Raw genomic sequence first — 113,251 nt, 5'->3', positions numbered from 1 at the left:
AGTATAGAAATAGGAGGTTAGCCCAGATGAATGCGTGGCTGGAGAAATGGTGCAGGAGGGAGGGCTTTAGATTTCTGGGACATAGGGACCGTTTCTGGGGGCGGACGGGTTGCACCTGAACTGGAATGGGACCAACATCCTTGTGGGGATGTTTGCTAGTGCTGTTGGGGAAGGTTTAAGCTAACTTGGCAGGGGTGGTGGGATCCTGAGAGGAGGTTCAGCAGGGGGAGATACACAGCCAAAATTAGAAGAGAGAGCAAGTGAGTCTGGCAGGCTTAGAAATTATAGGCCAGGTAAGGCACAAGGGAGTTTAGCAAGGTTGGATGGTATTTATTTTAATGCAAGGAGTCTGATGAAAAAGGCAGATGAGTTCAGGGCACAAATTAACATATGGAAGTATGATGTCATTGTTGTTACAGAGACATGGTTAAGAGAGCAGCAGGATTGGCAGCTCAATATTCCAGGATATAGGGTCTTCAGGTGAGACAGGGAAGGAGGTAAAAGAGGAGGGGGTATTGCAATATTGATCAAGGAATCAATTACAGCAGTAAGGAGGGATGACATTTTAGAAAGCTCCTCAAATGAAGCCATATGGGTAGAACTGAAAAACAAAAAAGGAGCAATCACATTGCTGGGAGTGTACTATAGGCCCCCAAACAGTCAGAGAGAAATAGAAGAGCAGATATAGAAGAGCAAATTTCAGAGAAGTGTAAAAATAATAGGGTAGTAATAGTAGGGTATTTCAACTTCCCCAACATTAACTGGGTTACTCATAGTGTGATAGGTTTAGAGGGAGCGGAATTCTTAAAATGCATCCAGGAGAGCTTTTTAAGTCAGTACGTAGAAGGTCCTACAAGAGAGGGGGCAGTTCTGGACTTAATTTTAGGGAATGAAGCCGGGCAAGTGGTAGAGGTATCAGTGGGGGAGCATTTTGCAGATAGTGATCATAACTCAAACAAGCTTTTGTCACATTCATCATCGCATGCCCAAAGAAAAGCAGCAAAACCACACTCAGCCAGCCGACTGAAATATCGCCCAAGTGCACGATGACACTGGAATGCTCACCCGCTCAGCGTAAAATCCTGCCCAATGAGTTCAATTTTCAGTTTGTTCAGCACATCTGAAAGGATCATATCAGAGAATGGGCCACAATGCACTGGCAGACCTTTTAGGGACATGATAGGTTATGGAATAAGAGCTTCTACTTACACTGAGAATGATGCTGCAGCATGTTCCGAGCTTCTCTGTACTGAACACGCTTAGATTGTGGCACCCTGGGAATCACAATTATATGTGTAGTTGGTAACTCCCTTCAGCTAACTGTGTGACAGCTGTGGGAAGAATCCTAATTCCATCCACAGGTTTTTGGAAGAGGCTGAGGCTTCCCAATAAAAGACATCAAGAACACAAAAGACAGTTTTATAGGTAAGATTAATTAAGATATTGCGAAATATACAACTTTTCATGTTTTTTGATGTAAAAAACTCATCTTGACACCTAGATAGTTAAATAATATGAAAGATTTTGTCAAAACACTTTTGAGTTATTAATTCAAAACCTCTGCTTCAATAATTGGTGGATCTTTATAATTTGTCAAAGTTGAGACCTATTATTATTGATTATTGCCTAAAGGATTTTGAATTTATGATTGATTTAATTTATTCAGTTTCACCTTTTTTTAATTGATCCACTTACATCATTGCATCCAGTTAGAGTTCTGATTTATCCTGGTTTTATGAAGATATAATTGAGTGTGCCAGCCATTAACATGCTTTACACTATTATCCACCTCTCTCCCACTGCTTTGTCCTTAATAAGTCAGATAATATGCAGTTTTATAAGGACAAGAGCAGACATGTTATCCTGCTGGTAAGGTCGAGTTCTGCCCCTTTATCAACAATTTTTATTAATATGGCATCTTTAATGTAGAAAAACACCCCAAGATGCTTCACCGGAGTATAATAAGACAAAAATTGACACCAAGCCCAGGAAGGAGATATTAGGACAGGTGACTGAAAGTTTGGCCAAAGAAGTAAGTTTTGAGAAAAGTTTTCAAAGGAAGAAAGAGAGGTGGAGAAGCTTAGTGGGTGAATTCCAGAGTTTAGAGCCTAGGCAGCTGAAGGCACAACAGCCAATACTGGGGTGAAGGGATTGGGAGTGCACAAGAGCCCAGTTTTGGAGGATTGTAAGGCTGGAGGAGGTTGAAAAGATGCGGAGAGGTGAGACTATTGAAGAATTTGAACATGAGGATGAGAATTTTTAAATTGAAGCTTGGTGAACCAGGAGCCAATATAGATCAACATGCATATGAGTAATAGGTGAGAGGAAGTCGGTGTGGGTTAGAAAATAGGCAGCAGAGCTTTGGAAGAGTTCAAGTTTATAGGGGGTGGAAGAAGGAAAGGTGGCTAAGGAAGCGGTAAAATTGATGAGAATGGAGGTACCAAAAGAACGGATGAGGGGTTCAGTAGCAGATAAGCTTAGGTAGAGATGGAAATTGGTGATGCTGCAGTGGAAATGGATGGTCTTGGTGATGGAGAGGATATGTGGTTGGAAGTTCAGCTCAAGAAGTAAAATGCGGAGGTTGTGAACAGTTTGGTTCTGAAATTGGCTCAGGGGGAGGATGGAATTGGAGGCAAAGGAAAGGGATTTGTGGGGGTGCCAAAGTCAATGGCACCATTTTTCCCATTATTTAATTGGAAGAAGGTGTGGCTTATTCAAGATTGGATGTAGGACAAGCAATCTGGCATCACAGATGCAGTGAGGGGGTTGAGAGAGGTGGTGGTGAAGTAGATGTGGGTGCTGTCAGTGTAAATGTAGAACCAGATGCCATGCTTTCATATTAATGTTACTGAGGGGCAGCATGGAGATGAGAATTAAGAGGGGACCAAGGATAGATCCTAGATAGAGAAGTGAATTAATTGCTGGAGATTCTCTGGATTTAACTAAGTAAGATTGCGACTAGGTGAGTGCTGTCCCACTCAGCTGGACAATGGAGGAGAGATATTTGAGGAAGATGATGTGGTTAGTCGTGACAGGCTGCAGAGAGTTTGAGAGGGATAAGGATAGAGTGACTAGATGTCCTAGTTCTGCCGGGACAGTCTGGCTTTTTCACTAAGCATCCTAGTGTTTCAACAGTTTTCTCCAAATTGCTCAAATGTCCGGATTTTCAGCTGTACTGAGGCCCCTCTCCTTTACCCCACCCCTCACGTTCCATTTACTTGCACTTGGTTCACCTTTCAGTTCCCTGATTGGCCATTCTGTCAGAATGCTCTGCTTGGCCAATCAGGGATTCCATGGAGGAGCCAAGCAGGGAAGAGCCGGAGGCCAGTGGGTGAGAGAGGGAGGCCAGTGGGGGAGGGTGGGATGTTAGCAGGAGAGATGGGGAGGCCAGCAGGGGAGAGGGGAAGGCCAGCAAGGTAGAGGTGGGAGGGCAATGCGGGGGTGGATAGAGGGGGAGGGCAGGAGGCCAAAGCGGGGGAGAGCAGGAGGCCAGTGGGCGAGGCACTGATTTACTGATCCTTAAGACAGGAGTTACTGGAGGTAATTTATTGGAGGTCATGGGTGTAATTTACCCCCGTGACCTCCTATAAATTAACCCCATGACCACCTGGGAGCCTCTGGGTAATGACAAAAAATTTACAGCGTTGTCCACGAAACAGAAGCTGCACGTGAAGAGGTAGACAGACAGCATCCATCGGTAAACCACCAGTCAACACTGAAGAAGGAGGCAGGCAAGTTTGGTCGAGTTGTAGCACGTTCAACCAAACTTCTCATTGAAAGATTGCTTGCTTTCTTTCTTGCGATTCTGGGTGCAAACAAAATCTCCCACACTCGATGTATGTTTGCTAGTTTAAAGTCGAGCTTCTAACTGAAAATGTCTATTGTTAGAATCCAGTGTGCAAATGAAAATAAACAAGGCTATTAAATTGAGATTGGTCTTACCATTGTGCATTGCACAGTGAAGTTAGAGTGGAGTAGAGGATTCTGGGCACTTGTCTTGGTTCAGTTTTTTCAGAAAATGAGGCAGAAATGTCATTGAAACAAAGGTCTGTGGTTGATAATTACTGTCTTCAGTAATTGGGTATCTTAATAATGTTGCCAACTCTAGCTGGACACATTCCGGGAGATTTCATCACGTGACCTCCAACTTCAACTGCCTCTCCCCCAGACTCCTGTCATTGATCACCCAACATGTCAATCATCACGGGGCCCCCGCCTTCCTAAGGCTTTTCAATGTGACCTGGTTTTGACTTTTGAAAATCTGGTCACCGTAGCAATAGTGTACCAAACTTACAGGGCTTAGGTAATGACGTCTAATTTTTACGCAAACTGATCCTTAAGACATTGAATTTAATTCTTGTTTAGGTCAGGGAAATTCATGAATGGGGATATATTTGTCAGTGCCATGCTTCACATGAGGAGTACACATTTTAAGATTATTTTGCATCTGTTACTTGAGATCAGCAGTAGGTTGTCTTTGTGTAATGGTTGACTGCTTTTAAATGTTGCAAGCAGATTTGCTGTGGCTCTGCTCTTGGTGGGTTGCAGATGAGTATAAGATAGTATGAGGATGAAGGAGATCTTGGGTTTTTTTTTAGAACTGTGTGGAGGGAATGTGAGGAACGAGAGGAAATGTGGAAGGAGAGATCCTGGGGTTTGACAGAATGACAGCAGGTTGTAGAGACACCAAGAAGTTATGCAGATTAACACTACTGGGGGTGGGAAGGTGTTGGGCACGGATCACGAGAGGGAATTGTGAAATAGCTAATACATAAACCTTTAGGTAAGCCACTGGTCACTATATTTAATATATGTTGTTGCTCTTAAATTTAGGAGTGCTCAGTCCCCTTAAACTTCTGATCTGTGTGTTGGAAATCATCAGAGCAGCAAAACAAAATAATTTGGTTAGCTTGTGGTGCCTCCTGGTGGCGAATTCAATTTTCAGTAAGTTCTTGTACCACTATTAAAAAAGGATCTGCTTCACTAAAAATGCCTTTTATTTTCAGTCTACAATTAATATATATCCATTTCATACTCTATTGATGAATTTACAAAATTTAATATGCATATACAAAGGACACTATTAGGTGACCCTCGATCTTTTACAATGTGATTGCTGCAAACCACAGCTGGAAAAGCTGAGCAATATTTAAAAAGGTAATGTAATTATAAAAATAGAGAGACAAGTGTCATAATTTTATTCACAATTTTAAACTTATATTCCCATCTCTCTTGCAGGTTTCCACATGTTTTATAATGAACTGATCAGACCACTCCTGGAGGACAGGAGCACGCTGGTCAGGTAACTCTCAACACTTTGAGTGAAGAAATTTCTCCTCCTCTCAGTCCTAAATAACTAACCCTCTTATTCTGAGACTGTGTCCCCTAATTCTAGACTCCCCATCCAAGACAGTGATGAAGTCAGAGGAGAAGCTCTGGGGAATCCAGGAGTAGGTTGAAGTCAGTGAGGGTAAGAAATTGCTTGCTGCAGAGACAGAGATGAGGGAATAGGAACATTTGAGGATTATCCACATGGGGCTTGGGGCAGCGACACATTTGAGTTAGACGTGGAATAAATGGAAGAGTGTGAGATGCTCAAAGGGGAATGAAGTACCAAGGTAATAGGGATAGAGACAATAAGAGCTATGTAATCACCACAGCGATGATTGTAGGATGTGTCACAGAATGCATAGCAAAGCAAGGAGGCTTCAATGATGGCGAAGGATTCCCTGTTGCTCCTGATGCTCTCGCTGGCTAACCCCACTCCCTTGCTGGCCAACCCTCTGGCTTGCCGGCCCTCCCACTGCCTGGCTCCCCCCACTTGCCGACCCTCCCGCTGCTGAACCTCCTGGTGGCTGGAAACCACTCGCTGACCCTCCTTTTGGCTGACCCTCCCGATCACAGCCAACTCACCCGCTCCCGAGTTAGCATATTTCTTTTATATTTTTAAATTTATTTTATTTTATAAGTTATTTTGTTTACTAATATAGTAATTTAACAATGTACATTATTTAAACTGACAGGGTATAACATTTTAATCTTTTTTTCTGACAAGAAAGATCCTAGAGAATCTAACTAAAGCTTTTACCTTGGTTGTAATGGGAAAACCTGATTCGTTTAATGTTGTCATTTAAAGTTGCACTTTTCAGGAACGCAACTACAATGTTAAGTGAGTAATTCCGGTATCATGGACAGCAATACAGGGCAGATGGTGATTGAAGAACTGACAGCAGAAGAAGGAACAGGTGAAAGGGTCAGCAGGATAGGGTGTGGGTCAGGGAAGTTAACTTTTGAGAAGTGCTGAGACAGTCCACTGGAAATACTGAATGAGTATTTGAGGTTGCCATTCTGGGTCAGCCAACGGTGGGTGCCATGGTGAATCCAGCGAAGAATACCAAGGATGGTGCAGAAGGGGAGACCACCGGCTTGTTTTCAAGGGACTGGCGCCTGGGGAAAAAAAAAGGCTGCAGAATAACGTCAAGTGAGATTGAAGCATAGTGCAAGCATGAACTGGGGTGGGGGGAGTGCAATGCTGAATTTCAGTGGGGGGTTGTGGAGGTGGGAGAAAGGAGTGCCAGTACAAACTGAAACAGTTGGAGAAATAAGGGTGCTTCTGTAAAAGGCTTGGAAATTGGATGGAGTTTATGAAATGAATCTGAAGGGTTTGGAGTGCCTGTGTCTCAGCAGGGGTGTTGGATATGGGAGAGTCACTGCTGAATTAATTTTAGAAGAGGTCATGGTAGGTTACTCTGCTGAAAATCTAAATATTTACTTTGTTTTTCATTTTTAGATTAAAAACCTATCAATGGTGAAATTTAAAACCACTTTCACATTTTTATGAAATGTATGTTTTTTTTTCTTTTCCCCCCTCTAATTAGTGGAAGACTGTCAGATCTACATACAGCTTAATTTTTTGTTATTCATTCATAGGATGTGGGCATTGCAATATTGCTCACAGCTCATTATCCTTGAGAAGGTGGTGGCAAACTACCCTTTTGAACCACTGCAGGGTGGTTGGAATTTGTTGGAATTTTCCCCTTGGCGTTCTCATGCCAGCCTAATGGCAGGTTGACTTTCTCACTGATCCATGTCAGGAATCCTATTGCATGCATTAGCATGTCATGAATATTCATTAAAAACACAAGTCACCGGAAGCATGTTCTTCCTCCTAATTATGTGCCATACCAGTGGGAAAATTAGACTGGCCTGATTCACGACTGGATATAAGTGGCGTGTACCTGGCCACCCTAACTTTACTTGTAACTCCGAGGTGAGTGCAACATTCAAATCCTACCTGCAACAATGCTGCTCTGAGTCGTCACCGATGCCAAAGCAGCTGTGTAAGGCGAGAACGGTGCGAGTCGTGGGCAGGGCCATTCGCAATGGGTGCTGCGGGTCTCAGGCAGGTCCACTCACAGTGGGTGCTGGGAATCTCAGGCAGGGCCATTCGCAATGGGTGCTGCAAGTCTCAGGCAGGTCCACTCAGTGGGTGCTGTGGGTCTCAGGCAGGGCTGCTCACAGTGGGTGCTGTGGGTCTCAGGCAGGGCTGCTCACAGTGGGCCTCAGGCTGCTCACAGTGGGTGCTGTGGGACTCAGGCAGGGCTGCTCACAGTGGGTGCTGTGGGTCTCAGGCAGGGCTGCTCACGGTGGGTCTCAGGCTGCTCACAGTGGGTGCTATGGGTCTCAGGCAGGGCTGCTCACAGTGGGTGCTATGGGTCTCAGGCAGGGCTGCTCACAGTGGGTGCTGTGGGTCTCAGGCAGGGCTGCTCACAGTGGGTGCTATGGGTCTCAGGCAGGGCTGCTCACAGTGGGTGCTATGGGTCTCAGGCAGGGCTGCTCACAGTGGGTGCTGTGGGTCTCAGGCAGGGCTGCTCACAGTGGGTGCTATGGGTCTCAGGCAGGGCTGCTCACAGTGGGTGCTGCGGGTCTCAGGTTGCTCACAATGGGTGCTGCAGGTCTCTGGCAGGGCCATTTGGCAGCTGTGCTTCACAGGCAGGACTGTACCCCAACAACAGAGACCAGCATGGGGAGTGGGGAGTGGGGTTGGGGGAAGGGGATTGACAGAGACATGAGGGTGAAGGGAACAGGGGAGGATTGGATGGGGTGGGGGTGGGGGGGGAAGATGGCAGGCAGAGGGATAATTGGGTGTGAGTGAGCCCAACATGGCAGGGGTGCAAGCAGATTCGGCGGGGTGTTGGGGGTGCTGGTGGGCTTTGTATGGCATGAGAGGGAGAGGATGCACACAGACTCAAGACTAGGGAAAGTGAGGGGTTAGTGTAGCACAGGAGGGAAGGGTTGCATAAAGACTCATGACTGGGAAGTGAAGCTTGCACAAGAGGGAAGGGTTACACAGAGACTCATGATGGAGGTGGGGGTTGGTGGGGTGTGGAAGGGTGCTGTGTTCAGTCATGCAGGAAACAGGGGGGTTCTGAGTGACAGGCATAGTCCTGGGACTGAGGCCAAAAGGTCAGGGTGAGAGATTAAGGGCAGTACTGGAGCTTTGTGCACCGTGCTGCAGGGTTATGCATGGTATACAGGTCTGGGCCAGGCAGGAACAAGGCCTGTGTGCTCAATGGAGGTCGTGCACAGCTTGGTGTTCAAGGTGACGTCAGTGTCTCACATACAGTGGTCCTGGAGTGGCTGGCTCGATACTTGGCTACAGATGGAATGGTCATGGTCAGGTGAGGCATCTGCAGCCTGTAATTAGGGAAAACGTAATGAAATGAGGGGGGTTACTCAAAGCTGTCACGAGGGGCGTTGGTGGGCTCTTCTGTATGTGACTGTGCACAATGGTGGGGCACCCAAGGTGGGGAGGGATGAGGTCTACCTGGGGCATGGGGCATCCACAGTGATGGGTTCAGGGGGTGGGCAGGAATGTTCACAACAATTACTATGGGCTCCAGGGTTACTGGGTGAGGCTGGAGAATTAGTGGAGGGAGGTCTACCTGCACATCATGGAGTTCCAGGAAGATCGGAGGAATGTGAACAGTAACAGGAAGGGTCCAAGATGGTCTGGATGTAGAGGTGCAGCACCACCATCCTGAGACCCCAAATCAATGACAGTTTAAAAAGGAAACTGGAACAAAGTCTTCACTGGAGGGGTCTGAGGCAGTGTGGGGGGAGCCCACTGCTGGACTCCGGGGCCCTTTCAGGGGGCACCCTCATACTTACTATATTCTCAACATGGAGTTGAAGACTAAGCTGATAGAACTCATGAGCACTTCATTGAGAAGTTAAAGTTGGAACCAGTTGATGGTTTGCTTTTATGTGAGACTGCAATAATCATTGGGGTCACATTAGAGGTGGTCTCATTGAGCATTTAAACATCAGAGGAATGTGAGAAGGGAAGAGGCAGCCAGCCATTAAGGGAACACAGCTGCTGGATATCTGCAAGATGCTCTATGAAACTCTGTAAAGAGCATTGTTCAGTTGACTTGGGTCACGAGCCACAAGGCATCCAGTCATTCCAAAAGTGCAAGTCCAGGTAATCTCTAATACTAATCCGGCAGTATATGAGTGCCTTCGCTGAGGGTCAACATTTCATGGCAGTGCTGAAGCCTCGTCCATCCTCTGTGGGATTGAGACATTCTGCAGACTGATGCTCAGGTTGGGTTTTGCCTGGATCACTCAGCTCCTGACCTCATTACAGCACTGGTTCAAACATGGACAAAAGAGCTGAACTCCAGACGTGAGGTTAGAGTGACTGCCCTTGACATCAAGGCAGCATTTGACTGAGTGTGGAGTCAATGGGAATCGGGGGAAAACTCTCCGCTGGTTGGAGTCAAACCCAGCGCAAAGAAAGATGGTTGTGGTTTTTAGAGGTCAATCATCTCAGTTCCATGACCATGACATCACTGCAGGTGTCCCTCAGGGCAGTGTCCTTGGCCCAATCATCTCCAGCCGCTTCATCAATGACCTTCCTTCTGTCAGAAGGTTAGAAGTGGGGATGTTCGCTGGTGATTGCACAATGTTCAGCACCATTCGCGAATCCTCAGTTACTGAATCAGTCCATGTCCAAATGCAGCAAGACCTGAATAATATCCAGGCTTGGGCTGACAAGTGGCAAGTAACATTTGTGCCACACAAGTGTCAGGCAATGACCATCTCCAACAAGAGAGAATCTAACCATCACCCCTTGACATTCAGTGGCATTACCATCTCTGAATCCGCCACTACCAACATCCTGGAGATTACCATTGACCAGAAACTGAACTGGACTAGCCATATAAATACTGTGGCTAAAAGAGCAGGTCAGAGGCTAGGAATCCTGCAGCAAGTAACTCACCTCCTGACTCCCCAAAGCCTGTGCACCATCTACAAGGCACAGGTCAGGAGTGTGATGGAATACTCTCCACTCGCCTGTATGAGTGCAGCTCCAAAGCACTCAAGAAGCTTGACACCATCCAGGACAAAGCAGCCCACATGATTGGCACTCCATCCACAAATATTCACTCCTTCCGGCACCAACATACAGTGGCAGCAGTTTGTACCATCTACAAGATGCACTGCAGGAACTCACCAAGGCTCCTTGGACAGAACCTTCCAAATCCACAACCGCTACCATCTAGAAGGACAAGGACAGCAGACACAAGGGAACAGCACCACCTGGAAGTTCCCCTCCAAGGCACTCACCATCCTGATTGGAAATATATCACCGTTCCTTCACTGTCACTCAGTCAAAACCTTGGAACTCCCTCCTTAACAGCACTGTGGGTGTACCTATACCACATGGACTGCAGCTGTTCAAGAAGGCAGCTCATCGCCATCTTCTCAAGGACAATTAGGGATGGGCAATTAACGCTGGCCTAGCCAGTGATGTCCACATCCCGTAAATTAATTTTAAAAAGATGTCACGTTGTTGGGGTAGCTCTTTGGCACCTATGATCTGTGAGGAGCGCCTCAGCTACAAGGCTGGAACAGGGAAAGGCGGGTAGCGCAAGTGCAGCACAAGAGCTTGCCAGTGGCTTTCTGGCTGGGAGCGGAAGGTCTGCAATAGTTGGACAAGCTACCTTCATCTTTTCCATCTATCTGTCCACAGGAAGGAGGAGGATTTCAGAATGAAGGCTGTGCTTAATGCTGCTTTCTTGATGACTTTGTTCAGTTTGAGGAGGAGAAGGGCCAGGCGCCGTCTAGCACAGGTTTGAGAGGAGGCCCAGCCTCAGTTGCATGGTCCAGGGGGGCCCAGGAAGAAGAGGAGGTCAGACCTATCCCACAGAGGCAACTGGCACGACCAAGGGTCTAGCGAAGACTCCTCTCCTATTTGGAGATGAGTGGGAAACAGTGCTACATACGTCTACATTTGTCAAGCAGTGTGGTGGCTCATATCTGCCACATTCTGCAGGTGTATCTGATGCCACATGGACTGGGAGGCCATCCTCCACCAGTGTGCCTAAAGATCACTACCGCACTCAATTTTTTTGCAAGCAGCTCCTTCCTGGAATTCACAGGGGACCTATGTGGCATCTCTCAGGCCTCAACAGTAAGGCTCATCATTACATACAGTTCACAATAGATGAAACTAGCCAGGCTGCTAGATTTCTGGGATTTTCCACGATCTCCAGCTTCCCGAGAGAGCAGGGTGTGATTCATTGCACACATGTGGCTGAGAGCTCCCTGGCAACAGCCCCTGATCTTCATTAACAGGAAACAGTTCCACTCCATCAACGTTCAGCTGGTCTGTGATCATCAGAAGCAGATCATGCACGTTTGTGTCAGTAGCCTGGGAAATCTCACGACTCCTACATCTTGAGTCATTCCCAGGTGCTACAGATATTCAAGCGGCCGTGGTGTTTACAGGGTTGGCTGCTGGGTGACAAGGGGTACTCGCTAAAGAGGTGGCTTGTGACACCCATGCGTCACCCTTGAAGTGCCTCTGAGGAGAGGTACAACACGAACACTCTGTGACAAAATCCATCATCGAGCAGACCATTGGCATCCTGAAGATGCACTTCCAATGTTTGGACAGCTCAGGTGGGGCACTGCAGTACTCTCCAGAGAGATTATTCCACATCATGAAATAAAAACAGAAAATGCTGGAAAAACTCAGCAGGTCTGACAGCATCTGTGGAGGGAGAAACAGACTTAACCTCTCAAGTCCGTATGACCCTTCTTCAGAGCGGACCCTCCTTCATACAAGCTCGAAACATTAACTCTGTTTCTCTCTGCATAGATGCCATCAGACCTGCTGAGTTTTTACAGCATCATCTGTTTTTATTTCAGATTTCTAGCATCCACAGTATTTTGCTTTTGTCCCACATCATCGTGGTCTGTTTCCCCCTGAACAACCTGGTGCTTCAAAGGGGAGATCACTTGCTACAGGGAGACATGGAGGAAGCTGAGAACTCCTTGGACGATTAAGACTTGGAAGGGCAAGAACCTGAAAAGGCAATAATGGTCTGTTTCCATGTGAGGATGCCCTCGCAGCGGCACGATGTGGAAGACGAGAATGCCCTCGCAGCGGCACGATATGGAAGATGAGAATGCCCTCGCAGTGGCATGATGTGGAAGATGAGCTGTGACACACTGATAGCCACAAGGTCCCAGGAGGAGTAAGGTCCAGCCAAGGGTACCTGAGCCCATTTCTCCTGTCCCTCAGCACCATGCCAATGATTGGAAAGACCTTTACAAGCAGTGACATCTCAAGCAAGGTCAGCATTTGGCCTTGGACCTGCAAGCCTCAAGGATCACGAGGCCCTAATTTTTGGAAAGGTCAGCAGCCAAAGCTGTATATAGCCACTGTGGAAAGTGAAAGGCAGCACACCAGCACAAACCCTGGGTCAACTACACATTGTGCAATTGTTGTCACCTGAAGGAGACACTGCGAGGGAAACAGAAATTTGCACATGGCTCATGGCTGTTGAGACCATGATGGGTGCAGGTCATGTGCTTTCCCACTCTCATCAACACTGAGCTGTCTTTATTGTAACAACATAACTTTTAACCCTCCAAGACACATGAGTACCCATAATTCTATGGGGTGTTGCAAGGCTTAAAGGTTCAAAACTCAATGTGCGGTCACTTTCAGGGAAGAGCTTCACACATCTCCCTTACATTACACAAGAGGCGAGTGACTTACATGAATCTGCTAAACATCACTTGAATCTGAGGCTCACGAAGGAAGGCAATCACGGAGCGGGAGCTTGGGTCACCCTCTCAATAAGAGGGCACATGGATGCATATGCACAATGCATACAGATGATGAGACCATTTTCATGAATAGGAAATATTTTTACAAAGGTGCATGATATCTACAGTGAGTGAACACCTGTGCCACCATAGTGATCTCAGAATTTCTTAATTTTTCTTATCCTACCACTACATCTAGGTGCATCCCCGGCATCTACAGCAGAGGTGGAGGCAGCCTGTTGACTACTACACCCTGTTCTCTGTGATGACCTTGGCGGGTGTCCTCTGGAGGCCTGAGGCCTGGAGGTCTCCGGCCTGCTTTGGCTCTCCTGCTGTGAGGCAGAGGTACCTTCCTCGGCCTGTGGAGCTGGAGCTGATGGGACCATAGGCAGATGGGATTGGGATCGGCTGGACACTCTCAGAGTCACCTGGGTGGATGGCCTGGGGTGTCCAGTTGATCGTCCTCCTCCCTCTGGGTACCTGAGGGCCTCTGCCTGACCCCTTGAGGAGAAGAGGCACCTAGAGGAAGGTCAAGCTGCTCCGCCCCTCCCCTCTCGCCTAACCACTGATGGATCCCACCTGTGCTAGAGTGACGGAGTGCATGTCTGAGCGTAAATCTGGCAGAACCTGCTGGACCAAGGTCTCCAAGGCGGCCGCCACCCTTCCCATGGTGGCCTTGAGGCACTTGCATGTCGGAGCAATGACATCAGAAAGAATGTGGACGGACTCCTCCATCCTTCATTCTAGTCTGTTGACTGCTTCTCACAACTCTGCCTGATGTCCTTCTGCCTGTCTTTGCATCCCCAGGATGTTGGCGACAACTGTTTTCAGAGGCTCATCATCTGACTGGGTTTCAGTGGGTGCCTGATCTCCAGCAGCCCTCAGAGTGCCAGAAACCTAGGTTGTCACTGCCTCCGACTTCTGTGGTGACGTGTCTGTGAGGTGTTCTTCAGAAAGTGACCTCGAGCCTAATCTAGATCTACGACCCACCGAGGTGTGTGTCTCTGTGCTGGTGGAGGGTGCAGGTGAACACAGTGACGGGTCTTCATCAGAAATTTCCTCAGAATCCTCCTCTGAGGTGGTCTAGGGGCTGGGGCTAATGGTCTGTCTCAGGCCAGTCTGGGCCTGCTGGTGCCTGTAACAGACGGAAGATCAATTTAGTTCATGAGCAGCCAGAATACAACATTGCATGTCACTCATTGTGAATGTCAGGATGTGAACAACTCACGGAGTGCTCATCCGTATAGGCTTGCTGGGAGAGGCCGATCTCTCCATCACCACAGGATTAACTTCTGTCCTCCCCCTGTCAACTCGGTGGCATCTTCCTCAAATTAGATGAGCTCCTGGATGTCGGCCGTCCTTCCTCCCACCTGGGATTTCTCTCTCCTGTTGTGGCCTGCATGAGGACAAATCACAGAATCACAGAGTGCAGAAGAGGCCCTTCGGCCCATCGAGTCTGCACCGACACATGAGAAACACCTGACCTTCCTACCTAATTCCATTTACCAGCACTGGGCCCATAGCCTTGAATGTTATCACGTGCCAAGTGCCAAAAGTCATCCAGGTGCTTTTTAAAGGATGTCAGGCAACCCGCCTCCACCACCCTCCCAGGCAGTGCATTCCAGACCGTCACCACCCTCTGGGTAAAAAAGTTTTCCTCACATCCCCTTAAACCTCCTGTCCCTCACCTTGAACTTATGTCCCCTTGTGACTGACCCTTCAACTAAGGGGAACAGCTGCTTCCTATCCACCCTGTCCATGCCCCTTATAATCTTGTACACTCGATCAGGTCGCCCATCAGTCTTCTCTGCTCCAACGAAAACAACTCAAGTCTATCCAACCTTTCTTCATAATTTAAATGTTTCATCCCAGGCAACATCCTGGTGAATCTCCTCTGCACCCCCTCCAGTGCAATCACATCCTTCCTATAATGTGGCGACCAGAACTGCACACAGTACTCCAGCTGTGGCCTCACCAAGGTTCTATACAACTCCAACATGACCTCCCTACTTTTGTAATCTATGCCTCGATTGATAAAGGCAAATGTCCCAAATGCCTTTTTCACCGCCCCACTAACATGTCCCTCCGCCTTCAGAGATCTATGGACACACACGCCAAGGTCCTTTTGTTCCTCAGAACTTCCCAGTGCCATGCCGTTCATTGAATACTTCCTTGTCAAATTACTCCTTCCAAAGTGTATCACCTCACACTTTTCAGGGTTAAATTCCATCTGCCACTTATCTGCCCATTTGACCATCCTGTCTATATCTTCCTGTAGCCCAAGACACTCAACCTCACTGTTAACCACCCGGCCAATCTTTGTGTCACCCGCAAACTTACTAATCCTACCCCCCACATAGTCATCTATGTCGTTTATATAAATGACGAATAATAAGGGACCCAGCACAGATCCCTGTGGTACGCCACTGGACACTGGCTTCCAATCACTAAAGCAGCCTTCTGTCATCACCCTCTGTCTCCTACAACTCAGCCAAATGGATGGAATGTGATGAGAATGGATGGATCGGAGGTTGGGAAGTATGCATGTCTGCTGTGTGTGCTGAGTCCTCCTCAGTCAGGGCTGAAAATGCTGTTTGTACCTCATGATAGTTGAGTTGTTGATGATGTTAAAGTGTCCATGAGACAATCAGAGCTGATGTCTTCCCCCACTAATATTGTGTGAGAGCCCTGAGTAGTGTAACCCTTTGAGTGCATGTGCCATTATGAGAGTCAGCAGAAGGTTGACTCACCCTGGTAGAGCGGATGAGATCATTTATCCTCATCCTTTACTGTAGGGCATTTTGTTGCTAGTTGCTCATGGCACAGACCTCCTCTGCAACCGCCTCCCAGGCCAGCAAGGTGAGGTTGGTGGACCTTCTGTTTCCAATCCTTGGGAAGAGGACATCCTGGTGTTGGCAGATGCCTCAGATAAGACCCTCAATAGATTTGTGTCTGATCCTCAGGGCTACTGTCTTCTTTCTCCTGGGAGCTATCTCAGGAACTAGCAATAACACACCTGGGCTTCAGAGAGTGAATGTGTGTGCTCGAGTGGCGTTTAAATATGGTGCCAGGACCTTCGACCCCATTAGGTCATGGCGGGGCGGACAAATCAGTGCCCACCCCACGACGTGACTCAGCGAGATGCTCACTGTTGCATAATTAATGGGCTTCCAAGTGCGAAATTGGGTGCGATAACCCACCACACTGTCCAGAGGGAAACAAACCACTTATCCTGCTTACCACCACACCTAGGCTGGAATCTTCCAGCCCATCCATGGCAGGTTCCCCCACAGTGGGCTGGCGAGCCACTGTAATCACCGTTCACATCGGGGGAACCGGAAGATCCCGCTGGCGTAAGGGGCTGGAAAATTCTTGCCTTAGTCTTTCAAAGTCACTTTTGGAAAGATAATGTGAAAGTTTCTCATCATTTGGTGAACAGGATCCATAAAAGAAACCGACTAAAAATAATTATTGGAATTTTGCCAGAGGAAGCTAATGTCAAGGGGAACTTTTTAATCATGTTTTTCTTGGAGGTGAGCAAGACTGGCAGGGATACGATTATTGCCCATCTTGGTAACTCGTTATTCAGATAGAGATTCTTAGGGAGAATCTCAACAACCAAAAGACCATAAGACGTAGGAGCAGCAGTAGGCCACTTGGCCATTCGAGTCTGCTCCGCCATTCAATGAGACCATCGCTGATCTGATAATCCTCAACTCCACTTTCCTGCCTTTCCCCCATAACCCTTGATTCCCTTATTAATTAAAAATTTGTCTATCTCAGCCTTGAATATATTTAACCACCAAGCCTCTACAGCCCTCTGTGGTAAAGAATTCCACAGATTCACTACCCTCTGAGAGAAGAAATTCCTCCTCATCTCTGATTAAATGGGCGACTCTGAGATTATGCCCTCTGGTCCTAGACTCACCCACAAGGGGAAACAACCTCTCAGCATCTACCCTGCAAAGCCCCCTTAGAATCTTATAAGGTCACCTCTCATTCTTCTAAACTCCAATGAGTACAGGCCCAACATACTCAACCTCTCCTCATAAGAAAATCCCTCCAGGGATCAATCTAGTGAACCTTCTCTGGACTGCCTTCAATGCCAGTGTTCCTTTCCTTAGGTAAGGGGACCAAAACTGTTCACAGTACTCTAGGTGTGGTCTAACTAGTGCCTTGTATAGTTTTAGCAAGACTTCCCTATTTTTATACTCCAATCCTTTTGAAATAAAGGCCAACATTCCATTCCAGAATAACCATCATTACTTTGATGCAGCAACTGCAGCCAGTGCCAATTCAAGCACCAATATGGTTGTAGCAAATCCAGAATTTAGAAAGGAACTGATTGAAGAACAAGACACAAAATAGCTAACGAAGCAAAGAAAAATAAAACAGCAAAGTGGCAGAGAATCAGAGCAAAATACATGCAGCAACTCACAAATATCTTTACTATGTGCCTTTCCTAGAAACAGGCTTTGGATTAAAATACCTTAACAGGTTGACTGGGAAAAGTAAAAAGCTTTTTGGACATTACAATACTGGTTCATTACATATTACCTAAGAGCTTATATAATTGTCCAATTGGGCAGGCTTCTTGGACACTTGGACCATTCACACTTCTATATCTCCTGAATCATTAGTATCATTCCAACTTGAGGACCACAAATGAATATGGCAATGGTTTGAGGCAGGGTGAGGGCAAGTAGGAAGCAAGGAATGAGTGTGAGTCATTCCGCCTGCTTATTGAATTGGACATTTCATTTTCGAAGTGGAACAGAAAGTCTACTCTGTGTTTTGGCCAATATTACCCCCTGAACCAACAACACTATACAGATCAACTGTCATTCATTTCACTGCTGATTGGGGTCCTCACTGTGTTCAAATTGGTTGCCATGTTTCCCTACTAAAGAGGAATGACAATGCTTCAAAATAGCTTGTAAAATAACGTGGGGCATCCTAAGGGGATGGAAAACACTGCATTTGTAAGATTTTTTGCATACATATTTCAGCTTGATTTTCTTAAAAACTCTAAAGTAGCATTGGACTTAGTAGATCAGTCAGGTAAATCCATTGTGATTGATTGAATTCTGGCATCGATGGCTGGAGCTTATGTTTCCTGCATCCTGGTTTACAGAACAACCCCATTGTGTGAAACCACAGATGTGATATATTCTCATGCTCAGTTCCAACCAGGGTACTTGATCTTGGTATAAGTAAGGGCAACTTTCACAAATCATGGAAGAATAAACAGATATGACTTATGTCTATGCAAGAAGGTAAAACATCAAACAAAAATAAAACAATGACAGACTGGAAAAAAATCGTACAACTTGAACCGGGGCTGCTTTATATTTTTTTTCACACCATCTGCACTGTCTGAACATTTTGTATGTCAACACCTTTATTGCAACCTTGTAAGGCCACTGAAGTTATAGAATCACAGAAGGAGGCTGTTCGGCCCATCTTATCTGTGCTGGCTCTCTGCAAGAGCAGCTCTGCTAGTTCCACAACCCTTCCCTTTCCCCATTGCCCTGCAAATGCTTTTCTCTTCAGATTCTTATCCAATTCCTTTTGATAGCTATGATTGAATCTGCCTCCATAACACACTCTCAGTGCTCTCCAGATTCTAACCTGGGGTCAGCAGGATGGAGTGAGGGTCAGGGATGTTAACTGCTGAGAAGTGTAAAGACAGTTGACTGGAAATACTAAATGAGGTAGTTGAGCTTTCCACTCCAGTTCTCACAGCGATGGGTGCCATGCTGAATGCAGTGAAGAATACCAAGTATTGGGGCAGAAGGAGAGGCCATTGGCTTGTTTGAAAGGGACCAATGTCTGGGAAAAAAAGATGTCTGAGGATTAATGTCAAGTGAGGCTGAAGCAAAACACAAGCATGAACTGGGTTGAGGCGGGGGTGGGGGGAGGAAGTGCCAGGCGGAATTTGAGTGGGGGGCATGGGGGTGGGAGAAAGAAGGAGTGCCAGTGCAAATTGAAAAGGTTGGAGAAATAAGGGTGCTTCTGTAACAGGCTTGGCAATTGGATGGGGTTTATGAAGTGGATCTGAAGAGTGCCTGTGTCTCAGCAGGGGTGTTGGATATGAGAGAGTGACTGTTGAGTTAATTTTTGGAGAAGTGATGGTGCATTAGCTTGTTGAAAATCTAAATATTTACTTTATTATTTATTTTTAGATTAAAAATCTATCCATAGTGAAATATAAAACTGCTTTCACGTTTCTACGAGATGTCTTTTTTTTTCCCCTCTAATTAACGAAGGACTGTCGGATATATGTACAACTTAATTTTTTGTTATTCATTCACAGCATGTGAGCATTGCAGTATTGCTCATCCTTAAGTGTCCTTGAGAAGGTGATGGTGAACCACCTTTTTGAACCACTGCAGTTCACAAACTGTTAGGGAGGGAGTTTGAGGATTTTGATGGAACGACAATATCTTTCCAAGTTAGGATGGTGTGTGACTTGGAGAGGAACTTTTTAAAAATTCATTCACAGGGTGTGGGCGTCGCTGGCTGGGCCAGCATTTATTACCCACCCCTAGTTGTCCTTGAGAAGGTGGCAGTGAGCTGCCTTCTTGGACCGCTGCAGTCCATGTGGTGTAGGTACATCCACAATGCTGTTAGGAAGGGAGTTCCAGGATGCTATGTAAAAAAGATTTTCATGAAGTCACCATTGGTTCTTTTGCTATTCACCTTATATCTGTGTCCTCTAGTTCTCGAATCTTCTGCCTCAGTTTCTCTCCCTCTACTCTGTCTAGATCCCTCATGATTTTGAACACTTCTATCAAATCTCCTCTCAGCCTTTTCTTCTATAAGGAGAAAAGCCCCAGATTCTCCAATCTATCCATGTAACTGAAATCCCTCATCCCTGGAACCATTCTCGTAAATCTTTTCTGCACCCTGTCTACAGCCTTCACATCCTTCCTAAAGTGTGTTGCCCAGAATTGTGCACAATACATCAATTGAGGCTGAACCAATGTTTTACAAAAGTTCATCCTAACTTTCTTGCTTTTGTACTCTATGTCTCTTATTTATAAAGCCCAGGATCCCATGTTCCTATTTAACTGCTTTCTCAAGCTGCCTTGCCATGTTCAATGATTTATGTGCATATACCCCAGTTCTTTTTGTTCCTGCACCTTCTTTACCCTTTGTTTTATATTGCCTCTCCTCATTCTTCCTCCCAAAATATATCACTTCATACATCTCTGCGTTAAATTTTACCTCCCATTTGTCAGCCCATTCTACCAGCCTGACTATGACCTCTTGAATATTATGCCCATAACCTCTGATCAGAGTTGGAACTCCTTTGTCCAATGCTGATCAGGCAGAAACTACCCACTTACTTGGAAGTGTTGGATGGGCTCTGACTTCCAATCCACGGTGCAGAAGAACTTGCTCAATGCAGAAATCCTCACAGATATCAGTAAAGAGAATCTGCGCAGGAGCCACGCCCCCTTTTTATAGCACTGGCTGCCACATTCTGGTAAGTGTTTAAAGGTCCCCAAGCATCTCAGTGCGTTAGTGAATGAATAGGTGAAGTGTGTAGGTATGTAAGTAAGTAGGTGGGTAAGGTAAGTGGGTGGGGTGGCAGCTGGGTTGGATAGCAGATGGGTAGGGTGGCAGCTGTATAGAGGGGCATCTGGGTTGGGTGGCAGATTGGCTGGTGGGGAGGGTAGGTGAGGTGGCTGAGTGGGTAGATGGCTTGGGAGTAGTCAGGTCAAGTCGAGAGGGCTGGTCAGGTCAGAGTTGTAAGGTTGGGTTGTGAAGAAAATAAAAGCTCATGGTATGGGGGGGTAACATTGGCATGGATAGAAGATTGGCTAGCTAACAGGAAGCAGAGAGTTGGCATAAATGCGTCTTTTTCTGGTTGGCAGGATGTGATGAGTGGTGTGCCACAGGGATCAGTGCTGGGGACTCAACTTTTTACAGTTTATATAAATGACTTGGATGAAGGATCCGAAGGTGTAGTTGCTAAATTTTCTGATGACACAAAAATAGATAGGAAAGTAAATGGTGAAGAAGGCGCAAGCAGGCTACGAAGTGACATAGATAGGTTAAGTGAGTGGGCAAAGATCTGGCAAATGGAGTATAATGCGGGCAAATGTGAAATCATTCATTTTGGCAGGAAGAATAAAAAAGATGCTTATTATCTAAATGATGAGGGATTGCAGAACTCTGGAATTCAGGGAGATCTCGGTGTCCTGGTGCATGAATCACAAAAGGTCTAGCAAGTAATTAGGAAAGTAAATGGAATGTTATCATTTATTGTGAGGGGAATTGATTACAAAAGTATGGAGGTTATGCTTCAGTTGTACAGGAAACTGGTGAGACCACATCTGGAGTATTGTGTGCAGTATTGGTCTCCTTACTTAAAGAAAGATGTAAATGCATTAGAAGCAGTTCAGAGAAGGTTTACTAGACTAATACCAGGAATGGGCAGGTTATCTTCTGAGGAAAAGCTGGACAAGTTAGGCTCATATCCACTGGAATTTAGAAGAGTAAGAGGCGGCTTAATTGAAACTTTTCAGATCCTGAGAGGTCTTGACAGGGTTGATATGGAGAGGATGTTTCCTCTTGAAAGAATATAGAACTAGGGGACACTGTTTGAAAATAAGATTTAAGATAGAAATGAGGACATTTTTCTCTGAGGGTTGTGAGTCTTTGGAACTGTCTTCCTCTAAAGGCGGTGGAAGCAGAGTAAATATTTTTAAGACAGAGCTAGATAGATTCTTGATCAACAAGGGGGTGAAAGGTTATCAGGGGTAGGCAGGAATGTGGGGTTGAGGTTACATTCAGATCAGCCATGATCTTATTGAATGGTGCAGCAGGCTCGAGTAGCCTACTCCTGCTCATAATTCATATGTACATATGTTCGTATGTAGGGAGACAAGTGTCAGAGGGGTGAGATGGGGAGGTCACAGGTTTAGTCAGGTGGTGGTGGAAATCATGTCAGGTTGGCGGTGGGGGGGGGGTACTGTTGGGTTGGGGTAGTTGGTGGTCGGGCCCAATTGATGGTTTGGGGAGATCAAGGGGGAAATTTGGGGGGGGGCGGAGGTGTGAGGGTGGTAGTGTCAGGGGGGGAGTTGGGGGTGGGGGGTGTCAGTTGTATAGCTACCCAGGAGTTAGACTAGGATTTTTCTGTCTGGGTAACTAGCCAGGTAACTAGGTCGGAACTGTCTGAAGTCTCCAACTCTAACTTAGAGTTGGAGACCTTTTCGGAGGGGAATTGCCCATGGGAAATTCAGACTTTGCGGGCAATTCCCTTGGAACCAGTACATTGGTACATCCGTGGGGTCCCGAACCACATCTTGGGGAGTAAGTCTGGTCTCCTATGATCTGGAGACAGGGAGATCTGGGCCTATAACTATCCTGTTTATATTTCACATTATTGACCAGTTTTGTGTCATCTGCAAATTTTGAAATTGTGTCCTATACACCCAAATCTAGGTCATTAATAGATATCAAGAAAAGCAATGATCCTCATTACCGATCCCTGTGGAATCCCACAGTTTACCTTTCTCCTGAAAAATACCCATTCACCATCACTCTGCTTCATGACACTCTGCAAACTTCATATCTATGCTACCATTGTCCTGTTTATTCCTTGGGCTTCAACTTTTTTTTAATTCATTCACGGGATGTGAGCTTTGATGGCTGGGCCAGCATTTATTGCCCATCCCTAGTTGCCCTTGAGAAGGTGGTAGTGAGTTGCCTTCTTGAACTGCTGCAGTCCATGTGGTGTAGGTACACCCACAGTGCTGTTAGGAAGGGAGTTCCAGGATTTTGACCCAGCGACAGTGAAGGAACAGTGATATATTTCCAAGTCAGGGTGGTGAGTGACTTGGAGGGGAACTTCCAGGTGGTGGTGTTCCCACCTGTCTGCTGGCCTTGTCCTTCTAGGTGGTAGTGGTTATGGATTTGGAAGGTGCTGTCTAAGGAGCCTTGGTGAATTCCTGCAGTGCATCTTGAAGATGGTACACACTGCTGCTACTGTGAGTCAGTGGTGGAGCTGACATGCTTATTATGTAGCATTTTATCAAATGTCTTTGGGAAGTCGATGTACACCAAATCAACTGCATTACTCTCGTCAACCCTCTGTTACTTCATCAAAAATAACTCAGTCAGCTCAGTTAAATGCGATATACCTTTAACAAATCTGTACTGACTTTCCTTAATTAACCCATACTCGTCCAAATGACTGTTAATTTTGACATGGGTTATCGTTTCGAAAAGCTTTCCTACTACTGAGGTTAAACTGACTTGTTGCTGAGTTCCTTACACCCTTTTTTGAGCAAGGGTGTAAACATTTGCAATTCTCAAGTCGTCTGGCACCACCCCTGTATCTCAGGAGAATTGGAAGATTATGGCCTGTGCTTCCACAATTTCCTTCCCCACTTCCCTCAGTATCCTTGGATGCATCCCATCCGGCTCAGTGACTTATCAACTTTAAGTAGAAACAACCTCTTTATTAATTTGTGGCGTTTTTACAATCCTAGCCCCTTATTTTGGAGCTAATGAAATCGGATGTACCTCCCGATTAATTTCCCTCACCTTTGGCCAGAGGAAACTAGACTCACAAACACATTCTCGGGTCCAGTGAATCTAACCTGCCAGTTAGCCAAAGGAAGAAAATCAATCAAGAGTTTGACCTTTCTCCCAAAACTCTAAATTTCAATAATATTTTAGCTAGATTGTAATTTTCCCAAATATTAACAGGGTGTGGGTTAACTCCTCAGTAAACATTCACCCACCATTAAGGGAAAAGGAGTTGGGTTCACTGAGTGTTTGATACAGAAGATTAGGTGAGGCAATTTAACTTTTAAGAATACACAAAAATTTATTTTAATAAGAAAGCATGTGAGGTAGTGGTTATACGAAGAGTACAATTCGCAAAGCTAAATAAATCCTGAAAAGAATAGCTAACTGTTTCTTATCTCTATAAGAGAATCCAACTTTACTTGTTACACCCCCCCAAGTGAGGTTTGCTAGGCTCAGAACAGGTCTGAAGTTAATCTAACAGGTCTCTCTAATGAATCTGAAGATTCAAACTTGGATTGAGATATTTATAGTGAATTTTGGTTATGTGGAAGATGTTCATTTGATCAATAATATACCGCTCAATTTCTAGGAAATGTTCTTTTGAATCTATCCCTGAAAACTGGACTTTACATTAATAATGATGTTGGTCAATGTTGCTTAGTCAAGGTATTGCGTCCAGTAAGGTGATAAAACTTGGGCCTAGTGATTGTTTACCTGTTTTGCGGTTTTATTTATCAGAGCTAGTATTGTAGCTTATGTGCTACTGTCATAGCAAGAACAATTGAATACCATTTATTAGGTATGTGTATTTCTTATCAGTAAGTCGACCATGTCGTGAATGCAAGCTAGCATAATCCTTTGGTTAAAAATGCAGCTTGCTGTAAGTTTTCCTGAAGAGTAGATTTAACCTAATATTCCTGTATTAATCCCATATTCTTTGACCATTATTCCTTCAAAAATCAACAACATCTTTATCAATTATAAGTCGATCCAGTGTCTGAACTACTTCCTCTTTTACTATGACTTTGGCAACATGTTCTTCTTTCATAAAGACAGATGCAAATTTATTACCCCAGCCATGCTCTCTGCCTCCATGCATGGATCTGTTTTTTGGTCCATAATCAGTTCATCTCTCCTCTTTCTCCCCTTTTACTGTTTATATGCCTGTAGAAGACTTTAGAATTTGCATTTAATTTAACTGCCAGTCTCTTTTCCTGCTCTCTTTGCCTCTTATTTCCTTTTTCACTTCTCTTTTGAAATTCTATTTTCTGCCTGGGGAAAGAAGTTCTCACTTGTACTATCAACCTGACATCTGTCATACGTACCCCTTTTCTGCTTCATCTTACTCTCTATCTTTCTTGTCATCTAGGAAGCTCTGGCTTTAGTTGCCCTTCCTTTACCCCTCTTGGGAATGTATCTGGACTGTATCCAAGTCATCTCCTCTTTAAAAGCAACCCATTGTTCTGTTACAGTTTGGCCTGCTAATCTTTGATTTCAATTTACCCAGCCAGATTTGTTCCCACCCTACTAAAATTGACCCTCCTCCAAATAAGTATTTTTTTCTTCAGATTGCTCATTAAAACCTTAACTCTTTCTCTCTCCACAGAGGCCAGACCAGCAGAGTATTTCCAACATTTTCTGTTTTTATTGCGTGTTTAACTAACTTGATTGAGCTTTTTAATGAGGTGACAGAGTGTTGATGAGCGTAATATGGTTGATGTGGTGTACATGGACTTGTAAGGGTATTTGATAAAATGTCACATAATGGGCTTGCCAGCAAAGTTGAAGTCCATGGACTAGATACAAAATTGGCTGAGTGGCAGGAAGCAGAGTAGTGGTCAACAGTTGTAGTTTTGGACTGGAGGAATGTATATAGTGGGGTTCCCTAGGGATCAGTGTTAGGACCACTGCTTTTCTTGATCTATACAATTACCTAGACACAAAAATTGCAAGTATAGTGAACTGTAAGGAGGATAGAGATAGACTTCAAGAGGGCATAGACAAGTTGGTGGAATAGGCAGACATGAGGCAGAACTTTAATTCAGGGAGGGATGAAGTGATACATTTTGGGAGGAAGAACGAAAAGAGTCAATATAAAATAAAGAATACAATTCTAAAGGGGATACAGGCGTATTGGAACCTGGGTTATCTGTGCACAGATCATTGAAGTTGGCAGGGCAGGTTGAGAAAGAAGGTGAAAAAGCATACGGGTTCCTGGGCTTTATCATTAGAATTATAGAAAAGCAAGGAGGATACGATGAACCTTCAGTAAAACACTGGTTCAGCCTCAGCTAGAATATTGGATCCAATTTGGGCACCACAGCTTAAGAAGGGTGTGAATGCATTAGATAGGGTGCAGAAAAGATTTATGAGAATGGTTCTAGGGGTAAGAAGCTTTCGTTAAATAGTAAGATTGGAAAAGCTGGGGGTATTCTTTTTGTAGAAGCGAAGGTTGAGAAGAAAGTTGTTAGTGTGCAAAATCATGAAGGATATGGACAGATAGAGAGCTGTTCCCATTGGCAGAATGGTTGAGAACCAGATGAAGGTGAATGGCAAAAGAACCAAAGACGACAAGAGGAAAACTTTTATATGAAGGGGGTGATTAGGGTCTGGAACACACTGTCTAAAGTGTGGGTGGAGGCAGATTCAATCTTGGCTTTCAAGATTGCAGCATTATGGGGAAAAGGCCTGGGAGAGGCATGTGATGATTTGCTCTTGCAGAATGTCAGCGTTATCACGATGGACCCAATTGCTTCCTTCTGTGCTGTGACCATTCGATGTTTCTATGTTTGTCAGCAGTGAAATTAATCATTTCATTTTAGTGGGAAAAATTATATAAAAACATAATGCACGACATCACATCTAAGCATAAAATAGGGCACAGTTCAGGGACAATCAGGCGATTTGGAGCAATTGCTGTGGGAGTGTGAGAAGCAGCCTGCAGATAGAGTCTTAATAATAATAATCTTGGCCTGAGCCACCTGGGTCAACTGAGGCTTTCAAAAGGGAATTGGATCATTATCTGAAAGGAAAAATTTGCAAGGCTACTGTGGCTCAGTTCATAGCACCCTCGCCTTTGAATCAGAAGGTTGTGGGTTCATGTCCAACTCCTGGAAACCAAGAACTGTGAATGTACTTGAAAGAGTTACAGAGGGAAGACAGGGGAGTGGCACTAGGCGAATTGCTCCTTCAGAGGGCCAGCAGAGACACGGCGGGCCGAAAGACCTCCTTCTGTGCTGTGACCATTCTATGGGTCAATATCCTGGCCAGCCCCCTTTCAACATCCAGCACATTAGCCGGCGGTTTCTATGTGAGAATTGGGTCGGTTCTTCAATGGTTCCATTGGATTGTCACTGAATTAAGCGGAAACCATCACTGGACCGGGACCACTCACCGTCACTGACGTGGACCAGTTGTGCCCTCTGTGCGCTGCACGCTGGGAGTTGTAGTTCCTTCCGGCCAAGCTGCCGCAGTGACCAACGAAGTAGAAAACTATAACTCCCGGCAGCAGCCTGATGCGCACGCGCACTAGCCCCCCCAGCCCCTGTAACCGAACCTGCTAGCCCAATAGGCCCGCCCACTAACCCCTCCTCCCATTGGCTGAAACGCTCATCCTTTCGCCAGTTGGCTTTTTCTATTGGTGTGCGCTGTTGTCAATAAATGAGCGCCGCAGCGAGTTCCGGTGTGAGGCCAGGTTAGGTTGGCGAGGCGTGTGGGTGAGGGGGGCATCGGTGAGATATTTTCCTCTGGCCAAAGGCAGGAAAAGGTAAATATGGAGCCAGTGGGTGATTGTGGCCTTGAACAAGTCGATGAGATATCAATTGAAGTGAGAAGGATGTTTGTTGAAGGAAATGAAAGTGTGTAATCCTAAACTCTGACCTATTGTAATCTTCATTAGCAACTGTTAAGTGCTGTATTGCAGCTGAATAGTTAGATGGCTGACATGGTTTAATCTTTCATTCTTAGCTTCAGAATTGAATTTGCTGGGCCTGGTATTTGTTAGGGAGTTTCTTTCCGAAAGATTTCTTGTTACGGGTCAAATAAAGTCCCTGTGACGTCATAAAGAGTGTCAAGAACCGAATATTTTAAAAAAATTAGCCCATTAGAACAGGTCAAAGAATAGCAGAATTGATCTTCCCTAAGTACAGGTCTGTTTCTGTTAATTAACAAATATTCAGAATTTAGAAATTTGGATGCCAAAGTTATCCTACTATTTGCTACTCGATATCCAGTTTTCGTAAACAAGTTTAGTACTTTAAACTGTTCAAAAGTGAGTCAGAGGAGTTTTATTTTAAAATTTATTAAGGACAGCAAAATGAAATTGAACCTAATGGTTGTATGAAAAACTGGCACTTCCCTCAAAGCCGTGTGCAGCATTTTGGAAAATTTTGTGCTTTAATGAATGCAAGTACTTTTCATGCAGTTGTGTTATCTAATGGTAAGAGTGAGTTTCTTTACTTTTGTCATATATTACTACTGTTCTGCTATAATGGATATTTATTCCTTAATGAATTTACTGTTAACATTGAGTACTAGACTAGCCCCTTGTACTTAAAATACTTTGGACCTCTGATTTGATTGGTCATGTTGATTTACTCCTATCTACCTATGTGGTTCAAAACATTTTTAAATCATCAGCGAACATCCAGTTTATCTGACATTATATGTTCATTTGTGTCTTCCTTGTTCTGAATCAAAATTTAATTGTTGAAAGGCCTATTGGAAACACTGATGAGATCAGCAATGCTCGGTCAACTGGTATTTGCACCATCACAGGCAACCTTTGCATTCATAAATGCTGATCTGGAGGTGCCTTTCTTTCTTTAACCTAGTACTAACCAAGCATTTCATTTCTAGATGGCATGATTGTCCAGCAAAAATTGTTCATAAGCCATCTCAAATGGACAATACATAGGTGGTCTGGATGGAGGGTCATTAAGGAAAGCTGATGAGGGAAGTGGAAATTTCACTGGTGTATAAGGGAATGGGTGCCCTCATTGGGGTTAAAAGTGCAGAGTAAATGGAGCTTTGCCTCTTGGGTATTGTGAAATGAGGACTATTCCATAACCCTGCTATCTTTATTTACTGGAGCCTTATTCTATTTGCTTGATGCTGACACTGAGTGCCAAAGTGAGAGAGAATTCTATCTGTGGCGCTAATATCCTTGTCTTTGAACACATTATTTAAAAAATAATGCCTTTTCTGATCTTCTAAAGTTATTTTACAGACAGCAAAACATCTTTTGACAAAGTCTTGCTCTCGAAAGATGGAGATCACATCATATTACACTAAACTTCTGGGAGAACTAAATGAACAGCGGAAGCAGGACTTCTTCTGTGACTGCAGCATTATTGTGGAGGGGAGAATCTTCAAAGCTCACCGGAATATTCTATTTGCTAACAGCGGCTATTTCAGAGCCTTGCTGATTCACTATATCCATGATAGTGGGCGTCCTAGCACTGCCTCCCTGGACATTGTCACATCTGAGGCCTTTTCCATAATACTGGACTTTCTTTATTCTGGAAAGCTGAACCTTTGCAGTAAGAATGTTATTGAAGTTATGTCAGCAGCTAGTTACCTGCAGATGACTGATGTAGTCAGCTTCTGTAAACTGTACATTAGATCTTCTCTTGACATCTGCGTGAAAGATGAGAAGGATGATAACTGCAATCATGTGGAGAATGGGAATAATGTAGCAGCCTTTGGGGATGCTGTATCTTTTTGTAGGAATCAGTGTCCAAACCCCGTTACATCAATTCAACAGCAGGAATCAAGCCCTGACAATCAAGGCATAACCTGGAATGAGTGCAATTCTTATCATCCTATAGATCTTGCACAGAAAGATCAGGACAACCTTTCTCCAGAGAAACTTCACCCTCCATCATTACCTAAACTTCCAGAACCTAAAGTTGAGTTTGATGAGGATGAAGTAGAATCAGTTGACAGATTCCGGCAGTTTTCATCATCTGCCACAGACCAGGCTGAGGAGAGGCTGCAATCTGCACCAGCTATGGAAATAGCCTATGAAAATTATCAGATGAAGCAGTTCTTAGAGGTTTTATTGAGGACAGGGAATGTCCAGCGGAAGGAGGATCTGATACAGCACTTTTCCAGAGGAGGGCGTCCAGAGGACGGAGGGGGCTCCTTCTCCAATATGATGGATGTACAGAGTGATTGGTATGGGGAGGATGCAGGTGAGATCCATATTACTGACCAATTCCGAAATGGATCACTTTAACAGTGCTATGGGGGAGATGCATTTATCTTAGGAATTTGTGTTCTGATAACGTAGTATATTCGCTTGTACCGTTGGTGACTATTCCAATAACTGAGGTGCTGTGAAATTCGGGCAGCCAAAATGCTTCCTATACATGAACAGGGGAACAACTAACTTCACTTGCACACCATGTGATCCTTAGTGAAGTAATACCAAGGAAAAGGTTGATTGAATCTACCAAAGGGTTTGGAAAAGTAAACCTTCTCAATTTTAGATAGCCATAAGGTGACAGTGAGGCCTTTTTTTTTGTATAAACCCACATAAATTGAGATCAGGTTTAGCTTAACAATGGTCCAATAGATGAAGGTCAGTATGATTAGCAGTGCACCAGGAACGGCGTGTGAGGCTAGGACAGTGGGCCAACCAGCATGTTCCAACATGAAAATGTTTGGGCAAATCTTGGGCACCACCCTATAAACTGGGTGGTTTTAGTAAAATTCCTTCTAGCAACATATGGCTGTGTATATTAGATGCAGTAAATAAATTGGTTTTTATTCTGTTGATCAGTGCGTGTTAATCTGTCATGGGCTGGCAATTCTTGTCAATTGTTGCTCTGTTCTTTTTTTTTGAGCTGCAAGTTTTTTTTGCACATTGCATGTCTTTTTGATCGAGGCATATATCAGCACTAAATTACAACAGAATACTTATTCAGGAATATTCTCGGGGAACACAGTTGCTTAAAAACCAGGATGAACTGTAGGAATTACTGTGAACAGGATCCTATTTGTTGTAGAGACTTCAGAACAAATCAAAAGTTTTATCACTGACCCTCTACTGACTGCAGGTTAACTAGGTTAGGAGTTACTATTTCTTAAAGTACTTGAAATCTTTTTATCATGGCTGTACTGCTAAATAATTTAACATCCCTCTTCTGCTTCAAGAGGCAGTTTCTCCTTTTGAATCAGCTCCTTTTATTAAAAAAAAACACTTCCTAACAGTGAGGAGTTGCTTGGAGTCTTGGAACTGAGAGGAATTCACTTACTTTGTACTGTTGCTGTTGTAGCACTTTATTTCTGTCTCAGTACCACTAGTTGACTGTTAGGAACATAGGAACCAGGAGTAAGCCATTTAGCCCTTTGAGCCTGTTCTATGATATATGGCTGATCAGTATCTTAACTGTTATCTACCTTGGTTCCATAATCTTTAATACCCTTGCATAACAGTCTATCAATTTCATGTTTGAAATTTTCAATTGATCCCCAGCCTCCATGGCTTTTTGGGGAACGAGCTCCAGATTTTCACTACCCTTTGTGTCAAGAAATGCTTTCTAACATCACCCCTGAATGGCCCTTGCTCTGAACTCTCCCACCAGAGGAAATAGCTTCAGTCTTATATACATTGTTAACTCCTTTTAATCATATTCAGCAGCTGATTCAGATCACCACTTAGCCTTCAATATTGAAAGGAATAAAGGCTAGTTTATGCAAACTGTTGCCATTATTTAGCCCTGATATTATTCTGGTGAATCTATATTGTGCCCCCTAAAAGCCAATATCACCTTCCTAGGTGTGGTGCCCAGAATTGAATGCAGATGGGACCTAACCATAGCTCTATACCACCGTCAAATAACTTCCACCTCTTTGTATTCCATATCTCTCGAGATCAAGGCTAACATCCCATTAACTTAGTAAATTTTTTTTTGAACGTCTTTTCGTGACTTCGGTACTTGTAGCTCTAAATCTCTCTTCTTGTCACCTAGACAATACTCTAATCTGTCTTTCTTGTATCCAAATGACCTCCTTTTTTTTCATATTGAACTCCATCTATCACATTGTTGCTCACTTTATCTATGTAAATTGCAACTTTCTGCTCCTATCTAAGCTATTTGCTGTTAAACCTAATTTTGGGTCATCAGCAAACTAAGATATCTGGATTTCCCTTTATCCAAATCATTTATAAACATAGTGAAAAGCTGTGGTCCCAGGATCAATTCCTATGGGACACGAGTAGTTACACCCTTCCAATTTGAGTACATACCCAGTGGCCCTCCACTGTTTATCTCCTAACCAATCCCCTATTGAAGCCAGTGGAGCCATTTGTTCCTTTTTCCTAAATAGCCCCTTGCTGAGAACCTTGTTGAATGACTTCTGGAAGTGGTAACCTGTTTTTTTAGGGTAATGAATAAACTAGCTCTACAGCTGGGCCAAGCTTAAAAAAAAATCTGAATACTTGAGTTAGTAGTGACCAGGAAGACTAAAACGTGGGGTCAGTAGATGTATGTTTGTAGAATCAAGTTGTGAGCTTTGAGTCTGACAGTCAATATACTCATAAACAGCGACTCGAACTGCTAGCATGCTTTCTTAAGGTCCTGGTATCTGATTAGTCCTGGCTAAGCATATGTCAGTTGTTAGCATGGACCACTCCAAAAACAAGCAGGAAACTGAGTTCATCACCATTGACTCATTGTACTATATAAGATGTAAGGTCTATAGGACATATGAGAGGAAAGAATTGCTTTTTATTAAATATAATTCACCTAAGATTACCTTGATAGCTAGCAAATCTCCCATGTTTGACCTGTAGTCCATGATGAGTTTAGCTGAAGTGATTGTAATATAGCTATAATTGATCTTGTGTCAGCCATGGCTCAGTCAGTAACACATTTGCTTCCATGTCATAAGGTTCCTTGTTCAAGTCCCACTCTAAGACTTGAGCACAGAAATCAAGGCAGGTGCTCCGGTACTGAGGAGTTACCATCTTTCGTGTGAGATGTTAAACCAAAGCCCCACCTGCCCTTTGGATGTAAAATATTCCCTGGCACTATTTTGAAGAAGAGAATGGGAATTATCCCCAGTGTCCTGGCCAATATTTATCCTTCAATCAACAATACAAAAAGATTTTTCTGGTCATTATCACGTTGCTGTTTCTGGGAGCTTGCTATGTGCAAATTGGCTGCCGCATTCCTGCTAATACAGCAGTGACTACCTTCAAAAGTGTGTTATTGACTGTATAGTTCTTTGAAGCGCCCAATGGTTGTGAAAGGCTTTTAAATATATAAATGCAAGGCTTTTTTTTCTGGAACCCCTGATGCTCTGCATCACTCTTGCTGTAAAATGATGAATGTTTGCCTGGGGACAGCAGTAGTCCTCAGTTGTGCTTTTGTGATTAAATAGACTGCCAATGCTCTTTTGTTGAGGCTTGCAAATAAATAATGAACACTTGGGTGAGATGGTGGAAGATAGGTTTTGCCTTTAGAATCATACCCCAAGAAATAGGCTTCACACTACTGCAATAGCACAGATAAATATGGGAGAGATTTTCCAATTCTTGACCATAAATTGATACCAAATCTTGCCTTACGTATAAGTCCCTTCTTAAAGAGCATCACCATGCATATCATTTTAAACATCAGAACATTTAGATCAATGCGTTATAAACAGCTGGTGCCAATGACACGGAAACCACATGTACCATAAGGCTGATTGTATCTCTGCCAGTCAGCCCCATTCAGAAATCTAGTCGTCCCAACTGAGTTACTTCAGCATTTTCTCTTGTACTCTGTTGGCTTTAAGTATCTGATCTAATCCAGATTTTCATAATCTCAAAAGAATTTGGCAATACATTTCTGTTATGCTGCTGATGCAGGGACCTAAATGGTCCAGAAAGCTGGTATCCACACCCTGTCATCAAAGTGCTAATAAAGGCATCAAATAAACCACTATAATTATTACATTGAAATTATAACAGACACAAAACATTTGGGTCAACCAGTGCATGCTGGTTTTATCCTTCAAGCAAGGAGTAGTCCTAATCCATCTGCCCACCCTGTTTCCACATCCCTTTCCTTCAACCACCTATCTAATCTATTCTTAAATGTTAACATGGCCTTGCTCTAGTCACTAACTCTGGTATTGTATTCCACATCCTCACAACCAGCTGTGTTTTTTTTTAAGTTTCTCTGCCCGCTGCCCTAAATCTCTTACATTTAATCCAATATCTCTCTCCTCAGTCTAGATCCCACAATCATTGGAAACAGTCTGCTGTCTCAACTCTTCATGATTTTAAACAGTCCATCAAAGCAGTTCGTATTGTCCTCCTACATCAAAAAGAGCCCCTAGTTACGTAGAATTTTACAGAATAGAAACAGCCCATTTGCCCAACTGGCATTTATGCTCCACATGAGTCTTCTCCACCATACTTCATCCCAACGTTTGAACATTTTTCTTCTAAGTCTTTCTCCGTTAGGTACTTATCTAGCTTCCGCTTAAACATTTCTACATTGTTTGTCTCAATGACTACATGTGGTACCATATTATCACCACTCAATTTTTCACACCTTCATATTTGTATGTCCTTATACTAGACTGCATCTGATGAATCTGCACTGTACCCTGTCATGCTTCAACATCCTTCCTCTCTTGTGGAACCAAAAACTGCACAGTACTGCACCTGTGGTCTTAATGGGGTTTTATATAGATTCACCATTAAATTTTGGACTTTTGTATTCAATACCTCTTGCCATAAAACAGTTTTCCATTAGTTTTTATTTTAACTGCCTTATCCACTTGAAGTGCTGCTTGCTGCTTTTTAATGCCGAATGACTCTGAACCCCTTAAAGCCTCTGCCCTTACCCCATAACCCAGCCTACCCCAGTGTATGATTAAGAGAGTTTTCCTCTCTTACTGTTAATGAATTCAATCTAACACTTTTTTTTCCCATTCCAACATCATATCTATATTCCCTTACAGCTTCCTTTGCTCCTCAGAATTCTTTACTTTGCAGTTTGGCTACCTCTTACATGTAGCCCTGTATCTAACTCATTGGTCTGCATCAGGAATTAACTTGATGTTAGAATAGAACCCTGTGGGACACTACTACCTGCTCCATCCACTGAGAAGCTGCCCTTAAATTCTACTCTTGTCCTCCTTTCTCACCAGTTTTTAACCAAGTTTGCCACCCGTCCCTTAATTTCATATCCCTTAATGTTCTTCATGAGTGTCCTATGTGGGACCATGTCAAAGGCTTCTTGAAAGTATGTATATACCACTTACGCTGTGTTTTCCCATCTGTCATTTAGTCTCCTTTCTAAAATCTGTGTTGGCTGGTTCTAATTGTTTTAATCTAGAAATTTAGTAAATTCACCTTTAATTAAAGATTCCAAAATGTTCCCTGCCACAGATGTTAAATTATATGGCCTATAATTACACTGGCTCTCTATCTGACAGTGGATATTGCATTGACCATTCTTCAGTTGTCTGGCAAAAATCCACACTTGACGGAAATATAATTTCTAAGCTCTCTGCTGTTTCTTTCCCTAGTTCTCTGAGGATCATTGGATCTTAATTTATCTGTAACTTAATTTATTTCCCTAATATCATATAATTAGTGATATAAAACCAGAAAATGCTGGGAATACTCAGAAGGTCTGGCAGCATCTGTGGAGAGAAGAACAAAGTTAACATTTCAGTCCCGTGAACTTTCCTCAGATTCTAAAGGAGAAAACTACCATGTGTTCTGTGGAAAGGCCACATGCCTGAAACGTTAACTCCGTCTCTTTATCCACAGATGTTGCTAGATCTCCTGAGTATTTCCAGCATTTTCAGATTTTATTTCAAATTTCCAGCATCTGCAGTGTTTAGCTTTTGCTATCATGTGATTCATCAATGATCTGGACTTGAGTATGGGGGCATAGTTTCAAAGTGTAGAGAATGTGAAGTTTGTAAATGTAATAAACAGTGAGGAAGATATGAGCAAATTTCAGACAGACTGGTGAAATGGGCATTCACGTGGCAGATGAGATTTAATGCAGAGAAATGTGCATGATGGGGTGAATGGCCTTCTGTGTGGTATCATTCTCTGATTAGAAATTTGAAGTGATACATTTTGGAAGAAAGAATCAGGAGAGGCAATATAAACTAAATGGTACAATTTTAAAGGGGGTGCAGGAACAGAGAGACCTGGGTGTTCACATACACAAATTTTTTGAAAGTGGCAGAATGAGTTGCTGTTTTTAAAATAAAATCCAGGACCTTGGGTTTTATAAATAGAATACAAATAAAGAATCTTATAGTAAACCTTTATAAATCATTGGCTAGGCGTCAGCTGGAATATTATATCCAACTATGGGCATCACAATTTAGGAATGATGTCAAAGCCTTGGAAATGATGCGGAAGAGATTTGCCAGATGGTACTGAGGTGAGGTTATTCCAGTTATATGGGGAGAAGAGGATTGCTTTGCTTTCGAGCAGAGAAAGCTAATGGGAGATTTAATAGTGGTGTTTAAAATTCTAAGGGATTAGACAGAGAGGAACTATTTCCATTGACAGGAGGGTCAGCAATTAGAGGAGACAGATTTAAGGTAATTGGCGAAATGTCAAAGAGAAGGATAATGGGAATTGTTTTTTACATTGAGTTAGAATGCACTACCTGAAAGGATCGTGAAAGTAGGTTAAATCATTACTTCAAAAGGGAATTGGATATATACTCAAAGGAAAAATTTGCAGGGCTATGGGGAAAGAGCATGGGAGTGCGACTTATTGGATAGCTCTTTGAAAGAGCCAGCACAGACATGAGCTGAATGGTCTCGTATTGTGCTGCACCCTAACCCCTTGTAGTAGTATTGTTATTATTATGATCATCATCATCATCACTCCTACTGGCCCCATTTACCCTCTTCAATTGGTTTCTAACATTTTTTATCCATTGAATTGGGAAACTTGAGGTAGTCTCCTTTTTGTAATGCCGTATGTTTATTCTGCATCTTTGCAGTTCTTAAGATACATGCCATTGTTCATCTACAGTGCTGTGATAATTTCTCTTTCCACCTCACCCCTCTAGCTTATTCCTTCTTATTTTTGTGCTAATGTTTTCTATTGGGACCTGAAACCCAATTACATTATGCTCACTACATTTAATTAAAATTTCTGATTTGTCACTCATACCTAGATTTAGCAATGTTCCTTCCATTGTAGGCACACATTTTAGGAATTCATTCATTTTTTTTTTCTGTTTACTCCTTGCCCATCTCCCTGATTTATTTACAGATTTCCTCTATTTTTCTCACACATTCAGTGATCTTTTACCTAGTCCTTTTGATATTTAGAAGAACTTTTGATGGTGAGAATCATTCCTCAAATTGTGCAGAAATCCTTGTAAAGCCATTTCAGACCTTTCTTCTTATTGATCCTGGTTTTGGAGTGACTGCAGTAAGCAAATTCCAGGTTACAGATCTGTGATTCCCAGTATGTGTTTTGGATCATAGACATTTAACATGGGACTGTTGTCATTGGATCTTTGCTTGGTACACTGAAGGGTAAGATAAAATGTTTGATCCATAGTGAAATACAGTGTGTGAGAGCGTGTGAGTGTTCCATTCCTTAATCCGTAGAGCTGCACCACTGGTGATTCTATATCTGCTGTATGTTATTTTAACTTTAATTAGTCACAATTCATTCCCTCCCTCCCACCTACTCACTCCAATTGGTAGCCCTCCAGCAACTTTCAGTTCTTCAAATGTGAGCTGTTGAATGTGAATATTGCCAGCAATGAGACTGCGGTGGGATGGTAGAGGGCTGTATTTTCCTGCAGGAGGCACTGGATAATATCCAGAAGCTGGAACCTTAACCTTTTTTCCCCCGCTTCTTTCCTATCAGGAGGGCTGTTGCTATTTGTTACCCTTGGCTTCTGCCCTGGGGTAGGTTAACTAACTTGGCAGAAACTAGGAATAAAATCTGTAATATGGTCTGTATAGTCTAGTCCTTGTACACCATGTGGTAATCCACAACATTTTCCAATGTGGATTTCGTATTTTTATTTCATTCCACAACAAAATAATGTGCTTCTCACGATTCAGCAAGTTTGTCCAGTGAGTAATGTAACCATGCGGATCAGGAGGTTCCCAGATTTGATCTGTAGCCTGTGTTGAGTTAGGCAAACCCCACAGGGGTAGCTATAAGCCATTACAGTTGCACTACAGGGTAGGAAGGGTGGTAGAAAATGGCCATGCTTTCTAACAGTCATCACTGTTCAGTGACCTGCTGGAAGACTCTGTGTAGTTGTGGATGATAACCTGTTTGACCTTGAATAAAGATGCTCTAGTCTCTGAATGGTCTATTGTCCTTTATTCATGTGAAACCCTCAAGGTAATGTCCATTTGGCTAGGTACTGGCATCTGTGGAATTGTGCTTCAGCAAACAAACCAATACTTCCAGGAGAGGAAATGGGTGGAGCAAGAAATTTAGCTGGAAGGAAGTAAACTAAAGTAACACATTTTGCGGCATCAAGTGCAGTTGCCAACATGCTGATGTAATTGTGTCCTGTTGGCTAATCCCATGACATCATTAAAATGTGTAGCAAAAAGTATTTTTTAAAAAAAAAAGCACAAATAAAATACTCAGAATTTCAAATTAACATCATTGTCTCCAGTTTTCAGTAGTACTTCATTAAGTTTTTGTGCAGAGAGTTAAATGAGATTCAAAACTTGGATTTTGGGGTTATTACTATCATATTGGAAAATGTTCTTGGATGAACGGCATATTGCATTGTCCCACATGGAGATTTATTCCTATGGATGATTTCTAAATAATATCTTGTCAAAGTTATTTATTTGTATTTTCTACATTGCCATCACACCCACACCCCCCAACCATCCCCCATTTGCCACATGATTCACCTGAGCCATTTCATGTTTTAATGCTGACGTTTTCTGTTTCTAGGGAATGGAATAATTGTGCCAAAAAAGATCTACAAGTGCCCGTTTTGCACCTACACAGCTAAACAGAAAGGAATCCTAAAACGACACATGCGCTCACACACTGGAGAGCGCCCATACCCTTGCGAGACCTGTGGAAAAAGATTCACCAGACTTGAGCATCTCCGAAGTCATGCTTTAAGTGTGAGTAAAGTTTGCATTTTCTTGCTTTTAATAATCAAATGATCATTAGGTAAACGCTCCATAATGGATAGCTATACTGTGATCACATCACCTTGACATCCTAATTTCTACAGTCAGTTCTTGACCCATTTAAACTCTGTAAATTATAAAACTTTGGGTTCAAAGCTCACTCCAAGGGCTTGAGCACACAGTCTAGACTGTAATTTGTTATGACATGGCAGATGACGTGTGTCAGGTGGACCAAATCCACGAGGGAAACTTGGTCGCGCTAACACAATGGTTTTGCAATTTGTATTTATTACAAGATGTATGCACTGAATTCAGAACAATAAGTCCACCAAGACCTTTAGAGATTTTAACAATTAAGTTGAAATATTTATTAATAAAATAAAATATTTCAAGCACATACATAAGACTAAAAATACTTACTACTATAATAACTCCTAAAATTCCTAATTAACCTGACCTCTAGTTACACCCCTTTTAAGGCAACAGTCCAAAATAGATTTTGGATTTAAAACAGAACCAACAGGTTAACGCAATACCCACTTGACAGTGGAATTCTAAATGGCTTTTACGCAACTTCAGTTTTGTTACATAGCAGACTCATGCACACATTGCTGGAGGCTTCATTAAGGCTATTTCATACACTCTTGTTAGATCTTACATGGCCGCCTTCCACAAAGCCTTTCATTCTCCTTTTATATATGTTTCTCTCTTCTTATGTAATAAGAATATGTAAATTCTATTGTCCCATATGTCTTTGAGACTGTGTATCTTCCTCTATAATATAAAAACTTCCATGTTGCCAATATTGTCAGTAACTTTTGGGAAAAATAAATACACTCCTTAGCCTTGCTTATCTGGCTAGTTGTAAACAGTTTGAAATCCAAAAATCTTTTCATTTATCTAAAAATACAAATTCCCTTCACATTTATATGCTAAGCCAGCATCCATGTTTACTCATTAGCATGTCAAGCACCTAGCTTCTTTTGATGAGTTAAAGCTTGCAGTTTACTTGACTCCAAATGTAATCAAATCATGCAGACAGACACAACAATACTTTTCCCCCATAAACCTACTTCACAATAAACCAGAAAAATATTACGAAAATGTATTATACTTTCATCACAAGTTCGACTGCTGCAGTGTCGAAGGTGCAGTCCTTTGAATATATTAAACTGAGACCCTGTCTGCCCTCTGAGGTGAATGTAAAAGTTCCAATGGCACTATATCAAGGAAGTGCCTGGGAGTTCTCCTTATCAATATTTTTCTTTTACCTCACACGTAAAAACAGATGATCTTATTATCACATTGCTATTTGTGGGACATTGCAGTATGCAAATTGACTCACATTTGTGACATTGCAACAGTCACTCCATTTTAAAAGTACGTAATTGGCTGTAAAGTGCTTTGGGATGTCCTAAAATCATGGAAGGCATTTAATAAAGTTGTTTTAAGTTACTGTTGAAGTGACTGTTAATTGTGTTTGAGAAAATGCTGGTGTTTGTTATCTTGAACATATCAGCAAATAGCTTCACAGGACAAAACTTACCTGTGCCTTGTCTATATGGTGTTTTCCTGTTTTTATTTCCTTCTACCTTCCAATATGCTCCCTCCTCTGGTGAAGGCATTGACTAATTCTGGGTAGGGTGCCCCTGGTATTTCACTATCTTGTGGTAATCTTCAAAGCTTAGAATGTAAAGGACTATTTGACTCAAGTCTTTGCTTCAGTGCTGCTGTTTTTTCCAATCTAGTCTTGTCCCACTCTGTGCTTGCTCCCTATACAATTTAATACTCTCTCTTTAACAAATTCCTCTTCAAAATTATTTGTGGACTTGCTTCAGCAATGACATCTGGCAGAGAACTGCTTTGTAACCACCTTTTGGTTAAAAACTTTTTTCCCCCTAACTTCTGCTTTCATTTTATTTGATTATTTTAAGTTTGGCGAAATACTACCAAGGTGCTACAATCTGTAAAAAAAAAAAAAAATCTATTTCTATTTATCCGATCACCTTTTCACCTTAACGCTCCTAAAATAAGCCTTAACTTCTCAAGTCTCTATTTGTAACTACAATTGCTCATCCCTAGTGAATAATTGCTGCATTTTTTTCATTGCCTTCATATACTTCAGATAACAGGATGCCCAAAACTAAACACAGTACTGTAACTTGAACTTGCAGTCATGCACAGTGAATGAACTCACATGACCCCATATTAGAATTTCACTCTGGCCGGGATTTTCCATGCCCACTGGTGTTGGGTGTGTTTGGTGCATGAACGGACAATATGACGCTAAGGTCAAAAATCGATTTTGCGACGTCGTAAAACCAGTTTGTGATCATTTGCTCTCGAGTATGGGGGAGGAGGGTTAACGGGGGAGAAGATGGAAACTGGGGAGGTAGGTGTACAGGGAGGTGGAAGGTGTAAGGGAAAGAGTCTGGAGAGGGGAGGGTGTCCAGGGGGAGGAAGGAGTAATAAGGGTGGCGGAAGGAGTTCGGGAGGGGGGAAGAAGTAAGGGTGGCAGAAGAAGTAAGAGTGTTTGAGCGAGTCGTGAAGGGGGAGGGACTAAGTGGGGGAGGGGTGTCGGGGGGGAACACTGGGTGGGGGGTGGGGGCTGGGGGTGGCGGGGGTGGAGAGGAGAGGAGGAGGAGGAGGAGAGTTCCAGAGGGGGGAATGTCCAGGTGAATGTGCGAGGAAGGTTCTGATGGGTCCATGACTGCCTCCTGGGGAGTGAACGGAGGGTGGGCGTGCTATGAGGGAATGGTGAGAATGACCAAGTGCCTGAGTGAGGTGGGAGGGTGGTAACGGTAGAAGGGACGGTGAGGGTGGTGGGGACTCTGAGGCAGACATGGACTGTGAGGCTGGGGAGGTGGTGGTCTGGGAGGTGAATGTGGATGGAGGTGGGATTTTCAGAGTGGAAGGGAATGTGCACGTACACCAGGACATCACCGAAGGAGAAGGGTTGTGGCTGGTAGGTCACAGAGGGGAGGTGGAAGGTGATGCCAGGGGGGGGGTCAGCTACGATAGGGGAAAGGAAATGGGTGACTGGGGGAGGGGAGGAAAAACCGAATCCAGACCATGCGGTCTAATTCGAAAGTGAAACGACAGTCGTGGTAGGCGAGATCAAGTGCTGCATGGGAGTATGATCTTTGGGTGGGCGGAGATGCTGGTCAGCTGAAATGAAGAATTGAAAGTGAACCCCAGCTGGGAGCATTCAAAATGCTCAGGACGTTGAGGTGAGTATGATACGTGAAGGATCCGTGTTTGTGCATGAGGCTCCGAAAGACTCTGCCACGCACGCACTTCTCACTGCAGAATCATTCATTGGCCAGCTGCTCCCTCTGCGGTGACGGAGGACGAGGCTGAGGGGCTCACAGGAAAAGGGGACTTGGAGGGAGAGGACAGCTTCTCAGATTCCTGAGTGGATGACCCAGGGGTGTCCAGCTGCTGCTCGTCCTCCCTTCGGGTACCTTGGGGTCCCAGCCTGACTCCTTAGGGGAAGGAGCACCTGGAGAGACGTCGGGCTGCCCTGTTTCCCTGCAGGAACTCACCTGTGGCTCCAGCGATAGAGAACAGGTCTGCACACATCTCCACGTTCTGCTGGACCAGGGTATCTGTGGTGTCCGCTATCCTCCCGATGGAGACCTCCACATATGCACATATGGGCACCACTTCATAAGAGAGCAGGCGGACGCACTCCTCCGACTCGCGTGCCACTCTGCTGAGGGCTTCCAACAGCTCTGCATGATGTTCTCACACCTACTGCTGACTCTCCAGGATGAGTTGGAAGGCCAAATCTAGAGGCTCATCATCTGACTCGGACCTTACAGATGCCTGATCCCCAGCAGCCCTCCGAGTGTCAGAGATCTCGCATGAACCTGCCTCCTGCTGCTGCGGGCATGTGTCCGTGCGATGACCAGATTGTGAACCTGAGCCTGCTCTAGATCTAGGTTCCAGAGGTGTCTCCACTGGTACAGGGTATGGGTTAGTGTTGTGACGGGTCTTCCAGGCTGCTTATTTGCAGCTCTTCAGTGGAAGAGGTGTCCTCTTGGCTGGAGGTGAGGATGTGGATGGAGCTGAGAGACTGACTGGCTTACGGTGTTGGTTGCTTGGCAGAGCTCCCTGTAAACCAAAGTAGAGATAAGTAGTGCATGGCAGCAGAGTCAAAAGCAGGAGAGAGCACTCATATTTGCATTGAGAGATGGATGATGTGGTGCAGGATCCTTATGAGGGTGTTCGCTGCTGACCTCACCATCACGGTCCATGTCCTCACCGGTCAGCACAATGGCACACTGCTCAAAGTGAGTGAGGGCCTAATGTGGGCCACTCCACCCCCAGCCTGGGACCTCTCCCTGCTGATGTGAGCAGGCTTCTCCTGCATGAAAACAGTTGGAGAGTGTTTGAGCAGGACACATGGCATTGCATAGAATGTTTGTGTGGTGAGCGGAGCCATGGACAGGATGAGGACATGAGCTCAAGAGGGTAGGAGCCTGATAGAGATGTGAGGGTGTGTGTGTGTGGGAGTTAGTGGTGTTGTTCATTGAGGTGTCAGATCCCTGGATGTGTGATGAGTGAGAGAGTTGAGAGTGTTGAGAAGCATTAATTATCTTGGTGGAACGGATGAGATCATTCATCCTTTTTCGGCAATGGGTGGTTGTCCTCTTTTGCAGGGCATTGGCACTGACCAGCACTGCCACCGCCTCCCAAGCCAGATTAGTGAGGTTGCTGCCCAACCTGCATCCAGAGTGGGGAAAGAGCCTCCACTGTGTCCAAAAGGCGCTGGAGGGACACGTCATCAATCCTGGAGCTTGCAGTTTTTTTGCCTTTCGGGGCCATCCTGTCTTCTTTGCAGTAGTCGTGAGTGGGAAGCACTGAGGTGTGTTGTGGCTGGACTTTAAATATGGTGCCCAGCGTGATGAAGCAGCGAGGCGATGGCGTGGCGGGCGAATGAGGCCCCGCCTTCATGGAAATGGTGTGTTTCCCAGGAACGCATCGTTAATGTGGCAGGTTTGGGATGATACGGTGTGAAAAGCTGCCATTGCGGCCGGCAGGTAAAACATCATTTTACCTGCTCGCTACCGCACTTAGTGCAAATCTGGGGCGATTCCGCCCTCGTCTGTGTGTTCCTTTTGTAACTTCCTCTCATTCTACTGTACCTTCTGAATTAGTGGCATCTGCAAACTTGGTTGTACAACTCTCTATTCTTTCACTTAAGTCATTAATGCCCTGAATTTTGTGTGGTAATGACCGCCAAACTGTCAGCGCTCATGCCATTGCTCTACTAAAACTGACAGCAACTTTTGGAGTCTGCACGCACATGTACATTTAGACAACAGCCCTATCGACTGAGCTAATGTCATGTCCTAAGTGATTGAACTAGATTACTCAGACATGACCTATCCTTGACAAATTCATGCTGACCTCTTTTGGTCATCTGACACTCGTCCCAGGTGCTTAGTCAATTTGTCTCTGGTGATGGATTTCAGCATTAGTTAACTACCTGACGGTAAGGGAGTATCTTGCAAATAGTGACCATAATGTCGTTGAATTTGAGAGGGATAAGAGAGTCAGAAACCAAGGCTTTGAGTTAAGTAAGACAGGGTTGAGAAATTAATTGACACCAGTAAATTGGGCTGAACTGTTATGGGTAATCCTATAGACAAATAATCAGAAACATTCAAACAAGTATTTGGTACAATACCAAACCAGCACATGCCCCTAAAAGGGCACAGACTCCACTTGTGTGGACATGGTCAACAAATAAGAGAAGAGTCAGTAGTGTTAAGTAAAAGAAAAGAAAAGGCCAGTATGGCCTCTGCAAATGTGAAGGAATCCTTCACCGTGTATGTGGTAAACTTGCTCAAAACTGGTTGTAACAATTCATGCAACCATTTGGTCAATGCATGTTGTGCAGAACTGGTCATAGGTAAGATAGGGCATACAGGGCCATCACTTTTGTGTGTCTTGGGCAGCCCATACATACGCAGACGCAGTGAACCGTGAGGACGAACCCTGTCATATATATCATGCGGCAGCTCATCGCTTGCAGCATTTGTGTAAGAGCATTTTTTTTTTTAGCTTACTTTCAAGCAAGGCTGTCCGGTCATGTTGAGCGGCAGGTCCAATGGATATGAGTTTGGACTCGTCATTAAGAATGGCATGCATTTCGTTGATATAGTCACGCTTGTTAAGGATAACTATTCCTGTCCCTTTGTCAGGTTTCAGAGTCCACTTGCCAACCAATGAGCACTCTCTTCCCATATAGTATAAATGGTTGTTTTCCCCTTGTCCTGATGAGCTCTTTGGTCAGTTATTACAAAAAGGTTGAAAGAGATGAAGCAGAACAAGTAAACTAGTGCACGTTCTACACATGTGACTCACCACAATGAATGTTGCTAGGTTATTTGACAGTCTCAAGCTTCACAAATGATCGTGACCCTTCTCACAGATGCCCACATGAACTTTCTAGCAAGAATCACTGGATAGTGACCAGGTGTAGGTACCTTGGCCATTATTTTTATACACTTTATTTAGATAGGTGCTGATTCCAATTGTGGTGTCATATTTTTTGATTTATGACTGCACTGCAGTTCCCTTTAGAAACAACTTGGGAATTAGTGATGTTTAAGTGTTATATTTTAAAACAAAACTTAGTTTTTATTAAAAAGCCACAAACTTTAGGGATTGAAATTTTGAGACTAGATGATCTAGATTGTGGAATGTTATGGCTCACTGTTTCTTCAAACTGAAACCTTGAGGATCAGTTGTCTCATCCCAGGTGTATTAAGCCTGTGTTATGGATGGTGGGGGTGTTAATTTAAACAGCACTAATTTCTCCTCTCACCACCCGTCCATAAACAGGTGTTTTGATTTGTTTCCCTCTTTATAAGCGGTAGTGTAATTCCCAACCCTTCGATTTTGGTACGATTCAATTTTCTATTAATAACTGTCATGATTCACTGAGGATCCTGTGCTGCAATATCAAACACCACTGCTCCCTGAGCCATGACAAATGTGAAAAAGTTTGATCAGCCCCCCTAATTGTTTAATTTAGGTTAACAGAAAACAAGCACCAGGTTTGTAAACTTAATGAGTAAATAACTGTTTATTGAATAAATTGTCTTTAACCAGTGGCGGAAGAAAGAAATATGAATTGCTAATTTCTAACTCTATAACCTAAACTCTACCCCTTCTTAAATCCCTATACACATACATACAAGACACACAAAAACATGGATTTTAAGGATGGGATAAAACAGTTCAATAGTACCAATTCCAGAGTACAGGATTCAATGGGTTGATTTTGACCAATGTCTTCCAAATTCCTTTCAGTTCTTCGCTGATGACATGAGGTGGCACTTTCGGTCTTTAGTTCATTGGTTGAGCACTTGCCTTTCAATGTCTCTAACAGTGATTTTCCCTTTAACCCCTGTCAAGAGGAATTCAGAGAGAGAGAGAGAGCAGGTTATAGCGATATGAGGAGAAAAAGCTAGCTAGCTATTATTGTAGAATTACTGGAATCTTATACACACAGGAGGGAGAGGTTTTAGGTCTTTTTCCTTTCAGGCTAGGAGCTATTCTGTGGCGCTGCTCTCTCACACTCCCTTGGTCACCTGGTCAGGAACCAATTAAAACATTTTTGTCAGGCAGTTCCCCATTAGCCTATACTACTCCTTGGTACCATCCTGTCTTTCATGACACACTCTGTTCCAGGACAGCAACATTGTATATATCCCTTGCACTGTTCCAGTAGACATGTCCTTTAAACGGCAGCCATTTTAATTTTAATCCACAGTCCAACAGAAATAAAAAGATATGTTCTTTACATAGCCCCACAGCAAACTCTAGATAGGATGATAAAAGGTTAGTTTATTTGCGCGCACACAAAATGAGAAAGAGGGTTTGCAACGTCCCTGTCGTATTCAGATAGTACAGAGGGAGATAGAAAAAATAAAGATTTACAGTACAGAGACCACAGAGAAAAAGAAATATTGTTTATGTGGGTTTTAGAGGCCAGAATCAAAGTCCAATGAGGTATTCCTTCATGGAGGTCGGTAGGTTGAAAATTGATGCTGGATAATTCACTTTTCTAGTGGTGTTGAATTCACATAATGAGATAGGCATGTAGAGATCCATCTGTCTTATAGGCAATGTTACAGACTTCCAGCAGAAGCGAGGTAGATGGGGCTAGGTGTCCAACCTGGGCCAGAGATTCTTCGGTGTGGCCTGCTAGTCAGATGCTAAACAGCAGACTGACTGCAAACCAGAGGCCCATTTCAAATGACCTCCTACCTCTCCACCCAGCCTCTGACAAAGAATGATTATCCAGTATTCAAAAATTGGCTTTGTGTTCCAGGCTGCTGATGTCTTAGCCATTTATAGGTTAAAAGGAATGTTTGAGAGGCCATTGTCTTAGTAGATGCTCCATATCTGCTGGCCAGCTGGAGTTATCAAATACAAAAGGCCTTCAATGTAGCTCCCTTTGAATTTGGGCTGTGCAGTCTGATGGTGATCGTTAGTAGCTCCTCGGAGATAACGAGGTGTGAGATTTCCGAAACTGCAAAGTGGCTTCTTTTGTTCTGGGTCACAGACAAAATCTCTCATGGGTCAGCCATCTTAATGGTCTTTGATCAGCCAAGGTCCAGTTTTAAATTAAGGAATAAGCATGAGGATATATCTTTTATAAAAATAGACAGCGAGTGTGTCTGTTCCATCACACCTGGGTAGCCCTTATTGATTTTGAGAATAGTGCAAGATGTTTTTCTTAAACTAGCAGCCCAAGGGAGGAGGAGAGGTATCCAATGTTAATGACAAACGTACTGGTGAATTACAGAACATGGAAGAAGTTAGAGATTGCCTTCTGATTGGAAACACAGTGAGAAAAAGACAAAGGGGTACTTTGGATAGTCACTCAGCTAGTTAGTTAGGGCTGGGGAGTAAACCTGGTATCTGAAACACAGATTTAGATAGGATCGGAAGACTCACCAGAAAAAGGATGCCAAGCATGCCAATGGCGATAGTGGGGTGTATTTTTATTCTTAAGAGGTCTGTGTTTAGTTGAATCAAGGTCAGATTTGACTACGTGTGTTACTCTGTACATTTGTACAGCAAAACTCCTTGACCAATAATATCTGCTTCTCTCTTGCAAGTTTCAATCTGTCTTCAGCAGATTAGAGGAGTGCATGTGAAAGATATGATATTCAGTTCAAGTCACAAGAAGCTCCTATTGCTACAGCGATGGGTTATGCTATCTTACAGCTGGGTGTTGAGTAGTATGGGCACATAGCTGAATGTGAGACACTTGGAACTGCCATGAGAGTGACCAATGTCACTCTACCTGAGAGAATTTCTAGGCAGGCCCTTAACAATGTCTGCTTTGCCGTACCAACTAACCCAACGTAGACCAAGAATCAATCATGTGTCCTATTCTTTTCAAGACTCAGCTGTACACTGCCTTTACTATCAGAGGCATTGGGACACCTTGTGCTTCCCTCTAAAACAAAGCTACAAGTCTAGTGAGTGAGTACCTATGTGGACAGAACTGAGATATGTATCCCTCTATTCATCTAGCAAGGCAGATGAATCTGTCGTCTTTACTAAAGTTATTCAGAAATTATATACAATATCTTGTTTTATATCTATAATATTCTTGTAAGTAATTTGAATTTTGTACAGCTAGTGCAAACTTGTTAGGTACCTAAAAAGCTTGTGCTGACAAACCAACATGGCACTGTTGCTTTCAGCAATTCTGCATTTGTTGTTTGGACCAGTTTCCTATGGCCTGGTCATTTATGCTTCCAGCCCTGCAGCTTTTCGAATGCAATAGGGTAATGTCTCGAGTGATGGTGTTAGTGTTATATCACCAATGAAAAACATTTTTACCTGACATAAAAGCTATCAAACAGCAAGACCAACAGAAGATTGAAGTGAATTACCCTTCAGTTTAAACATTGATTGTCAGCGTCACATAAACTTATTGTGTCCTTTAGACAAATGTAGGAGTCTGTTGGTGGCTGGTGTTACTTTTTCAGTAGTCTGTAGGCCACACCTGGACCAACTACACCACACAGACCCTGGGTTACTACTAAATGTATTGGTTGCTATCCAGTTCTTCCTTTAGGTTGGGTATGAATCATAGTTAGTCTCTGACAGAAATGTAACTTCTGCTTCATAATTGTCAAGAAATATCTACTTAACCATTTGTTAAAATAAATATTGTGGCCTAGTGGTTAATTTTATTTTGTTCTAGCTTTGAAGTGCTATTGTGTTCCATTTGATTAAGACATTTGTTCAATTTTTGACCATGCATAATGTGTTGAATTCCATCTCGCAGGTACATCGTTCGAACAGACCAATTGTCTGCAAAGGATGCAGGAGAACATTTACCAGCAACCTGCAGCATGGTGCAAGGCGGTTTGGCCTCTGCGATAGCTGCACATGTGTGATGACCACCAACGAGGAGACATCACCGGTCAATCTGAGCCAGACTGAGCAGGTTCTGGAGAACCAGGAGAAGGACGACAAAGATGCCAACTGGCCTGTGTACATAGAGTCAAGTGAGGAAAATGAGTCTGCTGGAGACAATGTGGATGACAAGCAGCAGATTCAGAGAAGCTTGACAGATGGTGAAGGATTTATTTAGTGCTATCCTTAACTATTTCCTCTCCAGGCGAATTGCAAATACTCCCTTAGCATCATGTTGAACAGGTGCAGTTATGTACCACTGTATATAGTAGGAAAGTTCAAGGCCAAAGAAACTCCAGCCACTACAGATCCCTCAGTGATTTCTGAGTGGGATATGAGCAGTTTAAAAGAGCCCCTATCCAAGGGGTTCATTAGGAGGTCAGTAAACTGGAGAGAAGAATGCTACAGAATGCCTGTCGATTTGAATGGGGGAAGCTGAGAAGCCTCTTTCTGTGACAACTTCTCAACTGGAAAGAGCCAAATATCTGCTGATAAAACCAAAGTGAAATCTTCTGCATTAGCAGAAAATCTAGAGCCAATTCCTTTTCAGCTTTTGCTGAGTATTTCTGTTTGTGAGAAATACTTATTTTCTTCCCAAACAATATCCTACACAAATACAACAGAGTTGGAATAATTCTACTGTAAGTGACTTGTTCTGGGAAAGTAAACTATAGTGGTTGACTGGGCTGTGCCACTGGCAAATCACTTAGAATTTCAAGATCAAACAGCTTGAAATGCTGTGCATTCAATAACTATGTACATAAAGTTCTTTTTTTTAAATAGCACTAAAATACGGTAGTCTTGGTGTATTGAAGTATTCACTGTTGGTTAATATGTGGATGTTTTATAGCTTGTATATAGTGGATATTGTGTTGGTGTTCCTACGGTTGAGTAAAATCTGTTCTCTTAGAGTTGTTTTTAGGGGCCAAAAGCCAGAACTACTGGATTTCCCCAGCCCACTGTGGGACACTGAACATTATTTAACCAGGATATGGCACAGGTGGAAGGAGGTAGAGTGGATTCCAAACAACTGAGGAAGGCTCTCCAGCACTTGACTATTTATGATAATTGTATCCATTCTCATTATTGTCTCTTTTTATTTTTTTATTGTATGTGATTAAATTTATTCCCCATTCCTGGCAGCCTACAGGTTTGGCTAAACAGAGGTGGAAAATGAACAGCTGGAATGATAAAGATTTTGATGAACCCTATTCTTCACTTTTGGAAAGTGAAATTCAAGGGCTAGAAAATAGTATTTAAAGAGAACTTGTCCTACAGGAAACGAAGCCGAAACTTGTCCGTTATAAATGTGTACATGTTCTGATGGATGTATCAGAACTGCTTTAAACTGCAATAATTTTTTAAATTTACATTTGGCCTTTCTAAGGGGTCAAGTAGCAGACAAGACTGCTCATCTATAAAGGAATCCTCAACTTTGTCTAATAGGTTATATTGCTGTTTGCTAGCCCTGGCTCAATAAACTGTCATTGTTTTGTGTTGTATAATGGGGTGCTGTATAATGGGGTGGAAACAGTGTCCCTGTGTCTCGTTGACGCATTGTTCCTTTTGGTGTTTGATCACTTCTGTTGGTTTGGACACTGTTTTAAAGTTTTATCTTCATAATTACTGAGTAGATGTGATTTAATGTACATGTGCATGTCGTAAAGTTTGTTCTCAATCATACTGAGACTAACATTGTCCCCTCTGACTGGGAACAGAGAATCTCATTAAAGCTTAGAGCAGGAGGCCAGAAATTATACAGCCATGGGCAGTTATATCAAAATATGAAAACTATTGATTAATAACCAATATTGATTCACCTTTCTCTCCTACACCTCATTCTTAGTGGTTTCAAGTATATTCCTCCCTGCGCAAAATCCCTGCATCATTTATCTGTGACCGATCAAACTAGCTCCCAAATTTAACCAGTGGCACTTTGGATGATAAAGGGGTAATACAAACTCTCCTTGTGGAATTTATTTTTTTACTTGTCAGCTGTCCAAATTATACAAACAATTTGTTGGCCTAATCAGTGCCACTGACCCCTTTCTGATCCCTCCTAAAAGAGATGAGGTGGTGAAATGAGATAGCACTCTGATCTTTTAATTCAGGGATCTGAATATTAAATCCAGCCCAGAGTAGTGAGATAAGTCTGTTCTACCTTGCAACTGCCCTAGTTACCTGTAGGTTTGAATACATTGCATAAATAATTCATAATTTATTGGCAGTCTTATTTAGGCCAAGGAGATGGGTGGTATGGGATAAGTCACACTATTGCATTAGGTACAGCCAAGGTTGGGATTAAAAGTAGTCTGGTGGAGTACAAATTGAATTACCTATGCAGCTGTTCAGTAGAGCCAAGTCAAAGCTAAAATATGGGAAGTTAAAAGAAATATCTGGTGAACTCCTGTGCTGTCTAGCAATATTGTTAGTACTGGAAGCAGATTAGCAACAGTTAGTCCATGGGCAAAAGAGGCTGACTCTGGAGAGAAATTAGATCTCACATTGTTGGTGCAAAATAAAGGAAGCTTTACCAGTAACCCATATCCAACTTGGAGTGTCTGCTGCCAGTGCAGAATGCCCAAAGTATGAGTGTTCCTTTCCAAAGCGTTAAGATCCCATATGACTTCAAACTCATCAAAAAAAACTAAAGTTTTCATTCAAAAATTGTGGTTGTGTTTTTAATTGCCCTTACAAATTGTCCAGATAGTCTTTGTTTCCAGAACCATATTGGTTGAGGCACCATATTTGGCATTGTAGAGTTATTAACACAAGTGCAGCAGTTGGATTGTTTGACAGTCAGCTGGTGGGAAGGGGAAGATGAGGAGGAGAAAGGGTTTGAGGGAAAAGCAGCATAGCTGAAATATACCTTTTTTGTTCTCGGTGAACTTCTAACAATTGAAATCCATTAAAAACTGAACGTAATGTTTTTGATTCATGAGCACCGTAACATTCATCTCGGATGTGGACAGTAGCAATTACAAATAAATAACTTCTCGCTTTATCCACACATGGTGCTGAGAATAAGACAGAACTGAACTATGCTGTCTGAACCTAATATGGCATTTCAATTGTAACAGTATTGTGTCAGAACATAACCCCAGGTTCTCTAATTAAAGCACTTTCCACCCCATTGGATGACACCATAATATTCAAATATGTAAAATGTACTGTTTGAATGTTTGATTAATTTTTAAGATGTAACTTAAAAATCTCTCCGAAAAGCAGGTTCTGTTTCAAAAATAATGTAATTACAAAAATGCATGAATTAGAATCTTGTACAATTTTTAAAAAAACTTCTATATGCTGAATTAATGTTAAAAGGAGTGTTCCTTTATAGTAGAGATGCTAGTGGTATTGAGTGTTAATGTAGCAATATCACTGCTGATGAGTAGAAATATTAATACAAAGAAAGGGATTTTCTTTTTGTCTTCCTTAGCCCTCCCATTTTACAATCTTTTTTCTGGAGAATAAATGGAATTTATAGTTGTATGATTACTGTGTGTTCTGAAGCCTGCCAGCTGAATTAATTAAGTCAGTTACAGTAAGCTCCCTGTAACTGATGCTGGGTGACCTCTAATTGGTGAAAGAACTGTGGGAATTCAGGGTGTATAGCTTTTTCTCAATATAATTAATTTAATTTTTTTTTTCTCTGGTTCAGTTTTAAAAATGTATTCTCTTTTGGGCCCTTATATCCTACCTCTGGATCACATGTTACAGTGCATTATTTCCTGTCCAAAATGGCTCAACACACAACCTCCCAGGTTCTTTCCACTGTTGCTACTCCTGAGGTGGCCACTGGGATGTCTGCATGCATAGCTTGTGGTGTCACAGATTAAAAGGCCACATTCCACCACTTTCTGTGGTGAAGTTGTTTGCTGCATCAAACTGCTGTACCACTACACTGTCTCTGAAAGATTTTTCAAAAGAAAGGTGTGGTTAAACAGGATTGCATCTTTTAAGTGCACAATTTGAAATTTTCTTTGATTGCTAGTGGCAAAAGTGCTATGGCAAAGATGCTGATCCTGGGTTATTTCAATTTGGTGTTAATGTGCACTTGGAGCTGCAATAAGATGTCTGATCCTGATTAAATTCACCATTGTCATACCAGTAAATCAATTCTTAGATGATGCAGGGCAAATTGCAGAGTTGCTGCCATTGTCAATGTTTAGGACCCCATGTGCTATTGTGACTTGGACACTTTTGGTGTGAACTTGTTGCTTCTGAGCATCTGTTACCCTTTGAAGAACATTTGATTTTTCCTTCTATGTTTTACCAAACCATGTCTATTTTGGTGCTTCACGTTGAATTTCACAGACCCTGTGGACATGGCATTTCACAGACCCTGTGGACGCTGTTGGTGTGAACTTTCCAGTAGATGCAACAAAATTATAAAGTCAAGTATTTTATGGCCAACCAACAAAATGGCAGTTTTTTGGACTACATTTTAAGTGATAATTTAATAATTGTATGTTAACTGTGTTGCAGATCCCAGACAAAAGTAAATGCTGTGGCTTATGACATCTTTAACTGTTAGCCCAGAATGTTAATTGTCCCATCAGCACAACAAATGTGACCTAGTGCTTAAAAGGTGAACTACACTGCAGCTATGTATCTCTACAGTATTACTGTTATTAAAATGCATTTTCATATTGTATGTCTTTAAGGTATTTTCTATTATTTGGACATGTGCAGCCAATTTTGGAGCATGGGAAATTGAAGTAGATAAAGTCGATGGAGGAGGTAAAATTACATTTCCTTAACAATACTGTTACAAATTTTGGGTCTGCCTTAGATATTCTTTTAGATACAGTGATGCTGATCACACTCTCCAGTGAGCTGAAAGCCTTGCAGTCAGATGTGTGCCCCTACAGCTATTTATCTAATTTATATAACGATGTAACCTGAAGGTTTAACAATAGGATCCTTGGTTATGGTGTGTTTTACATTTGAACTTCTCTCGTCCATATCTTTGCAGACTGAGAAACACTTTAGTGAGATGAGCCCTGATTTGAACTGTTAAGCTGTTTTATTTTATAGACAGCTAGTGAATATAATTCATTGAATATAACCTTTGTAAGTAAATCTCACTTTCTTCATTCAGTTTTGCTTCTCTTGAAAATGAGGAAAAAATAAAGGTAATCCACATGCTCTGTCCATCTTGTGGGATGATTTTACTTTGGCAGTAGCTTTCTCTCTCAACAACTGATTAACTGCAAGAACTAACCTCCTCCTGATCTAAGCTCCCAGGCCTTCAACTTGTATTTCTATTTTTTTAAAAAATGGTTGATTGCCCATGTCTCTCTTTTCCCCTCCTTTTCCCACCCTGCATTCATAAGAAAGGAAAGAGCAACGTCTCTGACACATTCCCCCATCGGGCATTTTCTAGTATGCCTGGCGGCCAAACTGACTGTCACCCTCCTAGGAGATATGATCACAAGATACCACGTGCTGGGTTCAATAATTAAACCAGCCCCATCTTAGTGGGTTCTGGATGTTCTGTTAATCCATGCGAGAAGAAAAAATTAAATGCTTAATATCCCCCGTTGTTATGGACACTTCAAAGCTCCTCTCTGAGGTTGCGGCCTGTAGCTTTATAAGTGTGTGCAAATTAACTTTGCTTTAAAGTTTAATTATGCTGTAGCATAATTCATTTTTAAATCTTTTCTGTGAAAAAGATCAAAAATCCCAAAACGTGACAATTACTATTTGCTGAGAACCAGTACATATGTCTTGTCGATTGTCTAGGATGGATAGTACGATTATGCTGTTTAGCTGCTAATCCATCCTGTCCTTTTAAAATCACTTAGTATTCTCGGTGAGTAATCCAGGTAACTATCTTGGCTGTGGTCACAATCTCCATAGTGACTGATAACTTTTAAAAAGAGTTTTGAACTCCCAGTTACTTGTTGAAAGAAGAATGATATCACAAGATTTTACAACCGAAAGCATTATTGACTAAACATTATTTCCTTTTTGTAGGCAACTTATACTTTAAACTATAGAGAGGTACATTCCCCTTTTATACATATCACACATTACACTCTCCATGTAACTACAGTCTTTGTAGCAAACAATTCACAGTTGCTCCCATCTTCCAATGGGTTCCCAAATCCCTGTTTCGCTATGTAGTAGCTTCAAGTAACCATCTCCAAGTGCTTTCCTCAGTTTTTTTGGAGAACTTCTTAAATCCATCACCAACAATAAAGCTTGTCCGATGATCCTTCTTCCCCTGGCCATGCCAGGACAACAGTCTCAGAATCCTTGGAGAGCTGCAGGATGTCTCTCTTTGACTAGAGACCAACTCCCACATCTGGCTGTAGTAGTTTGCAAAGCCAAGCAGCCTCTTCTCTCTGCTGACCACAAAAATTGCTGTCTGTCTGTGATATTCATTGATTTTTTTTAGGGAAGCCTGTAACCTGATCTCAAAAATGGCTTCCTCTACCCTCTTTCCCCATGGCAATGTGAAACATATTAGCCTTGCATCTAGGAATAAATGATGATGAGCTATTCTTGACCCCAATTCTCTTTCACCTTAGAAGTAAATGGACAGTTTACAGCACAACTGTTTACAACCCCTATACTTTCAACACCTTTCTGGGACTTTGGGAGACTCAGAGTCTACTCATTGTAAACTCAGACTGCTGCCATTGTGTCCAAGTGTAAAAACCTTGCAGCTTCACAGTAAAACAATCTAAGCCTCCCTTTGATCGCTAACAATCAAACCAACCACGTCTGCTGTCAGGCAGACTGCAGCAGGGCCCGGGAGAATGTTACTTGCCACTTATGAGCCCAAGCCTGAATTTTATCCAGATCTTGCTGCATCTGGGCATGGACTGTTTCAGTATCTGAGGAGTTGGGAATGGTACTGGACATTGTGCAATCATCAGTGAACATCCCTACTTCTGATCTTATGATGGAAGGAAGGTCATTAATGAAGCAGCTGAAGATGGTTGGGCCAAGGACACTACCCTAAGGAACTCCTGCAGTGAGTCCTGGGACTGCGACGATTGACCTACAATAACCACAACCATCTTTCTTTGTGACAGGTATGATTCCAACCAGTGGAGAGTTTTCCCCCCAATTTCCATTGACTCCAGTTTTGCTAGAGCTCCTTGGATAATATAGTCAGTCAAATGCTGCCTAGATGTCAAGAGCAGTCACTCTCGCCTCACCTCTGGAGTTCAGCTCTTTTGTCCGTGTTAGGACTAAGGCTGTAATGAAGTCAGGAGCTGAGTGGCCCTGTCGGAACCCAAACTGCATCAGTGAGCAGGTTATTTCTGATTACATACCACTTGACAGCACTGTTGACAACCCTTTCCATCGTTTTGCTGATGATCGAGATTAGACTGGAGCACTAATTGGCGGGTTGGATTTGTCCTGTTTTTTGTGGACAGGACATAACCTGGGTAGTTTTCCACATGTTGGGTAGATGCCAGTGTTGTAGCTGTACCAGAACAGCTTGGTTAAAGGCACAACTAATTCTGCACTACAAGTCTTCAGCACTATTGCTGGAATGTTGTCAGAGCCCATAGCCTTTGCAGTAATCGGTGCGTTCAGCCATTTCTTGATATCACATGGAGTGAATTGAGTTGGCTGAAGACTGGCATTAGTGATGTTGGGGGACCTAAGGAGGGGGCCGAGATGGATCATCTACTCACTATTTATGGCTAATGATTGTTGCAAATGCTTCAGCCTTGTCTTTTGCATTAATGTGCTGGGCTCCTCCATCGTTGAGGATGGGATATTTGTGGAGCTTTCTCCTCCAGTTAGTTGTTTAATTGGCCACCACCATTCATGACTGGGTGTGGCAGAACTTTAGACCTGATCCATTGGTTGTGGGAACGCTTAGCTCTGTCTATCGCATGCTGCTTTCCTGTTTAGCATGCAAGTAGTTCTGTGTTGTAGCTTTACCAGGTTGGCACCTCATTTTTAGGTATGCCCGGTGCTGCTCCTGTCATGCCCTCCTGCACTCTTCCTTGAGGGTTGATCCCTCAGTTTAATGGTAATGGTAGAGTGGGGAATATGCAGGGAAATTAGGTTACAGATTGTGATTGTATACAATTCTGCTGCTGATGGCCCACAGTGCCTCATGGATGCCTTGTTTTGAGTTGCTAGATCTGTTTGAAAGCTATGCCATTTAGCACGGTGATATTGTTTCACAACACGATGGAGGGTACCCTCAATGTGAAGATGGGACTTTGTCTCCACAAGGACTGTGCAGTGGTTACTCCTACCAACACTGCCATGAACAAATGCAGCTGTGACTGGTGAGGACGAGGTCAATTAGGTTTTTCCCTCTTATTGGCTCCCTCACTACATGCCACAAACCCAGTCTAGCAGCTATGTCTTTTAGGACTCAGCCAGCTCAGTCAGTAGTGGTGCTCCCAAGCCACTCTTGGTGATGGACATTGAAGTTCCCCACCCAGAGCAAACTTTGTGCCCTAGCCACTCTCAGTGCTTCCACCAAGTGCTGTTCAACATGGAGGAGTACTGATTCATCAGCTGAGGGGGTGGGTGGCGGGCGGTAGGTGGTAACCAGCAGAAGGTCTCCTTACCCATGTTTGACCTGATTGCATGAGACTCCATGGGGTCTGGAGTCAATGTTGAGAACTACTAGTGCAATTCCCTCCTGACTTTATACTATTGTGCTGCCAGCTCTGGTGATGTCTGGGATATTGTCTGTAGGTATGATTATGTCAGGCTAGCTGACTAGTCTGTGGGACAACTCTTCCAATTTTTGCACAAGCCCCCAGATGTTAACCAGGAGAACTTTGCAGAGCCAACAGTGCTTGGTTTGCCTTGGTTGATATCTTGTGATCTGTCTGGTTTCATTCCTTTTTATAGAGGTTTGATACAAATAAGTGGCTTGGCAGGCCAGAGGACTTTTAAGAGTCAATAACATTGCTGTGGGTGTGGATTGTAGGCCAGACCAAGTGAGGATTTCCTTTTTTTTTTAAAAAAGGGACATTAGTGAACCAGATAGACCTTTTTATGGTCGCTATTAAATTTCAGCTTTATTAACTGAATTTAAATTCCACCAGCTGGATTCGAACTCGTATCCCCAGAGCAATAGCCTGGGTCTCTGGATTACTAGTTAGGTGACATTATTACTGTGCCACTGCCTTCCTTACTCAGGTACTCTTTGTGGGGATGTAGTCTAAAGGGCTCCTGAGGTCAGTTAGATGCTAGTTACTGTTCAAAGTTCATCTAGATTGGTAGCTGCTTGCCTTCTCTACTTATTACCTCAGTTTTTTTAAAAAAGTAACTAACTGGGTTTCTTTCTCTTTTTTGGAAGATTGTTCAACTGTGATTTTTCATTTGTCCAGTGTGGAATTAGAAGTATTGATGGATTCTTACAGCAACAATTATTTGTATTTATAGTTATCCAAGAGGAGAAAATAACAAGCTTGTCATTTGTTAGGTATGTGAGAGAAGGGGGGGAGAGAGAGAGAGATAGAGAGATGATAGGAAAGCTGCCCAAAACATGGGAGCAAAATTAAACTTTTTAAGCTTTTACTCAGTTGAGTATTGTTGAAGTGGCAGGGAACATTATTGTGTGAAAGGGGAAAACCAAACTTCTTCAGATATATATAGAATTTCCATTTGAGGTCAAAAGCTAAAATAGTTCAGAAATAAAGTTTGAAAATGAAGCCATCAAATATACCAATAGCAGCTGTTGTTCAGACATTTCAGACACAAAGAAAGTGTCTTTGAAGAATTAAAATAAGATTGTCATTGCCTTGCTGGATGCTTTTCAGGTTAAGATACAAAATTGCAGACATCACACTGAAAGATGTCTGGAGATAAATTCTGGTTTTAGGGAACCTGATAAATGTAAAATAGAACCAACAGCAAGAGTGGATAGACTTGGAATCATAGAAGTTTATGGCACAAAAGGAATCCATTTAGGCCGTTGTGTCTGCCAGCTGAAAAATAGCTATCGATCCTAACCCCACTTTCATCCGCAGCTTGATCGGTTACTGCAGTGGTTCTCAAACTGACCCTGAAGATCTGCAGAGACCTACGGGGGGTCCACGATGCAGGACAAGCCTTACAAGGGGGTGACTGCTCAGGGAACTCTGGATAAATAAGCAATTGAGCGGTGTTTGCAGACGTGATCATGCCTCCCTTGTGTCTGATTCTCTTCATGATCTACTGTCCCCGGGCTCCTGCCAAGGAAAGACAGGCAAAGGCACATGGGACGCAGGGTAATTTGATAAGGTGGATTCAAAATTGGCTTAGTTGTAGGAGGCAGAGGGTGATGACAGAAGGATGCTTTAGTGACTGGAAGCCAGTGTCCAGTGGCGTACCACAGGGATCTGTGCTCGGTCCCTTATTATTCGTCATTTATATAAACGACATAGATTACTGTGTGGGGGGTAGGATTAGTAAGTTTGCGGATGACACAAAGATTGGCTGGGTGGTTAACAGTGAGTTTGAGTGTCTTGGGCTACAGGAAGATATAGACGGGATGGTCAAATGGGCAGATATGTGGCAGATGGAATTTAACCCTGAAAAGTGTGAGGTGATGCACTTTGGAAGGAGTAATTTGACAAGGAAGTATTCAATGAACGGCATGACACTGGGAAGTTCTGAGGAACAAAGGGACCTTTGTGTGTGTGTCCATAGATCTCTGAAGGTGGAGGGGCATGTTAGTGGGGTGGTGAAAAAGACATATGGGACACTTGCCTTTATCAATCGAGGCATAGATTACAAAAGTAGGGAGGTCATGTTGGAGTTATATAGAACCTTGGTGAGGCCACAGCTGGAGTACTGTGTGCAGTTCTGGTTGCCACATTATAGGAAGGATGTGATTGCACTGGAGAGGAGATTCACCAGGATGTTGCCTGGGATGAAATATTTAAGTTATAAAGAGAAGTTGGATAGACTTGGATTGTTTTCGTTGGAGCAGAGAAGACTGAGGGGCGACCTGATAGAGGTGTACAAGATTGAGGGGCATGGATAGGGAGCAGCTGTTCCCCTTAGTTGAAGGGTCAGTCACAAGGGGGCATAAGTTCAAGGTGAGGGGCAGGAGGTTTAGGGGGGATGTGAGGAAAAACTTTTTTACCCAGAGGGTGGTGACGGTCTGGAATGCACTGCCTGGGAGGGTGGTGGAGGCGGGTTGCCTGGCATCCTTTTTAAAAAAAGTACCTGGTTGAGCACTTGGCACGTCATAACATTCAAGGCTATGGGCCAAGTGCTGATAAATGGGATTAGTTAGGTAGGTAGGTCAGGTATTTCTCACATGTCGGTGCAGACTCGATGGGCCGACGGGCCTCTTCTGCACTGTGATTCTGTGATAAGGAACGGCACACCCATCTCACTGATATGTCATCTTAAAATGGTTATTGAAACAATCGTTACATGGCAGCACTTTTATATTATGAGCATTATAAAGTATAATTTAGGTGGGGATCCTTGATTACTAATCCCTTTGAAAAGGGGTTCTTCAGTGACCTTTTGAGAACCGCTGGGTTATCCAAGTACTTTTTAAATGTAATGATGTTTTCTGCCTCTACCACCCTTTCAGACAGTGAACTCCAGGCCCCCATTAACTTCTGATGAAAAAGATTCTCCTCAAATTTCCCTAATCCTTCTACCAGTTACTTTAAATCAATATCCCCCAGTTATTGACCTCTCTGCTAATGGAAATACATCCTACCTATCCACTCTACTTAGGCCCCTTATAATTTTATACACCTCAATTAAATTTCTTCTCTGCCTCCTCTGTTGTCACTTTCCTCATAGCTAAAATTCTCCAGTCCTGGCAACATCCTCGTTAATCTCAACTATATTCTACCTAATACATCTTTCCTGCAATTATTGATCAGAATTGTATGCAGTAATCTAGCTGTGGCCTACATAGTGTTTTATACAGTTCTAGCATAACCTCCCTGCTCTTGTATTCTGTGCCTCAGCTAATAAAGTAAAATATCCTGTGTGTCAACTTATTCAACTTATCTAGCTATCCTGCTACCTTTGGGGTTCTGTGGACATGCACTCTAAGGTTCCTCTGTTCCTCTACACCTCTCAGTAACTTTACGTTTATTGTGTATTCCCTTGTCTAGTTTCTCCTCTCCAAATGCAGTACCTCACATTTCTCTTCATTGAATTTCCATTTGCCACTTTTCTGACCACTTGACCAGTCCATTGACATCTTTCTGCAATTTACAGCTTTCTTCCTCACTCAATCACATGGCCATTTTGTGCATCATTTGCAAACTTCTTGATCTTTCCCCCTGCATTTAACTCTAAATCATTCCTATATACCACAGAAGGCAAGGGACTTTATGGTTCTATGGAACCCTACTGGAATCAGCCCTTCAGCTACAAAACACCTGTCGACTGTTGCCCTTTGCTTCCTGCCACTGAGATAATTTTAGATCCAATTTACCACTTTTCCTTGGAATCCCATGGACTTTACTGACCAGTCTGTCATGTTGGACATAGTCAAAATGCTTGCTAAAATCCATGTAGATTGCAGCAAATGACCTGCCATTATCAACCACCTTTTTACCTTCTCAAAAAATTTTTACCTTCTCAAAAAAATTCAACCAAGATAGCCGGACACTACTTTACTTAAACAAGTATTAATACTTTCCCTCGAGTTTTTTCCAATAACTTTACATAGTGAGAGATAGAAAAGTAAATCTGCAGGGAAATCAGAGATGTGCAAGAAGTATAGTGTGGTGATACTGGGTAATGTTAATTATCCAAATATTGATTGGGATAGTTTTAAAGGGTAAGGAGGTAGAGGAATCTAAAATGTATTCAGGAGAACTTCCTCGACCATTATATTCTGTGTCTAACTAAGAAGGAGGCATTGTGGATCTGTTGCTGTGGAATGAGGTGGACCAAGTGTTTGTGAGAGTATACTTGGATAAAAACGATCATTGTACATAAGGTTTAAATTCGGAATTGATAAGAGCAAAGAAAAATCCAGAGTAGAATTTCTAAATTGGAAGATGGCTAATTTCAATGGGATGAGAGGATATCTAGCCAAGGTAAAATGAAACCAAAGACTGGCAGGAACAGAACAATGGATAATCTTTGTTAGATGTTTCAGGTACAGATTAGGTACATTCCAACAAGGGTGAAAGGTAGGGGAACCAGGGCTCCTTGGATATTGAGATAGAGAATATGATGAAACAAAAAAAAGAGAGGGTGTATGATGCATGTCAGTTGAATTCTTCAAGTGAGAGGCTGGCCAAATACAATATGTTGAGGGGTAGTGGAGAGGAAAATAAGACTGGCAAAGAGAGAATATGAGAATAGAATGGCAGTTAACATAAAAGGGAAGCTAAAAGTCTTCTACCAGCATGTAAATAGTAAGCAGGTAGTAATAGGCAAAGAGGGTAATATGTGCATAGAGGCATAGGGCAAGGCCGGAATATTTAAACAAGTATTTTGTATTGGTATTTACTAAAGATGCTGACAAAATATTGGTAGAAGTGGAAATGGTAGAGATAATGAAACTAATAAGAAAAGCAAGGAGAGAGCATGAAAAAAAGGGTGGCAGCTAACATAGAAGACCTTGGAATTCCCTTTTATAAGCATGTAAATAATAAAAGGGTAATAAAAGAAAAATTAGGGCTGATTGAGAACAAAAAAGGGGATTTGCATGTGGAGGATGGAGAAACAGCGGAGGTATTGAACAAGTACTTTGCATCTGTCTTTACAAAGGAAGAAGATACCTACCCAGGCCGAGGTGAGAGAGGAGGTAACTGGTACACTGGAAGAATTTACGATTGAGGAGGAGGAGGTTTTAGAAAGGCTATCTTTACCTAAAATAGGTAAGGTACCAGGACCGGATGAGATGCATCCAAGGGTACTGAGGAAAGTGAGTGTGGAAATTGCGGAGGCACTAGTGATAATCTTTCAGTCTTTCTTAGACATGGGAGGTGCCTGAGGACTGGAAAATTGTGAATTGTGTAACAATTTAGGAGGAGGTGCAAAAAGGGATGCAAGGATAAAGCTGGCAACTACAGACCAGTCAGTTTGACCTCAGTGGCAGTGAAACTTCTGGAAACTATAGTTTGGGATAAAATTAATAGCCACTTTGACAAGTGTAGGATAATTAAGGAAAGCCAGCAGGGATTCATTAAGGGGGAATCATGTTTAACTAACTTGCTAGAGTCCTTTTTAAGGAGGTAACAGAGAACGTTGATAAGGGAAACACTGATGTGTATATGGATTTTCAAAAGGCATTTGATACAGTGCCACACAACAGAGTTGTGAGCAAAATTCTAGTTCATGGAATTAAAAAGTAGGCACTTGGATAAGTAATTGGCTGAGTGACAGGAAACAGAGTTGTGATAAATGTTTGTTTTTCAGATTGGATGAAGGTTTGTAGTGGAGTTCCCCAGGGGTCAGTTTTGGGACTCTTGCTGTTCCTGTTGTATATTAATGGCCCAGACTGTGGTGTTCAGGGCATGATTTCAAAATTTGCAGATGATACGAAGATTGGAAATGTCAACTGGACATAGATATGTTGGTGGATTGGGCAGACAAGTGGCAGATGAAGTTCAACGTAGAGAAGTGTGAGGTGATCCATTTTGGCAGGAAGAATATGGTGACAGTATAAAATAAAAAGAGAGACTCTAAAGGAGGTGCAGGAACAGAGGTACCTTGATATATATGGACATAGATCTTTGAAGATGGCAGGGCATATTGAGATAGCAGTTAACAAAGCCTATACTATCTTAGGCTTTATTAATAGGGGCATTGAGTACAAGAATAAGGAGGTTATGTTGAACTAGTACAAGACACTAGTTAGGCCTCATCTGAAGTACTGTGTCCAGTTCTGTGTGCCATAATTGAGGATAGATGTGAAGGCATTGGAGAGTACAGAGAAGATTCACAAGAATGATTCTAGGGATAGAGAGCTGTAGCTATGAGGATAGGGAGAATTTAGGACTGTTTCCTGTGGAGAAAGGAAGGCTGACAGGAGACTTGATAGAGGTATTCAAAATCCTGAGGTGTATGGATGGGGTAAATAGTAAGAAACTTCCCACTCAAGAGTGCATCAGGAACTAGAGGGCACAGATTCAAAATAATTGGCAAAAGGAGTAAATGTGATGTGAGGAAAAATTTTTTTCACCCAGATGGTGGTTGGAGTCTGGAACGAACTTCCTAAAAGGGTGGTGGAGGCAGGTTCGAAGTAGGTATTCAAAAGTGAATTGGATTTCTACCTGAAAAGAAATAATGTGCAAGGATATGGGGATAAGGCAGGAGAGTGGGACTAGGTGGAATGCTTTCAGAGCCAGTGTAGATTAGATGGGCTGAATGGCCTCCTTCTGCACTGTAAAGATTGTTATGGATGAAGTGAAAATGGTAATGTGGATAAGTTACCTGGTCTGAATGGCTTGCACCCCAGATTGCAAAGGAAAGTGGAGATAGAGAAAGCAGAAGGACTGGTTATAATCTACCAATCTCCCCTAGATATGGGGGCGGTGCTAGAGGCTTGAGACGTGGTAAGCACGTTCTTAGTAACTACAGGCTGCTCAGTTTAACGCCCATGATGGGTAAGGTTTTAGAAACAATAATCGGGGAATAAAGTCTAAAGGCACTCGGGTTTGAAATAATTAAAGAATTGATTTGTTAAAGGCTGATCAGGCTTGTCCAATCTAATTGAAGTTTTTGAAGTAACAGAGAAGGTTGTTGAAGGGAATGTGATGAATGTCTATATGGATTTTAAGAAAGTTTGAACAACCTAACCTTGTAGCTAAAATTCTGCAATGTGTTTAATTTACTTTGTTTTGACGATTATTCACTACCTTTCTGGTCCTGTGTTTTTGAGGGTTGAAACCTAACACAGCATTATACAAATGGTCCACAATTTATGAATGACTTCTTGTAATATGCACTCCTGGATTACCTTCATTGGGTGTTATAGCAGGGAGTTTAAGACTCCTAAGTCTCTTTCAGCTTTGTGCTTAGGTTTTTCATCATTTTCTGGTCTTCTGTGAACTAGTTGTACAATGCCAACTATGCAGGAACGACTGAGAGTTACAATGTAAAACCATTTTGCAGAGGGTCTGCAGACCAATGGAAAATAGGGGCTGGCTGCTGTTTCAAGATCAACCCTTTTAAAAATAAAATTATAGCATCGAAACTGATGGGGAAACTCAAAAGCAGCCAAAACAACTTCAATCACTGCAATTGGACTGACAATTGCGCTTGAATGGTTCATGTTGTATTTCGCCTTTAAGTGCCTCCGGGTGTAAATCCGGGCGTTAAAAAGCACGTCCGGGTCGGACCGGGCGGAGTACAGCGTCGGTCGTGGGTAAGAAAAAGGTTCAGGGTTTTCTACTGGGATTCATTCAGGGAAACACCCGGGGCTGCTGAGTGGAGAGTCCGTCGGTTACCCCCAGCGAGGGGGAGTATCGGCTGGGGGTCCGTAAAGCGGGTGGTACGTTCAGCCTGGGGACATTGGCCTCTCCGTGGCCGGGATTGTGAAGAGGGTGATAGCGTCCGGTGCGCAGCAGTGACTGGGGAGGGGGGCCGGGGGAAAGCGGGTGTTTCAGTCAGTATTCAGCGATCCGGGCAGCTGTTCCGGGGCGGGGGTTATCCTGGGCTCTACACGGGTGTCTCAAGTGCGTGGGCGGGCAGCGCGTGGTGAGCGGGCGGTCGGTGGCGGGAAGCGCGGAGTGGGCGGGCGGGCGGTCGGTGGCGGGCAGCGCGGAGTTGGCGGGCGAGCGAGCGGCGGTCGGCAAGCGGGCGGGCGATCGGTTGGTTGGTGGCGGGCAGCGCGCGACGAGCCCGCGGTTTGTACCAAGCACGGGCGGTTGTTCCCGGGCTGCGCGCGCGCTGCTCGCTCTGAGCGGGTGGATTGGATCCGGGCGTTCCTCGCTATTGTTATCCATTGTCTCGCTTCTATTTGATTGGCACTTGAACCGACCAATTACAATCGGGTACAGAAGATGGGCGGGTTCTATGAGCGATATTGCGCGCGCAGTGAGTTTGGTCCAACTTGAATCCCTCGCCCGTTTGTAACCTCAGCTGTGCATTTTTATTTCATTTTTGGAGAAAATTATATTTTAAGACAAGGGGGAAAAAAAGCAATGCATTCCCTTCATTGTCCAATTCTGATTTTTAGGGCACCACTTACTCCAAGTACTCCTCAAGTGATTGTTGTTAATATGTGAGTATCAGCAGGCTATTTGAGTGTGGGGGGCATCACAGCAAAGGCAGTCCTGTTCCTCAGCTGGTATCATTAGATTAAGATGGGATTTGGGAACCTGAGCTGAGTTGACATGAATCGGGAATTGTGCTAATTTACCTAACAGCTGATTGATTTACCATTTTTAAAGTGTTGTATGCTTTGTTCTTTTTAAATATAAATTAAATTTATCTTGGTATACTTTTTTTAAGTTAATCTCCTGTAATGTTGAATATAAGGATTTAAGATCAAATAAAGTGGATTTGGAGGACAGAAGATAGATAACCAGATAAAAGCAAAATACTGCGGATGCTGGAAATCTGAAACAAAAACAAAAATAGCTTGAAAAACTCTGCAGGTCTGACAGCATCTGCGGAGAGGAATACAGTTAACGTTTTGAGTCCGAATGACACTTCATCAGATAGACAACCAGATTGTGTAATTCTGAATTAAAGTCATACATTGTCTTTTTTTATAACATTTTCATTTTTTAACATATTAATTAGTAAAACTTATATGGTAGTTTGGTAAGCAAAGAAGTAAAAGTTGATGGAGATTTGCTGTTTCTCTACTGTGTTTAAACTTAGGCACTTTAGCACTATAAGTGGCAAGAGTGTAATTGCAGTGTGATACATGAATCAGTTCCCCCTGTAAATGGGGATTGAAATTTATAATGAAAAGTGATGATGAAAGAAAGTTGTATTTTGCAGACAGAGCATAGAAAAAAGTTTTTTTTAAAAACTCGGTCACTATACTATCCTACATCCTCAAGAATGGGGATGCAACCAGATAGAAATATGGAATCTTAGAACCTTGCAGCAATGACAAAGGCCAATCTTCCCATTGTGCCTGTATCAGTTTTTTGAAAGAACTAACCAATTTAATCCCACACCCCAGCCTTTTCCCCATAACCCTGCAAATTAGTCCTCTTAGAGTACATGTCCCAGTTTCCATTTCAAGGTTCCTGTGAAATCTGCTTCCCCATACTTCAAAGTAGGGTGTTCCAGATTTTAACAGCCCTCCCTGTGGGGTAAAAATATGCTGCTTATTTCCCTTCTAGTTTTGATAATTATTTTAAATCTATAACCTCTGGTTCATGGTGCCCAGTGCAGAGGAAACTATTTCTCCTTATCTGCTCCATCAAAATGCCACATAATTTTAAATACCTTTGTTAAATCTCCCCTTATCCTTCTCCGCTCTAGGAAGAACAATCCCAACTTGTCCAATCTTGCCACGTAACTGAGGTCCCTCATCCTTGGCACCACTCTGGTAAATCAGCTCTGGATCCTATCCAAGAACTTGACATTCTTCCTCAAGTGTCGTGCCCAGAGAATAAACAATACTCTAGCTGAGGCCTAACCAGTATTTTGTAATGGTTTTGCCTGGTTGCCTTGTTTTTATATCGAATGCCCCAATTTACAAAGCCAAGTATCCCATAGGGTTTCCTAACTGCCCTATCAATTTGCCTGGCCAGCTTCTAAATTTGTGAATATGTACTCCCAGGTTGCTCTCATCTTGCAGTTCCTACAAAATAGCATTATTTCAGTTGTACTGGTTTGTCCAAGTTGTTCCTCCCAAAGTGCATCACTTCACACTTAATCCACATTAAATTCCACCTGCCAAATTTGCCAGCCTTTCTAGGTGCACCTGAAGTCTATTATCCCTGCTCTATTTACTACCTTGTCAGGTTTTGTACCACGCACAAAGTTCAAAATTGTATTCCCTATAGCGAAGTCCAGGTAATTTTATATGTAACAAGGAGAGCAATGGTTTTAATGCACTCCCCGGGGATCCCCACTGCATTCTGCTCTCCAGTCAGAAAAACAGCCGCTTGTCGTAATTTGCTGTCTCCTATCCCTTAATTACATAATTAAGATGCTGTATTCTTCTCACTCACAGTAACGAAGCCTTAATGAGATAAAACTAATAGTATTCTCCACATAATAAAAATACAAGTTCCTTTAGCAGTTAGTTGGTGGGATCATGGTATTAATCACACTTCTACAGCATTTACTACCAAATTAAGAGAGCTCCTTGAAGAACTTGCATTTATATAGTATATTTCATGATCTCGGGGCTTCCCAAAGTGTTTTACAACTAATCACGCACTTTTAATGTGTCGTCACTGTTGTAGGAAAGGGGGCAGCCAATTTGTGTACATCAAAGTCCTGCAATCAGTGAGATAAATGATCAGATAAACTGTTTAGTATTGTTGGCCTGGACAATTCTTTGTGGCATGGTTGAACTGAAATCTCAGCCCTTGGTGATCTTGATTCCCAGCAAAGATCTTGGGATTGCAGAGCGAAATTCTAATTTCTACAAGCAAAACTTCAAAATGCATAACTTAAAAAAAAAATTCAAATATAAATTTCATATTCCTATCTGTAAATATAGAAAGTTATTGCATGTATATGAGTAAAGACACTTTAGAAAGGACGTGAGTGTCCTTTATATAGATATAGAGGAGATTTATCAGAATGGTTTCAGAGGTGAGGGACTTAGCTCCAAGGTTAGGTTGGAAAAGCTGGGGTTGTTCTTGTAGCAAAAGAAATTAAGGGGAGATTTGATAGAGGTGCACAAGATTATGACAGATTTGGATAAGGTAGGCAAAGAAAAGTTGCTCCCATTAGCTGATGGTAGAAAGTCTAGGGGACACAGATTTAAGGTTTTTGGCAAGAGATACAGATGAGAGGAAGAACTTTTTACAAAACAAGTGATAATGACCTGGAACTCTCTGCCTATGAGGGTGGTGATGAGAAGCGAAGATGATAAATAATTTCAAAAGGAAATTGGATGGGTACTTGAGGGAAATAAACTTGCAAGGTTAGGGAGATGGAATGGGACTGATTGGATTGCTCTAGGGACTTCAAGGGCCGAATGGTCTTGTAATGACTCTGACTCTATGACTCTGAGTAAATAGGATGCTTGCAAAGGGATCAGATTCAGAATGTTCAGATAGAGTGTAAGAGTTGAAGTTGTTTAAAAGCTCTTGCCACCTCACTATGCATTTACACTATTAATAGATTCTCCCTATTTTTTTAATCTTCTGACTAAGGTGAAGGGATACAAGTAACACTTCCAACAAGAGGAAACTGAAACCTCTGCTTGCCCTACAAAAGCAACCAAGCAGTAAAAGTAATAATATTTCACTTTAGCATTATTGAACTTTCCAACCCTTGATCATATTGGGGTTTCTTTATATTTCTTGAGGTTTTTTTTTTGGAATCTGAACATGTTGTTGTTAGCTGTCACCATTCTGACAGCAGAATTTTTCTTGCATGGTTTTTGCATTAAGGAAGAGGAAGCTGGTGCAGTATGAGGCTAGATCTTCTGGTACATTGAATTATATAGTATCTACAGCACAGAAACAAATCATCTAACCAAGCCGATCTATACTGCCGCTTATGCTGCATCCTGGCCTCCTCCCTTCTCTCTTCATCTAATCCTATCTGCATATCTTTCTAACATTTTCTCCCTCCTCTGTATATCCATCTTCCCTTTGAATCCATCTATACTATTTGCCTCAACTCCTCCCTGTGGTGTTGAGTTCCACATTATTACCACACTCTGGGTATAAAGAAGTTTCTCTGAATTCCCTGTTGAATTTACTAGTGACTATCTTACTAATGTCCTTTAGAGAAGGAATCTGCCATCCTTACCTGGTCTGGCCTACATGTGACTCCAGACCCAAAGCAAAGTGGTTGACTCTTAAATGCCCCCTGAACAAGAGCAATTAGGGATGGGCAATAAATGCTGGCCTAGCCAGAGACGTCCACATCCCATGAACGAATATAAAAAAAAAATTATGGCCCCTAGTTTTGGTATAATGAGGTCAAGCTGGAAAAAGGTGCTTTATTGTGACATGTGGGCCGTAACTTCTGAGCTCCGGGGCATTGTATTGGGGGGCGGTATCCCAAAGATGCGCTAGGGAACCCCCCCCCACACCCGGATGTTCCTAGGTAAGGTTTGCACGGCGATTGCCCAGGAAGCGCAAACTTTCGATGGGCAATTGCCCTTCACTGGGAACCATCCAAAAACGCGATTTAAATCGCAAACTTCGGATGGTTCCACTGTGTTACATCAATACTTACCCGGGGGAGGTGATGGTGTAGTGATATTGTCACTGGGCTTGTACTCTAAGGACCCAGGTTCGAATCCCACCATGGCAGATGGTGAAATTTGAATTCAATAAAGAATCTGGAATTAAAAGTCTAATGATGACCATGAATGTCATGAAAACCCATCTGGTTCACTAATATCCTTTAGGGAAGGAAATCTGCTGTCCTTACCTTACATGTGACTCCAAACCCCAGCCTCTGAAGGGCAATTAGGGCCAGTGGCACCCACATCCCATGAACAATTAAAAGAAAAGAAACAGTTAGGAAAATTAAAATATTTTCTAACTTCTGGGTAACTGTTGTACAGATCCACAGGATGCCCCCACCCCCCCCCCCCCCTGCATTGGATTCTCCCCACCCCCAAGGGACTACACCCCGCAACGGCAACTCCCCAGACTACGGGATTCACCCTGCCCCTTCATCAGGCCTGACTGTCCCCCACCCCCCTCAAGGCGGGACCCGACCCTAACACCCTGCCCCCAGCCCAAGGTTCTAACCCGACCTGAGCCACCCAATCCTATCCAAATACCTTATCAAAGGCCTTTTAAATCTGGCTGGACCTTTAAACTGACCTGGTTTACGGTAGCTAGTGCTGTAAAAAAGGGGGGGGGCCTGGTTTACTTACCTTCAGCTCTACAGCCCTTCAATGCTGGGCCCTGGGGGCACACTGCCCTGCCCAGATCTCACCCGGCCTGAGCCGGAAGGTTGGGTGAGATAGGATTGCCTGTGTTTCATTTTACAGACGTATTTGCATCTGTATGTATGTCAAACATAGCGCTTGATTGGAGATGAGAAAGAACAATAATTTAATCTTTTGGTTTGAATTCAGCAAATAAAATGGTTGCCTTGCTACTGACTCTCAAATGTATGAAATTCTACATTTATATGCCTTGCAGGATTGAATTTATGTTTTTGGAAAAGCAACTTAGTTTGTGTCACCCCATAGAGTCATTATCCAAAAACACTCCTCAAAGAACTTGTTGGTTCTGTTACATTGAAATGATTTAGGTGCACGGCCCACAATCCTGTGTGTTATTGTGTTATTTGTGTTATTGGAGCACTTTCTACGTAAAATGTTTGCTTACGGGTTGGTTTTAAGCAACAATCTTAAAAGTATAGAAAATAGACAGGAACAGGATTCAACTGAGAATTGTTTCTCATGTATAGATTTATTACAAAGCAATGCAGATGGGCACTCTGAGAACCTGGTATTAATATATTTGGTTTAGTAAAGTGGACCTTTTACATCACTCTTCCTTATTGCCTAATACAGATTTTTTTTTTTAAATGTTACTTGGAATGGATTGAGACTTAATTCTGTCATTAGTAAAGTGATGTCCTTCATACCCACAGCAGACGGAGGTCACAGTAGACTGCTCTCAAAATGGAGATCTCCTCTCACCAAGCCCGCTTGCTTCAACAGTTAAATGAACAGCGCAAACAAGAAATGTTTTGTGACTGCAGCATCATCGTGGAAGGAAGAGTCTTCAAGGGCCATCGTAACGTTTTGTTTGCCAGCAGTGGCTACTTTCGGATGCTCCTCCTGCATAATGCACAAGATGTGGGACAGCCCACGGTAGCCACTTTTGACGTATTTTCCGCTGATGCATTTACAATTATTTTGGACTTCATTTATTCTGGGAGGTTGTCCCTCACAAGCCAAAATGTGATTGACGTGATGTCGGCTGCCAGCTATTTGCAAATGACTGATGTGATCAGTGTCTGCAAAAGCTTCATCAAATCTTCTCTGGACATCAGTGAGAAAGAGAGATACTTCAACCATTCCAGTAATAGTGAGAATAAATGTGGGGATATGTCATCTCTGTATACCAGTAACCGTGGTCTGGAAGCTAGCTCTGTTCATGTTCAGAAAAACACAGATCTGGGGGCTATTGTTGGGCACTCCTGGAGAAGCTTCAACTTTCATCAGCCAGTCGCAAACCTTCAGCATTCTCCCAGAGATCAGCTGCCAAACTCTTTCGTCAATAATCGAGCACATCAGGAAATACCTGAACTCTCTGTTTTCAAAGTCAGTAGTCTGTGTGGTTCTGGTGTGACTGCGAGAACATCTGAAAACATAAACACTGTTTCCCAAGCTGAGGAGAAAAGAACGCCAGATTCTGAGCTGAGCGCCCCTCATGTGAGTTATCAGTTCAGGCATGAGCCAGATGTTTTGCCCAGAGACTGGCCATTGCCACGCAGAAACGGTGACTCAATACGGCAACCTTCTCGAGGTAGAGGTCGAAAGGCTGAAGACTGGTATCCTCCAATGCCTACAATTCTGGAAGTTGTGGGTGACTGGAGTGGAGAAGGTGCAGGTAAAAGTGGTGCATGTCTTTCATGTCAGATTGGGGTGAAGGGTACAGTTCTTGGGTGTTTCAATGTCTGGGTATCTTTGTCTCCTTATGTAAAGCTGCTTTATCTAGTCTGTTTATTATCTGAAGACAGTAAACCCCACATATATGAGATCAAATCTGTGTAAGTTCTGGCTGCATGTAGGTATTTCAATAGTTAGTAATTTGAAAGGTACTGTTGCTCATTTTAATTCATGTCTAATAGCAAATTTCAAATGTGCAGGAGAAAAAAATGTAAGATGATGTGTATTGTCCCTTTGAGTATGAATTGAAAAACTGCAAAAGATTGTGATGAGCGTACAAGCTTTGAATGCAGCATCAGGACATTTTCCTTATTCCAATATTACCAACAATTTAAATGCCACTGACCAGCCTTTTTTCTATATAACTTTTATGTTTGCATTCTCTCACCTGGTTATATGCGGATTTAGAACACTGTAAATATTTTAGTGTCTGTATAATTGTATTGAACATTTGCATCTTTTCTAAGGAGACTGCAATATGTTACCAAAAATGAGATTCAAGTGCCCATTCTGTACGCATACAGTGAAACGGAAATCTGACTTGAAGCGACATCTTCGATCACATACGGGAGAGCGACCATATCCCTGCGACTCCTGTGGGAAGAGATTCACACGACTTGAGCATCTCCGTAGCCATGTTCTAACCGTGAGTGTAAAATCTTTTATTTTGAGATTGCAAATTATTTTACTTTGCAATATTAGTTACAGTAGATGCAGCACCTTGAATTACTGTAACTTCTATAGGGCCAATATGTTGTACTATATCATAAGCAGTAAGCTGGAATGGGGAGATGTAATACAGATCAGTACAAGAATGACGACTTGGGTGAAATCAGGCACTGACTTGTGGAACTTCTTATCTCCTTTCATCTTCCTCCTCTCTCTTACAGGGTTTTAAAATCCAAATTTGGTGTGATCAAACTCTACCACATGACTTAATCTTGTTTTTCTCTCCTGCTACTTTCACTTTGATTTCTCAACAAAAAAGCCCTACTTAACATTGTTCATTCATTCTTGTCTGTTCTGCCCTTGGACCGTTGTCTGCTGATATTTCATCTTCAGCCAAGGCAGCAGATAGAGGGGAACACCACCACCTGGAAGTTCCCCTCCACCATCCTGACTTGGAAATATATTGCCATTCCTTCACTGTCGCTGGGTCAGAATCCTGGAACTCCCTTCCTAACAGCACTGTGGGGGTACCTACATCACATGGACTGCAGCGGTTCAAGAAGGCAGCTCACCAACATCTTCTCAAGGGCAACTAGGGATGGGCAATATATGCTGGCCCAGCCAGTGAAGCCCACATCCCGTGAATGAATTTTTAAAAACAAGCCGTTTTCTTGGCTGTTTTTGTGAGTGGTGGTTTGCCATTGCCTTCCACTTTCGGGGGCAGGGAGAGGAAACAGGTCTCAAAACTACCCCAATCGGAACCAGAATTGAAACCATGCTATTGGCGTTATCACATGCAAACATACGAATCAGGAGCAGGAGTGGGCCACTCAGCCCCTTGAGCCTGCTCTGCCATTCAGTAAGATCTGATTGTAACCTCTACCCCACATTCCTGCCTACCCCCGATAACCTTTTACCCTCTTGTTAATCAAGAATCTATCTAGCTCTGCCTTAAAAATATTCAAAGACTCTGCTTCCACCTCCTTTTGAGGAAGACAGTTCCAAAGACTCACCACCCTCTCAGAGAAAAAAATTCTCCTCATTTCTGTCTTAAAAACCTCCCTACTTTTGTAATCAGTTCCCTAGCGCAATAAACGATAATATTCTATTCACTTTCCTAATTACTTGCTGTACCTGCATACTAGCCTTTTGTGATTCGTGCACTAGGACACTTAGATCCTTCTGAACCTCAGAACTCTGCGATCTCTCACCATTTAGATAATAAGTTTCTTTCTCGTTCTTCCTGCCAAAATGGACAATTTCACATTTTCCTACATTATGCTCCATTTGCCAGATCTTTGCCCGCTCACTTAACCCATCTATGCCCCTTTGTAACCTCCTTATGCCCTCTTCACAATCTACTTTCCTACCTATCTTTGTGTCACCAGCAAATCTAGCAACCATATCTTTGGACCCTTCAGCCAAGTCATTTATATAAATTGGAAGAAGCTGAGGCCCCAGCACTGATCCCTGTGGCACATCACATTCTGCCAACCAGAAAATGACCCATTTATGCTAACTCTCTGCTTCCTTTCGCTAGCCAATCTTCTATCCATGCCAATATGTTACCCCCTACACCATGAGCTTCTATTTTCAGCAATAACATTTATATAGCACCTTATCAAATGCCTTCTGGAAATCTAACCTCCACCGGGTCACCTTTATCCACATGTGACTCCTTCAAAGAACTCTTTCCCTTTCACAAAACCATGTTGACTCTGCCTGATTACCTTGTGCCCTGCTTTAACTTATTGTTTTTTATTTGTTCATGGGATGTCACTGGATAGGCCAACATTTATCGCCCATCCCTAATTGTTCAGAGGGCATTTAAGAGTCAACCACATTGCTGTGGTTCTGGAGTCACATGTAGGCCAGACCAGGTAAGGACAGCAGATTTCACCCCCGAAAGGACATTAGTGAATCAGATGGGTTTTATGTTCATCATCAGACTTTTAATTCCTGATTTTTTTTTTATTGGATTCAGAATTCACCATTTGTCATGGTGGGATTCGAACCCCGGTCCCCAGAGCATTAACCTGGGTCTCTGGAATACTAGTCCAGTGAAAATATCACCTCCCCAATAATAATAGCTTCTAACATTTTTCCTGTGACAGATGTTAGACTAACTGGCCTGTAGTTTCCTACTTTCTGTCTCCCTCCCTTTTTGAATAAAGGAGTTACATTTGCTATTTTCCAGTCATAGGGAACCTTCCGCAATTTTAGGGAATTTTGGAAAATTAAAACCAGTGCTGGCCACTTCTTTCAAGATCTTAGGGTGAAGTCTATCTGGACCCAGGGATTTATCAGACCACAGCCTCAACAATTTGCTCAATATCGCTTCCCTGGTGATTGTAGTTTTCCTGAGTTCCTCCCTCCCTTCCATTTCCTGACTTACAGCTATTTCTGGGGTTTTACTTGTGTCCTCTATAGTGAAGACCGATGCAAAATACCTGTTTAATTCGTCCACAATCTCCCTACTTTCCATTATTAATTCTCCAGATGTACTTTCTATAGGACCAACACTCACTTTGTTAACCCTTTTCTTATTTAAATATCTATAGAAACTCTTACTATCCGTCTTTAAATTACTAGCTAGCTTTCTCTCGTATTCTAATTTTTCTCTCCTCCTTAATCTTTTTGTCACTCTTTGCTGTTCTTTATATTCTTTCCAGTCTTCTGACCTGTCACCCATTTTTATTGAAATTATATGCTTTTTCTTTAAGTTTGATACTGTCTTTAACTTTTTTAGTTAATCTTGGATGTTGGGCCCTGTTTAATAGGTGGATATCCACTTACTGAAGCAGGCAGCAGAAGACATTCTGTGAATTATAACTGTTTTATTGTTAAACTATAGTTCAGTAGAAATCCTAGTTTCCACTCTTCCCTTCTGGATCGTTTCCCTGTTCAGAAGCAAAACCCTCCAACTGGTGAAAAACCCAGTTCTTAAGTACAGGCTTCAATGAGCATCACCTGCTCTCAATTCACTCTTAATGGACCTGCATTTCTAACATTGTCAGGCCCTCCCCTTGGAATTTTTCTTTCCCTTTGGAACGTATCTATTCTGTGTATTCTGAAATATCCCTTTAAATGTCTGCCACTGAACCTCTATTGACCTATCCCTTAACCTCATTTGCCAGTTCATTTTAGCTAGCTCCACTTTCATGCCCTCATAATTGCCCTTATTTAAGTTTAAAATACTAGTTTGGATGCACTTGTCTATTTATTTCTATTTGCGCTAGCAGTTCATCTGTTTTGTTTTGAATGCTACACGCGTTTAGATACAGAGCCTTTAATTTTGTCCTTTTATTAGTTTTGTAGCGTCGAGCCTTATCTACTGATTTACTCTTAGATTTGTACACTCTGACTCTTCCTGCCACGGTCTGTTTATCATTTCCCATATTAGTACCCTTCTCTCTTGCCTTGTCTCTGCTCTTTGGTCTACCACATCTTCCCAAATTTGATCTCTTGTTCCCACTATTCAGTTTAAAACCCTCTCTACTTCCCTAGTTATGCTGCCCCAGCACAGTTCAAGTGTAGACCGTCCAACAGTATAGATCCCACTTTACCCAATACTGGTGCCAGTGCCCTGTGAACCGGAACCCAATTCTCCCACACCAATCTTTGAGCAACGCATTCATTTCTCTAATCTTATTTGTCCTATGCCAATTTGCACGTGGCTCAGGTAATAATCCAGAAATTATTACCTTTTGAGGTTCTGTTTCTTAATTTGGTACCTAGTTCCTCATACTGACTATGCAGAACCTCCTTCCTCATTCTGCCTATGTTGTTAGTACCTACATGGGCCACGACCACTGGATCCTCCCCCTCCCACTGCAAGTTCGTCTCCAGCTCTGAGCAAATGCCCCTAACCCTGGCACCGGGCAGGCAACATAGCTGTCTGGACTCTCGCTCCTTGCTTCAGAGAAAAATGTCAATCCCCTCTACTATACTGTCCCCTGCTACCACTACATTCCTTTGTGCTCTCCCCACTTGAATGACTCCTGGTACCACAGTGCTACGGTCAGTCAGCCCATCCACCCTGCAGCCCCCACTCGCATCCAAACAAGTTGAAAGAACCTCAGACCTGTTGGACAATTGCAGAGGCTGATACTCCTGCCACCTGTGTCCCCTTACCTGCTTTAACTACAGTCACACCCTCTTGTCGCTGACCACCTTCCATATCAAAAGACCCTATCCTCACAGGTGTGACTGACTCCTGGTACAAAGTGTCCAAGTAACTTTTCCCTCTACCTGATGTGTTGCAGTGTTTGCAGCTCAGCCTGACTCTGAGCCAAAGCTTCTCAAGCCACAGATGCTGCAGATGCGCTTGCCCTGGATAACATTGGTATCCAGGAGCTCCCACATGTTGCAGCCATGACACATCACCTGTCATGCCATACTTATATGCTTTAATTAATTATTTAATTCCATTATTTATTTTCTTTTATATAGTTAATCTTATCACAAATTCCTGTACTATTTTAAACCTTGGGAATAGAATAGACCTTGCCCACCTACCAGATACTCACCAAACAGCTAGCTTCTTCCCTTGTAGTAGAGCAAGAAGCAGTTCCTACAGGGTGAAAAAGTTAGAAAAAGCAAAGGAGCACATCCCTTCCCTCCTCACCGAATTCCCTCAGCTCACCAAACTCTCTCATTCCATTGAGGTCACACACTCAGTGAACCGCATGCTAGCCATCTAGCCAACTGAGTTGACCGGACCCCTGCTTAACATTACTATAATCTGTTATTTTGTACGCATATATAAATTCAGTATATGTCCATTAGATTAGATGATTTATGATTAACTAAGAACTTCTGAAACTGGTAGAATTCTGCTTTTATTCAACCTTTTGCGTTGTGTTTCAAAGTTGTGGTTCTATATGGTAGAGCTAGTCCCATTTAGCAGGGATGGAATTGAACTTGAAAGCTAACTTATTGATTACAAAAAAGAGAGATCCCACTGTTGCATTACTGATGAGTTTGAGTGCTTAACATGGTCAGTGGGTGTTATTTACATCCATTACATATTTTCTTGGAAACACGTCACTTTGCGTCCCCACCCCCTAAAATGTTACAATTTGTATAATGGAGCTGAAGTTATCGTGAACAATGAGCCTATAGAATGGTAACAGCACAGCTGTGACCATTCGATCCATTGTGCCTGTGCTGGCTCCTTGGTAGAGCTATTAAATAGTCCCACTTTCCTGCTCGTCTGCACATCTCAAGATTTATTCCCTTTAAGTATTTGTCTTGTTCCTTTTGGAAAGTTAATTTTGAATGTGCTTCCACCATCCTTCTAGTTCACAACAACTTGCTGCATAAAAAAAATGCTTCCTCATGTCGTCTCTGGTTCTTTTGCTAATTACCTTAAGTCAGTGTCCCCCTGTTACCGAACATTCTGTTACTAGATAGGGGTCTTGACCAATCACTGATATTAAGTATAGCTTTAGTTTCACTCGTGTTTATATTTTGTTTGAACTTTTCCCAGATCCACAAATCTGGGAAGCTTGTTATCTGCAAAGTCTGCAGGAAGCCATTCACTGGAATTGCAGCTAAAATTGTGCAACATGATGGCAAGTGCTTTGGGCTGTGCAATAACTGTGCATGTCTGATGAACTCTGGTCATGATGATGAGCCTATTGATCTGGATGCGCAGCCGGACCAGGATTTGGAATTTCAGGAAAGTGACAAAGAATCTGGATGGATGTCCACTGAACCAGATGGGGAGACTGAGATCCTGAGCTCAGGAGGAGAAGGTCCAGGAAGTAACGAAGTTCATGTAGTTCAAGAAATCCTAGACGATGCAGATGAAAAAGCCCAAATTTATGAGAAAATTGAGAACAGTGACTGAGTAAACAAATTCTATGCCAGTTCGTTTTTTTTTAAAAGAAGGTAGAGGGGTTCCTGAGACGTGTTCCAGCAATCTCTACATTTCCTTGCCTCTTAAAATTTTGAAGGCAACAATTGTGATAGTTTATCATTCCTGTTCAAGAGGATGTGGGGTTAATTCTTATACAAAATGTCCAGTTACAGTTTTAAAACTTAATTATTTTAGTGTTACATGATGAACATATGCTTTTTTAAAAAAAATTATAAGGCATTCAGTCCTACAGCAGAGAACCTCTTGGCCAGTTTTTGTTTGTTAAAGAGAAAGTTGTTCTTAGGGATTTGATCTGAAGAAATCTCTCCTTGGGTTTCTTTCATGCTGTAATATTAAAAAAAAAAATCAGTTGCCAAATGTGCAGTCCACTTTGTAAACTGTCCTATATCGTATTGTACACAGGCTGAAGGTATTCAGCAGCAACATTTTGTACTCCCAAGTGGTCCTGGGATGTGAGCATCACTGACAAGGCCAACATTTATTGTTGTTGAGCTGTGTTAATAGACATGAATAAATATTAAGCCCACGTTTTGGCTTGTTTTAGAAATGCAAGAATCTGTAGAAAGAAAAAGGAACATATTACTATCAAGCTAATTCCAACTAGTGTAATGGTGCTGCAGGCAGCCCCAGTTTGTTTGTCCATCAAAATCTCTGTCTGATTGATCATTCAGACTTCAGGTATAAACTCTCAATAGCAGGAGTTAAAATAAACCACATTTTGATTTGCTTATTGTTGTTGCCAAGTTAAACTTTTTTCAGCATACTCTTTCCAAAGGTCCACTTTGCTTGAAACCACATTATTTGCTTTTTGGTTATGTGGAATCTAGGGAATTAGCACCCCATGTCATTATCTATTTTTATTCCTCAGTTTGTTGAAGTAAATAACCTTCATTCTCTTAGGCTCGTTGATCTTTAGTTAAAAGATCTTCTTTGTCGTTCTCACATTAAGATATATGGAAGATTATAAAATGTCGTCAGTGTTTGGACTTCTTGGAATTCAGAATTGTCCTATTCACACACAATAATACAGCACCTTTAACAAGGTAAAACCAATATTCTGTTTGCCCTAGTAATCAGTAACTCATTCTACAAAGATTACCACTGCCCTCAACCCTAGATCATGAAGAGAAATTATCAACCACTATCTCCAGCTCCAGATGTAGAAGATTGCTAGAAATGGCCTCTCTGACTGCATGCCTAAGCTTCAAATTATAATGTACATTCAAACACTTTGAGCACCAGTATACAGTGTCAACCCACTCACTGGATGCCTTCCATGACCAGTAGAGGATATATGTTTTGTATTATTTATTAAATAGCCTTGGTGCCAAGAGGACCCAATTCATAAAGCTGTGTGGAAAGGAAGACACAGAAATTGCTTTCAAATGATCATGGATTAAAATGTCACGGTCCACATTTTTAAATAAAACTGACCCAGAATAGTTATGTGTTATTGAAATGAATGGATTTTTAAAAAATGTATTTTAAAAATGTTTGCTTGGATTTGTTCTGAAAAGAGCTGATAAGCTTGCTCACTACAATTTGGTTTACTACTCTGTATGACTGTGTTTTGTTCTGAATTGAAATATTCAAAATTAAAAGGAAGGTTCTGCTGTGGGACTAATTATTTAATTTAGGTATGGATCGAGTGGATGATATGTTTTAAGTGGTTACATACATATGAGTTTAATAGCTGAGACTCGTAATGCATTATATTAGCTTTAGAACAGCAGTGTTTTTAAATCATGTCCAAGTTGTAAGTCCAGAGTGATTTTCTTTGTACTTTGGGGACCAGGAAAAAAATCTGTTTATTCAACCAGAGTGTAAATAACTGAGTAATGAAAATAAAATGGAACACTTTTCACAAACTGTGTCAGTCATTAGAAATTTTGTGCGCTTTGGAGATCAATCTATCTCTGCCTTAAAATTATTCAATAATCCTGCCTCTACCATTCTATTGGGAAGAGACTTCCAAAGACTCATGACCCTCTGAGAGAGAAAAAAAATCTCATCTCCATCTTAAATGGGAGACCCTTTATTTTGAAATTGTGTCTCCTAGTCCTGGTCACTCCCACAAGCGGAAACATCCTTTCAGCATCCACTGTCAAGTCCCCTCAGGATCTTATATGTTTCAATAAGATCACCTCTCATTCTTCTAAATTCCAATGGATATAGGCCCAACCTGACCAAACTTTCCTCATAAGATAACCACCTCATCCCAGGAACCAGTCGAGTGAACCTTCTCTGAATTGCTTATAATGTAATTATGTCCTTTATTAAATAAGGAGACGAAAACTGTACACAGTACTCTAGATGTGGTTTCACTAATGCCCTGTAAAACTGTACCCAAACATCCCTACTTCTTTATTTCATCCCTCTTGCAATAAACAACAACATTCCATTTGCTTTTTTAATCAATTGCTGTACGTGCATACTAACGTTTTGTGATTATGATTGGGGAGATAGTGGCTTAGTGGTATTGTCACTGGACTAGTAATCCAGAGACCCAGGGTAATGCTCTGTGGACATGGGTTTGAATCCCACCCAGCAGATGGTGAAATTTTAATTCAATAAAAAAATCTAGAATTAAAAGTCTAATGATGACCATGAAACCGTTGTGGTTAAAAACCCAACTGGTTCTCTAATGTCCTTTAGGGAAGGAAATCTGCTGTCCTTACATGTGACTCCAGACCCCAGCAATGTGGTTGACTCTTAAATGCCCTCTGAAATGGCCTAGCAAGCAACTCAGTTCGCAAAGGCAATTAAGAATGAGCAATAAATGCTGGCCCAGCCAGCAGCGCCCACATCCCATGAACGATTTTTAAAAAAGTCAGGAGAATCTGGAATTAAAAGTCTAATGATGACCATGAAACCATTGTCGTAAAAACACATCTGGTTCACTAATGTCCTTTAGGGAAGGAATTCTGCCATCCTTACCTGGTTTGGCCTACATGTGACTCCAGACCCACAGCAATATGGTTGACTCTTAAATGCCCTCTGAATAGACCTAGCAAGCCACTCAGTTCTCAAAGGCAATTAAGAATGGGCAATAAATGCTGGCCTAGCTAGTGATGCCCCCCATCCCATGAGTGAATAAAAAAAAATGTACCAGGACACCCAGATCCCTCTGTACTGCAGAGATCTACAATCTTTCACTATTTAGATAATATGCTGCTTTTCTACTCTTCCGTAACTTTCCACTCCTTCCCCCTGGGGATCTCTGTTCTTCTGACTGAGGCCTCTTGTGCATCCCCTTTTCCCTTTTCCCCTCCACCTGCAACTTCGGTAACAGACAGCCCCGCACTCTGGAATTCACTCCCTAAATCTCTGCCTCTCCATCTCCTCCTTTAAGATCCTTCTTAAACACAACACTTTGACCAAGCATTTGATTACCGTTTCTAATATTTCCTCCTCTGGCTTTTATGCAATTATCAAGTGAACCATCAATCAAATCAATTAATTTGTACCCAATATTTGGTTCCATGGTGGTTCCGTGACAGTCCCTCTCCTTTTGGCCCAAATAGATGTGCCCATCCCAAAATAAGTAGCCATTTACTGGGACTTATAAACAAACTTACATGATCATCAAGATGAAATGGTAAAAATGAACTAATGTAGCTGGACTACGTTAGATTGTATCAGTCCCTCCACAGCCAGAAATCATGTGATAGTGCTAATGGGAATGGGGTGGAGACAGGGATGCTGAAGAAATATGTCAACTTGACTAGCATTCTTTGTCAGAATGTTATACGTTTAAAATCCCCTCAAAGACTTGATATAATCTAGACTGGCACTTACAGCGCTGAGGGAATGTGGCATTGTTGGAGTTGCCATTTTTCAGATGAAATGTTGAACTGAAGCCTGTCTGCTTATTCAGATCCTGTGTTATGTTTTTGAGGAAGAGCAAAGTGTTCTCCAAGTTCTGGCCATCATCTATCTTTCTACCAACACCACCCAGATTAAATAGTGATTCATCTCATTGCCATTTATGGAATCTCGCTGTGTGTAAGTCAGCTGCTACATTTGTGCTACTAAACAAGTGACTACATTTCAAATGTAATTCATTGATTCTGAGTCCTTTTGGACCATTCTGCAACTTGAAAAGGGCTCTATACATACATTACCATTACTAAATAAAATTGACAACACAGTTGTTTTTCCATCTATTTCTAAACATCTCATTAAGATCCTGACATTTGAAAAAAAAAATTTGATTCCTGTTTAAAAGGGTCACATTATTGATGGGTGGAATTTGGACGTGTGTGTGGTTTGCTTCAGATTTATGCAGTGCAGAATAGGCCACGTACTACAGAATATCATTTTTAATGTTTGAGCAGAGGTCAGTGAGGAATTTCTACTTTGCAAATGGTGCATGTAATAAAGACTGCTCAATCACAGCTTTTAAAGATACATCATTTCAATCGGCTGAATGCTGCATGTTGGGAATTGACAAAGGGCAATCAGAAGGTGATTGAATGACTAGACCTGTGAATTAATTCTTCAGATTAACTATAGCATTCTCAATTCACCATTACAGTATGATTTAAATATATTATTCCTAACATTGAACAATGTGTGTCCCTGAAACATACTTAAAGCCAGATGTGGAGTACCAACACAACTTGTCTTTAATACAATAAAACATCCCAAGGCATTACACCCACAGGAGTGTTATCAAGCAAAATTTGACACTGGGACACATTGGCAATATTAGGTCAGATGACCAAGAGAACACAACAAATAGGAGCAGGAGTAGACCATGTGGCCTGTGGAGCCTGCTCTGCCATTCAATATGATCGTGGCTGATCTTGAGCTTCAACTACAGCAGAGAGCTTTTGAGTCAATTTCAGAGCTTGGGGCTTAGGCAGCTGAAGGCATAGCCACCGGTGATGAAGAAAATTGTGGATGTGCAAAAGGCCAGTATTGGAGGAGCACACTGATGTTGGAGGCTAGTAGGGCTATAGGGGTTTACAGAGATAGGAAGGGGTGATGGCACAGAGGGATTTGAAAACAGGGTTGGCAATTTTAAAATCAAGTCATTACCAGACAGGAAGCCAATATAGACCAGCGAGCATGGGTGGTTTCTGAACAGAACCTAGTGCAGGTTAGAAAACAGGCAATAGAGTTCTCAATGAGCTCAAGTTTATGGACAGCGTAAGGTGGGAGGCTGGCCAAGAGAGCATTGGAATATTTAAGTCGGAAGGTAATAAAGGCATGAATGAGGGTTTCAGCAGCAGCTGAGTTGAGCAAGGATGTAAACAGGTGATGTTACAGAGGTGATCTTGGTGACGGAGTAAATGGAGTTGGAAGCTCAGCTCAGAGTCAAATAAGGTAACAAGTTTTCAGATTCGTCCTTAGCTTTGCACCTTTCTATCTCTGCAATCTCCTGCAGCAATTAGTCTGGTTCAATCTCTGATAGCGGACAGGGAGAAGAGCGTAGTTGATGACTAGGGAACAGAGTTTGTGGGAGGGACTGCAGACGATGGTTTCAGTTTTCTGAATAATGTAGAAAATTTCTGCTTATCCAATACTGGAGGTCAGTTACACAGAATGACAAATCAAAGACTGTGGATTCCAGCACTGCCCAATGCAATATTTATTTGACAAATAAACCTTTATCTTACAATGTTCAATACAGAAAAAGAAAATTCAACTTTCATGGTGATGAGAAATAACAGATGATAAAGGATAGAATTGGTTAAAGGGGCATGTTTAGGGGTGGGAGTGTGTTTTCAGTGTCAGATACTCTCCATATCATTTATTTTTAAGAAGTTATTTCTCCAAAAGAAAATATACACAAAGCTTTTGTACATATTTAACTTTCAAGGCGTGTCACATATAGTGTTCATTATGCAGGATCATAAACAGGTGTTGTAAAGAACAAATTTTTGTTTTTTGGACTGTGGCTTTAAGATTGGACTGTGGCTTTAAAAGCCACCACGGCTGCAGTTTGAAAGACACGTTCAATGGAGCAGGAAGAAGAAAATCTACAATGTTGCTATCCTGGAACAGTGTGTGCCAGGTTGGACAGAATGGTGCTGGAAAGGAGGCCTGGTTTAAGATGGGACTGCCTAGTGATGGCGCTTTGATTGGCTCCTGACCAAGTGGCCAGGTTTTGTGTGAGGACAGTGCAGTAGATCATCTCCTAGCCTGAAAAGAGGAAAGACCTGAAACCTTTCTCTCCTGTGTTTTGTAAGACTCCAGTAATCCTGCCACAGTAGCTGGCTGGCTATTCCTCACATCGCTGCATCCTGCTTTCTTTGAGAGACCCTTGTCAGGAGGAAAAGGGGAAAAATCAGCAACAGAGACATTAAAAGCAAATTTCAACCAGAGAGCAGTCTGCAAGTGCTGGGAGACCACCCCGTGTCAGCCACAACAACCTGCACGCCACAGCAAGGAATTTGGAAGAAAGCAATTAAAGTCAACCCATGTAATCCTGAGCCCCAGATTGGCGCTATTGAACTGTTTTATCTCACCCTTAAAATCCATGTTTTGTGTGTCTTATGTGTGTGTGTGTGTGTGTGTGTGTTTGGGTATAGGGGTTAAGAAGGGGTAGAGTTTAAATTATAGAGTTAAAAGTTAGCAGTTCATATTTCTTTCTTTTGCCACTGGTTAAAGTCAATTTGTTCACTAAACAGTTATTTACTTGTCAAGTTTACAAACCTGATGTTCGTATTCATTTAACCTAAATTAAGCAGTTAGGTAGAATTGGGGCAATTTGGTGGTCTGATTAAACTTCTCACATTTGTCTCGGCCCGGACAGCAGTGGGGCTTGATACCACACTGCACTATCCCCAATGAGTTGTGACAAAGTTTGGGGGCTCGAGTCTGGGACCTTTTGGAACAAAAGACAGTGACAATTTGGGTGTAGATTTAGTAAATAATAAAATCCAAAAGGAAACACCAGGTTTGTACCATCAAAAATAAGATTGCACTGGAAACTGCCAAAACCTTCCTGCAAGTGGAAGAGATGTCCCTGACAATTTTACAAGGGATCCCAAAAGCCAGGTTAATAGAATTGGCAAGTAAATTATGAGTAGGATTGCCTGCCAGAGCTAGAAGGACAGAGATAATCGAAGGTATAGCACAGCATTTGAAGTTGGAAGTGATACCTGACACTAGCAAGTCACAGCTGGAGGTGGTGAGACTTCAGTTAGAAATGAAGAAGCTTGAACATGAACAAGCAAAGGAAATGAAAAAAAATTGAGTTAGAGGCAGCAGAAAAAGAAAGAGAAAGGGCATTTCAAAGGGAGTTAGAAATGGTGAGGTTAGAAAAGGAGGAAAGAGAAAAAGAGGGACACAGAATTTCAGCTTAGAATGCTGGCAGTTAAAAAAGAGACACCACTTATGTCCAAATCAGAATCCAGTGAGAAGATGTTTAAATTTGAACAAGCTCCTCCAAAATTTTAAGAAAGAGATGTTGAAGCATTCTTTATTTCATTTGAGAAGATAGCTAAACAGATGAATTGGCCAGAGGAAACCTGGACATTGCCCATGCAAAGCAAATTGAAAGGTAGAGCACAGGAAATGTATGCCTCACTGTCAGAGAAGGTTTCTGGGGATTATGATGTGGTGAAAAAGACCATTTTGAGTGCATATGAATTGGTCCCTGAAGCGTACAGGCAAAAATTTCAAAATTTAAGGAAACAGCCTGGATAAACTTACATTGCATTTGAAAGACTTGAAGTAGTTTTGATGGTGGATATGAGCATTAGGAGTTGAAACTACCTATGAAGCTCTCAGGGAGATCATTCTCTTGGACGAGTTTAAAAACTCCCTACCTATGTAATAAGAACCCATGTGGAAGACCAAAGGGTTGCAACTCCCAGACAGGCAGCAATAGTGGTTGATGATTATGAGCAGATCCATAAAACTAAACCTTTTATCAATCACCCCCATAAATCTGAAACGTATAGAAAGTGGGAGAGTGAAAGGAAGGCGAGTAGCCATGGTATAAAATGGATAGCTGGGAATACATTGAGATTTCCTCCCCAGATCAGGGAGGAAGATACTGAGGGTGGAGGTGAAACTCGAAGGCTGAATTGTTACCGCTGTAATAAAGTGGGACACATTCGTTCGCAATGCTGGAAGTTGCGGGGGAAGCTAATGGGACTTACTGGAGTTCGTAAGAGTAAGTCTGAACACGGAACTCAAAGAAAATGCCACAGATCAAATTGTAGCTTTAACCACAAATAAAGGTCTGGAGGTAAACACTGCTGTGAACGCAGGTGAAGTGAATAAGGTAGATGAGAGATATAAAGCATTTTTGTCTAAAGGGAAGATAATCCCTTTTTCATCAAATGATGCAGCTAAACCCATAACTCTATTAAGGGACACAGGAGCTACCCAAACTGTTTCGTTGGAGAAGGACCTAGTTTTCCCTTCAGGGAGTTCAATGGAAGCTAAAGTATTGTTAAATGGAATAAATGGAGAGTATATCCCGGTTCCTTTGTACAAAGTGCAATTGGAATGTGATTTGTTGTCTGGATCAGTGGTTGTAGGAACGGTTAAGAAACTACCTGTGGATGTAGTGGATCTACTGTTGGGGAATGATTTGGCAGGAGTGAACGTTATAGCTCCGGTCATAATCACAGAAAGTCCGAAAGGGGCTAAAGAGACAGAGCAGTTATAAGAGCAGGTTCCTGGCATTTTTCCATCTTGTGTGGTGGCCAGAGCAATGGCTAAACAAAGTCCATCACCAGAAGTCGAGCAGATGTTAGAGTAGCCGAAACTTTATTTGAGGATGAGGATAATTCAAAGGAAGTGTTTGGCATGTCTTCCTTAATTAAGGCTCAGAAAGCAGATCCAGAGTTAAACAAGCTAGCATAGTCAGCTCACACTGAAGTTGAGGCTGAAGGAGTTCTGGAGTGCTATTACATTAAAAATGGAGTTCTGATGAAGAAGTGGAGATACCCTCACAGACGTGCGGCTGAGGAACGGACGGTTATTCATCAGATAGTGGTACCGCCCAAATATCATAAGGAGATATAGCGAGTAGCGCACGAGATTCCCATGGCAGGACATGTAGGAATGCGGAAAACCCAAGCATCAATGAACAGGCACTTCGCCTGGCCAAGACTTCATACAGATGTAGTGCAATTTTGTAGAATGTGTCATACATGTCAGGTAGTAGCTAAACCTCAAGATGTAATCAAACCAGCAACTTTAATACCCATACTGGTTTTTGAAGAAGCATTTAGTTGGGTATTAGTAGATTGTGTGGGACCATTACCCAAAACGAAAACAGGAGCATGTAAAGTAGAATGAGACCAGACTAATGGAAAAGAGTTGGAGAAACAAGTCAAGACAAAATACAGCACATGTGATCCAGAGCAGAGTAATGGTAAAGAGGCAAAACCCAGAAGTAGATATCGTAAACAGAGCAAAAGCAAAGAGAGAACAAAACAGACCAAATGAAAATCTAAAAGTCAAGAATGAAGTAAAAGCAGAGAGCGAGAAAAAAAGACCAAATCAAAATCTAGAAACTGAGATAGAGAACAGAGCAAAGACAAAGATAGAGGGAAAAGGGACAAATCTAGAAGTAAAGATAGGGTAAAAGAAAAAGTAAAGAAAGGGAAAAACCTGCAAATTCAGGAAGCAGAGGCAGGGAACAAAAACACAAAGTAATCTGGGTTAAATCCAGTAGTAATGATGCAGAACAGGGCAAGAGTAAAGATTAAGAAAAGAAAAAGCAAAATCCAAAAGCAAGTAAAGGGATAGAAGTAGGAGCAAAGAAGGTCAAAGGAACAGAGGTAAAGAACAGAAAAAAGAGGACAATAACAAAGGAACACTAACCTACACTGACCATAATCCGCTGCCGCTCATTGAGAAGTTTAAAACTCGAAATGCAAGACTATTTAGATGGAGTCTATTGTTCCAACCATTCAACATAAAGATTGTTCACATTGTCAGTAAAGATAATGTGATTGTGGATGCATTGTCCCAGGTGTAAATTACTGAAATCAGTTAATACTTAAGATTGTATAATGGGGAAGGATGGGTGAATGAGTGTAAGTCTCGTGTTTGTTGTCTATGTATCACATACCCTGTGATTAAATGCTTTTTAAAAAATTACTTTTCATCTTTTTAAGGGTGGAGGCATGTAAAGAACATATTTTTTATTTTTTTGACTGTGGCTTTAAAATTGGACTGTGGCTTTAAAAACTACCATGGTTGCAGTTTAAAAGACATGTTCAATGGAGCAGGAAGAAGAAAATCAACAACATTGCTATCCTGGAGCAGTGCGTGTCAGGTTGGACAGAATGGTGCTAGAAAGGAGGCCTGGCTTAAGAGGGGACGGCCTAGCGACAGCATTTTGATTGGCTTCTGACCAAGTGGCCAGGTTTTGTGTGAGATTAGTGCAGTAGATCAGCTCCTAGCCGAAAAGAGGAAAGACCTGAAACCTCTGTTTTGTAAGACTCCAGTAATCTTGCTATAGTAACTAGCTGGCTATTCCTCACATCATTGTACCCTGCTTTCCTTGAGGGACCCCTATCAGGAGGAAGAGGGGAAAAAATCAGCAGTAGAGAGACATTAAAAGCAAGTTTCAACCAGAGAACCACAGACTGCAAGTGCTGGGAGACCACCTCATGTCAGCCACAACAACCTGCAAGGAATTTGGAAGAAAGCAATTAAAGTCAACCTATGTAATCCTGAAGCTCAGATTGGCACTATGGAACTGTTTTATCTCACACTTAAAATCCATGTTTTGTGTTTGGGTATAGGGGTTAACAAAGGGTAGAATTTAAGTTATAGAGCTAAAAGTTAGCAGTGCATATTTCTTTTTTTGCCACTGGTTAAAGTCAATTTGTTTTAAAAAAAGTTATTTACTTGTTAAGTTTATAAACCTGGTATTCGTATTCTTTTAGCTAAATTAAACAGTTCGTTGAATTGGGGCAATTTGTCTCACATTTGTCTCGGCTCGGGGAGTAGTGGGGCTTGATGCTACAGCGCACTATCCCCAGTGAGTCGTGACAGTATAGTGACTTTATTGGCAAAGTAACATTTATTTCTATGTCATTGTGCACTGAGGAATTAGTGTGCAACAGAACATAGGAACAGGAGTAGGTCATTCAGTCCCTTGTGCCTGCTCCACCTAACAATTCGTTCATGGTTCACAGGAGAACTGTATTCATCTACAATGCTGTAAATCCAGCGTCATAAAGGAAAATCTGCAAAATAACCATCATTCATTCCTGACACAGAAGGTTCCTTCACTCCTGAAGACCTGCGCTACACTTCTGTTTCTTTGAACATATTTTTGTAGCATCAGCGGAAATCACAACTTGAAAAGCTCCACGTGATGGGACTAATATGCATGAATGATAGATAGCAACGGAGGGGGCGGGTCGTCCTCAAGGGGCCAGGGAAGTGTCTGAGAAAACCTATTTTTGGGGGTTTATGAAGGACACAACACAATTATTTACATCACGCTGGACACAGCGCGCTGTTACTAATAAAGCGATATTATTTAGTATGAAAATGATACCTCAAAGATTTCCCACACACCCAGGGAGGCATTTCCACTTTAAGGCTAATTTGTGTCTGACGATCATAATTTGTTTCGAATATTCAACGGCGATAAGAATCGCTGTCAAAAGAATTGCGAGTCTGGAGCTGGGTGCTTTATAGTTACACTGGGAGTTTGGAAATAAACAAGGGGATTCTACTTATAAAATCGGAACATTTGTTGCACCACCGCAAGAGTAGCCTTTAAGAGGGAAATAACGCGAGAGACAATTTCCGCCCGAGCTATTACAGTGGGGCTGGTTGCTGATCATGGGATGGAAGAGTTTTGTCAATTGCATTTGTATTACTGGCATTTTATGGCCGGGGGTTGCTCCCGATCGCCGCTACCAGCCGGACTGGAAGAGTCTGGACAGCAGACCCTTGCCCTCCTGGTACGACGAGAGTAAATTTGGAATTTTCATTCACTGGGGTGTCTTTTCCGTGCCCAGTTTCGGCAGCGAGTGGTTCTGGTGGAACTGGAAAGCTGTGCAGCGACTGGAATATGTAGACTTTATGAAAAAGAACTACCCAGAGGGGTTCACGTACAGCGAGTTCGCCACAGCGTTTACCGCGGAGTTCTTCGATCCGGATCAGTGGGCAGAGGTGATTCGGAAATCCGGAGCCAGGTACAAGATTAAACTTCCAAAACCCAGAAAATGTTATGAATGAGTAGTGGCGGAAGTTAATATTTACTGAGTGCTGCTTATGGAGTTGACAGACAACAAAACTAGTCACAATTTTAAAGCAAAAAGAGTGTTTGCCACTCAAATAATCATGGCATCCGACAGTCCGGCAGCAATTTCTTTTCATTGTCCTGGGTATGGTCAATACCAGCAAAGTCATATTTAATGCCTATTTCAGCAGGTCTGCTGAACTCTGGCTGCCGGCATCCCTTTGAGGTTTGATCATGTGAGACTCGCACCACATGACATTTCACCATGGGACACATGATACTGCTAGGGCTGGTCCTCAGGCGAGGTTCCCCCAGTTTGTTATGATCCCTGACGAGCTATGCCAAAGTGTTATGCTTCTGCGTGCGGAGGGATGAACTGACAGCCCTTCTCTATTCAACCACCTCGGTTGGTCGCAACAAGGTTTAATTTCAAAAGGGCCCTTTCTCTCGTGGATACCTTTTCCCAGTCCAAATGTATTTATGTTTTAAAGGGAATCAAAGGAAGAGTGAGTTTATTAGTTACTAAACGTGAGGAAAAAATTGCAACACACATACACACAGGTTAGAAATGAGAATTTGAGTCCGAAAATAAAAGTTAAGAAGATACATGAATCAGCCCTTTGGCTCGTCCGTGAGGAGTAGATTGGGAAACGTAGCAGCCATTAAGCTGGGGTGATTCCAGTAGCGCTGACGCTGGCAGTTGAGCAGTTGGTTTGGAGATTCTTGGTTCTGCAGGTTAGCTGAAAGAAGAGTCATACGGACTCGAAGTGTTAACTCTGTTTTTCTCTCCGCAGATGCTGCTAGACCTGCTTGAGTTTTTCCAGCATTTCCTGTTTTTGTTTCAGATTACCAGCATCCACAGTATTTTGCTTTTAGCTGAAAGGAGTTGTTCTGTTTCCTTTTTGACCGTGGCTTTGGTGACCTGTAACTTGCTTCCAGCAATCAGAGAGAAAGGACTTTTTATCTGCAAGCACAGGGATGCCCAATGGTGATTCTCAGCTGTGACCTTCACAGCACACATACCAGAACAGGACACCAGACTAGTACATGGAACTATGGTTGCAGTTGGCTTTTTAAACCCCTTTCCTTGTGTATTCCTGGCAGGGAAAAACAAACATGTCTTTCGCCCAGATCTGTTTTCTTTTCAACTCAGTTCATGTTCATAATCTGGGATATAGCTCAACAGGAGGTGGTTTTGGCTCAGATACTAATGATTTTCCATTATCTCCGCAACCACAGGATATTCCAGTTCAGTTTGCATTGTATCTTTACCTTTGAAGTTCCTCTGTCTGAACTAGGCCATGCTACACCTTTTGGTGCAACATTCCATTCCCTTTGAACTAATTGGTCAAGTAATCTACATAGAAATTTTCCAGCAAGAGGTTACCTTAAAGTCTCAGCCAGCTTTTGCTTGTATGTACCACCAGAGAGTGGTGAATCTATGGAATTCATTGCCACAGAAGGCTGTGGAGGCCAGGTCATTGAGTGTATTTAAGACCGAGATAGATAGGTTCTTGATTCGTAAGGGGATCAAAGGTTACAGGGAGAAGGCGGGAGAATGGGGTTGAGAAACTTATCAGCCATGATTGAATGGCGGAGCAGACTCGATGGGCCGAATGGCCTAATTTCTGTTCCTATGTCTTATGGTCTTATGGTGATATTATCTAAGGAATGTGCTAATAGGTGACATTAAGGGTAGAAAGCAGGACGAGCAAGGTTCAGATAGCCCTAGTAGGGGTGGGGTGGGGGGAAGGGATCGAAATAGGCTAAAAGGTAGAGATAAAACAATGGATGGAAATACATTTAAAAATAGTGGAAATAGGTGGGAAAATAAAAATCTATATAAATTATTGGAAAAAAGAGGGATCGGAAAGGGGGTGGGGGTGGAGGAGAGATTTCATGATCTAAAATTGTTGAACTCAATATTCAGTCTGGAAGGCTGTAAAGTGCCTAGTTGGAAGATGAGGTACTGTTCCTCCAGTTTGCGTTGAGCTTCACTGGAACAATGCAGCAGGCCAAGGACGGACATGTAGGCATGAGAGCAGGGTGGAGTGTTGAAATGGCAAGCGACAGGGAGGTCTGGGTCATGCTTGCGGACAGACCGAAGGTGTTCTACAAAGCGGTCACCCAGTCTGTTAAAACTGAAGTCTGTCCTACTAATGTGTAGAGGATCACCTCTCTTCATACCTCACCATGATAGCTAGAATGTTCTGTTTATTTAATGTGTCTGTAATGTTTTGACAGAAGCATTATATTTGTGACACAGTCACTGCAAGATTGATTTTATTCTGCAGTGGATTATAGGCTTTGGCATTGCAGTCTTTCAGGTGAGAATTGACTGTTTTTACATCCTAGTAATAGACTGGTGAACATAGTCCCCATATTGCAGTTATTTGCAAATGTACATTCAGTTACCAAAATAGCCCCTAAAATCACATTAAATCCAGTCATTTGCTGCACACTTCCTGCAGATTTGTTGCTATGCATTGAAAATACTCCTAACACCACCATGGATTTCAATGCATTAATTTCATTTATAACACCAGATCCGCTTTGGAAGTATTCCAGTATGTATTTCTTAATGTCACTTGTGTGGCCTGAGGAAAAAAAAAATATTGGTAGAAAGAAAATCTTTCCAATACTTGCCAAAAGTGAAACACAAAATCTGAATTGAAGGTCAAACATCAATCTGTGCAATGTAGTTTTTGTTGAACCCTTTGCTTCTCATAGACTGACCTTAGTTTGCAATAATCTATAATATACAGAAGTGTCAGGGACATTGGTGTCGATTCCCAACAGTTCGTGGTTTGTGATTTCAGGTATGTGGTTCTGACAGCCAAACACCATGAAGGATTCACAAACTGGGGATCACCTGTGTCCTGGAACTGGAACTCAGTTGATACAGGTCCACATCGAGATTTGGTGGGTGACCTTGCAGCTGCAGTTCGAAAAAGGTTTGTGCTTAATTTTATGCATTTGGGGAAATTGCAGTGTATTTATAATCACATTGATGGATATTGACAATGAAAACCCACACTAAACCCACACAATATGGCAGACTGGTTCCGAAATGTACCATCCTGATACAGGTCAGGGTTTGTTCAATAATACCTTCACAAATTATTAATACAAAACTGGAAATACTATGGGAATTAGTATCTTGGTATAATGTGCATAGACTTTCCTGTGCAGTGAATCCCTGCAATTATTGAACTGTCTTTGTGATGATATGATTTTGTTTTTGTTTCTTGTATTTACAGAAATGTCAAATAAAATTAAAGCAAAATGTCAAATAAAATTAAAGCAATGTCTTACAATCATTACTTTATTATTATTTTATTATTAACCACCATTTTATTTTCTGTGACATTTTCTAAATTCAACAGGAATATCCCCAGACTGATTCTGAGAACTGAAGTGAAACTTGCTGATAAATTTGCCAAAAGTTTAGCATTTTTGTTTTTCAGCTTTTGAAACTTCAGATGGCAGATACATGCCAAAGCAAATAAATTTCATTAGTTAAGGGACAGTGGGGATCGGTGTGTTAAGAGAAACCGTTAACGTTTAGCTGAGTTTCCTATTCTCAATGAATGAGGATTACTTGCGAGTCTGAGCCATTGAAATGCACTGCTGGGGATAATGGCCTGGGTACATTTGGAAAGTCCCACAAGCACTCTTAAAAGCCCACTCTCTGACTACTTCATGTACACCTATCCTTATCAACAGTTACCTCCTCCCTCCATACAGTCTTAGCTAATGCATTTGAGGCATTCATTTCCTCGTTGCTGAATCTTTTGTTGTTCCGCACCTCTACTAGTTACAACCTTGTGGATTCTCAAATGCTCTGTGAACTCCAGGTTTTATTCATCTAGTGCCTTACTGATCTTGTAAAATGAATAAGATTGCTCCCGAGGTTATTTATACCCACAATGGTTGTTTCACTATTGATCTTACACTGCTGGCACTTTTTTTTCCCCATAATGTGTGAAAGCTTTGAAAAAGAAATGAATTTTGAAATTTAATTTATCAAACATGTTCTTCTGTTGCAACAGGAATTTACATTATGGAGTGTATCATTCTCTCTTAGAGTGGTTTCATCCTCTCTACTTGTATGATAAAAAGAACCATTTCAAGACCCAGAAATTTGTTGCGGAAAAATCGTTACCAGAGCTGTACGAATTGGTCATGAGGTAATGAAATATGGCGGTTCTGCAGTATTGTCTGTGAGCTCACTTCATTACTGAAACACAGAGTTTATGCACAGGCGATGGCATTAACTTCAGACTCAATTCAGTTCTCTGCCTTTACTATGCAGACCTGAAAGTATTTCAAACCCTAAAGGTGGCTGGGATCATCAGTTTAAATGGTGTTGGTGGGTGGGAGAGAGAGAGAGAGAGGGACATGTCAGGTATGGGAGAATTTTTCAGCAGAATTCATTCTAAAATGGACAAGAATTATCTGCTCCACCATCTCAATTGAAAGGTCCCCGTGCTGCCCCCAAGTCAGTAAACTTGCCTGAAAATGATACAGTGTGGTATTAGTATGGGAAAGCAACAAATTCCTTTCTTTCCAAATGGTTATGGTTAAACAGCCTTGCTAAGATAACAGCAGAATCATTTCAGGCACGTGATATGGTGTTTGCACAATAATATTGCACAGTGTAATTTTCCGGCTGAAAGCTAAGGTGGTATAATTTTTTGATACTCCTTCTTGTTAGTTTTTAACACCATTCAGAATAGACCCCAAATGATGCACCAATTTCTCCAGTGTAAATAATCCTGTTATTAGGGACACAAGAAACATCATGTGTTACAGGAAAAAAAAGCTGCATTTAAAGTTGGTTAAGTTACCACCACAATCAATGATCAGAATTTTGCTTCTTATCCCTCGAAAGGTACAAACCAGATGTAATCTGGTCAGATGGAGACTGGGAAGCACCAGATTCCTACTGGAATTCCACTGAATTTCTGGCCTGGCTTTACAATGATAGCCCCGTCAAGGTACTCATTGTCAATATTTACAAGATCATTACTGAGGATTATAATTATTTAACTTATTAAAAAATCTATTTGGCTCTGGCTTGTTAAACTGAGTTTATTGTTTTTTACCCTGCGTATTCAGCATCATATCTTTTAAAGATGTTCCATTTCCCTTGTTGAACAACTCCCCTCTCTTCCACCATCCAATTGCTTTAATTGTTCCCTCATTGCATTGAATTTAGCTGTGTTAAAATTACATATTTGGCTTCTGATCCTGGGCGTTCCTGTTTGCAGCTCATGTTAAACTTGGCCATTCTGTGGCCAGTGTCTCCCTCCCCACCCTCAGGGATGGTATAACCTCCACCTTGTATGTTTTGTAGAGTCATAATGGCACATAAGTAAACCATTCAGCCTATTGAGTTGATGCTGGAATTCTGTGTCATTGACAGATACCAGCCTAAGGTGAGCACTATCCCTTGTGGCTGTCTTAGTGAACTGGGTTATGAACTGCTTGAGTTTCCAGAATTTGGATGAATTTGATAGAAATGTACCATTAAAATAGCATTCTAGCTCTCAGTCCCCTTCCTATTTCTTTGGATTGCCTTTATAACTATGTTAACCTATCAATTACAGCACCCTTTGTGTTAGCTTTGAGTTTTCTCCAAGTTAGAGATGTTCACTTTGTAGCTTTGTACCTCTAGCAGGATCCATTGCTTTTCCTTTCCAAGTGTCCCTCACATATAGAGACATAAAGTTACCTCCTTTTTGTCCACTCCATTCTTCCTTTATGTGCTCTGTAATCTCTGAATGGTCTCTATTTCCCCAGGAAGTTACTTTTCATCACATCCCATGGTATGCATACAGACTGAAACGATTGCCACCACCCTCCTCCTCCCACTTCCAAATCATATACATTTGTCAAATTCTATGGTGAGAGAAACCAAGTGAATGTTTCAGGCTGATGATCCTTTGTCAGAACTGGGAGTACTGAGAGAGATAATGTAGGGAATGCAATGTAGGGGAAAGTGGGTAGTGGGGGGGGGGCAGGACAGAACAAAAGGGAAGGCCTGTGATTGGGTAGAAGGCAGGAGAGATTAAAGGACAAAAGGGATGATGGTGCAAGGCCAAGGAGATGGTAATGGGAGAAGTTAAGAAACAAAAAATGTGTCTGGAGGAGGCGTAAGTGGGAGCCGCAGGATGATCACCAAATGCTGCGATCCAGACAAAAAAGATGGGTAGTGGTCCTGATCTGATATTGTTGGGCTCAATCTCTCTACCAAGATCATGTAAATAAGAAAGACAGACTATCTAGTTCTTATCTTATTTCTGTTTTTGGAATCTTGCTGTGCACAAATTAGTTCCAATGTTTCCTACATTTCAGCAGTAATTACACTTTAGAAGTACTACACTGAAGGCAAAGTGCTTGGTAATGTCTTACGGTTTTGAAAGGCACTATATAAATATCTGTTCCTTTATCTCTGTCGCTAGGATACTGTGGTAACCAATGACCGCTGGGGAGCTGGCTGTTACTGTAAACATGGCGGCTTCTTCAACTGTGCGGACAAATACACCCCGAGCACGTTGCCAAACCACAAATGGGAGAAGTGCACCACGGTTGACAAAACGTCATGGGGATATCGTAGAAACATGCATTTGAGTGAAGTGATGGATTTGCCATCCATTATCACTGTACGTACTCCTGATTAATCAATGTTGAACATTACTAAAATGGTAATAAATTCAGGTTAAGGTACAATGGAGCTCTGTTATCAAATGAGCAGCTGAACCATTCAGATCAGGAAGGTTCCCAGGTTGTTACCCAGTCTGTGCTGAGATTTTACAATTGGCCTGAATCTTCCTGAATTTGGGAATGGTGCTTTTGATTGCCAATAAGCATCCTATCTTGAAAGTGCATTGGACATTGGGTACAGCAGTGATGCCTCTGTGATAAACAGTCTGTTGGTGCTCCATATAATAACCATATGTTTATAGGGTTTGCAGATGAACGGAAAAATGTCTGCCACATTTTTTGGTCAATGTTAATCATGTCAAATTAGGGCTATTTATTCAGCAGGAAATGAAATAATGTCGACAATGGCAACACAGTAAATTTTCTGAATGTGTTGGGTGCTGTGGAACTGTCAAAAAAACATGTGTCCCATTACTGTTATGAGGCCAAGGATTAAAACAGGAACCGCAGATAATGTGGACAATATCTCTATCTTGCTAACTTTTCTTTCTCTGACAGAATTTGCTGGACACAGTGTCTTATGGAGGCAACTTGCTACTTAATATTGGTCCGACCAAAGAAGGCACTATCCCTGTCATTTTCCAAGAAAGGCTGGAGGCCGTGGGACAATGGCTAAATGTTAATGGTGAAGCAATATATGCATCAAAACCATGGCGAGTTCAGAAGGAGAACTCTACGAACATATGGTAAAGTCTATCAGGGTTAAATATAGCACAGCTGTTTCTCTTCCCTTCACTTCATTGTCCCATTCTTCATAGTTACCTTCACTTGCACTTTATGCTTAAGAACAAACAAGAAACATTTCTTTGATGGTGCTGACATGCAGAGAGGGCTATGGACAAAGAGTAGATATTAAACAGAAGGTAGGAAAGGGTACAAGAGTGGCTGGGAGAGGAAAAGAGATAATAGGTCAGGGGAACAGGAGCTCTAGAGGGCAGGTGCTTAGTGATTGAAGGAGCAGTCATCAATTGTGGAGTGGAGAGTGTGGGGAACAAGGAGATTTCAGAAGGGAGGTGGGATGCAGGGTGCAGGGATGTAGCTGGCAGTGATTTTTTAAAAATTCATTTATAGGATGTGGGCATTGCTGGCTAGGCCAGCATTTATTGCCTATCCCTAATCGTCCTTGAGAAGGTGGTGCTGAGTTGCCGCCTTGAACCACCACTGTCCATGTGCTGTAGGGAGGGAGTGCCAGGATTTTGACCCAGTGACAGTGAAGGAACGGCGATATATTTCCAAGTCAGGATGGTGAGTGGCATGGAGGGGAAATTCCAGGTGGTGGTGTTCCCATGTGTCTGCTGCCCTTGACCTTCTAGATGGTAGTGGTTGTGGGTTTGGAAGGTGCTGTTGAAGTAGGCTTGGTGAATTCCTGCAGTGCATCTTGTACATGGTACACACTGCTGCTACTGTGCGTCGTGGTGGAGGGAGTGAATGTTTGTGGATGGAGTCCCATACATTGAGGCAGGTTGAGATGTGGCGGTGGAGGGGTTTGAACAAAGAACAAGAATCGTGGTTAATAAAAGTATAAACACTGAATGTTGAAAATAAAATACTTTCACAAAGTAACCTTTGTGGATTGACATTCGTGTTTCTACAGCAGCTTGCTGATCTGTTATGATTGAGTATATTCCCTCGCCAATGTCAATATCAAAATTCAGTTGTTATACTGGGGTTAGTATAGCATTTGAATATCAAACTTAGGTCTTTGCTGGTCTTGTAGTCTTTCACACCAGGCAGTGTAGTTACCGACAGCCATCAAGAGAGCTCACATGCAGCTTTTCATACAAGTGCTGGATGTGTAGCAGCAGATTCTGTGATGCTGCTTCTTTCCCAACAATCATTACTTTTGAAGGAAATTTTTCAATACTGATTCCCGCCATAGGTCTACAAAACTAAAGCTAAAGATCTATGGCTTATGATCTGAGTGTTGAAAATGCCCTAAGGACAGTGTCAAATTCTGTAGTTACTGCACCTGTGTGCAATTGATGAAGATCAGTTTTGTGGAAGTGATGTCACGTCTGTGGGTTTCCTAGGACCCCCTTGGAACTGTGGTATCGAATTTCAGATGTACCTTTGCACAATTTCAACACTCATGTTCCCTGTGAGACTTTGTCACTGAATATCAGAAAAACAGAATTTTTGAGTTCAATAATGCCTGGAGCTTGGAGATAGAAACGTTCAGTGTTGACGTATGATGGGTATGTAAAGCCAGAATGCAGTTGAAGCTAAACAATGAACTTATTGTAGTGGAAAAAACAAAGACAACATTATGAAATAAGAGGGCTGAATTTTCTGGTTGGTGGGGGGGGGGGGGGGGGGCGCGGAGCGGGAGTGGGCACAGACCCGATTGCTGCCTGCGATCGGGTTCTTGCCGCAATTTTACGCAGGTGGGCCAGTTAAGGCCCGCCCAGCCTAATGTGCGATTCCCGAGGATAGCGGGAGCGAGCGGTGGCGGCGGCGGGAGTGCACTGTCCGCCAGGTCCAATGGCAACCCAGCGGCCTGTTTATATGAAGCGCTGGCAGCCTTTACAAGGCTGCTCACAATGGCAAATAGAAGGGCTCACCAGAGGGCTTCTGGTAAACAGGCCAGTCCGGAGGGTAGGCCAGCGGGACAGGTCAGGCCGGAGGTTAGGGTGGGGGGCCAGTGTGCCCCTTGTTTTTCGGATGACTGCCTTGCTGCCTTCCTCGAGGAGGTGGCAGCACGGCGGGAGGTGCTGGGTCCCTAGGATGGGAGGAGGAGGCCTCCCCACATGATGAAATGTGCTTGGGAGGAGGTGGTGAGCTCCCGCGATGTGGTGCAGCGCACCTGGATCCAGTGTCACAAGCGCTTCAATGACTTGCACTCAGGAAGGGTGAGTACCATGTTGGCATTGGGCATTTAACCCAGCAGGTCGGCTTACCCCACTGCTGTCTCCCGCCCTCCCCACCACCAAGTCTGACTGCATTGAATCATTGACGGCATGCATCCTTTGCTGGGTGGGCCAGCAGATATTGCCCATGCTGATGTCAGCCTGACAGGTTGATGAAGAGATGTGTTTTGCCACCGCAGTATGTGTTACATTGAGACCCACATGACTGGTTTGGGGGCAACCTGGAGGAGCTGCACCTAGGCGTTGTGTTTGAATTCCAGGACATGTCCAATTCAGGGTGATGACCTGCTGGGAGGGGAGCTTCAAGGTGGCAACAAACCATCTGCTGCTCTCTGCGCTCCACGTACTTGCGACTCCTTGCTATGGAAGGATATAGCAAATGGTGCCTAATGTGATGTAGGCAGCATGTGGCCAAGGGGAGGGTGGCGGGGGGGGTGGGGGGTGCGGGGCAGTGGGGAACAGGCCTAGCATCTTTGTGTGGGTGTTCGGCAGCAGCGGGGTGAGGAGGCACTGGAGCCCTGATATGTCCCACTCTGGTTGGCTGGGCCGTGCGCGAAGTGAGTCCATGTACAATTTGCACAAATCAATGCTCGTCTCTCATTTTCAGGCTCATAACATGGCAGAGCGTGCAAGGGCTGGTGGCGGCCTGGCGCAGTTTGCCATTCTTAGCCGCTTTGAGCAGGAGGCCCTGGATCTGAAGAGGTGCCATGAACCCAGGTCCACTGGTGTCGGCGAGGCTGGGGTGCCATGGCCAGGTATTTATGCCCAACAGTGAGGTCAGCATTGTTCTCCCAACAGCCATAGCACTGCTGAATGTTAATCGATCTATTTTTGCAACATGGTTTGACCATTGCTTATGGAAGGATGAGTACATAGTGATCCGGGGGACAGGGATGTGCTTTGACATTGTCTCCACGTTAACTGATCCACTGTCCTTGCTCTTCCTTTCAGCATCATCGGAGTAGGGCCGGGAGGAGGAGCAACAGATGCCCCCTCTCACACGTGAGGGGCCTGAGGTCTCACCAGCGTCACACCATTTCTGCCAGGCAGGCACCAGCGCAGATACTAGCACCTGGGTGGGAATTCAAACATCAGCTAGTGTCCTGGGGCACATCGGTGAGGGCACTTCACAGTCGCTGGAGGAGCTGGCAGAGACAGAGAGTGCTCATGGTGCCAGCAGTAGGAGGGCTGCAGGGGACCAGGCACATGCTCAGTCGGTGCCTGATGATGTGCCTCTGGAGTTGTCCGCAATGCAGCAGGTGCAGGAAATGTGGCCGGGTGTGTGGGAGCATCTGGGGGAGATACATGAGGCTATGCTTGACTTGGTGTCCGTGGTGGAGGAGTCTACACGGACACTCGCCGGAACAATGAGCCACATGTCCGAGCGCCATGTGTCCTCCATGGAGAGAGTGGCGACTCTCGTGGAGAGCCGACTCCAGGAGACCAATCAGAGCTTCTTGGGGATGCTCTCGGACCTGCAAGCCCTCACATTGGCAATGACCTCAGCTGGTCAGTGCCAGTGTGGGAGTTGGTTTGGGCATCAACTTTCCCAGCTCGGTGCCCATCCATCCACAGTGAGCAGGGAGGTGCGAAGCAACCTCACGTTGGTGCAGCAGCTGCCTGGCGTCTCTGTGGGCACCTCTCAGGGCGCTTCAGATGAGAACGGCAGCTCCTCTGCCCCTCTCCCAGTGACCATAACATCCGACGAGGCTGCGACGACTGGGGAGATGCCAGCTGTGGAACTGGCAGCTCCCTCCCAGGTGGGGCCAGCTCAGGCTCCACGGGCCAGAGGACGACTGCCAAGGTCATCGAGGCCAACAGGACAGCAGAGTCAGCAGGCTGTCTCAGATGCCACTCCCAAGCGATGGGGCAGCACCAAAACGTAGCACCTGGAAACGAAAACAAAAGGCACCTTAGGCACACCACGGGATTTTCACTGGTGCTTTTGTGTTGGCCTGCGATGAGGTCCTTATGATTTGTTTTGATTTGTAACACTATTGTCTTTTTTTTGGAATAAGTTGGTTTGCTTGACATATTAAATTCAGATATGTCACCATGGCTGAGGCTGCCTCTTCTGCATGTGTATGGTTTCCAAAACTGTAATGAGTACTTTGTTGGACATTCAGCTTTATTACCAAGGCCCTTTGTGACTGTTCCTAACCAGGCAGATTTTGCACTTAGGTGTCGAGCATCGAGCCTACAGCCCAGGCTTGTCTTGGTGGTCCATCTGTGGTGTGTTAGCTGAAGGTTCGTTGGATTAAAGCCTCCTGGGTGTCCCTGCCTCCCTGCAGTATGCCTGGGTCAGCATCTACCCCCTCATCATTTCCCTGTGCCTGCTCATCGTCGGACTCACTGCTGGACTCATCATATGCATCCGCAGCCAATGTGTCGATGCCTTCATTGTCCACAGCGTTCCCCCCTTTCCAGCGCACGATAGTGGTGAGCGCAGCATGCAACCACTATAACCGAGATACGATCTGGGGGGTTCTGGAGTGCGCCCCCTGAGCGGTCCAGGCATCAGAAGTGCATCTTGAGAAGACCAATGGTTCTCTCCACCACAGCCCTTGTGGAGGTGTGGCTCCTATTGTACCGCTGCTCAGCTACTGTTCTTAGATGGCGGAGAGGCGTCATGCGCCACCTTCTGAGGGGATAGCCCTTGTCACCCACCAGCCATCCATTAAGCCGGGCTGGAGCACTGAAGAGCCTCGGCACCAGGCGTCATGGGAGCTGCCTGGGTACCTTGCACAGACTTGTAGAATCAGCATCCTGTGATCACACACTATCTGCACGTTCATGGAGTGGAAGCTCTTACTGTTGACGAAGGCGCCGGGTTCACCTGCTGGCGCCTTGATGGCCACATGTGTACAGTCTATAGCACCCTGGACGCAGGGGAAGCCAGCAATGGCCGCGAAGCCTCTGGCTCGCTTGGTCCCAATGGTAGTGGATGAAGGTCAATGCATACCTGAACAGAGCATCTGTGACATGCTTGACTCAAGTGTGGACAGCTGATTGGGAGATACCACAAAGGTCACCTGCCGATCCCTGGAAGGGGCCAGAGGCACAGAAATTGAGGGTATCTGTGACCTTCAGAGCCACTGGCATAGGGTGCCTACCCAAACAGTTAGCAGAGATCTCAGGTCCTATCATCTGACAGATATAGTTGACTCTCTTGGGAGACGGAGCCTCCTTCGGCACTGCACCTCAGACATATTGAGGTAGCTGCTTCGCCGCCTGTACGCCCTGGCAGCAGGATAGTGGAGTCTTCTGTAGCCCCTTCCGCCTTGGACTACCTCTTGGCCCTGCGCCCCTTTTGCCTGCGCCTGTCCTCCCAAAGGTGGCTCCCCTGGAGGCTGAATGTGCACTTTTGGCCTCCTTCCCCTTCTAGCCCTCCCCTCCTCCTCAGAGGAGCTGCCTCCAGTGGAGAGTTCAGCTCCCATTCCCAGGCTAAGGGAGGGCTTCCTGAAACCTGCAGGCCCAGAAAAGATTCCTCACTGCAGAGTGCTGACCTGAAGGTTAAGAGTCCAGAAAAAGCAGCTGGTATGTGATTTGAAGTACTGCAGCTCACACAGGCAAGTTTAAAAAACTTTCAAAAATAAATACTTGACTGTGCACACTCGCGACCCCAGTGAGCCCTCTTATTCCACCCATGTGGACGAGGTTAATACAAATGTGTCCGACCCGCCTGCCTGTTGCACCCGTGCGCCGACCCGAAGATCGCCCTGGCACTCAAAATCGGCGTCAATTGGTGAATCAAGGGCTTTAAGTGGCCCGTTAATTAATGGCGGGCACGCGTTGGACATCATCGCGTGCCGGCCCAGCGAAATATCGCGATGGCACACGGTGATGTCAGGACGTTCGCCCAACATCACCGCACTTCATTTTATGCAAAGACGTGAGGAGCCCGCCCCCGCACGCCAAAGGGAAAATTCTGCCCAGAGAGTTCACTAGTCTTCTTGATTTCTTTGTACATTTTCTTGTGGACTGTGTAATCAAATAATCAACCAGACAGCAGGTCACGATTATTGTAAAAATATTAATGTGTTGCAACTTTGCGGTTTCTTTTTTAAGTCACATTTCCCACAAGCGTCTGCTTTGAATTCAGTGTTTACCTTTGTGATGTGTCTTTGCCCCCAGGTACACTAGTAAGGGATCCTCAGTTTATGCCGTGTTCACAAAGTGGCCCACTGATAATGTCCTGAAACTGGAATCTCCAAAGAGCTCATCGAGCACCAAAGTAAGTGCTTAGGATTTGTTTCCTTTGGTGACTGTGTTTCTTCGCCTTTATCTGACCTGTTCACAGTTGTCTCCTCTTGAAATGTAGGAGGAGCTGGATAACAGGTTTATCCGTGATTGTGATACTAAGGATACTCCAGCCTGAAATCTCCCTTGTACTCCTTTTCCACTCAGATATGTCTTTCCCTTCTGTGCACCATCCCCACCAACCCCGCTTCATCCCCAACACCCCCCGCCCCCGCACATCCCATCTTAGACCCCTCGTTGTCCTAAGTGACTATCCACCCTGAACTGCCTGCTACTGTTGACTGATCCAATATCACTTTTTGACCTTCTCTTGCTCCTGATATACTTAAAGAACACTTTGCTGTTGCCTATTATATTTTCTTCTTTATTCATTTAATGTTTTCTGTTTTACATCTTTCAACAGTTTCTCGGCCTTCATTAACTTGAATTTTCTAGTTCTTTTGCCTTGTTACTTCCTATTCCTTCCCAGGATATTTCAGAATTATATATGCCCTTTCTATCTCCTGATGCCTTCCATGTCTTCCCTTTTCATTCATGTTGGTTTTGCTTTCTTGTTGCTATGTATTAAAAAAAACCCAGATATTATGTTCATTGGGATCCAAATGGTCTTCCACTTAAACTTGGCTAATTGGCATATCCTTATTAGTCAGGAGCAAATTCAGTACTGCTGTCCCTTTTCCGTAAGATTGGTGAAGTAAATTACCTCGTACATACTGATTGCTCCCAAATCCTAGAAAATGTCAGGAAGATTAAAATTTGCTATGATTACAACTGAGGCCACGTTACTAATCTTTATAAACTCTCTTGGCTGTACATCCATCTCCATGTTATTGTGTGGTGCCCTCTTTCATTATTCCTGTCTCTGACTTTGTTTCCCCTTTCTACCTTCCACATCCACCCAAGAAGATTGTATGCCAATTGCCAATTCCCAGTTCTTTTCTCTCCTTCCTTGATAAACTGTACCAGCTTGTAGACATTCCTTCTTTAGTCTCCCTAAAGTGAGTGTAAGCCTGCCTATGTGTCAGCTGTGGCTCAGTTGGTAGCACGCTTACCTCTGAATCATAAGGTTACAGGTTCTAGTCCTACTCCAGGCCTTGAGCATGAAAAAAAAGACTGATGCTCCAGTCCACTGCTGAAGGAGCATTACACCATCAGAAGTGCCAACTTTCAGATGAGATGTTAAACTGAGGCCCTATCTGCCTGCTTGCAGGTCTAAGCAGCCTGGGGAAGAAACAAGCTCGATGTGTTGATTGACCTTTTGCTTCATATCATTTTTTCTGTCTCCAGGTGACAATGCTGGGAATCCCTGAGCCTCTGAAATGGAAGAGTTCTCCTGGGCAGGGCATCCTCGTCTTCCTGTCCTCTATTTCTCTGTTTACTCTCCCATCGCAAAATGGTTGGACATTGAAGCTCGAAGGAGTTTCGTAATCAGGAGAAGCAGCTCTTGGCTTAAAAAGGATTTTAAGCAACTTGGCACTTATTTGACAAAGCAATTGCTTTTAAATTTTTAATGTAAATCAGTATGATTCATTTTTTTCTATTCTGATTATAGATCATTGTGATTTTTCTTTTACTTTTTTTGTTAACTTGATCATAAATTTGATTCACTGTTTCCTTTAGAAATGCCAGCCTTAGGATTTGGCAGTGCCAAGAGGATAAATAATAACTATGGTGATAGGGTTATTGTGCAGATCACAGCTTATGTCACCCAACTAAACATTTGTGAGGCTTAGTGGTGGAATTTGATTCATAGGGCAGAATTTTACCTGTCGGGGAGAAGTTTAGGAGCCGGCACTTGGAGGTGCACTTCCGATTGGGGGCGTGCTGCCATTTTACGTGGGTGGTCCAATTAAGGCCTGCCCAGCGTGATGCCCCCAAGGAAGTGCAATGCGCTCCCTGTGGAGGTAGGGGAGGGGATTCCCTGAGCCGAGAGTGCGCTCTTTTGCGCATCTCCCTGAGGCTAAGTGCTACTGTCTGAAAAAATTTTAAAAACAGAAGAAATAAATTTCCCTGACATGTTCCCTCATGTGACACTGTCACATGAGTTGGGACATGTCCATCACTTTTTCATTGACAATTTTATTAAAAATTTTAAAACCTACATGAAACCTCATCCTGCCCGTGGATGAGGTTTCATACTTTTTCTGAAGCCTGCCAGGATTCCTGGCCTGCCCATCAACCTTTAGGTTGGACGGGCAGGTCCATTAATCACTTTAACTATTTTGTCAATGGCCTGAATTGGCCATTGACAGGTCGGCGGACGCACAGCTGATTCTGCTGAGCCCCTGCCGACCTGAAAATTGAAATGAGGAGGGGTGACGTTGGGAGTTCTGCCCAACATCATCCCACGTCATTTTATGCTTCGGCGCGCGGGGCCCGCCCCCGCTCGTCGACCGGGAAATCCTAGCCATGGTTTTGGAGGTACTTTTTGTTTTTCAAGAGCTCCTTTTTCATTCTCACTAACTCCTACATTAAGTGATAACATAAAAACATTGGCTGAGATTTGCTGGCCCCGTTGCGGGCGAGGTGGTGCCCCAGCCAGAAGTCCATTGACCATTGGCCTGGAAGTACCCAGTGAGGGGGGGAGTGGAAAATCCCGCCCATTACCTTCTGTATTTGTATCAGTTTTTTAAAAGATTTCCTTTCTTACATGGATAAGATAGCACAAATACCAAGACCTATTTATAGATTCCAAATTAAAAGTTTTAATAACATGTTATTTTTAATAATGTTATTAAAACTTTTAACTTGGAATCCATAAATAAGGTGTTTTTGTTAATTTATTATAAAGAAATCTCCAATACTCCATTTCCAAAATGAAAATTCTAACTATTTGGTACAAGGTAATTATTAGGAATAAATCTCACATCTGTGGCCCCTTTTAAAAATTAATTGTAAGCATTTAGCGCATTGCAGCATTTTTTGGTTTTGTTCTGCTAATTTCAAGTTTCTTTCCTCTGAATATTTCTGTTTAAAGTGACTGCTGATGAATACATCTGGATACTGACTTCCAAAAGGTCCAACTGTACAACAAGGGGAATATACACAAATTAATCCTGCAGCATTGAGCTAGGCATCAGCTAACAAATCAGCTAACACATTTCAGTGATTTTGTTTCCCAAGGTAATGCACCTTCTCATATGATCATCCGTGCTTTAATGAGATGTAGTTTGGAACCCCTTAGCACTGAAGCACCCTGGTTGCATTAAACATATATACCACTTCATAGAAATGGTTAACTCAATAACTATAGACCTATACCGCCCCACCCTCACCAAAATCCCACCACCATGCCATACATTTTACAATGGGCATTGAATGTCTGCACTGCACACAAATATAGAAACAGACGAAGTTATGCTGGCTGTCTGAAATATCTTCAATAAATTTCTCCAGCTTGACAAGACCAGATGAAGCTATAATCCAGTTATTACACTTATGTTTATCAAAAAATGACTTTGAATTCAATAATGAATTTTATCTGCAATCCAAAGGCACAGCTATGGGTAAGAAATTTACTCCAGCTGATGCAAACATACACATGGAAGCGTGAGAAGAGAGCGTGTTTAAAAAGTTTCCCAGGCTCCCTATGTGTTACTACAGATATTTAGAGTGGCGATATTTGCACTCTTACAGAAGTGAAATTCGAACAATTCATCAATATTCCCAATAATTATCACCCCTTCGTTGAACTTAAAGCCACACACAGGAAAGCGTTAATTTCCTAGACATACAGTATTTAAGCTGGCACAAGAAAACAGCTGGCATCAGCTAGTGACAAAAGTTTTTTTTCAAAATAATTGACACGCACTTCTGCATACAAAGAGCGATCACCCTAAACATATCTTCTGCTGACTGATGAGGTCACAGCGACTGTGTTTCATCACGTGCACAAAACCAAAAGGTTTCAACCAAGTAGTTGCTGCCCTTTTTACTGCATTAAGATAAAGAGGATACACAAAAAGATTCCTCGGACATATCAAGTCTGATTTTTTGAGAGAGCTGGTCAACCTACACAACATACTACACAATGACCCAACAAATAAATAAAGTGGTTAGAATCGTGTTGAAAAGTTAAAAGTGGATGTCGTTTCACTGAGCCAATATATCATAACATCAGATTTTAAAAGAGGCAAAAACCTAAAAGATTTGTTAGTCTGGAGCAGAACGAGGACACAAGCTACCACACTTCCCAACCCTCTTTCCACCCCACTTCCACAATTGCCATATCAGGTCATTTATTTCATTGGCGTTTCTGGCAGCTTGCTGTGTGATTGCATGTCCTATATGTCAGGAAAATAGAATAATTTTCATAACGTTATTGGAATTTAATGTAATGATAGGAATAGTGTGTGGTGTGTGTGTGGATGGGACTCAATTGAATTAAAGACAGTTGGTCTGAAGGCTTTGATGTACCAGAAGACAAGCTAGGTTTGAAATGTTAAACAGGTAAGCATGGTTGAAGTTGTAGAATGTGAGGTGTAAAATGAAAATTTGCATTTTTAGATAGACCCGAGTAGTGAATTTCAAAGAGGTGGTAGAGTGTTACACCTAGCCAACAGAAGCTAAGCCAAACAGTGTTTATTTTTTCCCAAAGCTTACTAATAAAATTGATACTATGAAAGATTTTTATTGTTAGAAAAGTAGAGTTGAAAAGACATATTGGGACAATGGGATTTACATTGAAAAGGGAGAAATCTGTATAAAGGAATTGAGGTTGTGTGTAGGAAAGAAGGAATTCTAAGATCTAACAAGTGTGAAAAGCCTCCAACATCTAAGCCTCAAGCTGCACAAGTCCACAAGGAACCAAAGCTGAGAAAAACTCACTTTGAATTCGACTGTCCAGGGTGTGTTCTTTGCCTGATTCTGTTTAAATCTGTGTGGTTTTACTGTTGCCTTAATGGAGGTGTAATTGCAAGTTATCAAAGTAGTAATTTGTAAACCTATGTATGTGCTTAAAATCCTTTTTTATTAATAAAGTTTTAATTTAGTTTTGTAAAGAACTTAAGACTCGGTCTTATTACTCCTGAATTCAAGGCACGCAACTTGAAATAAATACAAATTGTAAAATAGTTGTGGCAGTTGTTTCAAGTTTCCCTCTGGGATTTGAACAACTCCACATCTACCACTCGCTGCGCCATAACATACATTACAGAAATGACTACATTTCAAATGTACTTAATTGTATTGGAACATCTTGGAGGTATTATATAAATGACAGTCTTTCTTTCTTTCTTGATGTAATTTAGTTTGTCTTTTATTAGGTTCTGTAACAGATGTGTTTTTTTAACCATCTTTTCCACATCTATTCTGAAGATGCTGACTCATGCTTTGGCATGCCATTGAATTGGCTATTATGTGTGTAAGACCAGATGGATGTTTCTTATTATCAGCAACGTAGCTAAATCCCATCCTGTTCTTACCCAGCGTCCACACATTTACTCCCTGGCTGGTGGGTGGGAGCGGGAATTTTGTGGCAGGAGGCCACAGCCGTGGGCTAGTGGGAACGGTTTCGGCAGTCAGTAGGTGTGGGGAGGACAGCCCTGAACAGATTGTGGCTGGAGCTGGGGAGGCCCAAGGATTCCTTGAAGAGACTGGGGGAAGCACACCTGTTCCATCTGGCCCACAAAAGGTACTAAAAGAAGATTGTTAAAACTTACTGTGACCCATTCCAGCCAGTTGGTGCTTCTCATCACGGTTCTGCAGCTGGGATTCAAGACTTGTTTTGACGCAAAGTTAATATTGTGTCATGGCACCAAAAATGTCATTGGGGGTGAATATTGAATATTATGTCAGCCCCAACCTGTCTTTAGCAGAACCCTCACTGTTGGCAAATTTTGTGATGTAAAAAGTGTGGCCATGAATGTGACAGGTTTGTGCTGCTGCTGCCCATGTGCTCAGGCTGATGCGCCACCATTCACTTTCCCACTGCTCCAATCACAGACTGCTTCTCTCCTGCTTTTGCTCCTGACAGGTTCACTGGTGAGTTGTAGTTGAGCCTATCAGCAGCAAGCATGGGAGCGAAACAGCCTGTGATTGGAAGAGAAGCTCCTCACAGATTCTATAAAAGAGTAAATACTGCACTTATCTTACAGATCAGCAAAGAATAGGAAAGATGTGGATCCTGACACTTGTTTCACCTGACCTTGGCAGTCGTCTATATTAAAGAAAAAGAACTCAAATATTTAAAGAACCATTCATAAATCAGCCACTTGATTGCAGTCCAAAAGGTACTTACTTAGATTGGACAAAATCAACTGGTGGTCGTGATATAACAGAATTTGGTCAATGGGACAAAAAAATAGATAAGGATATGATGGCACAGTTTGGAGACCCTTGAAATACACATACCAACGCAACAAAGTGTGAAGAAGTTGATCCCTTTCATCTTGTAACATTATGTTGGCCGAAGTGGTGGAGTGAAAGTCATTCCGGTAATTATATGTGTATCCGTGGAGATGATGTCAGTCCAGGTAGGGACACAAGTTTTAGATAGCATACACAATCATGAGCAATTGAACATCAGAGTCAAAGATGATTTAAAGGATCAACTAGATCAATATCTTAGTAAATTTGGATATGATATCCCCGCTGTACCTGAATATCTGACAGATTTAATGAAAATGATTGAAATTTTTAATTGACACTTTTAAGTTCTATAACAACAAAACATGGAACTCAACTCCGACAGCAGTTATCTCTTTAAGAGACACTGGTATAATTTTGGATGAACTATTAGGATATCATTACAGGATAAGATAATTATCACGTGTGTTTCATGTAATCCTATTAATTGTTTTAATCATAGGAACTATAAACTTGATCAGTGTAAAAGGTTAACAATTTGGAACAACGTCTATTTGTCATTACATGCAAAATTAAGTAGAGGTTTGAAAGGGTGGTGAGGGATCAATATATTGCTGATATATTTCACCCTCACTCCAGTCAGATGGTGATTTTTAGTAAAAGTCAATCATTCTCAGACAAAACTTATTGAATAAACTAACAGGACCAAAAGAAGCCATCTTAAAAGTAACATGTGATTCCTTGACAGTAATCACTTTAAATATTGTCATACTGACAACGAATTAGACAAGCCAGCAACAGATGATTTTAAGAAAGTGAACCTCAATTTTGTACTCTACAATAATACAATGTGCCAGTAAAAATTGCAAGCAGTTTGTCTTTTAATAACAATCAAAGATTTACCCTGGATCATTAAGAGAACTGGCATTATTAGTTCACTTTTTATAGGTATGTAACTTTAGCTGTGTTATGTTACTTTTGTTTAAGTCTTTACATTTAAATTAAGATTAACTCGCTAGAATTACTTTTTGTTGTTTTAAACGAACAAGGCAGATCTGCATCATTAGAATGTACATAGCTATGGAAACAAGAGATAAGGATACTGAGACCTTGATGCATCAATTCATATGAATGGTTGGATCCCAGCCCAGAAACTAAGATTGAATCTGAGTTATAATTAAATAATTATTAATTAATGAGGAGTTTTATCACAAAATTGGTCTTTAAACTTACACGAGTTAATACTAAGTATGTTCCCATAGAGATTTTATGGTTAATGTAAAGTCTTACAAAGCTTAAGTTAAAATGTAGACACAAATTGGCTACAAAATAATGTATTTAAATCAGATTAGAAGAAAGCTCAGAAACCAAATTTATAGAAAATACAAAGTCGCATGTCTGAAATAAGATTAAAAGAACACATTTGTTCTATTATCAAAATTAAT

General features: G+C 42.6%; 3 protein-coding genes across 9 annotated transcripts; all 3 read left to right on the top strand.

Moving 5' to 3' along the window:
- The first annotated feature begins 27,340 nt into the window (after positions 1-27,340).
- On the top strand, positions 27,341-50,917 carry LOC144695929 (zinc finger and BTB domain-containing protein 8B-like). Of its 2 annotated transcripts, none has more exons than XM_078567023.1 (4): positions 27,341-27,439; positions 28,901-29,867; positions 38,606-38,784; positions 49,121-50,917. In XM_078567023.1, the coding sequence occupies exons 2-4, from the start codon at positions 28,940-28,942 to the stop codon at positions 49,427-49,429; spliced, it is 1,416 nt and encodes a 471-aa protein (XP_078423149.1). In that variant the 5' UTR covers positions 27,341-27,439; positions 28,901-28,939; the 3' UTR covers positions 49,430-50,917. The 2 variants fall into 2 exon arrangements, with proteins under 2 accessions (XP_078423149.1, XP_078423150.1); XM_078567024.1 differs by having other exon boundaries at positions 27,355-27,439; positions 28,890-29,867.
- Positions 50,918-53,604: 2,687 nt separating this feature from the next.
- On the top strand, positions 53,605-81,331 carry LOC144695928 (zinc finger and BTB domain-containing protein 8A-like). 5 transcript variants are annotated; one of them, XM_078567022.1, is made up of 4 exons: positions 53,605-53,994; positions 71,890-72,851; positions 73,378-73,556; positions 79,071-81,331. In XM_078567022.1, exons 2-4 carry the CDS (start codon positions 71,918-71,920, stop codon positions 79,431-79,433), a joined length of 1,476 nt encoding a protein of 491 aa, XP_078423148.1. In that variant the 5' UTR covers positions 53,605-53,994; positions 71,890-71,917; the 3' UTR covers positions 79,434-81,331. The 5 variants fall into 5 exon arrangements, with proteins under 5 accessions (XP_078423148.1, XP_078423143.1, XP_078423145.1 ...); XM_078567017.1 differs by having other exon boundaries at positions 71,887-72,851; XM_078567019.1 differs by lacking the exon at positions 53,605-53,994 and adding an exon at positions 65,496-65,539 and having other exon boundaries at positions 71,887-72,851.
- Positions 81,332-91,191: 9,860 nt separating this feature from the next.
- Positions 91,192-110,503, top strand: LOC144695927 (tissue alpha-L-fucosidase-like). Of its 2 annotated transcripts, XM_078567015.1 has the most exons (8): positions 91,194-91,597; positions 94,464-94,598; positions 95,697-95,834; positions 96,539-96,644; positions 98,112-98,312; positions 98,872-99,059; positions 105,375-105,474; positions 106,788-110,503. In XM_078567015.1, exons 1-8 carry the CDS (start codon positions 91,242-91,244, stop codon positions 106,926-106,928), a joined length of 1,365 nt encoding a protein of 454 aa, XP_078423141.1. In that variant the 5' UTR covers positions 91,194-91,241; the 3' UTR covers positions 106,929-110,503. The 2 variants fall into 2 exon arrangements, with proteins under 2 accessions (XP_078423142.1, XP_078423141.1); XM_078567016.1 differs by lacking the exon at positions 95,697-95,834 and having other exon boundaries at positions 91,192-91,597.
- The last annotated feature ends 2,748 nt before the right edge of the window (positions 110,504-113,251 follow it).

This window comes from Cetorhinus maximus, chromosome 21 (genome assembly GCF_964194155.1).
Source record: "Cetorhinus maximus chromosome 21, sCetMax3.hap1.1, whole genome shotgun sequence".
Lineage (NCBI taxonomy): Eukaryota > Metazoa > Chordata > Chondrichthyes > Lamniformes > Cetorhinidae > Cetorhinus > Cetorhinus maximus.
The sequence above is the reverse complement of the archived record's forward strand: the minus strand, read 5'-3'. Positions and strand labels throughout refer to the sequence as shown.

What these genes read in the sequence shown, in the direction of transcription:
- LOC144695929 (XM_078567023.1), top strand. Translation starts at nt 28,940, where the DNA reads ATGGAGATCACATCATATTACACTAAACTTCTGGGAGAACTAAATGAA. An exon ending in TTGGTATGGGGAGGATGCAG is followed by an intron (nt 29,868 to 38,605) that starts GTGAGATCCATA and finishes TTCTGTTTCTAG; the next exon opens with GGAATGGAATAATTGTGCCA. An exon ending in TCCGAAGTCATGCTTTAAGT is followed by an intron (nt 38,785 to 49,120) that starts GTGAGTAAAGTT and finishes TCCATCTCGCAG; the next exon opens with GTACATCGTTCGAACAGACC.
- LOC144695928 (XM_078567022.1), top strand. Translation starts at nt 71,918, where the DNA reads ATGGAGATCTCCTCTCACCAAGCCCGCTTGCTTCAACAGTTAAATGAA. An exon ending in CTGGAGTGGAGAAGGTGCAG is followed by an intron (nt 72,852 to 73,377) that starts GTAAAAGTGGTG and finishes ATCTTTTCTAAG; the next exon opens with GAGACTGCAATATGTTACCA. An exon ending in TCCGTAGCCATGTTCTAACC is followed by an intron (nt 73,557 to 79,070) that starts GTGAGTGTAAAA and finishes AACTTTTCCCAG; the next exon opens with ATCCACAAATCTGGGAAGCT.
- LOC144695927 (XM_078567015.1), top strand. Translation starts at nt 91,242, where the DNA reads ATGGGATGGAAGAGTTTTGTCAATTGCATTTGTATTACTGGCATTTTA. An exon ending in GCAGCTGCAGTTCGAAAAAG is followed by an intron (nt 94,599 to 95,696) that starts GTTTGTGCTTAA and finishes CTGTTGCAACAG; the next exon opens with GAATTTACATTATGGAGTGT. An exon ending in ACAATGATAGCCCCGTCAAG is followed by an intron (nt 96,645 to 98,111) that starts GTACTCATTGTC and finishes CTCTGTCGCTAG; the next exon opens with GATACTGTGGTAACCAATGA.